We start from the raw sequence: 144,179 nt of genomic DNA, 5'->3' as shown, positions 1-144,179 counted from the left end.
GGCATTTTTGAATATCTAAAAGTATTTTAAATGAATTAAAAACTAGCAGAAATAAAATAATTCACAAAAAATATTAAATGGAATCACAAAAATAATTAAAAGTCATTTTATGAAACTAGAGTTTAAGAGAAACTTTTTGCAATTGGTCCCATAATTTTGTGATTCCAAATAAAGAAGTTATGAATTTTTGAAAATAAATGGATTAAAAGAAATTAAAACAGAAAAATAAGAAATTAGAAAAAACCACAGGCGTCTGATCAGAGCTCATTAATTGACGTGGCTGATCAGAAGGCTCTCAAGCGTGTGCTTACCATGCACATTAGTCAAACGCGTGGTACCATGATTTAAATGGAGTCAAACATAACAAGGGCCAGGATTAGATCCTGACCAATGGATCCAAGGGCTATGAGATCAGCCACGTGTGGACGGTGGTGGAAACCACCGTCTTCTCCGGTGAGAAGCCAGAATTCGGCCACCAGTTGCAGGTTTTGCAACTTTAACCAATCCACACGATTTATATACCAAATGAAAGCTGGGGTGATGTACATCACCCATGTAACCTTAGTTTTTGCTCAAGATCCTTACGGAAGAAGAAATCTGAGTTTGAAAAACTAAGTGTTCAATCTGAAGTTCACCAATTCATAAAATTAAATCCACCATTGGCTTGCCTCTCACATGAGGACTTCAGAAATGCAAACCAACACAAGCAATGCACAATAATCAGTGAGATTAGAAGCAAAACAGTTAGGTGTAAACCTTTATAGAGCAGCTTTTATGAGCACAATTCAATCCAATTCTTGATTGCAGCTTGATCTTGATGCTTGGTTTGAGAGCTAGGCTTAGGAATTAGTGATGATAATCAACTGATGTTGTTGAAAATCACACTTGAAAATGAAAATTGAAAATGAAAATTCCTTTGGTGAGAGGTTGGGGAATCAATTCAGCAGGGGTTCAAGTGCCTTCAGGTTGCCATTTGAGTGAAGAGAGCATTCTATTTATAGATGAAAGTGCAAGGCAAGGGTGAACAAACTCGTGTGCATGAAGTTGGGTCCTCCATGCATGGGCCTGTACAGGCGCATGTGAGGCCCAAAACCAATTGCAAATGAGTGCTGATTATCAACCAAGTTGAATTGGACGTGCAGATTGCAAGGCATTAGCTTGTGTATGAAGATTTCACTTGGTTTCCATAAATGACCACAAATATTCACCTCTTCGAAAATCACATTTGAAAAATCCAAACATAGGCATGTGAGTAACGGTTGGAATGGTCTTGACATAAGGAAAAAATGCTATGTTGAAAATAAATAAATTTGGAGTTTGGAAAATTGTGAAAACTAGCCATGAAGTTCAAGGTACAAAACATGTATTTGAAAATTTTACCAAAAATGACCAACTTCAAGCCCTTCTGTTTAAATGATGCAAGCCTCAAATGACAAAACCTTCGACATCAAAGTTGTAGATATTTTCAATATAATCAATTTGGACTTAAATTTTGCATCATTTGGATTTTTTATGAGAACGTTATAGGCACTTGAAGTTGGACTTTTTCACATTTCAATGGATTTGGTCCAAAGTGACCTATAATGTTTTGTATTATCACATGTGTTTATTTTAGGATTATGAAATTTTGTCCAACATAACATTTGAATTAGACACCTTAGACGTTCTAATGCACTTCCTCTCACCTCAAAATCATAACAAATGAAGGAGTTAGGTCCTTGGGAAGTTGACCTAACATTAGGGTTTTAGTCAAAGTGACCTATAATGTTTTGAAATGAATTATGACCTTCCAAGTTTCAAATGGATTTTTTATAAACATTAAAGTTGTTCATATTGTTCTTAAGAAATTTTTTTCTCTTAGGGTCATCTTCATTTGACAAACACATCAAGAGTTAGGTCTCAGTGGATTTCAAAATAGTCAGATGATTTGACTGATCAACTTCTCAAAGCCAAACTTCAAATCTTGATGAATGAATGATTGAGAATACTCACATAGGATCATATATGCATAAAATGATGAATTAAATAACTTCCATTGATTTAATTTGATCATAGGTTGGGGTTGCTTCATGAGCAAGGCACAATCAATGCACAGATGAATTAGGGTTTCCTTGGGAAACAATCCTCAAGCCCTTTGGTTTATCTTGATCAAATTGAAAAATTGAGGTACTTGGGAGGCATATATGATCATTGAGAGCTTTGGGAACCATTGTCATGCTTGCTTTCATCTTCATCTGGCCATTTTAATGAGCATAGGGGCCTCCTAGGAGCCTTGGATCACATGACTGCTTAAGTTTCAAAACAAACAAAGTTAGTGACATATTTTTATGCTTTTGGTTAGTAGACAAAATAAGAAAAGCAATAATATACAATACAAGCATGCTTGGTGGTCTCAAACCACTCACACAAGTCCCAACCCTAGGGTAAAGGAGCCAAGATGCTAGGATCCTTATGGCAAATGCAATGAGCAATGTTATGATGCCATGAGGGATCTTAGGGTCAAAATTGGGGTCTTACAACATGATCCAGTTTAAATCCAACAAATCAAAACATTTCAATATGCCAACGTGTCTGATTCAAACTCAGACAACCTGAGAAAACTTTGGTCCTCTTCTCCGGTGAGCTTCCAGAGAAGTTTCAGAAACAAGCAAGCCATGAAAAATAAAATTAAATGATGAACACGATCAATAAACACTAGATAAGTTAAAGGAAACATTAGAGAGTGAAAGACTACATTATAGTAACTTATTTGAGTTCAAATGATGCTCATAACTACCTTGTCCAAATGGTGATCAGAAGTTGATGAAGCTCGATCAGGTTAGAGCACTTCAGAAGGTCTTAGAGCTTGGGAATTATTGAATAAGTTTCAGAGGATTCCGATGGAGCTAATGGAATCAAGAAATTAGATTGAAACAAACTGAAACTTAAAACACGATAGTTGAATTTTCAGGAAAAAATTCAAGTTGCAACTGGGGTTTCTTGACTCTCCAAAGCTTGGAAATTAATGCAATAACTTCCTATATTTATAGGGAATGTGTTTGGATCCAAATTCATGTGAAATGATGCAGAATTCAGGCAAAACGAATTTGATCCGAATGTGAGAAAAATGTGACTTCAAACTCATCAAAACTCAGCCAAATGATGTGTTTTAAGGGTCAATTAACTTATGGGAACTTATTAAAACATGTTTAGGTACAAAACACATGCTAATTTGCCTTCGAATTATGATTAGTCATGATCAAAACTCGGGCAATGGTGATTTCTTCAGTTCCAAGTCACCATGTTCAACCCAATGGGGGGGCCTACTCAAGAGGCTTTTTTATCAATTCTTTTTGCAATGTGTTAACATCATGGCCAAGATTAAAATGTGCCAAGAAATGTTGCATTTGGATGTTTGAGCACAAAGTTATGGCATGTTGACGTTGGCATGAAAAACTGGTCACGTAACTTAGAAAAACTTGAGTGCTTCATGGCTGAAAATGACCTATAATATCCCAATGAATTCCATGGCCTTCCAAGCATATTCTGACCTTGATTCTTGAAGAAAACTTGTAGAGGGAATCACAAATAAAATTATGTAAAAATAATAAGCCTAATATGTTTAAAATGGAAGAAGTTATGATCCTTGAAAGTTGGGAAAAAGTCACTTGAAAATAGGTTAAATTTCACTAAGTCCACAAATGACATATAATGTCTCTAAAGGTTTGATGATCCTCAAAGCATAATTGGATCTTGTCATATAAAGAGAAGTTGTAGATGATGTTGAGAAGAGTAATATTAAAAAAGGATCATTCAAAAATCTTGAGAATTGAAGGAGTTATGATCCTTGGAACTTTGACTTCAAATTGTTGACTTTTAGATCAAACCACTTGGAGCAAGCTTGTGCATTTGGACTTTTCTTGCACTTAAAAGCACATGGGTGATCATATGAACTCAAGATAAGGTTCCCTTGATTGTCTATTGATTAAATCAAAGCTTTAAGTTGCTTTTTGAAGAAGGCATGGAAATAAACACATGAACCTTTTGACTTTCCTTGAGAAGTAAACCACAAAACTTTGGGATGCTCTTGATTTTGAGGAGCCCTATCTTGCACAATAAAATTAAAGAGAAGACGACATATTTTGCTAGTTTTATTAGTGTTTAGATAATAAATGAACATATAAGCACAAAGGTAAAGCAAATCAACACAGAGGTACTTGGTCATCCCTGTAAGAAGCAAACCCAAAGATGGATAAAGGGAATGACCAAGATGTGACCTTGCTTGTATGCAATGATGCAAAGGACATGTGGGATATTAGGGTATGACACATGCGTCTAGGGCAAGGCTCGGGTCATTGATGTTTTGTATGATTCGACTTTCTTGTGGTTCGGGTTCTCCATGTTACTCGAACCCACTTCAAGAACCGTCAATCGTATGGGACTCAAACCCACTTAGAGTATATTTTGTTTTATGGGACTCGAACCCACATATGCGTCCATGTCTATATGAGACTCAATCCCAATTATGAGACCTCTCCTCTATGGAATTTGAACCAATTTATGAGGCTCGTATCATTGGTTTCACATCCCTAATTCTACTTTACATAAGCATCTCAATTGGGATGTGCATAATCAAGGGTTGTTTACGAATACATGATTAGGTTCCAACATTCAATATGATTGCACTCATCAATCACTAGGTGATCATATTCACCAAAATCCTCACATTACATAACTTGTTCCATACAAAGCCTATTTATTCTCAATTTAAGCGGTTACTCGTCCATAATACACACCGAGGTACATTCATGTTCAAGCATCTCCACGTAAGTCATTTCCATAAGCTAAGTCATCTTTCTAATTCATTCACGCAATTACAAACCTAGGTTTACCTCACTTTCATCATAGTTAGTTCAACCATTTTTCATTCAAGGAAAATGACAATTCATGATATAAATCATAACATGAGCATAAAAGTTTATCATTTCTCATTAAACATTAATAAATATATATGCATGATTTTACTTTATAAAGGATAGAGCGTTGAATTAGCTTTCCAATTCTTCAAGTCACATATCAATCGGAAACACGGTTCCCCATTTTATAGTGGAAAAAAGGAACCAAAATATTTTTTTAGCAAAATAGATCTCTCACTTAGAAGAGCCCAGCGAGGCGTCCAAGCGAGATCACTCTTAGGGCCCGTTTATTTTGGCTTTTTTTTTAAATGATTTTTATAGTGTTACATATTTTAGTGTAAAAAAAATTTACAAAGAAACTTTTTATGATTTATATTTTGAAAAACATTTTTGTAGAATCCATTTTCAAAAATACAAAGAAAAAATCCATTTTTTTAAAGCTAAAACAAACTGGCCCTTAGTGAGATTATAGCGAGGGCTTATCGAGACGAGGAAGAAAGTTTCTCTTCACAAAACTTGGTCTTCTCACTTTAGTGATGGCAGAGGGAGCTCTAAACGAGCCTTCGCTCAGCGAGACATGTCTCTCATTTAGCGAGAATAGCATAATTCAGTTTTTGAGTAGTATGAATACTTGCTTAGAGAGCCCATCCCTCGCCTAGCAAAGATGACAGAATTCAACCAAAACAGAAACTTAACAAGAAGAGAAAACAAGCCATAAAATCAACACATATCATATTAATGCATACAATAACACAAAGCATCATGGTTTATTATAACAAGACATGAAAGGCACCAAGAACATCATGTATGACACAAATAATGGCATATAACATATTTTCGCACAAACCCTAATTTCCTAAAAGATGGATCCCCCCTCCCAAGCTAATACTATCTTGGAGCCCACCTTGGATTGATGAAGATGATGAAATATTGGAGATGAGATGATGATGATGATTCAAGATCTTTTTCCTTCTTCCAAGTTTTCTCCTTCTTTTGTTCCTCTTTCTGTTCTTTCTCCATTTTCTCTTATTTCTCCTCTTTCTATTCTTACTCCCCCTTCTCTTACTAACAATAGAGAAAATGGATTGGTTGGTAAGAAATGGAAAAGGAAAGAAATATCTTAAAAGATAATTTCTATCTTCTAGAGAGCAATTGACCAATTATTAATGCTACCAAAATGTTCCTAGTTTAACATATTAATAAATGCCAATGTCACTAAGTAAGAATTAAGTTCATTTGAGTTTACTGATTACTCTATATGTCCCAACTGTCAAGAATTAGAGCTTATAGGAATTCAGTTGGTCTCAGTTAATAATGAGTAGAGTATTTACGGGGATAATGAGATATTAAAATCTGATAAGCTTATGAAAGTTGGAGAAACATATGTTATGTTTAGATTGGCTTATAGTATGGGGAATTTTACTGATGTACTATTATTTTTAAGATAGTTTATGAACTTTTATGGTATTTTTTAGAGGTTTAGATAGTGAACAATATCCTAAATATTATTAGTATTATCTTGTAGTGAAAGTCAATGCTGTGAAACTTCTCAATTCTGTTATGTTTCTTCCCAGATTTTACTTTAAACGTTCTCTTATTAAAATTGTTTTAACTTTAATGTAACATTGCAATTTCCTACAGATGGATCTTGTATGCATTAATAAATGTAACATTCGATGAATATTCATAAACAGGTTATGGTGTATCATAACAAGAGAAATAAAAGTAGAATTCATTTCAAACAGGTTCTTGTACGTCTTAAAAATATGATTTTTTTTTATAAAACTAAAATAGCCTCACCTAAAGTCGCCGCTAACTTAAACACACAAGATGCTTAGCGTCGATTATAGGTGACGCTAAATTATCACATTCTACAAACAAGCATTGCAAAAGATTGACGCTAAGATAAAACCCTTAATAAAATTGTGATAATCAAGATTGTATGATGACGTGTAATATATTTGCGTTGCACTTAACTGACGCTACATGAAGAGGTGTGTAATATGCTAGCATTGCATGGAATTGATGCTATGTGATGACGTGTAAAACACAGTTGATTGTGGACAAGCCAACCATATGTAAACATGTGTCACATGCCAGGATTGTCTAAGATGGACGCTAAAACCTGCCATAGTATTGCTTAGCCAACCATATATTAGCGTCACCTTAGCATTTAAGAAAGTTGACGCTACGCCTAGTGTCAACCAGACATTGTTTAACTTCGAGCTCTGAATGTCCTCCCTAACATCGACGCTAAGGCGACGTTAAATCTTGTTAGCGTCAGTGTCTTGTCTTTTAGCGAAGGTTTATGTACGATGTTAAAAGACAGTTTTCTTAAAGTGACTAATGTCTCTAAATTTTAAAAAGAAATTAGTAGTGATAGCAGACATACCAAATCACTAATCAAATTTGACTCGTTATGAATCATAAAATCTTAATAGTTAGTATATTGTGACAGAAAATATGCATAGAAATATAATTTTGTGAAACGTTTTTTTTTTTGGATATTTGGAGTATTAAATATTAATTGTTAGTATGTTATGTTAATTAAAGTTGAATGAATGGCTTAATTATCACCCTACTCTTACACCCTTTTGCAAATTAATTACTTTAAAATATTTTCTAAGTTTATTTATAAAATTTATGTTCATATTAACTTATTAATAAGTGAATGTGAGACTCTTAAAATAAATAATTGTATAGAGATAAGATTAAATGTAAATTTGAAATGATACTTTTTTAAAATTTAAAAATAAGATATTACATTTTCATTATTTTAAAAATATTTATACAATTTTCAAAAGCGTAGTATCATTTTATAAACAAATTAAATTAAATATATATTTTTAAAAATGAAAAAATATATATTTTTATGTTATAAACATGTTAGATCATTACAAGAGGAAAACATTCACATTGAGTTAAGAACAATAAACAAAGTGAGAGATATACCACATATTCATCCAAAACCTTAAAGCAATAGGTGTATAAGTTATCTCACTTATAAAGTGTTCAATCTCCACTTTTTTAAACAATGTGCGACTTTTAACTCATACTTGTATCACAACAATCTCCCATCAAGTGTAAGTTCATCCACTGTGTTCCCCCTTAAGCGGAAACTCTTTCATCCACATACACTTGTATGTAAAACTACAACGAGACACGTCATTTGACCATCACCTTATCAGGAAGACTTTCGATATCAAGAGTCGGTGCATTAGTTGAACCATCGACTTTGATACCAGTGTTGGATTATCATGAGGGGAAAACATTCACATTGAATTAAGAGTAACACACAAGTGAGAGAAACATCACATATTCATCCAAAACTTTAAGACAATAGATGTATGGATCCTCTCATTTATAAAGTGATCGACCCCCACTATTCTAGACAATGTGATACTTTCAACTTACATTTGTATCACAAGAAAACGAAGTCGGAATTTAAAAAAAAAAATTAAATATGAGCTCTTGATATTAATTTGGTTTGATATTAATCCATTTTTATTTTTATTAAAACACTTAATATTGTTTCCAGCCAATAACAAGACTTAATATAAATAAATTAAGTGTTGGTTTTATTATAAACCTTCACTATTTTCAGTAAAATAATATGTTTTGTAAACAAATAAACGAAGAAAGGATGTGATTCATGTTAGTATATCTCATATTGGAAACATTATAGCATTCTTTTTCAGTTAACTATCCCTATCAGAACTTTGGGTCTAGTTAAAATCCTTCACATTATCTCTAATAAAGTAAAGCACAGAAACTTCTTTTGTCCCTACAAAATTTCCCTCCCTCTTCACAAATACTAAAAACTTCAACAAAAAAACATTCATTCTTTTGTCTTTTTTATTTTTTAGTAGAAAAAGAAACCAAACAAAGAAACATAAGTGACCTAACTAAATCTACATAACATGTAGTGTTGAAAGTCACTATGAGCATTGCCTAGTTGTTGGTCAATTAGAGGATTCTATTTATCAAATTAAATTAAAAGTAATGTTGGAGATGTCATTAAATAGTATACTATATGTTTTTTTTTATAAAGCAAAAGAAACAGGACAAGGAAACAACTTTTGATTAGGATAAGTTTAGGGTAGTTTCTTTGTTTTGCATTCACGATCTTTATATTTACTTGTCCTTAAAATTTCTTTTCTTACTTCTTTTCTTCTGTTTTATCATTTCATAAACAAAACAAAACATTAAAAGAGAGTAATCCAATTCATACTACAAATTTTAGATTACAAATATTCAAAGTACTCCTTTGAACAAACACCATTGGACATAATGTTTGATTACGAAAGAGAGAAAATATTCCATCCGTTCCGATATGTAAAATAAAAATAAAAATCACACTAATTTAAAAAAAAACATGATAATTTGAATTAAATTTTTTTATTTTTTTTTAAAAATGATTTTAAAGGAAGATGAAAAAACAATTTAATTGTTTGTTAATTATAAATAAGACGAGAGAGCAAATTAAATACAATTTGCATTTAATTGTTTCTTAAAAAATATGCAGCTTAGAACATAATAGTTTCGAGCTAGAACGAGAAATATGTATTGCCGATTCAATTAGCACTTTCGGTGTAATGGCTAAAACATCTGGTGTGACGGAGTGGAGAGGATTTGCAAAATTAACACTTTTGTGCTCAAGTCAATGAAGTCATACTGATGTAGTTTGAGAGTGAAAGTGAGATAATATCTGAAATGATGTGTCGTTGGGCTTATATTCGATAGAGAGATAAAACTACTTTTGTCTAACCTGGTGTGATATGTGGGGATTCTCCCAATCAGATATGATAGATAATGCACTAGTAGCTTGAATCGAGTGTTTGGTTTTGGCAAAGTCCCACCTATTCCTTTGTTTGTTGAGTGGGTACTAAAAATTGGGCCTTCTTCTCCAGGTGTCTGGTCGGTCCAAAATAGTTGCCTTTAAGTCCTTGATGATATTTGGTGAAACGAGGATTGACATTGCAAGGCCATCCTCTTATGTCGTTGTATTCTATCTGGGTGGAAGAGGAAACGTTTGGTGAGTTGGAGAAGATGACCTCGAGAACACGCGTATTAAATTTCTATCATGTAACTGCAACTTTTTGCAGAGTGAATGTGACACATGGCTCTAGATCTGATGGAAAAAGTGACCTTTTTAGGATACTTGATTACCTAAGTAAATCGATGTTCGGTCAGGGTCGTTGATGGCACGAGTATGTTTCCATGTGTCTTCTAAAGTTAATCATGTGGTAGTATTTCAAGTAATACATGGAGATTCCAAAGTGAACTTCCTATTTTTTCTATATCTGTTGCATGTGAAGTTTAGAGATCCTATCATTACTCTTCATGTTCTTGACTCTATATCATGTTATAATTTCTTGCCAATCACTATTTTGACACCTCTCGCAAAACTTCGATTGTCTGCTCGCACACGCATCAAGTATCTCCCTTATTCAAAGATAACACATAATATTTATTTTCATTTTGTACTTGATTATCATTTTCCACGGTTCTGCGAAGGTTATTATGGCAGAATAAAAAGGAGATATTGATGTTGAGAATGGAAAGAAGGTTGGCGGCATTGACCTCTGAGAAGTCGCCAGAGTTTCTCTTTTGCAATGTTCCCTTTGATGAATTCAGTTTTCGTGAACGACATTAGCCAAGAATAGAATGCTTAGACTTACATCGGGGCACATTGTCGCACTTTTGGATACGAACCTATAGATAGTGAAGTAATGTGGTGGTTGGAATCTCAATCATGTGCCTATTATCATGATCATTCTTTTTTATGTGTTGGAAGTAAAGTTTAAATGGACCAGAAAAAATTTCTAACTGTCGAGGACGAAGGGGGAAAGACTTAGTGGTATGAGTAGATTAAGAGACGTTAAACATTGTTTTTCATACTCTCTAATAAAGGAGGTATGGACCATGTTTTCACCGAGGTGGATTCCTTCTCATACTGGAGTGTGCTCCCTTCAAAAGAAGACAAATGGTTGTAAAGGTTGTGTAGCAAGTACAAAGGATATGTCATTCCCATCCATAAATTTGTATTTCTCGGATAATCCCCTTCAATGACTTTTAAGTGGGCATCCTCAATCACCTGGGTTTTTCCCCATCAAAAGTGTATCCACTAAGACAAGTCCATGCAAAGATCTTCTAGTATTGGTGTGACTACAACAAGAGTGTGACAACCTTGATGCTCTTTTTCCATCTTTTTAATATTCAACCTAGTTTTGTTGACTGATAGAGAGCCCAAAGGTTGTTCTCTCTTAGGCAGGGTATGAATATGTTCGAGGTGTATATTAACACTATGAATAATTTAAAGGACTAATAATACCTGGTTACGCATCTCAATGAGGTGTAATGTGACGCTCAACCCGATGTTCCTTTTATATGTTTAGATAAATTCCCAAAATTTTATCATCTGAACTACTTTCTGGCAAGGTCGGGAATTTATGTCTATCTCTTTGATTGAAATGTTCTAAGAGGAGACTTATTTAAAAAACATGATGTATAGAGATATGTTTGCTAGTGGAGGCCGCCACAAAAGGGGAAAGGCATGACATATTTGAAGAGGGGTGGAAGATTTATTTTTCTTTGTCATGCCATTTTAAAGCATATGTTGTACTTTTTTTTGTCTTTTTCTTGAAAATAAAATGGGTTACCACAAAAGGATGCTCCAAATTAACAGGACACCCATAATTACTCCTTTGTTACCTGAAGTTTTTGTTTTTCTGGTTCTAGGAAAGGTTCATGCTTGTGGGAGTCATGTTGATCCAACCTCATGTTTTCCTCTAGTTTCAATTATATTGGAAGTGTGAACTCTCTAAACTAACTTGTCACGACGGGAACTTTGAACTTGAAGCTACACAAAACCAGAATGGGGTCCCTCAAGTTAAGAGGTTAAAAAAGCTTGCCCTTTTAAGGAGTGTTCTTGAATAGGCTTCGAATATTAGAGTTGGACCCGTCCAGATTATCACCAATATTCCTAGATTGCTTTGGTCCTATGATGGCTAAGGAACTTCGATCTTTTATCTCTAAAGAGGACTATGTACATTTATCGAAAATATGTAGTTTTCCATCAAGAAGAAATGGATGAAACGTCATACCAAATTCTACCATCATGGCCTTTGGTGTTTAGGGTAAAGGGGTGTCTTTGTGCTTTCCCGTATTTAGAAGGAGAAAAATCACACAAAGAGAATTTGGAACCTTAGTTATAGAGAAAGATAGACTTATTGATGATCTCATTTAGTCAATAAACATCCTAAGGGAAGTTAGTGATGAGGTGTAAGCTTTCGGGTACCCTCATTGATTGGATGAGAAGGTGTAGTCTTTGGCTCAAGGGATAAGGGATAAGGATGTCATGTTGTCATCGGTATATAAATTGTTTCTCTAATACTTAGATAGCCTTTGCTAATGCAAAAGTGGCCTTAGATTATTCTTGAAAGGCTCTTTATGGCTTAAAGCAAACACCAAGAACATGGTATGATAGACTTAGCAACTTTCTATGTGAAAGTGGATTTGAAAAGGGTAAAGTTGATAATATGTTATTTATTAAGAAAAATAAAAATCATACTTTATTGGTTCAAGTCTACGTTGATGATATCATATTCGATTCAACAAACAAAGATCTTTGTGAAGAATTTTCATCAATGATGCAAGGAGATTTCGAAATGTATATGATGGGTAAATTGAATTATTTTCTTGGACTTCAAATTAAGATACTAAAGAATGGCATCTTCATCAACCAATCTAAGTATTGTAAAGAGCCGTTGAAAATATTTGACATGGACAATTGCAAGGCAATGACTACTCCAATGGGATCCGAAACTTATGTTGATCAAGATGAATTTGGTGTTTCCATTGATATCACAAAATACCGAGGTATGATTGGTTCATTATTATATTTGACGACAAGTCGTCCTGTCATAATGTTTAGTGTTTGTCTTTGTGCATGGTTTCAAGCCAATCTGAAGTAATTACATCTTGTCTCCATGAAAAGAATCACGGAGTACCTCAAAGGAACAACAAACATTGGCTTATGGTATCCTAAAGGTAGTGTATGTGACTTGATTGGTTATTATGACTCAGATTATACAGGCTGTAAAACAGACCAGAAATGCACAAGCAGAGCTTGTCATATTTTAGGAAACGTTCTTGTATCGTGGTCCTCCCAAAAACCAAGCATGTGTGACTCTTAGTACGGCTGAAGCAGAATACATTTTTGCAGGAAGTTGTTGCGCTCAAATTCTTTGTTTTAAACAATAACTTAGTGACTATGGCGTGAACCTTGGATGTATTCTGTTAAAGTGTGATAAGACAAGTTCCATAAACATAACCAAAAATCCAGTCACGCACTCAAGAACAAAACACATCGACATTCAATATCATTTCCTTCGTGATCATGTGCTTAAAGGCGATGATACTCATAAACAACTCGCGGATATTTTCACAAAGTCGCTTGCAAAAGAATCGTTCTACATGATTCGAAGGAAACTTTGCATATTGGATAAATTTGATGTATGATTCTTCAAAGACATTCTTCAATCATCATTAAAATCATTAAGGTACATGCAAACTTTCAAATCTCATGTTAATTCACAAATTCAATTTTGTGAATTATTATTACTATTTATGTTATTTATTCTTTTTTTTATGACATAAATAATGCTTATATCACATATGTACATAATATAAATATGTTAAATCCTCTATGTTTACATTTATAAGTAATACTTTCATGATTTATTGTGTATGCATTGCCATATCCTATTACTGTTTTTTTCATGTTGTAACCGGTTACCATATTTCTTGTAACTGCTACATCTTCCTGTTTTTCATTTTTGGGTTATTTTTTTGCTTTTTGCATGGTCGTAACCAATTACGCATATTCTAGTAATTGGTTACCTCTGTTCAGATTTTGAAAAATTACTGCTTTTAATTGTTTTTCTTACTGGTCAACTTTCATCTCACTCTTCCACCTACTATCTTTATTACCCACTTATCTTATACCAAATACCAAAACAATCACATTATCACATTTAATCCCCCACTCATAAAAACCCTTTATAAACCATTTCACTTCTCAAACCACTTCTTCACATCCCTCAAAGAGCTTATCCGAAAATCACTTCTCCAAACTGTAAGACCCCAATTTTCACCCTAAGATCCCTCATGTCATCTCATTATATGCATTGGCATTGAGATCACACATTGGCATTCTCCTTACCCCTCATTCATTGGGTTTGCATTATGAGAGGTCATAAAGCACTTTAGATTGCATCATACTTTGTTTTTCTATATTTACTAACCAAAATACCAAAAATATGTCAATGTATAGTTTGTTGCTTTTGTAGGTAGTGTGTGTGCTTACCTATGCTCTATCAAGCTTATATTTAGGGTTTGATACCCTTAATGCAAGGAGCTCAATCAAGAATTGGTTTACGTTGGCTCTACACTTCATATACGGATCCCCATGATCTTCACATGTTATTTTGATCAAGAAATCATCAAAAGTTTGGAGTTTGTTTGACTTGGAAACCCTAATTCATCTAGGTATCTTGTGTGACTTCTTCAATATGTTTCTTCAACAATTGATTAAATATTTCAATAGATACTTCATATTTCATCATCTTATGCATATGTGATCCTCCATGAGTCCCAAAAGTCAAGAGAATGTCAAGCTAGCAAGATGGTTCATGGTGGTCGACCAGAGAAAGTCAATTGGTCAAAATGGGGTTCCCTAGACCTTATCTCCTACAATTTTTGTCATATGAAAATTATTACAAGGGAAAAGTCACTCTAAGTTACATTCCAAACAACTTTCATGTTGAAGTGAAGAGCTAGGTTTGCTTGAAAAGTCATTGTTTATGGTGAAAGATTGTAGGTCATTTTGTCTGAACCCTAGTTTGGAGGTCAACTTCCCAAGACCATAACTTGCTCAATTTCTATGAGATGAAATCCATTCAAATTGCATGATCAAATTCAATATGTCTAATTAAACTTTTATGTGTGGAGGAAGTGCATATTCAACTTTCAAATGCTTGTGCCAAGAGGAAACATTATAGGTCATTTTGGGCCAATACCATTGAACAAGTGATTTTCCTCAACTTCTAAAATGCATAACTCCTTCATGCCAAATCCAAATAAGGTCAAATCTGTGACCAAATTGAAGATGTTTGAAAGATCTAAAACTTTTATGAAGGAACTCGTTTCATTTGAAGTCCATAGAAAAAGGTAATCAAGGTGGAAGAAGTGAACATTTGACTTGGGACTTAGAAAATTTTCAAATATGTTTGATTTCCCAAACTTCCATATCAAAATTCATCATGATCCAAGCTTCAAATGAAAACGTGTTCAACATGAAAGTTGTTCCCCTTGATCTCAACTTTCTAAAATAGTCAAGGTCATCCCATTTGGATTAAAATTGAGGGACTTGCGTATGGGTGTAAGTTAAAGCACATTTGGATAATTTCAAGTTCCAATTTTCACACACATTTGCATGAGCTTCTAACATGATTTCAGCATGAGGTACACTGAACTTTGGATCAGATGGCATCATCTCATGGGCCTAATGCACGCCCATGCATCCATGCAAGGGAGAATTTGAAATTTTTCCAAATTTGGAAGTGTGCAAATATCATTCACATTGGCTATAAATAAGACCTTTCATGATCAGAAATAGGATCCCTCTTGCCCAAGCTTTGACCCCCTTCTTCCCCAAACACCGTTGAAAAGATAATCTTGAAGGTTTCTTGAGAAACCGAGTTTCAATTCTCCTTCTGTTTTAGGATTGAAACTCCAAGAGTCCAAGCTTTTTAACCATCCAAATCATCTTCTGCAAGCTTCTAGAGTCAAGCCAAGTCAAATTGGAAGCAAGATCAAGCTAATCTGAAGCTCCTCGAATGTGAGATTTCAGAAACGTTTCTTCTTCGATTCTCCCTCATTTCTCATCCATTTTGCTGATTGTTAGTTTGCTGAAGTCCTACCAATGTAGGCAACAAGATTGAGTTGCTTTGAGGTTAAATCGAAGCAATTCAGTTCATGATCCTCAAAATTCACACCCCTGTATCTTTTCATATACTTGGAATTGGACAAAATTGAGGCCAGATCTGAGCTCCTTAGCATTTTTTCTTTAAATCCATGTCTTGCTTTTTCATTTTGGTGATGGTTGATGGTGGACCAGTCCGGTGAGGTCCACCGGAGAAGAAGACCGGAGCTCTGGCTCCGGTGATGAGTTGTCTTGCTTCTCAGCCACATGATCCATTTAAAATGTTTTAATCTCAACCTTTGGTTCTTATTACTATTGTTACAACGCGCTTGACTTGGTGCATGGTGGAACGCGCGCGCTTGGCCATCAGATTTGCCACCTCAATTAATGAGGGAGATCTGATGGCCCTTGTTTTTTTTAATTTTATTTTAATTTCTGATTTTTATGTTTAATCCATTTATTTTCATTAATTCATATCAATTTCATTATTAATCCAAAAAATATGGGACTTTCACCAAAAAAATTTAAATATTTTTCTATTTCATTTTCTGAATTAAAATTATTTTTTTGGATTAATATTGATATTTTTCATGATTTAATTGGTTTTATGCATATTTTTAATTGTATAAAAATACTTCTGACTTTTCAAAAATCATGAAATTTTTTGTCTAAGGTCCTTTAACCTTGTTTGACCTAGGACAAATCTCTTAGCCATTTATTTGGTGTTTTGAAGAGGTTTTAGGTTTTGACCAAATTAAATTTAATTAAAATGCATTTTTAATTTGATTTTTAATTGATTAATTGTATATAAATTATGTTGAACCATTTTTATTGACTTGTGAAGTTTGACTATGTGTTTGGCCTTGGTCAAGGTTAATTTGACTTTGTTGGATTAAAATCATTGGATTAGGGGATTGATGAAATGTTCATTTCATCTCCCAAAATGAATGAATGATTTTAATTTGATAAAATTCCTCCGATGACCAATTTGTGTTTGTCTCATTTCCCCTCCCTCTTCATCTTCAATCCCATTCTATCACATCCCTCTCATTAACCAATGAAGTCTCAATATCCTAAGGCTAATTGGTTAATCAATAACTTTGTGTTAGATGAACCAATACAAGTAGGGATGAGATTAGGTCCATCTTTTGATCATTTTATTTTTGTGTGTGGTATATTTTAGGAGTATGGTTCATTATACCATATCTCTAACATGCATTAACACCAAAATTTCTATTGCCCGACCTCAGATAGTTGTGACTTCTACATAAGTCCAATTACGATTGCTTAACGTAGCGCTAAATTTTGACCCAAAGGCATAGCATTCTAGTAAGTGAGATTGTAAGTCTCCCCCCTTTCATGGTATTATATGGAAACTTGGCCTTTTTTCCTTCCTTTGGAAGATGTCTTGGTTCAAGGATCCATGCTTGTGAATAGAGGGTTGAGTGTTCTCTAAAGAATGACTTAAACAATTGAAAAGCCAAACTCTGCTAACATCTAGTCAACTAACATTTGACTTACCTTTTAATTACAAGTCATTTACTTTATGTCATTTAAATTCAAGACATTTATCATTTGCCATTTTACATATCATTTAACTTGTTTATGTTAATGCCATTTTCACTTTGCTCACTTGAGCCATATATTGTGATTGTATATATATGCTTGTGTATTTTGTTTGTGTTTGTGGTCTTAAGACCTTAAAATACTTAATAAACAACAAAAACCCCTAAAAAATGTTTATGTGGACTGTTGGATTTGATCTGAGCTTTGGACTTAGAATTAGGCAACATTCCCTATGCAAAAGGACTTGGCCAATGCCAATATTTCTAAAACCAAGTTCTTGTGATTTGAATTTTCATATGATACAAGTGTTGAGATCCATATGAGTTCATCTGCCACATGGTCTTGATGCAAATGTTACTTTGAACCTGTGTCTAATGCCTTATTCTGAGCCATTCAAGGAGTATGTCATCTGATACATGGGAAGATTATGAAGAAGACTATGAAGTTTCCAGCTTATATGTGGGTATCTTTATTTGATGTCTTACTCTTAATCTTTATTGTTTATTGGTATTTGCTTGATTCTAAAGTCCAAAGGAAATGTGGGTTTCTATATGACATTCTTGTCTATTGGATTACATCCCATTGGTCAAATCTTTTTAACTTTTAACTTTTAAATTTTTGCTTAGGATTAGTATCTTCATCTCCTCCCATTCTCTTAAATTTCAAATCCCCCCCCCCCTTTTCAAAAACCTTCTTTGCTTGTGATTTCTAAACTTAGACTTTATTGCAAATTAGAAACCTTGGCCTTATGCCATTGCATTTTTAAACTCTTTTCTTAAATCAAACTTATAAATGAATATAACCATATTGACTTAAAATTTCAAAAGACAAAAAGAACTAACACTCATTCAAACTCTTTTAGGCCCTTTGTGCCTCTTTTAAATTTAAATTTTTGTTAAAAGAAATTCACTCACTTTAAAATTGATACCCCGAACTACGAGGTTTTGATCCCTTATTTTATGTTGGTACGTAGGCACAAGTTTGAAGGTCTTGTCAAACACAAAAACATATATAATGAATTCTTTTCTCATCCCCACATTCTATTTATTACAAACATCTTTTGTATCAAAAACACATATACACATAAGAAATGGCTCCCTAGGAGTACCTAGGACACTTTGGGTGCTAACACCTTACCTCTGTGTAACCAACCCCCTTACCTGTAATCTCTGGCATTTTATTAGTTTTAATTTGAAAACTTCTTATCTTTGGGTTTTGTTCGTACTTTTTCCTTTTCCCTTGGAAACAATAAAAGCGTGGTGGCGACTCTGGTTTTATTGATGTTAAGTTTACTCATAGCTTAATGGTCATGAATTTACCACTACACAAACCCTAACCTTCTCACTTTGAAGCTCTTTCATGGATTCTTCAAGAAAAGACTGAGGCAAGGCAAAGATGGGTGAAGGTGGTTCTGAACAACACTCAGATGTTAACATTGAAATTGTTGAACCCATTTTCAAAGAAACAAGGTTTCTCTTCAACATTAGGAATCATCCATTGTTGCCTCTTAAATATGGTAATCTTGCTTCTTTTCCCTCTTTGAGCTTTGATTTCCCAACATTTTCCATCATCAAGATTTGGACATTCTGATTCTTGACTCATAACCCATTTACCATGACATGGTTAGAGAGTTTTATGCAAATTTGTCTATTACAACTGACTTTATTTTTTCTTCAAGAGTTATGGGAAAGGATATTGTTTTATCTTTGGAAGATTTTGGTATATGTTTAGACATTCCTTATGAGGGTCAGAGAATTGTGCATGGTTTTACCCCTGAATGGCCTGGTTATAGCAAGGTTAGATACTACTTTAGTATTAGCTATTTGTCTGAGCAAGAAATTATGAACAAGAGAGCTCGAAACACAACTTCGGCCCGGTTAATTCTATTTCGAAAAAATCTCACTGTTAGTGATAGGATGTTACATTTTTTCATAGTTTACATCCTTTTGCCTAAACACTCGAATCATTCACAAATTGGTGACACTGAGATGCAACTGATTTATGAGATTAAGAATACGATAAAGGTAGATTGGGATTTTGTGATAATGAATCACATGCAACACCAACAAGGTTTCAGTGGTGGACTACCATATGCTCGATTGATCACTCTTATTATGGAACATCGTGGTGTTGATTTTAAGAGGGAGCTCAAGAAGAAAATGACTGCAATGGAATGTGAAATTAATTTTGGTGATGTCAGAAGAAATACAAGAATATTCAAGGATAAAGATGGTATCTACAAGCATAAGGATGATCCTTCCGTTAACATACCTCCACCCGCACCGAAGGTAGTTACAACAATGAAGCCCTCTACAATAAGTTATGTTCCATGGAGACTTATATAGTATCCGGTTTTAGAGAACTTCGTCTTGACATGACCCCCTGAAAAGGCAATACCAAACCCAAACCTAAGACCAAAATGAAGATGACCATATTGATGAGGATGACATGGAGGAAAGTCAATAAAGAATTATGTTGATTATGCTATGATGTCGTAGTTTATGTTTTATGTAAAAGTTTTTGAACAATCTTGCTAAATTATGCTATTTATGTTTTCGTTCTGTTTTTCTTTTCGGGTTTATGTATTAATCTCTAATTTTTGGTCTTGTTTTAAGTAATTATGGAAGACTTAATGATATGGTATGCATTGTTATATATTGTTTATGATGTTTTGTTTTGATGTGCAATTATATTGTGAAGTGCTTCTTATAGGTTTATAATGTTTTAAGTCTTTTCTCATCCTTTTTGTTAATGACAAATGAGGAGAAGATATTATGTGTATTTGCATGCCTCTCTCTAACAATTTGATGCAATAATCAAATTTCAAATACTTTCATTTAAGGATGAAGGGGGAGTTATCCTTGTTAAGGGGAGAAAATCTTATCAAATTTTCAACGGGTTATCATCATAAAAAAGGGGAAATGTGAAGACAAGTTTCTTCAAATGTTAGTTTTGATGAAGACAAGTTAGAAGAATTAGATCATGACAAAAGAATGGATAAAGATTCATTTCAAAGACTAAAGTATCCAATTTCAAATTTAAGTTATGAGAATAGCTTTGGATAGTTTGATTAATTCATATAAGGTACAAGTAAGCATCTTCATTATGTTCATTATTAAGTGCTCAAGAAAAATCATGGTATTCATGTCATATTGCATACATGTTTTTAACACCTTTGAAACCTGGCCAAAACTCATTTTTATAAGTATTTTTCATTTTCAATGCAGGTGTAACTGGTTACACCTTTCCTAGTAACCGGTTACACAATAGCGCATTTGTGTCATTTGGCTGGGTATGGGAGGTATAACCAGTTACACCATTTTTGGTAACTGGTTACACGCGTGATTTTTTCAAATTTGTAAACACCACTTCAGGTGTAACTGATTATTACCTTTTGGTAAACGGTTACCAGTGAAGCAGTGGCAGTTTTTATTCAAAATCTAACTCAAACTAAATTGGTTTGGAATCTTTTCATGCATTCATACACTTTAAGAAGGTTTTAAGATACTATAAATACTCTACTTATCAGATTTTGAAAACTTACCTCTTTCATTGCAATTCAAATTTCTTACTCTCTCATTTTCAAAACAAGTGTCTTTCCATACAAATTTTTATTGAAACTTCTGCATACATTTTCATTACATTTCTAAAAGTTTCAACTCTATAATTCCTTGAGCACTTGTATACCATATTGTGAATTGCCTACTTGACAGAGAAGAACAATTCTAGTAATTGATATACATTATTATCAAACTTCAAACAATTATAAAACTTCAGATTATCATGGAATACCTTGTTGTTCAGGATAATTAGAAGCAGGTGAGTGAATAAGGAAGGATTGTTCTCTTGTTTCAATTTATAGAGATCATAAAGGGATTGTCCTTATTGATTGGTTTAGGAACTTGTGTATGTTCAACTCAATGGGGCATCTTGCCTATGAGGCTTTTTGATCCCATTATTTTTGCAATGTGTTGACATCAAAATATATATTATAATGTGCCAAGAAATGTTGAATTTGGATGCTTGAGCACAAAGTTATGGCATGTTGAGGTTGGCAAGAAAAACTGGTCATGTAACTTGGAAAAATTTAAGTACCCAATTGATGAAAGTGACCTATAATGTCTCAATGAAATCCATGGCCTTCCAAGCATCTTTTGACTTTGATCCTTGAAGCAAACGTGTAGAGTGCATCATAAATGATATTGTGCAAAAAGAGTAAGCCTAAAATTTTGAAAATTGAAGAAGTTATAATCCTTGAAAGTTGAGAAAAAGTCACTTGAGAATAGGTCAAATTTCACTAAGTTCACAAATGACCTATAATGTCTCTAAATCTTTGATGATCCTCCAAGCATAATTGGCTGTTGTCATGTAAAGAGAAGTTGTAGAGGATGTTGAGAAGATTCATATGCAAAAGGAAGCATTCAAAAATGTTGAGAATTCAAGGAGTTGTGATCTTTGGAACTTTGACTTCAAATGTTGACTTTTTTGGTCAAACCAGTTGGAACAAGTGTTAGAACAAGATTTTAGGTCTACAACTTATCTCTAAGTTTTGATGATAACAAAGGATGAAACAAATTGGTACCCTAACGAATTTATCTAAGTATGCAAGACTCTAACAGAAAATGGATCTGATAGACAACATCTGACATCACACAAGTCTAGAGCAGATGGCTTAGAATTAAAAAAACGCTTTGACTATGAAGACAACGGCGTTCACAGCATCTGAAGTCTGAAGACTCAGATACTCTGAATCTGAAGGATTCAACACTTAGTTACTTTGCTGATCCGTACATCTGAAGAAGGTCCAAATGAAGACATATCAAGAACTTCTGAAGAAAAATTACTTCTAACAACTATCTAGAGAATACATGCTGAACAAGATGATCTGGATTTCACGCACTCTAATTCACGCCAACAGATCAACGTTAAAGACTTAACAACGAAGTTTCCATATATGGTATTAATATTTATTTGGAGAAAAATAAATACTCTCCAAAATTTCTATGGAAATGACAACAAACTTAATATCAATTAAGTCCCATCATTGTCAAGATATCAACATCAATGCTTCAGCCAACGGCATCACATCCAAAGCACTATATAAAGGCCATATCATCTTCATACAATACACGAAGCATTCATATAATAATACTGAAAACTCATTCTATATTTTTAATTCTTGTTCAAATCTGTTCACATGAGTTGTTGCTCTTAGTGTGAATTTTTATTGTTCTTATTGTGTTAGAATTGCTTACCTAGAAGCACTAAACACTTCATTGTAATTCTCAAATAGTTGTTGAATATTTCCTCAAGTGACTTGTGAAGTTTGTAAACTTGAGAGGGCTAAGAGATCTTTGTTCTCTTAGACGCTTTTGTTGTAATCTGTCTAGATTATTGGATTAAGTCCTTGTTGAAGGGAAATCACCTTGGCCGGGTGGACTGGAGTAACTTTGAATTTCAAGCGAACCAGGATAAACTTCTGTGTTGATTGCTTTATCTTTCGTGTGTGTTTTGTTTGCAAAAGTTTTATTATCCGGTGAAAAAAATTCAATCCCCCTTTCTTGTTTTTCTCTACCTTCAATTGGTATCAGAGCTTCGGATATGTTATTGATTTTCAAATCAAACACTTAACAGTGTAGAGAAGATCCAGCGTGAGAAAAACATAATGACTAACACCAATGAAATAGACAGCTACAATGCTAAACCTCCAGTGTTTGATGGAAACAAGTTTGATTATTGGAAAGACAAAATCAAAAGCTTCTTCGTGGGATATGACGCTGACTTATGGGACATAGTTACAATTGGCTATGAACCACTTGTATGTGATATTGGTATTGCTATTGCCAGAAATAAAATGACTGATGATCAGAAGCGTGATTTCAAAAATCACCACAAAGCAAGAACAATACTGTTGAAGGCCATATCCTACAATGAATATGAAAAGATCACCAACAGGGAAACTGTTAAAGAAACACTTGACTCCTTAAAGATGACCTATGAAGGAAACACTCAAGTCAAAGAGACAAAGGCTCTGACTCTAATTCAAAAATATGAAGCATTCAAAATGGAGGATGATGAAGTTGTAGAGGTAATGTTTTCTAGATTTCAAACTTTAATTGCAGGACTCAAGGTTCTGGACAAGGGCTACACAACTGCAGATCATGTCAAAAAGATTGTCAGAAGTTTGACAAAGAAGTGGAGACCTATGGTCACTACATTGAAGATATCAAAAGATCTGAACAACATAAACCTGGAAGAACTCATCATCTCCCTTAGGAGTCATGAGATAGAACTAGAGGAAGAAGAGCCCTAAAAGAAAAGAAAATTTGTGGCTCTGAAGTCTAGATCTGAAAGACGCAAACCAGAAAAGAACAAAGCTTTTCAAGCTGAAGAAGACAATGATGACTCTGAAAAGGATGATTCTGATGATGAAGAAGAGTTATATCTTCTAACCAGAAAAGTTAAACAACTTTGGAGAAAAAGGAATAATAACTTCAGAAGACCAAGACAGAAGGCAGATCGCTCAGAATCAACTTCCAGAAGCAAACCAAACAAAGAGGTAACATGCTACGAATGTAAGGAACCAGGACACTATAGAAACGAATGTCCAAAGCTCAAGAAAGACAATTCCAAAAAAGATGGATTCAAGAAAAACTCCTTCAAAACTAAGAAGGGACTCATGGCTACCTGGGATGACTCTAAATCTGATGCCTCAGAATCAGACTCTGAAGAGGAACAAGAAAATGTGGCATTCATGGTTACCACGTCTGGAAGTCATCCAAAAGGGAATCTGATTCCGAAGAGGTATTTTCTGATCTCTCTCGCTCTGACCTTGAATCTTGATTATCTCAACTCTAAGCTCCTATCAGAAGCTTCGACAGAAATTCAAGACTCTAAAGAGAGTCCTTGAAGAAACTGTTGAAGAACGTGATAAGCTTGAGATAGAAGTTTCTGAATTAAAAGGCATAATTTTTGTTCTGGAAAAAGAAAATGAATTTTTAACTAAAAAATGTTTAAAACTTGAAGAAGCTTTATCCAAAGCTCCACAAAGTTCTGACACAATCATATAAAAATATGAAAAAGTGTTTCAAAAATTTCTAAAAAATGGGCTAGAAAGAAGCAAAATGGCTACCATGATTTATGGAGTTAGTAAGAATAAGAAAAGAGGGATAGGATATGACTCTGATGAAGATGGGCAAATACCTTGTGCAAATGATAAACCTAAATCTCCCTTTTCTTATCATTACACACATGCACAAACACAAAATTTTACTAATGCCAGAAAACCCAAAGTTTCCAGAAACTCTGGGAGAACTAATCACAAAGGACCCAAAAGATTCTGGGTACCAAAAGATAAAATAGTTTATGTTGCAAATATCCTATGCAGTAGAGTTAAGACACCAATCATGGTACCTAGACTTTGCATGCTCGTGACACATGACGGAAAGAAAACATATGTTCCAAAGCCTAGAACTTAAAGATGCTGGCTTTGTAGGTATTGGAGGAAATCAGAAAGGAAGAATCAGAGGCTCCATAACAATTGGTAATGGATCGCTTCCCTCTATTTCGGATGTTCTTTACGTAGAAGGATTAATGCATAACCTGTTATCCATAAGTCAATTAAGTGACAATGGTTATGACAACTTCAGTCAATGGTAAGAAGTATGGACTCGTCATTGTTGATGATTATAGTCATTGGACATGGGTAAAATTTCTAAGACACAAGAATGAGTCACACTCTGTATTTACTAGTTTCTGTTCAAAAGTGCAAAACAAATTTGACTCTAAGATTATCAGAGTCACAAGTGATCTTGGTGGCGAATTTGAAAATAAACTTTTTGAAGAACTTTTTGATTCCAATGGGATATCCCATGATTTCTCCTGTCCTAGAACTCCACAGCAAAATAGGGTTGTAGAAAGGAAGAATAGGACTCTCCAAGAAATGGCCAGAACCATGATCAATGAAACAAATGTGGCTAAGCACTTTTGGGCAGAAGCAGTAAATACAGCTTGTTATATTCAGAATAGAATCTCTATAAGACCTATTCTAGAGGAAGACTCCTTACGAACTGTTTAAGGGAAGAAAACCCAACATTTCTTATTTTCATCCTTTTTGATTCCCCTGTTTTATCCTAAACACTAAAGATAATCTGAACAAGTTTGATTCAAAAGCACAAAAAGGTATTATGTTGGGATACTCGAAGCGCTCTAAGGGCTACAGAGTATACAATACAGAAAATAAAATTATGGAAGAATCAATACATGTCAAATTTGATGATAAGCTTGACTCTAAAATGTAAAAGCTAGTTGAAATACTTGCAGATCTGGAGATAACACTTGCAGGTTCTGATGAAAAGACTAAAGAATATGAGGAAGCTGAAACGGAAACACCAAAAGCAACCGAAATCTCAATTATACAGAAAAGATCAAGAAATAGACTAAACGTATCTGAAGAATTGATTCTGGGAAACAAGGATGAACATGTCAGAATAAGGTCTACATTCAAAGCATCTGAGGAAACCCCTTTGGGATTAGTGTCTCTGATAGAGCCAACATCTTATGAAGAGGCACTTCAAGACAAATAATGGATTCTGGAAATGAAAGACGAACTCGGTCAATTTGCAAAGAACGATGTCTGGGATCTTGTACCAAAGCCAAAAGGTACCCACATTATTGGAACCAAATAAGTGTACATAAACAAACTAAATGAAAAGGGAGAAGTAGTCAGAAACAAAGCACGACTGGTAGCACAAGGTTATAGTCAACAAGAGGGCATTGACTACAACGAAACCTTTGCTCCAGTCGCCAGGTTAGAATCTATTTGTTTACTTGTATCATTCGCTGTAAATTATTCCATCAAACTATATCAGATGGATGTCAAGAGTTCATTTCATAATGGATATATTTTTGAAGAAGTGTATGTTCATCAACCTCCAGGTTTTGAAAACTCAAAATATCCAGAACATGTTTTTAAATTGAAAAAATCTTTGTATGGCCTAAAACAAGCTCCTAGAGCTTGGTATGAAAGACTAAGCATTTTTCTTCTGGAACATGATTTTATCTGAGGCAAAGTTGATTCTACTCTCTTTTGTAAAAACATCATAAATGACCTCATGATCTGTTAGATATATGTTGATGATATAATCTTTGGTTCTGCTAACCCTTCTGTTTGTCAAGAATTCTTTGAGTTAATGCAGGAAGAATTTGAAATGAGTTTGATGCAAGAACTAAAATTCTTTATGGGAATTCAAATCAACCAAGCTTCAGACACTACATATGTATATCAAAGAAAATACATAAAAGATATTCTGAAGAAATTTGAAATGATAGAAAGTAAACCAGTAAAGACTCTCATGCATCCTACATGCATTCTGGAGAAAGAAGAGGTAAGTCAAAAGGTTTGTTAGAAGATCTATCGTGGTATGATAGGCTCCCTTCTCTATCTGACTGGTACACGACCATATATTCTCTTCAGTGTTTGTCTTTGTGCCAGATTCCAATCAGATCCAAAGGAATCTCATATAACAGTTGTTAAGAGAATTCTAAGGTATCTGAAAGGAACATCTAACCTTGGCCTGATGTATGAGAAAACATCAAAGTATATGCTTTCTAGATATTGTGATGCAGATTACGCTGGAGACAGATTGGAACAAAAAAGTACATTTGGAAACTGTCAATTTTTGGGAGGAAACCTTATCTCTTGTGCTAGAAAAAGACAGTCAACCATAGCACTCTCTACTGCAGAAGCATAATATATTTCAGCTTCATTATGCACTACTCATATGCTTTGGATAAAGAATCAACTAGAAGACCTTCAAATATATGAGAGTAATGTTCCTATCTTTTGTGACAATACTGCTGCCATATGTTTAAGTAAGAACCTTATTTTTCACTCCAGAGCAAAGCACATAGAAATTAAACATCATTTTATCAGAGACTATGTTCAGAAAGGGGTAATAACATTAAAATTCATAGATACAAAGTACTAATTGGCTGATATCTTCATAAAACCCCTAGATGAAGATAGATTCCCATTCATTCTGAAACATTTAAACATGGCAAATTGCCCAGAATGAGTCAAAAATATGTGCTCCCTCTCTGAAATGTCAAAATAATCTCTAACTTAAATCTTCTAGCATTTGGATTTGACTCTGATATTTTTACCAGTTATAAGTAATTTGAACCAGAAATCCTCAAAATCCAATCTCTTGGTATTCCTAAAGTCAGATATATCAACATGTGGCCTCTCTTACGTCTGACCTTGGATCTTCTAGACAACTGTCTAGCACAGAACTCAAGAGCCAGACTATTTAGATCTTCTCGAGCAGTGTGCGGTTTTTGGGATTAGACATCCATCATAAGCTGTAATTAATTTCCCCTCGCGTGTCAACTCAATTTTCGTGATATTAAATGTTTGTTGTTTTCTATTCCCATTAATTAATATTGTTTTGCATGCTAACATTGTATATGAATACTTGTCACAACTCCCACTATCACACTTTTCACTCACAATCCAACACAAACCCTTGTTACTAACCTTTTCTCAAAGTTCTTCAGTGTTCTTCACTTGTTCTTCATCTTATTCACGGATTCACAACAACAACAAGTGTACAATTTCTCTCAACAAATGGTATCAAATGAACAACATACAACTTCTTCCCAGCAAACCACCACTGTAACTGCTGCAATATCAATTCCAGTCTACAAGGAACCACACATTTTGGATCATCCAACCCACATTCATCTTGCAACACCTTTTGACAAACTAGAAGTTTTGTGTGAATCTCTGGTAGATTTTGAAAACATGAAGCGAAATGGTATTGATCTCACAAAGGAATTAAGAAAACAAGGTTGGGAAAACCACTTTCAGAGACTCTATGGTCCAATCTACACATTTCTGGTCAAAGAGTTTTGGAGATTTGCAGATTGCGATGACCACTGCATCGTCTCATACGTTCTGGGGGTGAATATGGTTATTATTGAGAAATCTATCGCAAAACTTCTGAATATGGAGAAGACTAGGGGAAGAAGAATCTACAATATCAACCCTAGGGCAAAATGTATGTCCCAAGAAATTATTCCCACCATCTTTAAGCAGAGCGCAGAAGGAAAATCCTCCAAGAACAAGGAACTTCACCAGAATCTGAGAACAAGGAAAATCTTTAAGCAGAGCGCAGAAGGAAAATCCTCCAAGAACAAGGAACTTCACCATCTTTGGGAAGGCTAATCTCCAATGTTCTGATAGAAAGCGGATTGGTGGATCATCTGATATCCCACAATTTGATAGAATGTGTGACGGTAGACACCGGCAAGCCTCTAAACTCAAGGAATCTGAAGATCATGGGCATCATTGAGAGAGTTCTGGTCAATCCATTTATGGACACCTCCTGGGAAGCTCTGAAGGATCAAATGAAGATACCCAATGGTCTATATCTATTTTCTAAGATAGATCCCCCAAAGGTTATCGTCCACTATCTATAGGACTTGGCAAATCAAGGGGTAAACATCTCTGACTTCCCGGTGGATTGGCTAGCTGAACATCCACCCAATTTCATGAAGAGGATGCGAGAGCCATCTGAAAGAAAGTCAAAGAAGAAAACTCAGAAGCTGGGGGAACCATCTGTATCCAGACCTCCTGTGCCTCTGGTCTCCTCCTCTCCTTGTAAGTTTCAACCCTATGAATCTCCTACTTTACATATAAGGCAATTATATTTTTCCTTACCTCAACCATCTCCAATCTACACAGACTCTGAACCCACAACATCCACCACAAATCCTTTTGAAACTCATACCTCTAATCCACCCTCGCCTCCTCTTCAACACTTTAATCTAACCACTACAACACTACCAATATTTGAGGCCCTACTATTCAATGAACCCATATCACGACCCTCCTCCACTCTCTCATCTCAATCCTACTATAACATCTCATCTGACTCTGACCAGCCTGAAGCATCTGACCCTCAATCCCCTACTCTTGCACAACTCCAAGCTCACTCCATCTCTACTCAAAACCCATCTAAGCCAGAAACCTCCATTCATTCCCCATATGAACACCCAACAATACCACCCTCTGAACCTCACACTGAAACTCCCTCTAAAAACCTTGTTACCCAAACATCTGACCCTCCCATTGAAACCATCCTTACACCACCAGAACCTATCCTTCCCACCGTTGAACCTAAACCCACCTTCCCCACTCTAGAAGAGGCAATCGCCTTATTTGTTGAGTCTTCAGTGGAAAAGCTCAAATCACTCTCTGAAAACTCTAAAATCAATGAGAATCCCTCTACAATGAGGATTCACTATAATAGAGTAATCAGATGGATGACATATGAGGCTTTCAAGCTGAAAGGCCTCTTTGAATAAGTCAGAAACGACTTTATCAGAGAAGCTGGAGAGAGGTTACAAGCCCGTCTGGCCAGAGAGGAAAAAGAGAGAGCTCGCAGAGAAGCAAAGGAAAAGGCTCGCTTAGAAGAAGAAGAGAAAGCAAGAAGAGAAGCTGCAGAAAAGGACCCCGCTGAGGTTGTTGCTGCTGCTGAAGCTGAAGCCAAAGCCAAGCCTGACGCTGAAGAAGCAGCACGCATTGCTGCAGAAGAAGCTTCTAAGGCTAAGGAAACTGCTCTGACTCAGGGGGAGTCATCTCACTCTATTTTTGCTCCACTTTTGTTGAAGGCTCTGAAGGAACTACAAAAAGAGCAACAGATTGTGAGAGCCAGACTGGATCAACAGGACTCTGTCAAGTCCAACATTTAGAATCTGCTGACTCAGCTATTGTAGAGGATGTCACCTCCTCCGAACCCTTAGGCACACTTAGATTGTAATACTTTAATTCTCTAAGTGTTTAACTTCTATGTTTTTTTCTAAGTTTTTCTTATTTCCCTTATCTGCACTTTTCTCTTATCAATGGAATCCGTTTTGCCTTTACTTGCCTTGATATGTATTTTTTAGTCTGACAAAAAAGGGGGAGAATAAATTAAACAGAATCTGATGAAATAATATCTAAGCCTCATAATAATGCACTGCGCATATTTAAAAACTATTATTATGAAGTCTAAAGCTCTGCAGGAAGTATCTGAGTTAAAACATCTGAGAAACAAGCTATACAACTTAAGGAGATCTGGTAAGAACATCTAAACCTTCTTAAACATCTAATTTAGGGGGAGATTGCTTATCTCAGGGGGAGTCATCATACATCTGCCTCTGAGATAACTCCTTTAAATTTTTTATGAAGTATCATTGTTTCATCATAAGTCTGAAGTTTTTGTCAAAATCAAAAAATGGGAGATTGTTAGAACAAGATTTTGGGTCTATAACTCATCTCTAAGTTTTGATGATAACAAAGGATGAAACAAATTGGTACCCTAACAGATTTATCTAAGTATGCAGGACTCTAACAGAAAATGAATCTGATAGACAACAATTGACATCACACAAGTCTAGAGCAGATGACTTAGAATTAAAAAAAACAGTTGCTCTGACTCTGAAGACAATGTCGCTCACAACATTTGAAGTCTAAAGACTCAGATACTCTGAATCTGAAGGATTCCACACTTAGTTACTCTGTTGATCCGTACATCTGAAGAAGGTCCAACTGAAGACATATCAAGAACTTCTGAAGAAAAATTACTTCTAACAACTATCTGGAGAATACATGCTGAACAAGATGATCTAGATTTCGCGCACTCTGATTTATGCCAACAGATCAATGTTAAAGACTTAACAACGAAGTTTCCATATATGGTATTAATATTTATTTAGAGAAAAATAAATACTCTCCAAAATTACGATGGAAAGAGCAACAAACTTAATATCAATTAAGTCACATCATTGTCAAGATATCAACATTAATGCTTCAGTCAACGACATCACATTCAAAGCACTATATAAAGGTCATATCATCTTCATACAAGACACAAAGCATTCATACAATAATAATGAAAAATCATTCTATATTTTTAATTCTTGTTCGAATCTGTTCACACGAGTTGTTGCTCTTAGTGTGAACTTTTATTGTTCTTATTGTGTTAAAATTGCTCACCTAGAAGCACTAAACACTTCGTTGTAATTCTCAAATAGTTGTTGAATATTTCCTCAAGTGACTTGTGAAGTCTGTAGACTTCAGAGGGCTAAGAGATCTTTGTTCTCTTAGACGCTTTTGTTGTAATCTGTCTAGATTATTGGATTAAGTCCTTGTTGAAGGCGGAATCACCTTGCTCGGGTGCACTAGAGTAGCTTTGAATTTCAAGCGAACTAGGATTAACTTTGGTGTTGATTGCTTTATCTTTCGTGTGTGTTTTGTTTGCAAAAGTTTTATTATTCAGTGAAAACAATTCAAACCCCCCTTTCTTATTTTTCTCTACCTTCAACAAGCTTGTGCACTTGGACTTTCCTTGCTCTTCAAAGTACATGGATAATAATATTAGCTCAAAATAAGGTATCCTTGAATATCTGTTGATTATATTGCTCAAAGCTTGAGGTAACCTGGTGAGGAAGGCATGTAAATAAACACATGAATCTTTTACTTTTCTTGAGAATTAAGCAACAAAACTTTGATGTAGTCTTGATCAAAATGAGATTGAAAGGTGCTTTAGAACTTTAGAGATCATGCATTGAAATATAGACCCTTGAGAATCAATGGTTTACCACACTTTGACTTGAGGAATCAACACAAACCCTAGATGAGGAACCATGCTTGATGCTCTTGATGAAAATCCCTACCTTGCCCAATAAATTTTAGAAAAACAAAACATACTTTTGCTATTTTGATTAGTGGTTAGATAAGTAATGAACATGTAAATACAAAGGTAAAAGCGCCAACAAAGAGGTGCTTGATGATCCCTACAAAAGCAAAAACCAAAGATGAGAGGGAGATGGAGTAAGAGGTGACCTTGTTTGCGTGCAAGGATGCTAATGGTATGTGGGATCTTAGGGTCAAAAGTCAGGGGATGACATTGTCGAACAACTCTCTCTGAATATCCAATGTTGGTTTTTACAACTCTTTTTCCATTTCTCTATCAAAGACGTTGTTGCAGCATTGATAAAGCATGACCTCAGAATCTTTGTGCTTACACCGATTCAAAAAGTTTATGAGTTCTTCGTCAACCTTAGGAAAAACAACTTTAATTTTCTCCTCATATTCAGGTTCAAATCCCTCAGTGCTTTCAGCTATGTCCACCATGAATACGTTGGCGGACTCGACAAATATAGCCTCTTCAACTTTAGGACTAGGCTCTCCCTCTGGTCGAGCTTTTTCCTTTTCAGCAAATTTGACCATTCCATCCTTCAGCGTGTTGTGAACAAAATCCCTGAAAAGCACACATTAAGGTTTTATGTCCAAGAAAATTATGAAATTACAAAAATACTTTTTTTACTTCTTTGTTATAAGGGAGGAGTTTTCAATACGGGTATTCCTTAGTAACTAGAAGCATAGTAAAACTCGAAGCATAGTAAAACTCGGGACATATGGTGGTTGAAGTCCCTCATAATTGTCATAGTAGGCCTTAGATAGGTCGATACGCTTGTTACTGATTATAAAGTAACCACCACTCCTAGCATCGACGCTGAAGTCGGGACCGGAGTTAAAATTCGACCTATGACTCCGCTAGTATTCATTGTCTTCGCCATACCAACAGTCATAATAACGGGTGGTTCAGATTCTAGAGCATCGTTTCGGGATCGAGAGGTGTTCTTTAGGTTTACCGTTACTGCTAAAATCCTACCACTCCTCAAAAGAGTGACCCCAGACATTAAAAATATTACCACTCCTCAACCACATACGTTAACGCGCATTAGAAATCAATCGATGATAACCGAGTAAATAATACGACAGTTTCTTCTAAAGAGACAAATAATTTTTTCACACAAAAACACGTTTGTTCCACTGGACAGGCCAATTTGTTTGCAGGTGCCAATTTTTTTAAAATCAATTTTTCCTACTTTTAAACATTGACTGGACTGCCATGTGTATTGTTTATGTCACATGCATTTTTTAATAATTTTTGGCCAACAATGTTAGATTTTATTTTTGAAATACTAAATTAATTTTTAATTTTATTTTTATTTTTATTTTTAAATAATTCAAATTTGAAAATATCATAAAGAGGAATTGAACCTAGAGATTTTTAAGCCACATTCTATGTCTTTGTCTCGAACCCAAAATCCCTTCAAATTAAATGGTAGTTATTTTACCACTAAATCAAACCGTTTTTATATTTAATAATTTTAGTGATGAATGCTTAACTTAATAATTCATAATAAACATTTATATTTACTTATTTCAAATAACACAAAAATAAATATTTATTTATTTTGAATAATACATAAATTTAAATATAAAATTAATAAAATATAAATCCTAAATATAATTAATCAAATAGAAATGAATTCATTAATATTTGATTGAATTACTATTAAATTTTGATTATTATTTAGTTTTAATTTATTAAATAATTTAAAAAATTAATTGATTATTTGATTTGAAATAATTAAATATTTTAATAATTAATTAAATTATAATTAAATTAACTGATTATTATTTAATTTGAATTAATTTTAAATAATTAAATATTTCAAATATGATTTACATTTTATCAAGTAAGACACAAATAAATATTTACATATTTTCAAAAAAATTATTTTAAATTCAGAATTTTTTAATATTACATTGGTAACAAAGACGTTGGACGCGACTTAAAGGTTCTTAGGATCAATTTCTTCTAGAAACATTTTTAAATTTGTATTGTTTAAAAATAAAAACCAATTTAATATTTAAGAAATAAATAATAAATAATAAAATTTAACATAGTTGTTCACGTAATTATTAAAAACTATATGTGGTATAAATAATACATATAGCGGTCGTAAAAAAAAACTGATTTTACGAAAATATTAATAGAAAGATTAACATGATCTAAAGAGATTAAATAAGATCTTTTATATTCTTGAGGATTAATTTAGATTATATAGTTTTTGTGAGGAACAATGTGACTAAAGTGAATACAAATATCTTCATTGTCATGTTGATCGTAATTAAATTTAAAATTTAACAAATTATAGAACCAACTTGCTACTTCAAACATTTCCTTGTTTTTATGAGCAAACAAAGACGTGCGAATTTTGTCTAAAGATAATTCAAGAACATGGTTGTGCTTCATGAGGCATCACATCAAGCTTGTTTTATATATATTTGCACAACAAGAAAACCCAACTGTGAACCAACCAAAATTTTCAAATAGTAATTAATATCCTTTTTCTTTTGTAGCCAATGGATTTCTCTATACTTGCACCATATCCATTTAGGTTTACTAAAATATTTCTTCCTCAAGAAAAAAGGCCTTCTTCTCTAGCAATATACAACTCTAATTTCTATCATACAACTCGATGCAAGGCATCCAATGAAGTTACCAAAGATTCTAGTCAGGCAGTTACTCGTCGATCGGCTAAGTTCCAAGCATCAATTTGGACCTATGATTATATTCAGTCATTAAGTAGTGAATATAAGGTATGGTTTAATACTTTATGTTCCTCATTTGTACATTAATTTTATTAATAAAATGAAACTAACACCTTCTAGTTAATGCAGGAAGTAATGTACAAAGAACAAAGGTTAATGCTAAGAGAAAAAGTAAAGATGATGTTTAAGAAAATGGAAAGTGAGATTGATCAACTTGAATTTATTGATGTATTGCAAAGGCTTGGAGTGGCATATCAATTTACTAATGAAATAAGGAATATACTTGACAACATTTACAATACACAAACATCCAAGTTGAAAAATAATTTATATGCCACATCACTCAAGTTCAGACTCCTAAGGCAACATGGTTATAATATTTCCACAGGTCATTTAATATATTTACTCTGGTCCTATTTATAATAAAAAAAAATATTTTTTCAATTTATTGAATATAATATATATATTATATATATATATATATATATAGATAAGATATATATATATATATATATTATATATATATATATTATATATATATATATATATATATATATATATTATATATATATATTTGAACAAAATATAGAACAAATACATTACTTAGTAATTCTGCTCATTCTTCCTCAGTTAATTTTGTATATGATTGTTGTTTTTGCAGATGTTTTTGCTTGTTTTCAGGATAAAAGGGGAAATTTTGAGAAATGTCATTCTTTAGATGTTGAGGGAATGTTAGAACTATATGAATCATCGTTTCATTCATTTGAAGAAGAAATTATATTGGATGAAGCAATAAATTTCACCACAAAATATCTCAAAGAATATGATTTGAATGATAATAGAGATACTTATATATCACATCTAATAAATCATGCTTTGGAGCTTCCTTTACATTGGAGAGTTCCTCGATGGGAATCTCAGTGGTTCATTAATGTATATGAAAGAAAGCAAAATATGAATCAAGTTTTACTTCAATTTGCTAAAATGGATTTCAACATTGTTCAAAGCATTTATCAAGAAGAACTAAAGCAAGCATCAAGGTAATATACATATCCATAATTTTGAGTGATTTCTAGATACTATCATATCACTAATATTGCTTTGAGAAAACAGTTTCTCATATTTTTTATTATTGAAGTTTATTGATAATTCAAGTGCAAATATGCAATTCAGTAGTAAAGATGTCTGTTTTTTAAAGGCATAATTGATTATCAAGATTTACATAACCGATTACCACTATGACTGAGTTAATTTTTGAAATAATTAGCTTCAGGTATAACCGGTTACCCACTTTGGTGTAATTGATTACGAACCCGAGTTATTTGTTTTTATCCTATTGTACTTGGTCAAAATCAATTCTAATCATTGTGTAATCTTTATATAAGCATGTAGGATGCAGTCTCACCCTAGCTAATAAAATTACTCATTTCGCTCTCTCTCTCTCTCTCACTCTCCACATCCAAATTTACTTATTCCAAATTTCATCAACCTTGTGTTTTATTTGTTCTAACATTTGGCATCAAAAGCCTGATTCAGATCCACAAACACCTTGTGTGCAACTTGAATTCAGTTTAGAAATAAAAGAATCCCTACAAATTTACCGATTTTTGATGCAAAAAAATATGACAAGTGGTGCAAGCAAATGAAAGTGTTCTCTGGCTACCAAGATGTTTTTGAGGTGATGAAGAATGGTGTTACTCCTCTTGTTCGGAATGTTACTGAAGCGCAACAAGCAACACATAAATAAGAGAAGAAGAAGGATTGTAAAGCGTTATTCTTGATTCATCAATGTGTTAATGGTGACAATTTTGAAAAAGTTGGTGATTGTTATTCGTCGAAGCAAGCTTGAGAGATATTAGAGAAGGCTTATGCAGGGGCTGACAAAGCAAAGGTGGTGAGGTTACAAACTCACAAACGACAACTCGAATTGATTCAAATGGAGGAAAAAGAGACAATCAACGATTTTGCGATGAGAATCACTCGCTTGATGAACCAATTGAAGGAATGTGAAGAAACCATTACGAAACTATATATTTTTTGCTAAGATCTTGTGTTCTTTAACACAAAGATTCAATAACATAGTTGTGGCAATTGAGGAGTCGAAGGATCTTGCGACGATGAGAAAAGAGGAGCTGCAAAATTCTCTTGAGGCTCATGAGTAAAGGATGGAAGAGAGGAACAATGATAAGGAAAATGAGATGATATCTTTGCAAGCTCGTTTAAATGAGACGGACAAGAGATCGCAAGGAAAATGGCCCTTGAAGAACAAAGGGAATTTTCAGAATTTTGGTGGAAAGGAGTCTCAAACTTCAAAAGACTCGATGAGTCTAAGGGGTGAGAGCAGCTACAACAAACAAGAAGGTCATGATAACTTTAGAGGCGAAAGAAAGAGTTTTGACAAGAGAAAGGAGAAATGCTACAAGTGTCAACGGTTCAGTCATTTTGCAAAATATTGCAATGCGAACAAGGAGTCTCAAAGGGATTAAGCCAAGGTTGTAAGGCAGAAGTTTGATGAATATAATACACTCTTGGTTATGATCACGGAAGAAAATTATAGCAATTTACAGATGCGGGACAGTAGCTGCAGTAACTCAAAGAATGCATAAAAATTGGGCTACAACCAGTTGAATGATACGGTTGACCGGTTGTGTGAAGAAGAAGACACCATGATGAGTATGAAGGGAGTTCAATGTAGTGAGGAGTGGTATTTGGACTTGGGTTGTTCAACTCATATAACGGAAAGAAAGGATTGGTTTGTAAAAATCAATTGTGTCGTGAAGAACAAAGTCAAGTTTGCGGATGGCACCACTCTAATGGTCGACGGTATCGGTGATGTTTTGATCATGAGAAGGGATGGTGGACATTCCTTGATCGAAGATGTCTTGTTTATCCCGAGAATTAAATGTAACCTTTTAAGCATTGACCAATTGCTTGAGAAGGGGTACAAAATTCATATGGAAAATAAAGGGCTGCGTGTTTTGGATACAAATGGAATTTTGTTCCTTAAACCACCTATGGCTGCCAATAGAACCTTCAAGATTAAGTTGAAGGTTATGAAGCATAGATGTCTTGTTACTGCGGAAAGTAGAAAATAATGGATGTGGAACTATCGTCTTGGGCATCTCAAGTTTAGAGATCTCAAGAATTCACAAAAGAACAACACGGTAATGAGGCTGCCATCTATCAACATACCATCTGACATGTGTGAAGAATATGTGAAAACTAAGAAACATAAAGGAATATCTAGCAATGACGCAGATCGGAGAACCAAGAATCACCTTGTGGTGGTGCATTCGGATGTTTGTGGACCTATGCAAGTAGATTCCATTGGTGGCAATAAATACTTTGTCACTTTTATCGACAATTATAATAGGAAGCTATGGACATACCTAATCAAGAGAAAGGATGAGGTATTCGAAGTGTTCAAGAAGTTCAAGTCCATGGTGGAGAGGCAAAGTGGTCACAAGCTCAAAGTGCTCAAAACGGACAGTGGAGACGAATATGTCTCGAATGATTTTAGGAAGTTTTGTGATTAAGAAGAAATTATACGTGAGGTAGTACCACCCTATACACCATAACAAAATGGTGTAACCGAAAGGAAGAATCATTTGATTATGAAGATGGTGATAAGCATTTTGAATGGGAATAACTTTCCAAAGGAGATATGGGGAGAAGCGGTATCTACAGCTGCCTATTTGTTGAATAGGTGCCCTGCTAAGAAGCTGGAAAATATAATCCTGGAGGAAGCAAGGTCGGGGTTAAAGCCAAATCTGAACCTTTTGAAAGTTTTTGGTTCCATTACATACCGACATGTTCCGGGTCAACTTAGAAAGAAGTTGGATGACAAGAGGGAGGTGATGATTCTTGTTGGATATCACTCTACCAGTGGTTACAAACTTTTTATGTTGTTAACAGGAGGGTCGTAATTAGTCGGTATGCGGTGATTGATGAAATGAACCAGCTGAAACTTAATGTAACTGGTTACTAGCAGGTTGTAACCGGTTACCAAAATCATGTAATCGGTTATAGGTTCGAAATTTTGGATTTTGAGGTTGCAAGAAGTACAGAACAACATGCTATCGAAGCTCATGATGAAGGACATATTAGAAGGTCAACAAGGAAAAGGGGTTTGCTTGAGAAACCCCAAGATTTTAAGCTATTTCATGACAATGAGGTCAATGATGATGGTGATTTTGTCCACTTTGCACTAATGACTGAATCCAAACCCGTTAATGCGGAGGAGGCTTTAAGTGATTCAAATTGAATTTGTGCTATGAAAGAGGAGCTGGAATACATTGAAAATAATAGTACTTGGGATCTAGTTGATCTACCAAAAGGTAAGAAAGTAAGTGGTGTGAAATGGATGTTCAAAGTGAAGGCAAATTCTAAGGGTAAGATAATCAAGCATAAGGCTAGATTAGTGGCTAAGAGAATTTTGCAAAGAGAAGGTATAGACTTTGAGGAGGTATTTGCACCGGTTGCTAGGATTGAAACCATTAGGTTTGTTGTTGGTATTTCTCATAACCACAATTGGCCTATTTACCAAATGGATGTCAAATCCACGTTTTTGAATGGACCACTTGAGAAGGAGGTATATGTAGGACATCCCCTGGTTTTGTTGTGAAAGACCAAGAGCTGAAATTCTACAAGTTGAAGAAAGCGCTATATGGTTTGAAGAAAGCTCGAAGAGCTTGGAATATAAGAATTGATGGTTTCCTAAAGAATATTGGCTTCAAGAAATGTGTATCGAAGCATGAAGTATATGTGAATATGGATGCTAATGAATGAGTAATCATTCTTTGTTTATATATGGATAATTTATTGATCACATGAATCAATGGTGAGTTCATTTCAAAGTTCAAGAGTGAACTTATGCATGAATTTGAGATGATGGACCTTGGTCTCATGACTTATTTTCTTGGCATTGAGTTCCATAAGTCAAAATTGGGGTTGCTCATGAATCAAAGAATATATGCTCTTGAGATATTGAAAAAGTGTGAAATGGAACATTGCAATGCTTCCATTTCTCAAGCTGAACCAAGGTTAAAAATGTCTAAAAATAAGGATGAGGAAGATGTTGATCCAACTCAATATAGGAGGTTGTTTGGATCTTTGCAATACTTGTGCAATACGTGATCGGACTTAGCGTTTAGTGTCGGTATTGTGAGTAGATTCATGGAGAGACCAAAGGTGCTTCATATGGCAGCAGGCAAGAGGATCATGTGTTATGTCAAAGGTTCTTTTGGTTGCAGAATACTCTTTCCCGCAGCTGATACGGAAAGAAAATGCAATTTTCTCGGTTTTACAGATTCTATCTGGTGCGGAGATAAAGATGATTGAAAGTCTACAACTGGATACATCTTTATTTTTGGTGCAACATCAATCTCTTGGTGTTCAAAAAAGGAACCAGTAGTTGCACTCTCATCTTGTGAGGCCAAGTACACTGCTGCTTCGTTATGCGCGTGCCAAGCAGTATGACTTATGAATCTATTGGAGGAGTTGGGCAGCAGTGAGGGTGATGTTGTCACACTCTTAGTTGACAATGTTTCCGTGATTAATCTTTCTAAAAATCCAATTGCATATGGGAGAAGCAAGCACATAGAGATGAGGTTCCACTATTTGAGGGAACTAGTTGGTGAAGGGAGGTTACAATTGAGATACTGCAAAAGTGAGGACCAAGTTGTTGATTTGTTAACAAAGGGAGTCACAAATGATATTTTTAAAAGGTTGAAGATGAGCATGGAGATCGTAGACTTGCAAAACTTGAATTAAGGTGGTGTATTGAAGTTTGATTGGTAATTCAAGTGGAAGTATACAATTTAGTAACAAAGAAGTAGGTTTTTTTGAATGTATAGCCGGTTATCAAGATTGGCTTAACTGGTTACCACTAAGACTGAATTAATTCTTGAATTAATTAGCTTCAGGTGTAGCCGGTTATCCACTTTGGTGTGACCGGTTACGAATCTGAGTTATTTTTTTTTCTTCTATTGTACTTGGTCAAAGTCAATTCCAATCATTGTGTAATCTCTATATAAGTGTGTATGGTGCACTCTCACCCTAGCTAATGAAATTACTCATTCTTAGCCTTAACTCTCTCTCTCTCTCTCGCTCTGCTCTTCTCTCTCTCTTCTCTGCTCTCTCTCTCTCTCTCTCTCTCTCTCTCTCTCTCTCTCTCTCCTCTCTCTCTCTCTCTCTCTCTCTCTCTCTCTCTCTCTTCTCTCGCTCTCTCTCTCGCTCTCTCGCTCTCTCTCTCTCGCTCTCTCTCTCTCTCTCTCTCTCTCTCTCTCTCTTCTCTCTCATATATATATAGATATATATATATATATATATATATATATATATATATATATATATATATAGATATATATATATATATATATATATATATTATATATATATATATATATATCCAAATTTACTCATTTCAAATTTCACCAACCTTGTGTTTTGTTTGTTCTAACACTTATTGTCCCCTATGAATATTTAATAATATGCACTCGAGGGATTGTTTAAAACTTCTAAAAAATAATTGTGAGAATGCAAAGCATTTGAGAAACACAACACATTTAAGAAGAAACTCACTGCCCTCATGCACTTTTCAAAATTTCAATGTGTTTTGTCTAAAATATTTAAAAGACGTTATTCAACATTTTTTTATACTAGAGAAACACAAGAGAAAAATAATAATTTTTTTTAAAAAGAACAAAAAACTTAGAGATACAAAGGTATGGATTATTAAAATTCATTGTTCGGAGAATATGAAGACCGGGGTATCTAAGGAGGTAAGGACAAACTTAGAGAAACCGAAGAAAAAATTCTTACAATTCATTGTTATCAGAGATATTTAGAATAGTAGAGAACAAATTCATTGTGAAAACCTTCTAAAATTCATTGTGAAAAAATTGGCAGAATTTAGCAATAGCAAAGATGCTCACATTAAAGTGCTCTAAAACAACCTCCGAGCATCCACCACACATTGACCTCAAATCCTATAACTTGTTCTACTCATGATAGTCTTCATTAATTGATGATGAATGAACAAGAACATTGACAAAACCTTCTAAAATATATAACCTACATATTTTAGATCCTTTAGCCACGACCACTTCACCATGTGAAATCTTTAACATCACATGTTCAACTTTAGTACAATAGCCTAGAGCATCTAATATCTTATGGGTAACAAATTTCTTCTGAGTTATGAAACACACCTCATGTTGTGAAAAAGAAATTCACACTAATCGAACATTTTAAGTGTGTCATACCAATAACATGATCCTTGCAAGACTTAATGTCTTTAAATATTCTTTTCTTGAACACATATGATAAGAGTAGTCTGAGTCCATGTTCCAACTCTTTTCATTCTCCAAAATAGACAACAATAATGCACCAACACTATTCTCATATGAACCAACTAAAATATGAACGAAATCATTATTATCCATTCTTTTGTAATAAAAATTGTCTAGATATGAATATAATCATCATTGTCCATATATATATAGATATATATATATATAATATATATATATATATATAATATATATATATATAATATATATATATATATATATATATATATATATATATATATCTATATATTATATATATATATATCTATATATATATATATATATATATATAATTCACTCTTGTGATAGAAATTGTGTCTATATTTATGGAGTTAATTTTTAATATTTCAAAATTTAATAAGTAAATACCATATACTGAAAATAGTATTAAATTTAATTAAGTAAATTTAGATAATTTAATAAAAAATACTTTGAAAATATTTAATAAATAATTTGAAAGTTTTTATAGAAATCATAGTAAATAAATAATTTTACTATATATGTTTGATAACCTAAATAAAGGTATGATATATATATTATATGTAAATGATAAAATTGCTATTATCATAAAATCTTTTATTTAAAAAATATTTATATTCATTTTTTTTTTGAAAATTTTAATATAATTTTATTTTTGCATATCCTAATTTCAATAAATTAATTTTTAATTTTTAATTTACTGTCAATTTCCATATTTTTGTTGCTTTTTATTTTTAGAATATTAAATCTCTATTTACTATTCTTGAGTTATATTTTTTTAGAGACAATTACTACTTTACTTTTTTATTATATCCAGTTTATTTTAACTCAGCTTATATTGATGATAAAAAGTTTAATTAGAGAGACAGGATATGATGAATTTCCTGATTAATTTATTATACTCCAAATACTAAATTAAAATAAATATGATACAATTATCATTCCATACTTAATACTTCATATCTTGTTCTTATTTCCCAACCAGTTTTTTAATTTACTAAATGAATAAATGGACAACAATTAAATGAATAAATTTAATATTTATATATACATATTTTGAATGCCACGAGAGAGAGAACATTTTCGTTCTAATGCTTAATTTTTTTTTGTCCTTTCTAATTATAAGATGGTGGAAAAGAACAGGCCTTGGAGAAAAGTTGAGCTTTGCTAGAGATAGGTTGGTTGAGAACTTTCTTTGGACTGTCGGAACAAACTTCAACCCAAATTTGGAATACTCTAGAAAAGTTATTACAAAGGTGAATTCCTTAATTACCATAATTGATGATGTCTATGATGTTTATGGTACTTTGGAAGAATTAGAGCTCTTCACAGAAGCAATTGACAGGTTTTTATTAATTTGTACTAAGTTTTGTTAATTTATTAATTTTATTTAAAATACTCTTTATTAGTGAATATTTCACAAAATTTTGCTTGTTTTTTCCTATAAAAAACTTATGATTTTAGATGGGATCTAAATGGCATGGATAGTCTTCCAGACTATATGAAAATATGCTTTGGGGCACTCTATAACTTTGTGAATGAAATTGCTTTTGAAATCCAAAATAAAAGTGGATATCATATCACTCCACAATTAAAGAAAGTGGTAAGAAATATGCATGATTTTATTCTTGTGCTGGACTATTCAAGAGTTGTGTCATTGATTTTAATTTTAATTCAATGTAGTGGACAAGTCTATGTAAAGCATATTTGATTGAAGCAAAGTGGTACCATGGTGGATATACACCAAGCTTTGAAGAATACTTAGAGAATGCATGGATTTCTATAAGTTCACATGTTATACTTAACCATGGTTACTTTTTTATTCCACATTCATTCAAAATGGAGGACTTGGTTTGTTTAGAAGAAAATTCCAACATAATTCGGTTTTCGGCAATGATTTCACGCCTTGCTAATGATCTTGGAACATATAAAGTAAGTTGTCAACTTTTTATTATTATTTGTTTTGACGGTTAGACTATTCACTTTTTAAGTTAGATATATCTTTATTCAAATCAGTTAATATATTTTAGAAGTTGACACTTAAGTTAAATTTTATTAAGTTAAAAGAGCTAGGTGAGATGTGTTAATGGATAATTTTGGGCTTTGGTTGGATATCCAGTCATATATGGTCACCTCCCTGCGTGGGGCAGATCCTTGACATCTTGCTATGTCTCTTCTTAGTGGAAAGTAGTGTTGCTTCTTGATGACATAAATGATGATCCCCTAAATTGATTTGAGGTAGGTTTTGTTAAGAAGGTTGAGTTAGGTTTTCCGACTTCTTTTTAGAGAAACCTGTGGATTGGGATTACTCCTCTTAGTACTAGGTTTAATAGACTTTTCACCATCTCCCAAAAGCACGAAGGCATTGTGGCCGAGATTTGAAAATAGAAAGATGGGTGGATTTCTTGGGATCTAAGTTGGATGAAAGCTTTCTTTGTCTATGAAGAAGATTGTGTCTTAGATTTCTTCTCCGTCCTACAAGAGTTTCAATTTAGTGAAGAGAGTAATAAATGGGTTCGGAGATACTCTAGAGATGGAGTCTTCTCTATTCATTCTACCTATCAAACCCTTGTTGAACTTCGTGTGTTTTTTCAGATAACCATTTATTTAGGGAAAATCAAACTCTCCCCTTGATCTAGGAAAGTTGGACTGCCTCTAAGAAAGTGGTTTTCTCTTGGCAGTTTCTGCAGGATAGATTTTCATATGAATTTTTTTTAAGAGAAAGGTTATTATTTACTCGGGGGTATCTCTTATACTCTTGGTGATCATTGACTCAAGTCAGTTTCTCATTTATTTATTACTTGTAGTTTTGCATCTAGTCCGTGGTATATCTGATTAAGACGGAATGATAAACTTTTTTCTGGAACATCTTCTAACGTGAAAGAGGTGGTAAATAAGATCATTTTATTTGGCTTGAACCCAACTGCTTAACAGGTCATCTTTGAGCTCTCCCTCATTCTCCATCTGACTTCAGAAACCCATCTTGTGACTTAGCCAATAAAAGTTCAAATGATATCTCCAAATCCAGAGGTGATAGTGATTTTTTGGTGTTATCCTGACTTATGCAGTTGTCTTTGCTAGAATCACATTGTGCCCCTTCTTTCGGATGATCAATGCAAGTCTCGTCCCTTGTTTGGAAGAGTTGGGATCCACCTAAAGTTATTGATTTTTCCTAACAGTGTCTTCTTAACATAATCGACTCGTGCTAACTTGTTTAAATTCATGGTTAATTAGGATTCTCAAGATTCGAATTGTGGGGTTTGTGGTAGGAATCAAAACACTTTCCATCACTTGTTTTTAACGGGCAACTTCATATCACAAGATTGGTATTGGGTGGTCATTAAATTGGCTTGATCGAAAGTTTGTTTTGCCACTTAACTTATTTCACATATTCTTAGTTTTTTTCCTTATTATGTGATTATAACGTTAAGCAACACTTAGTTTTAGTATGCCATTAATGATTAGTGAATTTGGAAGTTGAAAAATGATATTATTTCTCTAATAAACAAGTTAATTTGGATCAATCGGTGAATCACATGAAGGCATCTTCTTGGGAGAGACATTTAGGGTAAGTCTCAAGAGTTTGCTTATACTTTGCTTGAGTGGGTAGGAAAACACATCATTTTCGTATTGGACTTTGTTCCTTAGACTATTTTCAACTGTGGAGCATCTAATTGACTTGTTTTGATTGTTACTTTAGTTTTTGTCTGCCCCTACTATTTCATTGTTGTATTTCTATACATTGGTTGAGGGCAAATATTATTAGATTTAATTATTAGATTTAAATTCATATTTAAGTTTGTTAGATATTAGATATAAATATTAGATTTGATTCATATTTAAGTTTGTTAGATATTAGATTTAAATATTAGATTTGATTCATATTTAAGTTTGTTAGAGGCTTATAAATAGGGTGTCAATTGTAACACCCCGATTAAAATAAGAGAATTATTTAATTGAGTTAATATTATTTTATTAATTTAATTAAATAAAGTTGAATTATTGGATTATTATTATTATTATTTGGAGTAATAATTATTTGGAAAATATATAAGTTGGAAATAAGAGAAAGAGCCTCATTTTTGGAACAGAAGGGTTTTACGTGAAAAAGCAGAGAAGCATCGTGAAAGAGGAAAAGGGCAAGAGAAGGAGCTGTAGAGCAAAGGTGGGAGAACGGAAAAGCTTGAAGCTCGAAGAGTTGCCGGATTGTTAAGGTAAGGGGGGTTTATCGTCGTTTAATGGGTATTATCGATTAACATGTAATGGGTAGTGATAAGCCGTCGATTGACCCTAATTGGGATTTAGAATGCTGAGAAATTATGTTGAATAAGTTGTATTAAAGCTGAAATTGAATTTGTGTTTGAGTGTATTGTGAATTTCTGAGCGTATAGCTTTTTACGGAAGTTGAATCGGAGGTCCGGAAGTCCTCCAACGGCGGAAAATGCGGAAACTCTGCATTCTGCCTTGTGTTAGCGCAGGAACTGTTGTTTCGCCTGCGTTAACCGGTTAACCCAGGGTGTTAACGGTTAACACTGTTATAAATTGTGAAAAATGTTGAGTTTTGCCTGCGTTAACCGGTAACCTATAGCGTTAACCGGTTAACACTGTTGCGTTTTGCCTGGAAGTGTAATTTTCCTGCGTTAACGGTTAACCTATCGCGTTAACCGGTTTAACACTGTTGCAGTATGTAAAAATGGTTGATTTTTATGATGTAAGTGTAATTGGTGATTGGCCTATTGTATCCAATTGTGATAAATAAATTCGTGGAGTCTATGTTGCGAAATGTTGATGCAAATATGTTGATAAGTTGTTTTGTGGAAAATATTAAGTTGTAGGCTGATGAGCCAAAGTTGATTTTAAGTTGCTTTGTTGAAAATTACTGAGTTGTAGGCTGATGAGCCAAAGTTGATTATAAGTTGTTTTGTTGAAAGAAAAGTTGTTATGTTGCTGTTATTCTTATGTTGTTGAGTTCAAGTCGTACATGCCATAGACATTCATATGCATTAAGTCGGGGCTTTTGCTCACACCACGTTGGCCTGGATTGGCAAAAATTATGGGGCTTTTGCTCACACCACGTTGGCCTGGATTGGCAAAATTTTAAGTTGAAAGTTGAAGGCTTATGCCTTGATGCCCACTAAACTGGCAATGATTTTAAGTTGGGAGTTTTACTCCAAATGGTACCACATGCATAAAGAGTCGAGTCTCATTGAGTTGCATTTTATGTTGTTATTGAGTTGTATTTACGTTGTATTTGCGTATGATAATTGAGTTGAATGTGCCGTTACCGCATGCATGATATGATTTGGGTGATTAACGTGTAGAATTACTTAACATAACATGATGATTTATAATATTTGTTATATCGATTGAGAGAAACTCACCCTTACAATATTTTTCAGGTAACGAGCAGTGAGTTGAGTAGGAGCTAGTGCTTGAAGTCTAGTGTGGTTAGAGGGTCATGCTCTGATAGATGTAACATCGGGACGGGATGTTTGAATTGTCGAATAAATGTTAATTTTGATGAATTACAGATGTTGAAATATTTTATCCGCTGCGTATTGTTAAAGAGTTTTTATGTCGAATAAAAATGAGTATGACTGCTTTTATGTTGAATTATGTGAAGAAGTTGTTATGTGACACCCTTGAGTGACAATATTTACTCTGATATGTATGATTTAATTGTTGTTGTTTTAATTAAATATTGGGGTATTTAGAAGGGTGTTACATTAGTGGTATCAGAGCAGGTCGGTCTGTCCGGCCAGTTGTCGTGTCGTTACTGTCTAACAATTGTGTAATTGTTATTAATCTAACGTTAAGTTGTGTTGTATTGATAAGTTGAAATGGCTGGAAGGAATGACGCTGCAATGGCTGCCGCAATGCAAGCAATGGCACAAGCAGTGCAGAACTTGCCAAATGCTGGTGGGGATGCTGGATCACGTAGCTTGGCGACTTTTCAGAGAGAGAATCCGCCGGTGTTTAAGGGAAAGCATGATCCAGATGCAGCCTTGGGATGGTTGAAAGAGATTGAGAGAATCTTCCGTGTTATGGATTGCACTCCAGTTCAGAAGGTTCGGTATGGTACTCACATGCTAGCAGTCGAAGCTGATGACTGGTGGCTAGAGACTCACGAGAGGTTGACCGTGGGAGGTGAAGACATTACTTGGGATGTATTCCGTAGGGAATTTCTGAGAAAGTATTACCCGGAAGATGTCCGTGGTAAGAAGGAAATTGAATTCCTTGAGCTGAAGCAAGGAAACATGTCTGTCACCGATTATGCTGCGAAATTTGTGGAGCTGTCCAAATTTTATCCTCATTACACTGGTGCGGGTGCTGAATTTTCAAAGTGCATCAAGTTTGAAAACGGATTGCGCTCTGAAATTAAGAAAGCTGTTGGGTATCAGAAGATACGCATTTTTACTGAATTGGTTGATAGCTGCAGGATATTTGAAGAGGACAATAATGCTCATTACAAGATTGTCAGTGATCGCAGAGGCAAACAACATCAAAACCGTGGCAAGCCGTATGATGTTCCAGCTGGGAAAGGGAAACAAAGAGCTGCTCCGACTCAGAGAGCTAGTGGGGGAGGTGCTCCTACTGGTATAGTTTGCTTCAGATGTGGTCAGGCTGGTCATAAGAGTAATGTATGCACTGCTGAAGTAAAGAGGTGTTTTCGCTGTGGTAAGACTGGGCATGCAATAGCTGATTGCAAGCACAAGGAAGTGATTTGTTTTAATTGTGGTGAAGAAGGGCATATTGGAAGTCAGTGTCAGAAGCCGAAGAAAGGGAATCAGTCTGGAGGCAAGGTCTTTGCTTTATCGGGTTCTGAGACTTCTGCTGATGATCGTTTGATCCGAGGTACGTGTTATATTAATGGCTTTCCTCTTGTAGCTATTATTGACACAGGTGCGACTCATTCCTTTATATCTTTGGATTGTGCTGTGAAACTTAAGTTAGAGATATCTGAGCTGTTTGGTGGTATGGTAATTGATACTCCTGCGAAGGGTTCAGTGACTACTACTTCGGTTTGTTTAAATTGTCCTTTGAGTATTTTTGGTAGAGACTTTGGGATGGACCTAGTGTGTCTTCCACTAGTGCAGATTGATGTTATTCTGGGTATGAACTGGTTGGTGTTCAACCGAGTTTCTATCAATTGTTTTGATAAGACGGTGATCTTTCCTGAGATAGAGGAAGGAAAGAGTTTGTTCCTATCAGCAAGGCAAGTGGATGAGGCAGTAGCTGAGGGAGCAGAGTTGTTCATGCTGTTAGCAACTTTGGAGGCCAAGGATAAGATGGTGATTTGTGATCTAGCCGTGGTGTGTGATTTTCCTGATGTGTTTCCTGAAGAGGTGAACGAATTACCACCAGAACGCGAAGTGGAGTTCTCGATTGATTTGGTACCTGGCACTAGACCGATATCGATGGCTCCGTACCGTATGTCTGCTGTTGAGTTAACTGAATTGAAGAGTCAGTTGGAAGATCTGTTGGATAAGAAATTTATTCGTCCGAGTGTGTCACCGTGGGGTGCGCCAGTGCTGTTGGTTAAGAAGAAAGAAGGTACTATGAGGTTGTGTGTGGATTACAGACAACTGAATAAAGTGACGATCAAGAATCGGTATCCTTTGCCGAGGATTGATGATTTGATGGATCAATTGGTTGGTGCGAGTGTGTTCAGCAAGATAGATTTGAGATCTGGGTATCATCAGATACGTGTGAAGACTGAGGATATTCAGAAGACTGCTTTCAGGACAAGGTATGGACATTATGAGTATTCTGTAATGCCTTTTGGTGTGACTAATGCACCTGGAGTATTTATGGAGTATATGAATAGGATTTTCCATCCGTACCTAGACAAGTTTGTTGTGGTGTTTATTGATGATATTTTGGTGTATTCGAAATCTGAAGAAGAGCATGCTGAGCATTTGGGAGTGGTTTTGGGAGTTCTACGAGAAAAGAAGTTATTTGCTAAACTGTCTAAGTGTGAATTTGGTTAGAAGAGGTAAGTTTCTTGGTCATGTGATTTCAAGAAGTGGTGTTGCTGTGGATCCTTCTAAGATAGAAGCGGTATCTAAGTGGGAAGCTCCGAAGTCTGTTGCTGAGATTCGAAGTTTCCTTGGTTTGGCTGGTTATTATAGGAAGTTCATTGAAGGCTTTTCTAAGTTGGCGTTACCGTTGACGATGTTGACTAGAAAGGGGCAAGCATTTGTTTGGGACTCAAAATGTGAAGAAGGGTTCCAAGAGTTAAAGAGAAGGTTAACTAGTGCTCCTATTCTGATATTACCGAGTTCATCGGAACCATTTGAAGTTTACTGTGATGCTTCATTGTTGGGTTTGGGTGGCGTGTTGATGCAGAATAAGCAGGTTATAGCTTATGCTTCAAGACAGCTGAGGGTTCATGAGAGGAACTATCCGACGCACGATTTAGAGTTGGCGGCTGTAGTGTTTGTTCTGAAGTTGTGGAGGCATTATTTGTACGGGTCAAGATTTGAGGTTTTCAGTGACCATAAAAGTTTAAAGTATTTATTTGATCAGAAAGAGCTGAATATGAGACAGAGGAGATGGTTGGAGTTTCTGAAGGATTATGACTTTGGTTTGAATTACCATCCGGGTAAAGCAAACGTAGTGGCTGATGCATTGAGTCGGAAATCATTACATATGTCTATGCTAATGGTTAAGGAATTGGATTTAATTGAGCAGTTTAGAGACTTGAGCTTGGTGTGTGAGAGTACTCACAACAGTGTTAAATTGGGAATGTTGAAGTTAACAAGTGGTATTCTGGAGGAGATCAGAGAGGGTCAGAAATCTGATATGCTTTTGGTTGATAAGTTGACGCTAGTGAATCAAGGTCAAGGTGGCGAATTCAGAATTGATGAGAATGGTATTTTGAAATTTGGTAGTCGGGTGTGTGTTCCGGATGTTACTGAACTTAAGAAGAGTATTCTTGAAGAAGGACATCGTAGTGGGTTGAGTATTCATCCTGGAGCTACGAAGATGTATCATGATTTAAAGAAGTTATTTTGGGGGCCGGGAATGAAAAGAGATATCGCGAGTTTCGTTTATTCTTGTTTGACTTGTCAGAAGTCAAAGATTGAGCACAGAAGCCGTCTGGGCTAATGCAACCGTTGGCGATTCCAGAGTGGAAATGGGATAGTATCAGTATGGATTTTGTTTCTGGGTTACCGAGGACAAGTAAGAATTTTGAAGCCATTTGGGTGATTGTTGATAGATTGACGAAATCGGCTCATTTTATTCCGATCAGAATGGATTATCCGTTAGAGAATTGGCTGAGTTGTATATTGAGAAGATTGTAAGTCTGCATGGTATTCCGTCGAGTATTGTTTCGGACAGAGATCCTAGATTTACATCGAAGTTCTGGGAAGGTTTGCAGAAGGCTTTGGGAACTAAGCTGAGATTGAGCTCTGCATATCATCCGCAGACTGATGGTCAGACTGAGAGGACGATTCAGTCATTGGAGGATCTTTTGAGAGCTTGTGTTTTGGAGAAGGGAGGTACTTGGGATTGTTATTTACCTTTGATTGAGTTTACCTACAACAATAGTTTTCATTCGAGCATTGGTATGGCGCCGTTTGAAGCTTTGTATGGTAGGAGATGTCGGACACCGTTATGTTGGTATGAGTCCGGTGAGAGTGCTGTGGTTGGACCGGAGATTGTTCAACAAACTACAGAAAGGATTAAGATGATTCAGGAGAAGATGAGAATTGCTCAGAGTCGTCAGAAGAGTTATCATGATAAGAGGAGGAAATCACTTGAGTTTCAAGAGGGAGATCACGTGTTTCTTCGTGTTACTCCGATAACTGGTGTGTGTTGGTCGAGCCTTGAAGTCGAAGAAGTTGACACCGCGATTTATTGGTCCTTATCAGATTTTGGAGAGGATAGGAGAAGTAGCCTATCGTATCGCTTTACCGCCGTCACTTGCGAATTTGCATGAAGTTTTTCATGTGTCTCAGTTGAGGAGGTACGTTCATGATCCGTCGCATGTTGTCCAAGTAGATGATGTACAGGTGAGAGATAACCTGACTGTTGAAACATCACCTATGAGGATTGAGGATCGAGAGTTGAAGCAGTTGCGGGGTAAAGAGATTGCCCTGGTGAAGGTAGCTTGGGGAGGACCAGCAGGTGGCAATGTGACTTGGGAACTGGAGAGTCAGATGAAGGAGTCTTATCCAGAGTTATTTGTTTGAGGTATGTTTTCGAGGACGAAAACTCTTTTAGTGGGGGAGAGTTGTAACACCCCGATTAAAATAAGAGAATTATTTAATTGAGTTAATATTATTTTATTAATTTAATTAAATAAAGTTGAATTATTGGATTATTATTATTATATTTTGGAGTAATAATTATTTGGAAAATATATAAGTTGGAAATAAGAGAAAGAGCCTCATTTTGGAACAGAAGGGTTTTACGTGAAAAAGCAGAGAAGCATCGTGAAAGAGGAAAAGGGCAAGAGAAGGAGCTGTAGAGCAAAGGTGGGAGAACGGAAAAGCTTGAAGCTCGAAGAGTTGCCGGATTGTTAAGGTAAGGGGGGTTTATCGTCGTTTAATGGGTATTATCGATTAACATGTAATGGGTAGTGATAAGCCGTCGATTGACCCTAATTGGGATTTAGAATGCTGAGAAATTATGTTGAATAAGTTGTATTAAAGCTGAAATTGAATTTGTGTTTGAGTGTATTGTGAATTTCTGAGCGTATAGCTTTTTACGGAAGTTGAATCGGAGGTCCGGAAGTCCTCCAACGGCGGAAAATGCGGAAACTCTGCATTCTGCCTTGTGTTAGCGCAGGAACTGTTGTTTCGCCTGCGTTAACCGGTTAACCCAGGGTGTTAACCGGTTAACACTGTTTAAATTGTGAAAAATGTTGAGTTTTGCCTGCGTTAACCGGTTAACCTATAGCGTTAACCGGTTAACACTGTTGCGTTTTGCCTGGAAGTGTAATTTTCCTGCGTTAACCGGTTAACCTATCGCGTTAACCGGTTAACACTGTTGCAGTATGTAAAAATGGTTGATTTTTATGATGTAAGTGTAATTGGTGATTGGCCTATTGTATCCAATTGTGATAAATAAATTCGTGGAGTCTATGTTGCGAAATGTTGATGCAAATATGTTGATAAGTTGTTTTGTGGAAAATATTAAGTTGTAGGCTGATGAGCCAAAGTTGATTTTAAGTTGCTTTGTTGAAAATTACTGAGTTGTAGGCTGATGAGCCAAAGTTGATTATAAGTTGTTTTGTTGAAAGAAAAGTTGTTATGTTGCTGTTATTCTTATGTTGTTGAGTTCAAGTCGTACATGCCATAGACATTCATATGCATTAAGTCGGGGCTTTTGCTCACACCACGTTGGCCTGGATTGGCAAAAATTATGGGGCTTTTGCTCACACCACGTTGGCCTGGATTGGCAAAATTTTAAGTTGAAAGTTGAAGGCTTATGCCTTGATGCCCACTAAACTGGCAATGATTTTAAGTTGGGAGTTTTACTCCAAATGGTACCACATGCATAAAGAGTCGAGTCTCATTGAGTTGCATTTTATGTTGTTATTGAGTTGTATTTACGTTGTATTTGCGTATGATAATTGAGTTGAATGTGCCGTTACCGCATGCATGATATGATTTGGGTGATTAACGTGTAGAATTACTTAACATAACATGATGATTTATAATATTTGTTATATCGATTGAGAAACTCACCCTTACAATATTTTTCAGGTAACGAGCAGTGAGTTGAGTAGGAGCTAGTGCTTGAAGTCTAGTGTGGTTAGAGGGTCATGCTCTGATAGATGTAACATCGGGACGGGATGTTTGAATTGTCGAATAAATGTTAATTTTGATGAATTACAGATGTTGAAATATTTTATCCGCTGCGTATTGTTAAAGAGTTTTTATGTCGAATAAAATTGAGTATGACTGCTTTTATGTTGAATTATGTGAAGAAGTTGTTATGTGACACCCTTGAGTGACAATATTTACTCTGATATGTATGATTTAATTGTTGTTGTTTTAATTAAATATTTGGGGTATTTAGAAGGGTGTTACATCAATCATTGTAACTTTTAATCCTTTTTGTAGCCATCATTCTCTGAATAAGAATATTTCCATTCATCATATATTCTACCTTTGCACCAACAATTGGTATCTAGAGCTCCGGTTCAGATTCATTGGGAAACACGGGAAACACGAGTGAACGTGAGGTCTTGTGTGTTTGATTTTGATTCTTAGATTCGTGTTGAATCTTGAACAAAATCTGATCAGAATTTTAATTCTGTGGGTTGGGAAACACTGTGTGAGAAATCTGAGTGTACTGTGCAAGGTAGAAAGATGAACGGAAACGGCAACATGAACACCAAACTTCCAGTATTTGACGGTAAAAACTGGAATCGTTGGATGATCCAAATGCGTGTACTATTCGGTGCTCAAGATGTTCTAGATCTTGTCACTGATGGTTATGTTCCGGTAGCAGCAGATGCGACAGATGAACAGAAAAACACGCAGAAGGAAGTAAGGAAGAAGGATCAGAAAGCATTGTTCTTCATTCATCAATGTGTTGATGTAAATGTGTTTGAGAAGATTGCAGATTCAACGACAGCAAAGGCTGCGTGGGACACACTGGTTAGATGTTATGGTGGTGACGCATCAGTGAAGAAGGTGAAGCTTCAGTCCTTGAGAAAGCAATATGAGAATCTCAACATGAAGAATAATGAGAAAGTTTCTGAATACATCTCCAGAGTGATTCTGATCACTAATGAGATGAAAGCGTGTGGAGAAACTCTTTCTGAAGAAACAATCATGGAGAAGGTATTGAGATCCCTTACCTCTCAATTTGATTACATTGTGGTAGCAATAGAACATTCCAAAGATCTGAGCACCATGAGAATTGAAGAGCTGCAGAGCAGTCTAGAAGCGCAAGAGTTGCGTTTGACTGAGAGAACTTCTGAAAGGGAAGTAGAGCAGCAGGCTCTGAAAGCAACTTCTGATAGGAGGTATCAGAAGCAGTCAGAAGCCAGGAGAAGATCTGATGGTGGTCAGAAGTCAGAAAGCTCAACCTCTGATAGACAAAAGAATGTTCAGAAGGGAAAAGAGAAGTATGACAAGAAGAAAATCCAATGTTACTGCTGTAAGAAGTTTGGTCACTTTGCTAGAGACTGTTGGTCAAACAAGGAGAGAAAATCAGAAGAAGCAAATATAGCCAGAAGCTCTGATGACGAATCTGTGCTATTGATGGCCTCTGAATCTGGTGATATGGATCTGATAGACTGGTGGTATATGGACACTGGCTGTTCAAATCATCTTACTGGAAACAAGAAATGGCTGGTTGACTTTGACTCTGAAAAGAGGACAAAGATCAGATGTGCTGATGACAAATATCTTAATGCAGAAGGTATGGGAAATGTCAGAGTGACTCTGAACAATGGGAAAACAGCATTGATTCAGAACGTGTGGTATGTACCTGGCATCAGAAGCAATCTGATGAGTGTGGGACAATTAATTGAGAAAGGTTTTTCAGTTACCATGAAGGACAATCTTCTGAAGCTGTATGACTGCAATCAGAAGTTGATTATGGAGTCAGAACAGGGAAGGAATAGAACATTCAAGGTGAATGTCAGAACTGCAGACTCAGAATGTCTTAGTGCAACAAGTGCTGAGAAGGAGAGTGAGCTGTGGCACAGAAGATTTGGTCATTTGAATTTCAGAAGCTTAAAACATCTGAATTCAAAGAAGTTGGTACATGGAATTCCTGCAATTAAGAAGCCTGAAAAGTCATGCAAAGTTTGCATGGAAGGAAAACAACCACGATTGCCATTTGCGTCAGAAACTGCTCCAAGAGCAAAACATGCCTTGGGAGTTGTACATTCTGATGTGTGTGGTCCATTTCCAGTAGCATCGATTGGAGGGAATAAATACTTTGTGTTATTTGTTGATGAATTCACAAGAATGACATGGGTATCCCTTATTAAGTTTAAACACGAGGTGTTTGATGAATTCAAGAAGTTCAGAATGAAGGCTGAGAATCAGAGTGGTCAGAAGTTGAAGATTCTTAGAACTGACGGTGGAGGTGAGTATAACTCCAAAGAATTCCAGAAATTCTGTGAGGAGAATGGAATTGAGCATGAGGTTACTGCTCCTTATACCCCTCAACACAATGGTCTTGCTGAAAGAAGAAACCGCACTTTGCTTGATATGGTGAGAAGCATGCTAAAGGAGAAGAAACTTCCTCAGAAGCTCTGGGGAGAAGCTGTTGCCACTGCAACGTATGTACTCAACCGATATCCTACGAAGAAGTTGAAGGAAATAGTTCCAATACAGAAGTGGACTGGAGATAAGCAAAGTGTTAGTCATCTGAAGGTGTTTGGTTCTGTTTGCTATAAACATGTTCCAGAAGCCAGAAGACAGAAGCTGGATGATAGAAGCAAAGTGATGATTCTGATAGGGTACCACAGTACAGGTGCATACAAGCTCTATTGTCCAGAAACCAATAAAATTGAATTCAGCAGAGATGTGATTGTGAAGGAATCAGAAGTTTGGAATTGGGATAAGTCTCAATCTGATTCTGATGTTAGAACTTCTGAAGAAAGGTCAGAGTTCAGAATTTCTGAGGTTGGAGTAAATTCTGACGTTGATTCTGACTCTGATAGTGATCCAGAATCTGATGTTCCAGACTCTGATGTTCCAGACTCTGATGTTGCAGACTCTGATGTTGCAGACTCTGATGTTTCAGACTCTGATGATCCTGACTCTGATGACCCAGACTCTGATGGTAATCCAGATTCTGGTGGCAATTCAGACTTTGGAAATATGCCAGAACCTTCAGATGGTCAAAGTTCTGGAGGAAGTCAACCATCTGAAGGTAGAAACTCTGAAGTTGAAGACTCTGAACAAGTTCAGAGACCACAAAGAGTCAGAAACATCCCCAGAAGATATGCAGAATTTGACATGGTGCAAGACACTGAAGTAGACTCTGAAGGAGAAGTTATTCAGTGTGCCATGTTAGTAGACTCTGAACCCATAAGTACAGAAGAGGCTCTTAAGCAGAAGCTCTGGCTGAAGGCCATGAAAGAAGAACTTGATGCTATAGAGAGAAACAAGACTGGAAGTTCTGAACAAGAGATAGCCAAGTTCAAGAAAGTTCTGATGAATGAATTCGAAATGACTGATCTAGGCAAAATGACATACTTTCTAGGGATGGAGTTCAGATACTCTGAGAAAGGTATTATTTTGCATCAGCTCAAGTATGAATTAGAACTTCTGAAGAGATTTGATCTGAAGAATTGTAAGATTGTTGTTACTGCATGCCAAGCTGTGTGGATTCTGAATCTATTGCAGGATCTGAAGATTAAAGTAAACAAACCTCTGAAGCTGATGATTGACAACAAGTCTGCAATCAATCTTGCCAGAAACCCAGTGTTGCATGGGAGAAGCAAGCACATTGAGACCAAGTATCATTTTCTGAGACATCAAGTTCAGAGGGGAGTGTTAGAAGTTGTACACTGTAGCACTCAGAAGCAGTTGGCAGATGTTCTGACGAAAGCTATCAAGACTGATCAATTTCTCAGATTAAGGGATGGAATTGGTGTTACAAGTTTTGATGGAATATGAATTAAGGGATGGTATTAGATTTAATTATTAGATTTAATTATTAGATTTAATTCATATTTAAGTTTGTTAGATATTAGATTTAAATATTAGATTTGATTCATATTTAAGTTTGTTAGATATTAGATTTAAATATTAGATTTGATTCATATTTAAGTTTGTTAGAGGCTTATAAATAGGGTGTCAATCATTGTAACTTTTAATCCTTTTTGTAGCCATCATTCTCTGAATAAGAATATTTCCATTCATCATATATTCTACCTTGCACCAACAAATATTTCTTGTAAAAATATATATATATATATATATATATATATATATATATATAATATATATATATATATATATATATATATATAATATATATATGTGTGGTGTGTGTGTGTGTGTGTGTGTGTGTGATATTAAAAAAATATAGCACTACTTATTTGAAATTTGTAAAAATAAAAAAATTGAAATTCCAATTTGATAAATTAAATTTTAATAGAAATATATTATATATATATATATATATATATATATATATATATATATATATATATATTATATATATATATATATTATATATAATATATATATATATATATATATATATATATCCCAAAATTTATTTAAACCTTAATAAATAAAAATTAGAAAACTCCAATGTAAGAATTGAAAAGTTAAGGGATGAATAAACGTCTTAAAATAAGAAAATATTGAGTTTCAAAATCTCACATCTTTCATACTATAAAGACTAAAATTCAAATAATTCATGGGGTTTTAACTCAATCTATTTTATGTTATTTTTAGCGAGAAAATAATACCGGTGACGTTCCAAAGTCAATTCAATGCTACATGAATGAAACTGGGGTTTCCGAAATCGAAGCTCGTGAGTACGTAAAGTCCATGATATTTACAATATGGAAGAAGATGAATACAGAGGCTCATACTTCCTCTTTTTCTGAAAGTTTTAACGATACTATTATAAACCTAGCTAGAATGTCATTGTGCATGTACCAGCATGGAGATGGTCATACCATTCAAGATTCTAAAATTCAGAATCACGTCATGCCATTAATTTTTAATCCCATTCCTATTGTACATAGTATAAAATAAATTATCTATTTTATTTACAGGTTTAATGTAACTTGTCATTGAGTTAGTTAATATTGTTTTCTTTTACAAGTAGATATATACTCGTTCAACGTGACAAAATAAAGTTTCACACAACGTCTGTTCAAGTTACAGTCAACCAATGTTCCTTTAAATGGTGCGATATAGAAAGAACAAAAAACACTCAATTGGCCATATCTAGTGGTCACTCACTTGTGACTAGACTTATCTTTGGAAAATCGTTTATATCTACTTAGATATATACTAAATTTTATCTGTTTAAGTTACAGTCAACCAATTGGCCATATCTAGTGGTCACTCACTTGTGATTAGGCTTATCTTTGGAATATACAAATCTCAGCCCTACAGGAGTGGTATCTACTTAGATATATACTAAATTTTATTTATATCTGTTTGTTTTTTTAATACACACAATGTGATTGTAAACAGTATATTCTCATAATTTTAATTTTAATTTTTTTAGTGCATACATATGAGAATATAAACGATATATATTTTAATTTTAATTTTAATTTTAATTTTAATTTTAATTTTAATTATTTAAGTGATGAAAGATGTGATATATATATTTATGATTATGCTCTATTGTACTACCATACGTTTATAGATAGAAACTCCCATCAAATTCAATTGTACGTGGCTAAAAATTAAAAATAAACTCTAAAGAGATGGAGTCATAAAAGAGTCACACCAAAACAAAACAATAAATAAAGCTCGATGGAAAAATGAAAGATAACGTACGTAAGTTAATATTAGTGGAGTTAGTAGGAGTTAATATTAATGAAGTTAGTAAAAGTTATTATATACTTGAAGGATAAATTTCATAATAAAATAAATTGCTAAGAGTATAAATAATAGAAAAATCGGTTATTGAAAATACCTTTGTGCATATAACTCTAAATATTTTTAATATTACATAATATATAACAGTGAAAATAAATCATTAGGAAAGGAAGGAAAACACATATTAATAATCGGATGTTATTCTACGATCGATGCTAATAAGGTTTTGTCAAAATAATATTTTGTTAAATATATTAAAAGAAGGAACTATAGCCAGTGACGGAACCAGAACTTTTTAATAAATGGGACAATTTATATAAATATTTTTTCTATTTAATTTTAAATATTACATTTAGTTTTTGTATAACTTTTTATAAAATAGTTATATTTAATGATAAAATTAATATTATTGATCAAAATATATTTTTTAATTATAATTAACATATGTAAATTAAGATTTAATAAATAAAAATATAATATTGAATATATATTATATTAATACTCAAAAGTTATAATTATTTTGAGATTAGAAAAAAATGAAAATATTATATTTTGAGACAAAATTCCACATTAAATTTTGAAGATATTTATATTCGTAAAAATTATCAACAATTAAAATTTTAGCAGTTTTAAATATAACTTTTATGACAATATGCAAATTTTAAACTTTATATAAAAAATTTGATACTGCTATAATTTTAGAATTTTAAATTTTAATATAAGATGATATAATATTATTATTATTATATAATTAAAGAGAGCTACAAAAACAATATTAAAGAGATGTTAAAATTTGTGTCATTTTTACTGGATGAGTCATGTAATAGTCTTTATTTTAGATTAATTAAACTTACATTTAATATAAAATAACATGTACATGTTTTAATTAAAATGTATATACACTACGTCAAATAAGGGAAAAGAGGGCGCTTTTTTTGGCCTATAACAGCGTTTTAAAGCGCCCTCTAATCTGGCGCTGATATAGGTAAAGACAGCGCTTTTTTTCCTGGTGAAAGCGCTCTCTAAAGTGGCTCTTTAATCCCTTTAAGGGCCACTTTAGAGGGCGCTTTTTAAAGAAAGCGCCCTCTAAAGTGGAAACTTTTAAGGGTTTAGAGGGCGCTTTTACTGGAAAACGCCCTCTAAAGTGGAAATTTAAAGGGTTTATAGGGCGCTTATTTTGGAAAGCGCCCTCTAAAGTGGGTGGTTATTTAAATTTTTTTTTTTAAAAAGCGTTATATTTATTTATTTATTTTAGACAACCTGTATATTGAAGTAGTACACTTAAAACTGTATAATTTGAAGCCCTTTTTCACACATTGCATTCAACAAGCCTTATATACAACAATCCATACATATACAACAATCCACTTATATATAATCGTTTAACTTCTAAAGATTCTAAATATACAACCAATTCATAACTTAAAAAGAAATAAAACTAAGTAGCAAAAGCATCTCTGAGATGTATGTTTTTTTTTGCTAACCGCAGTCTTCTTAGCAACAACCTCTTTTTGTTCAATATCAATAACATGAACCTAAAATATCATAAAATTAGTTAGGTGAAGTATAAGATCAAGAATTAACATTTTCTATGCATAAATATCATATAATTGTGTTTATACCTTTTTTTTATGCAACTGACTCGATTTGCTGTAATAAAAGCCATTTTACCTATAATAAAGAAAACAATTAAAATCATTTGACCTGTACCTTTTTCACTAAGTTCTCTTTCTTTTCTTGGTTGGAATATGTTCTACATGTCTCTTAACAACACGGATGGTTGGATTGATCCAAATACCCTCATTATGTTCATTTCTAATATATGAATCATTTGATATAATATTCTCATCTTGATCATTTCTGGTAAACGATTCAATCTCAACATCAATATCACCTTGATCTCCAGTGTTTTCATCAATTACTTTGTTGGAAAAAAGAACTATAGACCATTTCGTACTTTTCAGATCATTGACATAGAACACTTGTCTAGCTTGAGAGGCTAGAATAAAAGACTCATCTTTGTATCCCACCCTATTAAGATCCACTTGCAAAAATCCTGACTTATCCATTCGAATGCCGTTATTATTTTCAACCCACTTGCAACCAAATATAGGAATCTGAAACATCTCATAATCAAACACCCAAATGTGCTCGATAACACCAAAATACGACAGATTTGCAAATTTGGGGTTTAAGTCCTTCACACTTGATATGTGCATTGCTTCAGCTAATAGAGCACAACATCTTTTTGGTCTCATATGTTCGATTGGGAAGAACATTATCTTCAGGAAGCATATCTTTCAAAAGGGCTAATAACTCTGTGAAACTTTTATCCGACCATCCATTGCCCGCCTTTAAGTTGTACAACTTTAATACCGCAGACAATCTTGTGAATTTAGTGCAACCATCATACAAAGGTTTCTTTGCATCACTTACCAACCTCTCAAACATTTCGGGACAATCCTTAAGATCTCCTTCAAGTGCTTCTGCAATCTCTTCAACTCGATCACAATCGTATGTATCTGCGCCACTATAGTTTGAGGCATAGGTCGTACTATCCCCCGGTTCAACATTCTCGTTACTTTTCTCACCATGCAAATTCCAACATGTATAACTTCGATCAATTCCATGCCTCATTAGATGCGATGTCAACTGAACTGCGTCAACCCGTTTCCCATAACAACAACCCAAGCAAGGACATATCATTCTACTGGGGTCTTCGGTGTGCGCAACGGCAAACTTAACGAATTCTGATACCCCATTCTCGTACTCTCTCGACAATCGATTGGAAGACATCCATGTATTATCCATTACTAATTAGAATAAACAAAAAACAATTTCAGAAGAGAAACCAAAAATGGGATGAGACAAAACAATTTCGCTTTATTGAGTTAGTCTTTGTGCAGGGCATTCATGTCTCCAACAACAACCCAAAACCAAAACAATTTTGGTTTATTGAGTTAGTTTCTCAATATTTTCAGATATCTCTGACTTCAATAGCATGAGAATGTATGAACCATGCATTAAGCATTAGTGGTATGCACTAATTTGTAGCATAGTTATATATCATCATATAGTTTTTACAAAAGATAAACATTGACTAGAAAATATATATGTAGAATTGTATAATGGTCTAACTGAAAGCTAACAGAAGAATAGTCGACTCTAATTTACTCTATCAAATAACATCCATACCTAAACTTCTTAAGTTACTAGCTACGCTATGTATGCTAGAATAAATACACTCATAAGCTGCATAGTGTACCTTTGATTGGTAGAAGGTGTTTTAGATATTGCTGCCTCCTTTTTCTAGATCGAGAAACAAATGGAACAGTTGGTGAAATTTAACCCATAATGCCTAGTCTCCATTGCTAGCATTGCAACACAATAATTATTATTGAGAATACTCAATAAATGTATGAACCAAGAAAAATGAAACCAAAAATGAACAATAGAGAACGTCAGAAGAGAAACCAAGTAATATGAAGATTAGAAAAATACCTATGGTGTCAAACTCGAACAGCTAACAACGAATTAATAGAAGGAGGAAACGTCGTAGATCTAACAGAGGTGGAAGGAGAACGCCTTAGAAGTAGCGAAAATCGTAGCAGTGAGAACCCTAACGTGAAAAAGAACGAAAATAACAGAGAGTGAAATAACAAAATGCGCGGTATGTTATAATTTTAATGTTTACTAAAGGGGACCTTAGAGGGCGCTTGTGGAAAAAAAGCGCCCTCTAAAGGGGGCCTAAGAGGGCGCTTATGAAAGCGCTCTCTAAGGCTTTCCAAAAGCGCTTTATAAACTGGAAATGTACATGGACTTATAGAGCGCTTTTTTAAAAGCGCCCTCTAAGGGTAACCTTAGAGGGCGCTTTCTAAAAAGCGCCCTGTATTGTTGTCCCTCTATCTCCTCCTTATTTTTTCGCTTCACCTTAGAGGGCGCTTTATTACAAAAGCGCCCTCTAAAGTGCGCTGTCTATTCCAGTTGTTCGCTCCTTATTTTTTCGCTTCACTTTAGAGTGCGCTTTTGTAATAAAGCGCCCTCTAAGGTGCGCTGTCTATTCCAGTTTTTGGCGTAATGATATTAATATAAAAAATAATATTAATCATAAACAAGTATTAAAAGATAATTGGGGCACTAACCCCCACTTCCTTGTACATCCCTCTGTCCCTAGCTATAGCATAAATCTGATGTCGATGGGAAGATAAGGACTCATCATCACCTCGACGGTCTATTCTCACCTTGTCAATAAGGAAATTTCTCCTTACCTTAGAATTGCATAACCTTCAAGCTTTTGACTATGACTTCCCTTTCTTAGCTTTCCCTCTCCCAATCCCTTGGCTGCCTCTTTTCTCCGAAATTCAAATTCCACATACAATAACCTAGCCTCCACCAAACTCCCCCTATTTATTTTACCCTAATTTTAAAATAGATTATTACACTTTTGGCTTAACTTTCCCAAATTCTTACCACTCCACCTCATCTTTTCAATGCATTTTAGTTTTCACCAAAACTCTTCAATTCTTATTTTTTTATTATTTTAATTAAATAAATATTTGATAAAAATTCTTTAAATTTCTATTTTTACTGTTTATTACTAAATAACTAAAATTATCTAATCATCTCGAATAATCCCAATAAATCTTATTTTATTCTTCCGCTCTCAAATTCTACACCCTAGGCAATTATTAAATTATTAAAATACTTATAAGCACCAAATAACACAAATAATTTAAATATATCAAATAACACATATAAATACGCTAATAATTAAACAAAATATTCAATAAAAAATCGGGTGTTACAACTCTCCCACTTAATAAGATTTTCGCCCTAGAAAATTACCTTGCGAAATAGATCTAGATAAGATTCCTTCATCCGGTTCTCTAGCTCCCACATCAAGCTCCCTTCAGCAGGTCCTCCCCAAATGATCTTCACTAGGACAATCTTTTTACCTCTGAGCTGCTTCACTTCTCGATCATCAATCCTTATAGGTAATGCCTCAACAGTTAGATTATACTTTACTTGCACATCCATTTGGGTTATATGAGAAGGATCGACACTACAAGAAAATTGTGTTTAGCATCGGCTTAAATCCTTCGCTAAAAGGAAAAAAATAGATGCTAAAGGGTGTTAGGGTCGACCTAGCGTCAAGGTTAGGGGCTGACACCTCAAAGCTGAAGACATTTTCTAAGGTGCCATCGACACAGGGCTAGTATCAGGTACAAAATCTATGGAGAACTCGACTTCTCATTCTGGCGGTGGATCAGTAATATCATCTGGAAACACATATGGAAAACATCTTAAACACTTGAGCTTCATCTTTCAAGAACCCTTTCCTCTTGTCTATCAGATATAAATTGAGGATCCTTCTCCTCCATGAACTCAGGAAATAACGCCATCTTGTTATAATAGTTGATATAAATATGATTTAACTCCAACCAATTCATACCTAAGATAACATCAAGTTGACTCAAGTATAAGAAAACTAAGTTGATTCCAAAGTCCCTACCATATATTGTGAAAGGGAAATTCAAACAAACTAAAGAGGTAGTCACCGACCCATTAGTTGGAGTATCGATAACCATATTATAATTCATAACAGACACCACAAGATTCAATCTTTTCACACAATCAACATATTTAAAGGAATGTGTCACATGGGTATCAATGACAATAATAAAAGAAACATCATTAATGAAATAAGTACCTTGAATAAGAATATCAAACTTTAAGGCCTCTACACCACTGAGACAAAATACTTTTCCACCAACTTTCATATCCCGAGTCTTCTTGGGTTTCTGACATTGTGTACTAATATGACCAATCTCCCTACAGTTGAAACAAACCATACCAACACTCTTGCATTCAATATCTTTATGTCATGTCTTCCCATATTTGAAGCATATTAATGCAGTATACTCTGAAGCATGATGACCAAGTACCCCACATTTGAAACACTTGATAGGAGCAGGAGAACCTCCCCCACTTTGATTCTTCCCACCATTATTCCTCTTTTGGAACCTCTATTTACCCTTACCATCTGGAACAACATACATTTTTATGTTCTCATTATCACTCTTCTTATCACTGAGACTTTTGTAATTAGTGGAGCTATCATGGATATCTTCATCATAGATTTGACACTTGTTAACCAACACAAAGAACTGACAAATTTCTTGATACCTAATAAATTGTTTGATCTCTGGGCAAAGTCCACTTTCAAACTTAATAAACTTGGACCCTTTAGCATCTACCCTCATTATAGTGGGGACAGAACCTAGACAATTCCTTAAACTTGGCAGCATAATCTGCAACGATCATGTTCCATTTCTTAAATTCGAGGAACTCGGTCTCCTTTTTGCTAAACACCTCAGCTGGGAAATATTTTTCCAAGAATGCAGCTCTGAACACAACCCAAGTAAATTAGTACCACTAGCTTCCAATCTCTATCTTATATTATCCCACTAGTATTCGGCATCCTCTGACAGCATGTGAGTACCATAAAATACCATATGAGTGTCTGTAGAAGCCACCGATCAAAAGATTTTCTCGATCTCTTGCAACCAAACTTGAGCACCCTCTGGGTTATATCTTCCCTTGAAGGTTGGCGGATTATTTCTCTGAAACATACATGATTCAACACCTTCAGCCTATGGATTTTGCTGAGCTTGGAAAACCCGTCCCATCACTTGGGCCAGAGATGTTACGGCATCAGCGATTGCATGATCATTTCTTCCATTCATTTCTTTGTACAACAACAAACAACTATTAGAAGAAACATTTCATAGACAATGTTCACACACTTGTCGCACACTAGGAAATAGGTAAAACCTCAAAACTTGGTTGGACGGACCGACCTGCTCTAATACAAGTATGTAACACCCTAAACCCCGATTCTTAATATAAAAGAGAATTTTCACAACTTAGGATGTTACTCGTAACACAACATGAAACTTCATGAATATTTTTCAAAAACTTCGCAACGGAACTTAAAATATCTCAAAACATAAAATAATTATTTAAAGGAGATTAGTCCAGAAATAAAACGCCACACACCAACTCAAAACAAATACTATGCTTTTTTCCTGATGTTACAAATTAGAGCATATAAAACTGACTAAAAGAGCGATTGATATAAAATAAATGAAGAACAACTCCAAGACCATCTTCCACTCACAAGCGACTACTCATGCTCAGTATTTGTACAACAATTGCATAAAGTCAACAAAAAAAACAAGAAAGGGGTGATTATACACCTTACGAATGATAACGGTGAAAATTAGCAGCATAATGGTAAATAACGATAATCCCAAATATATCATTCTCACAAAACACAATCATAACTCAAATAGTAATTCAATGTTAATGCCACCAACTCCTTCATCAATATGCATGTGGTATTGGGATTTTGGTGTCAAAGGTATGTTACTAATTGCTTATGTCTTTGGTTCCTCTTGAACCGTGTCTTTCTCTGGATGTGAGACCACCATGGTTCCTCTCTGAACCTGGCCATCATAGGACCGAAGTCCTACCTAACTCCAAAATATATGCATGCATGATCACTTAAAAAAACAAAACATGCAACTCAATAGACATCCAAACATCATCATCAAAATATCATCATCAACATATCATCATCAAAATATCATCATCAGAACATCATCAAAATAAGGTTTCACTCTTGAACAAAAATATTGACAATCACAGGCTATCACTATAATCCCTCCCGATTACTAATCTCCAAAAGTATAATTTTAGAATAATTATTTTTCATCTTAAAAAGAACAGTTATAGTATTACTCAACAACTCTAACTCATCAAAATACTCATAATTTCTCAAAATTTCATTATATTAGTGATAACTCAATAGAGTCCTCAAAAGGCTCGAAAACAACTCAACATCTCTCAAAAGTATTCAAAAGTACTCTAAGGACAACTATTTCACAAGTGATAATTCTAATAACTTTAAGGGTTAACAGTTTAACTCAATTTACTCTAAAGTTACCAAAAGGTCATCGACGTCAAAATTAATCAAAAATCTTTAAAAAACTTCCCGAACTCGATAACTACCGAAAAAGCCCCAAACCGCCCGTAACAAAAAATGTCATCGCTTCCCGCCGGTAACCCGCAATTGCTGCCACCCCCCCTTTTTTTTGGATGACCTCCGTGGCATGATTTTTTTCTTATTTCCAGCCAAGGCGACTCTGCCGCGCGCCCCCCTTCAAAACCCTAGATGAGGAACCATGCTTGATGCTCTTGATGAAAATCCCTACCTTGCCCAATAAATTTTAGAAAAATAAAACATACTTTTGCTATTTTGATTAGTGGTTAGATAAGTAATGAACATGTAAATACAAAGGTAAAAGCGCCAACAAAGAGGTGCTTGATGATCCCTACAAAAGCAAAAACCAAAGATGAGAGGGAGCTGGAGTAAGAGGTGACCTTGTTTGCGTGCAAGGATGCTAATGGTATGTGGGATCTTAGGGTCAAAAGTCAGGGGATGACATTGTCGAACAACTCTCTCTGAATATCCAATGTTGGTTTTTACAACTCTTTTTCCATTTCTCTATCAAAGACGTTGTTGCAACATTGACAAAGCATGACCTCAGAATCTTTGTGCTTACACCGATTCAAAAAGTTTATGAGTTCTTCGTCAACCTTAGGAAAAGCAACTTTAATTTTCTCCTCATATTCAGGTTCAAATCCCTCAGTGCTTTCAGCTATGTCCACCATGAATACGTTGGCGGACTCGACAAATATAGCCTCTTCAACTTTAGGACTAGGCTCTCCCTCTGGTCGAGCTTTTTCCTTTTCAGCAAATTTGACCATTCCATCCTTCAGCATGTTGTGAACAAAATCCCTGAAAAGCACACATTAAGGTTTTATGTTCAAGAAAATTATGAAATTACAAAAATACTTTTTTTACTTCTTTGTTATAAGGGAGGAGTTTTCAATACGGGTATTCCTTAGTAACTAGAAGCATAGTAAAACTCGAAGCATAGTAAAACTCGGGACATATGGTGGTTGAAGTCCCTCATAATTGTCATAGTAGGCCTTAGATAGGTCGATACGCTTGTTACCGATTATAAAGTAACCACCACTCCTAGCATCGACGCTGAAGTCGGGACCGGAGTTAAAATTCGACCTATGACTCCGCTAGTATTCATTGTCTTCGCCATACTAACAGTCATAATAACGGGTGGTTTAGATTCTAGAGCATCGTTTCGGGATCGAGAGGTGTTCTTTGGGTTTACCGTTACTGCTAAAATCCTACCACTCCTCAAAAGAGTGACCCCAGACATTAAAAATATTACCACTCCTCAACCGCATACGTTAACGCGCATTAGAAATCAATCGATGATAACCGAGTAAATAATACGACAGTTTCTTCTAAAGAGACAAATAATTTTTTCACACAAAAACATGTTTGTTCCACTGGACGGGCCAATTTGTTTGCAGGTGCCAATTTTTTTAAAATCAATTTTTTCCTACTTTTAAACAATGACTGGACTGCCATGTGTATTGTTTATGTCACATGCATTTTTTAATAATTTTTGGCCAACAATGTTAGATTTTATTTTTGAAATACTAAATTAATTTTTAATTTTAATTTTATTTTTATTTTGTAAATAATTCAAATTTGAAAATATCAAAAAGAGGAATTGAACCTAGAGATCTTTAAGCCACATTCTATGTCTTTGTCTCGAACCCAAAATCCCTTCAAAATCCCTTCGAATTAAATGGTAGTATTTTACCACTAAATCAAACAGTTTCTATATTTAATAATTTTAGTGATGAATACTTAACTTAATAATTCATAATAAACATTTATATTTACTTATTTCAAATAACACAAAAATAAATATTTATTTATTTTGAATAATACATAAATTTAAATATAAAATTAATAAAATATAAATCCTAAATATAATTAATCAAATAGAAATGAATTCATTAATATTTGATTGAATTACTATTAAATCTTTGATTATTATTTAGTTTTAATTAATTAACTACTTTAAAAAATTAATTGATTATTTGATTTGAAATAATTAAATATTTTAATAATTAATTAAATTATAATTAAATTAACTGATTATTATTTAATTTGAATTAATTTTAAATAATTAAATATTTAAAATATGATTTACATTTTATCAAGTAAGACACAAATAAATATTTACATATTTTCAAAAAAATTATTTTAAATTCAGAATTTTTTAATATTACATTGGTAACAAAGACGTTGGACGCGACTAAAAGGTTCTTAGATCAATTCCTTCTAGAAACATTTTTTATATATTTTTAAATCTGTATTGTTTAAAAATAAAAACCAATTTAATATTTAAGAAATAAATAATAAATAATAAAATTTAACATAGTTGTTCACGTAATTATTAAAAAATGTATGTGGTATAAATAATACACATAGCGGTCTAGTCACAATTTAAAAGTAAAAAAAAAACTGATTTTACAAAAAATATTAATAGAAAGATTAACATGATCTAAAGAGATTAAATAAGATCTTTTATATTCTTGAGGATTAATTTAGATTATATAGTTTTTATGAGGAACAATGTGACTAAAGTGAATACAAATATCTTCATTGTCATGTTGATCGTAAGTAAATTTAAAATCTAACAAATTATAGAACCAAATTGCTACTTCAATATTTACTATATAGTATGTATTAACTTATGATATAAATACTATTTGAGAGGCGATTGAAATATAAGGCTGAGAAAACTTTAAAATAAGATAGCTTATCATATCTAAAAAATATTGAGAATTGAGATTTAAAATTTTGAAATTCTAAATTTTTTTTTATCAAAAAGGTTTGAATGAACACATGATTGCAATCGTTTGATACTATTAGGATGCAGACACACACGTCATTAAAGATCTTACCGCAATTAACGTGCAAGTATTGTGAACCATATATTAATTCTATGGTTCCTCAAACATTTCCTTGTTGTTTTTATGAGCAAACAAAGACGTGCTAATTTTGTTTAAAGATAATTCAAGAACATGGTTGTTGTGCTTCATGAGGCTTCACATCAAGCTTGTTTTATATAGAAAAATGTTATTCATACACCAAACCATACACTATACCGTATTTTACTGTTCACCAATACGGTGAACAGTAAAATATTATAATAATAAAATATTATTTTATAAAAATATATAAATAAATAAAAAATTATTTTTTTATTTAAGAGTAGCGTGTGATTAATCAATTTTATAACTTCATTAACGAATATTTAATATTTTATTAACCAACTTTGTTTTACAACTAAAAATTATTTTTATAGCTGGATGTTAATTAACCAACTTCGTTAACCAATTTTTTACCTTTCATTAACCAACTTTATTTTAATAGATAAATCACTGTTCATGAACAGTACATAGACACTGTTCACAGGGGTACTGTTCATGCAGACACTGTTCACATGATACTGTACTGTTCACATCACTATTCATGTACGGATTTACTGTTCACGGCACTGTTCACCGTATTTGTGAACCGTGCATACGGTAGGTGTAACTTATAGTGTACACATAACAATGTTGTTTTATATATATTTGCACAACAAGAAAACCCAACTGTGAACCAACCAAAAACTTTCAAATAGTAATTAATAGCCTTTTTCTTTTGTAGCCAATGACTTTCTCTATACTTGCACCATATCCATTTAGCTTTACTAAAATATTTCTTCCTCAAGAAAAAATGTATTCTTCTCTAGCAATATACAATTCCAATTTCTATCAGACAACTCGATGCAAGGCATCATATGAAATTACCAAAGATTCTAGTCAGGCAGTTACTCGTCGATCGGCTAAGTTCCAAGCATCAATTTGGACCTATGATTATATTCAGTCATTAAGTAGTGAATATAAGGTATGGTTTAATACTTTATGTTCCTCATTTGTACATTAATTTTATTAATAAAATGAAACTAACACCTTCTAGTTAATGCAGGAAGTAATGTACAAAGAACAAAGGTTAATGCTAAGAGAAAAAGTAAGGATGATGTTTAAGAAAATGGAAAGTGAGATTGATCAACTTGAATTTATTGATGTATTGCAAAGGCTTGGAGTGGCATATCAATTTACTAATGAAATAAGGAATATACTTGACAACATTTACAATACACAAACATCCAAGTTGAAAAATAATTTATATGCCACATCACTCAAGTTCAGACTCCTAAGGCAACATGGTTATAATATTTCCACAGGTGATTTAATATATTTACTCTGGTCCTATTTATAATAAAAAAAAGTATTTTTTTTAATTTATTGAATATATAATATAAATATTTGAACAAAATATAGAACAAATACATTACTTAGTAATTCTGCTCATTCTTCCTCAGTTAATTTTGTATATGATTGTTGTTTTTGCAGATGTTTTTGCTTGTTTTCGGGATAAAAGGGGAAATTTTGAGAAATGTCATTCTTTAGATGTTGAGGGAATGTTAGAACTATATGAATCATCATTTCATTCATTTGAAGAAGAAATTATCGTGGATGAAGCAATAAATTTCACCACAAAATATCTCAAAGAATATGATTTGAATGATAATAGAGATACTTATATATCACATCTAATAAATCATGCTTTGGAGTTTCCTTTACATTGGAGAGTTCCTCGATGGGAATCTAAGTGGTTCATTAATGTATATGAAAGAAAGCAAAATATGAATCAAGTTTTACTTCAATTTGCTAAAATGGATTTCAACATTGTTCAAAGCATTTATCAAGAAGAACTAAAGCAAGCATCAAGGTAATATACATATCCATAATTTTGAGTGAGTTCCAGATACTATCATATCACTAATATTGCTTTGAGAAAACAGTTTCTCAGAGTTTTTATTATTGAAGTTTATTGATAATTCAAGTGCAAATATGCAATTCAGTAGTAAAGATGTCAGTTTTTTAAAGGCATAATTGATTATCAAGATTGGCATAACCGATTACCACTATGATTGAGTTAATTTTTGAAATAATTAGCTTCAGGTGTAACCGGTTACCCACTTTGGTGTAATTGATTGCGAACCCGAGTTATTTGTTTTTATCCTATTGTACTTGGTCAAAATCAATTCTAATCATTGTGTAATCTTTATATAAGCATGTAGGATGCAGTCTCACCCTAGCTAATAAAATTACTCATTCCTTCTCTCTCTCTCTCTCTCTCTCTCTCTCTCTCTCTCTCTCTCTCTCTCTCTCTCTCTCTCTCTCTCTCTCTCTCGCTCTCTCTCTCTCTCTCTCTCTCTATATATATATATATATATAATTATATATATATATATATATATATAATATTATATATATATATAATATATTCTCCTCTTTCACTCTCCACATCCAAATTTACTTATTCCAAATTTCATCAACCTTGTGTTTTATTTGTTCTAACATTTGGCATCAAAAGCCTGATTCAGATCCACAAACACCTTGTGTGCATTATGAATTCAGTTTAGAAATAAAAGAATCCCTACAAATTTACCGATTTTTGATGCAAAGAAATATGACAAGTGGTGCAAGCAAATGAAAGTGTTCTCTGACTACCAAGATGTTTTTGAGGTGATGAAGAATGGTGTTACTCCTCTTGTTCAGAATGCTACTAAAGTGCAACAAGCAACACATAAATAAGAGAAGATGAAGGATTGTAAAGTGTTATTCTTGATTCATCAATGTGTTAATGGTGACAATTTTGAAAAAGTTGGTGATTGTTATTCGTCGAAGCAAGCTTGAGAGATATTAGAGAAGGCTTATGCAGGGGCTGACAAAGCAAAGGTGGTGAGGTTACAAATCACAAACGACAACTCGAATTGATTCAAATGGAGGAAAAAGAGACAATCAATGATTTTGCGATGAGAATCACTCACTTGATGAACCAAGTGAAGGAATGTGAAGAAACCATTACAAAACTATATATTTTTTTGCTAAGATCTTGTGTTCTTTAACACAAATATTCAATAACATAGTTATGGCAATTGAGGAGTCGAAGGATCTTGCGACAATGAGAAAAGAGGAGCTGCAAAATTCTCTTGAGGCTCATGAGTAAAGGATGGAAGAGAGGAACAATGATAAGGAAAATGAGATGATATCTTTGCAAGCTCGTTTCAATGAGAATGACAAGATATCGCAAGGAAAATGGCCCTTGAAGAACAAAGGGAATTTTCAGAATTTTTGTGGAAAGGAGTCTCAAACTTCAAAAAACCCGATGAGTCTAAGGGGTGAGAGCAGCTACAACAAACAAGGAGGTCATGATAACTTTAGAGGCGAAAGAAAGAGTTTTGACAAGAGAAAGGAGAAATGCTACAAGTGTCAACGGTTCAGTCATTTTGCAAAATAATGCAATGCGAACAAGGAGTCTCAAAGGGATTAAGCCAAGGTTGTAAGGCAGAAGTTTGATGAATAGAATACACTCTTGGTTATGATCACGGAAGAAAATTATAGCAATTTACAGCTGCGGGACAGTAGCTGCAGTAACTCAAAGAATGCATAAAAATTGGGCTACAACCAATTGAATGATACGGTTGACCGGTTTTGTGAAGAAGAAGACACCATGATGAGTATGAAGGGAGTTCAATGTAGTGAGGAGTGGTATTTGGACTTAGGTTGTTCAACTCATATAACGGAAAGAAAGGATTGGTTTGTAAAAATCAATTGTGTCGTGAAGAACAAAGTCAAGTTTGCAGATGGCACCACTCTAATGGCCGACGGTATCGGTGATGTTTTGATCATGAGAAGGGATGGTGGGCATTCCTTGATCGAAGATGTCTTGTTTATCCCGAGAATTAAATGTAACCTTTTAAGCATTGACCAATTGCTTGAGAAGGGGTATAAAATTCATATGGAAAATAAAGGGCTGCATGTTTTGGATACAAATGGAATTTTGTTCCTTAAAACACATATGGCTGCCAATAGAACCTTCAAGATTGAGTTGAAGGTTATGAAGCATAGATGTCTTGTTACTATGGAAAGTAGAAAATAATGGATGTGGAACTATCGTCTTGGGCATCTCAAGTTTAGAGATCTCAAGAATTCACAAAAGAACAACACGGTAATGGGGTTGCCATCTATCAACATACCAGCTGACATGTGTGAAGAATGTGTGAAAACTAAGAAACATAAAGGAATATTCAGCAATGACGCAAATCGGAGAACCAAGAATCACCTTGTGGTGGTGTATTCAGATGTTTGTGGACCTATGCAAGTAGATTCCATTGGTGGCAATAAATACTTTGTCACTTTTATCGACAACTATAATAGGAAGCTATGGACATACCTAATCAAGAGAAAGGATGAGGTATTCGAAGTGTTCAAGAAGTTCAAGTCCATGGTGGAGAGGCAAAGTGGTCACAAGCTCAAAGTGCTCAAAACGGACAGTGGAGACGAATATGTCTCGAATGATTTTAGGAATTTTTGTGATTAAGAAGAAATTATACGTGAGGTAGTACCACCCTATACACCATAACAAAATGGTGTAACCGAAAGGAAGAATCATTCGATTATGAAGATGGTGATAAGCATTTTGAATGGTGTAAGTTGTAAATGCGCCTAAGAGGGGGGGGGGGGGGGTGAATTAGGTGGTTAAAAATTCTTCGATCTTGTTTCCGGTTTTTGGTTATTTTTCGTTTAAGTGCGAAAAGTAAAAGACACCGGAAATTATAGTGGTTCCCTTCACAATCCGAAGGTACATCCACTCCCCTTTCGACTCGAAAGAGATTTCACTATAGTTAGAATTATTGTACAGCCTACTCACACCAATGGTGATGCTTACTATCTAACCTATAGGTAATCAAGTGTATGAAGAACAATCCTCTTCAACACCAACCCTTGTGTCCAACAATCCTGGATCACAAGTCAAACAGAAATAAATCTTCTTTGATGATTTGAATAAAGTGTAGTATTATCAATCTTCTTCTTATGTAACAATCACTTTAATAATGTACAAGCAATTGTTCAAGTGTATGATGAAACTTAGATGAATAATATATGAAAGTTTGATGCACAAGTTTCACACTTTTGAAAGTTTTATGAACACTTTGTGAAAAAGAATATTTTATGTAAATGATTGTTTTTGAAGTTTTATGCAAAGGAGGTATCTTTGAAATTCTGACATTATGATGTTTATATATTGCTAAAACATCTCTACAAATAGGTATCAATGATGAGGGGATGTCATGATTCATTTGAGAAAAGTTTTAGACACAAAGACATGAAAAGTTGCCTATTTTTAGGCACTGCATCAGTGTTAATCGATTAACATATGTGTTAATCGGTTAACACACCTCAACGTGCAGAAAATATTCAATTTTTTTACTGCTCCAAAACGCTGCAAATTACGGCAGTTCAAAACGCCATAATATACCAACAACTGCATGTTTAAAAATATTCAAATATTCAAATTTCAAAAGTAAAAAAACTGCTTCAAAACGATGCAAATTACGGCGGTTCAAAACGCCATAATTTACCAACAACTGCATGTTTAAAAATATTCAAATTTTCAAATTTCAAAAGTAAAAAAAAGATTTAAAAACAATTCTTTAAAAGCACGAAACTTATGGCATATATTTTCTAACACCCTTAAACTTATATAGCATGCATGAGACACTTTTGAACACTTGCATAATCATTATCAAGAGATGAATGTTATACCTTTGATCAATCCAAGATAAATCTTCAAGACTTTAAATAATATGAAATCTTGTTCTCGCTTCAATGTCTTGATCCATTTCCTTTTTGAGCATGCATAACATCTTGAATGAATAATGTTGTCTTCATCAAAACCATTTAGAGGCTTGCCTTCACAAATGGGAATAACTTTCCAAATGAGATATGGGGAGAAGCGGTATCTACAGCTGCCTATTTGTTGAATAGGTGCCCTGCTAAGAAGCTGGAAAATATAATCCTGGAGGAAGCAAGGTCGGGGTTAAAGCCAAATCTGAACCTTTTGAAAGTTTTTGGTTCCATTACATACTGACATGTTCCGGGTCAACTTAGAAAGAAGTTGGATGACAAGAGGGAGGTGATGATTCTTGTTGGATATCACTCTACCAGTGGTTACAAACTTTTTATGTTGTTAACAGGAGGGTCGTAATTAGTCGGTATGCGGTGATTGATGAAATGAAGCAGCTGAAACATAATGTAACTGCTTACTAGCAGGCTGTAATCGGTTACCAAAATCTTGTAATCGATTATAGGTTCGAAATTTTGGATTTTGAGGTTGCAAGAAGTACATAACAACATGCTATCGAAGCTCATGATGAAGGAAATATTAGAAGGTCAACAAGGAAAAGGGGTTTGCTTGAGAAACTCCAAGATTTTAAGCTATTTCATGACAATGAGGTCAATGATGATGGTGATTTTGTCCACTTTGCACTAATGACTGAATCCAAACCTGTTAATGTGGAGGAGGCTTTAAGTGATTCAAATTGAATTTGTGCTATGAAAGAGGAGTTGGAATACATTGAAAATAATAGTACTTGGGATCTAGTTGATCTACCAAAAGGTAAGAAAATAAGTGGTGTGGAATGGATGTTCAAAGTGAAGGCAAATTCTAAGGGTGAGATAATCAAGCATAAGGCTAGATTAGTGGCTAAGGGAATTTTGCAAAGAGAAGGTATAGACTTTGAGGAGGTATTTGCACCGGTTGCTAGGATTGAAACCATTAGGTTTGTTGTTGGTATTTCTCATAACCACAATTGGCCTATTTACCAAATGGATGTCAAATCCACGTTTTTGAATGGACCACTTGAGAAGGAGGTATATGTAGGACATCCCCTGGTTTTGTTGTGAAAGACCAAGAGCTGAAATTCTACAAGTTGAAGAAAACGCTATATGGTTTGAAGAAAGCTCGAAGAGCTTGGAATATAAGAATTGATGGTTTCCTAAAGAATATTAGCTTCAAGAAATGTGTATCGGAGCATGAAGTATATGTGAATATGGATGCTAATGAATGAGTAATCATTCTTTGTCTATATATGGATAATTTATTGATCACATGAATCAATGGTGAGTTCATTTCAAAGTTCAAGAGTGAACTTATGCTGGAATTTGAGATGATGGACCTTGGTCTCATGACTTATTTTCTTGGCATTGAGTTCCATAAGTCAAAATTGGGGTTGCTCATGAATCAAAGAATATATGCTCTTGAGATATTGAAAAAGTGTGAAATGAAGCATTGCAATGCTGCCATTTCTCAAGCTGAACCAAGGTTAAAAATGTCTAAAAATAAGGATGAGGAAGATGTTGATCCAACTCAATATAGGAGGTTGATTGGATCTTTGCAATACTTGTGCAATACGTGATCGGACTTAGCGTTTAGTGTCGGTATTGTGAGTAGATTCATGGAGAGACCAAAGGTGCTTCATATGGCAACAGGCAAGAGGATCATGCGTTATGTCAAAGGTTCTTTTGGTTGCAGAATACTCTTTCCCGCAGCTGATACGGAAAGAAAATGCAATTTGCTCGGTTTTACAGATTCTAACTGGTGCGGAGATAAAGATGATTGAAAGTCTACAACTGGATACATCTTTATTTTTGGTGCATCATCAATCTCTTGGTGTTCAAAAAAGGAACCAGTAGTTGCACTCTTATCTTGTGAGGCCAAGTACATTGCTGCTTCGTTATGCGCGTGCCAAGCAATATGACTTTTGAATCTATTGGAGGAGTTGGGCAGCAGTGAGGGTGATGTTGTCACACTCTTAGTTGACAATGTTTCCGCGATTAATCTTTCTAAAAACCCAATTGCATATGGGAGAAGCAAGCACATAGAGATGAGGTTCCACTATTTGAGGGAACTAGTTGGTGAAGGGAGGTTGCGATTGAGATACTGCAAAAGTGAGGACCAAGTTGCTGATTTGTTAACAAAGGGAGTCACAAATGATATTTTTAAGAGGTTGAAGATGAGCATGGAGATCGTAGACTTGCAACACTTGAATTAAGGTGGTGTATTGAAGTTTGATTGGTAATTCAAGTGGAAGTATACAGTTCAGTAACAAAGAAGTAGGTTTTTTTGAATGTATAGCCGGTTATCAAGATTGGCTTAACTGGTTACCACTAAGACTGAATTAATTCTTGAATTAATTAGCTTCAAGTGTAGCCGGTTATCCACTTTGGTGTGACCGGTTACGAGTCTGAGTTATTTGTTTTTCTTCTATTGTACTTGGTCAAAGTCAATTCCAATCATTGTGTAATCTCTATATAAGTGTGTATGATGCACTCTCACCCTAGCTAATGAAATTACTCTCTCTCTCTCTCTCTCTCTCTCTCTCTCTCTCTCTCTCTCTCTCTCTCGCTCTCTCTCTCTCTCTCTCTCTCTCTCTCTCTCTCCTCTCTCTCTCTCTCTCCTCTCTCTCTCTCTCTCTCTCTCTCTCTCTTCTCTCTCTCTCTCTCTCTCTCTCTCTCTCTCTCTTCCTCTCTCTCTCTCTCTCTATATATAATATATATATATATATATATATATATATATATATAAATTTACTCATTTCAAATTTCACCAACCTTATGTTTTGTTTGTTCTAACACTTATTGTCCCCTATGAATATTTAATAATATGCACTCGAGGGATTGTTTAAAACTTCTAAAAAAATTGTGATAATGCAAAGCATTTGAGAAACACAACACATTTAAGAAGAAACTCACTGCCCTCATGCACTTTTCAAAAATTCAATGTGTTTTGTCTAAAATATTTAAAAGACGTTTTTCAACATTTTTTTATACTAGAGAAACACAAGAGAAAAATAATAATTTTTTTTAAAAAGAACAAAAAACTTAGAGATACAAAAGTAGGGATTATTAAAATTCATTGTTCGGAGAATATGAAGACTGGGGTATCTAAGGAGGTAAAGACAAACTTAGAGAAACAGAAGAAAAAATTCTTACAATTCATTGTTATCAGAATTAGGAAGCTTTAAGGGTGTTTAAGGGGATTGAAAAAAAATCTAAATAGTTTGAGTTTGTGTGATACATATATTTAGAAGATGAGAATTTGGGAATCAATTGAATAGAAAATAAGAGATATTATTATGAACATGGAATGTTATTTTCTTTATAAATCATCTTGTAATATGTTATAACAACTCTTAAAGTATAATAGATCAAATAATTTTTTTCTCCCCTAAAATAGATTGGTTTAATCAAACTGGTAATTAATAATTAAATTATATGTGTACTCAGTCATTTAACATTTTCCCATTCATGTGGTTTGTTTACACAATTTATCACATTATTTTATTTTATTTTGTTTAACATCATTTATTTTAGATGTCATTGTTCTCTACATATTAACTTTCTTAGTGTGTTTAAACCTTTCAATTTAACAATAAGTAGTGCATACCATAGAAAAATGATTTAAGTTTACAAATAAGAACCTTGAATTTTAACTAGGATATCTAATTTTTTTTTCCATATACAACGATTTTGAGTTGTGGAAATAGAAGGTTCAAACAATCTTAGTTCAACAAAAGTGTATAAAATCATTGAAATGTGAGGCATTGATGTCTGCAAGCCTAACAGAAGCAAATAACACCAAGATGATGGATAAGGCTATGATGCCATTATGTTTTTCCTTAGAGATAAAGACATGAGGAAAGTCTCCAGGGAGAAAACCGTTGCGGAGATATGGGTCAAACTTGAATCATTGTATATGAACAAGTCTTTGACTCACATGTTGTATCATAAATACCAACTATATCCATTTTGAATAGTAGAAAACAAATTCATTGTGAAAAAAATGGCAGAATTTAGCAATAGCATTGATGCTCACATTAAAGTGCTCTAAAACAACCTCCGAGCATCCACCACACATTGACCTCAAATCCTATAACTTGTTCTACTCATGATAGTCTTCATTAATTGATGATGAATGAACAAGAACATTGACAAAACCTTCTAAAATATATAACCTACATATTTTAGATCCTTTAGCCACGACCACTTCATCATGTGAAATCTTTAACATCCCATGTTCAACTTTAGTACAATAGCCTAGAGCATCTAATATCTTATAGGTAACAAATTTCTCCTGAGTTATAAAACACACCTCATGTTGTGAAAAAGAAATTCACACTAATCGAACATTTTAAGTGTGCCATACCAATAGCATGATCCTTGCAAGACTTAATGTCTTTAAATATTCTTTTCTTGAACACATGTGATAAGATCGGTCTGAGTCCATGTTCCAACTCTTTTCATTCTCCAAAATAGACAACAATAATGCACCAACACTATTCTCATATGAACCAACTAAAATATGAACGAAATCATTATTATCCATTCTTTTGTAATAAAAATTGTCTAGATATGAATATAATCATCATTGTCCATATATATATATATATATATATAATATATATATATATATATATTATATATATATATATATTATATATATTATATATATATATATAATATTAAAATTCACTCTTGTGATAGAAATTGTGTCTATATTTATGGAGTTAATCTTTAATATTTCAAAATTTAATAAGTAAATACCATATACTGAAAATAGTATTAAATTTAATTAAGTAAATTAAGATAATTTAATAAAAAATACTTTGAAAATATTTAATAAATAATTTGAAAGTTTTTATAGAAATCATAGTAAATAAATAATTTTATTATATATGTTTGATAACCTAAATAAAGCTATGATATATATTATATGTAAATGATAAAATTGCTATTATCATAAAATCTTTTATTTAAAAAATATTTATATTAATTATTTTTTTTGAAAATTTTAATATAATTTTATTTTTGCATATCCTAATTTCAATAAATTAATTTTTAATTTTTAATTTACTGTCAATTTCCATATTTTTGTTGCTTTTTATTTTTAGAATATTAAATCTCTATTTACTATTCTTAAGTTATATTTTTTTAGAGACAATTACAACTTTACTTTTTTATTATAACCAGTTTATTTTAACTCAGCTTATATTGATGATAAAAAGTTTAATTAGAGAGACACGACGATGAATTTCCTGATTAATTTATTATACTCCAAATACTAAATTAAAATAAATATGAGACAATTATCATTCCATACTTAATACTTCATATCTTGTTCTTATTTCCCAACCAGTTTTTTAATTTACTAAATGAATAAATGGACAACAATTAAATGAATAAATTTAATATTTATATATACATATCTTGAATGCCACGAGAGAGAGAACATTTTCGTTCTAATGCTTAATTTTTTTTTGTCCTTTCTAATTATAAGATGGTGGAAAAGAACAGGCCTTGAAGAAAAGTTGAGCTTTGCTAGAGATAGGTTGGTTGAGAACTTTCTTTGCACTGTCGGAACAAACTTCAACCCAAATTTGGAATACTATAGAAAAGTTATTACAAAGGTGAATTCCTTAATTACCATAATTGATGATGTCTATGATGTTTATGGTACTTTGGAAGAATTAGAGCTCTTCACAGAAGCAATCGACAGGTTTTTATTAATTTGTACTAAGTTTTGTTAATTTATTAATTTTATTTAAAATACTCTTTATTAGTGAATATTTCACAAAATTTTGCTTGTTTTTTCCTATAAAAAACTTATGATTTAGATGGGATCTAAATGGCATGGATAGTCTTCCAGACTATATGAAAATATGCTTTGAGGCACTCTATAACTTTGTGAATGAATTCGCTTTTGAAATCGAAAATAAGAGTGGATATTATAGCACTCCACAACTAAAGAAAGTGGTAAGAAATGTGCATGATTTTATTATTGTGTTTGACTATTCAATAGTTGTGTCATTGATTTTAATTTTAATTCAATGTAGTGGACAAGTCTATGTAAAGCATTTTTGATTGAAGCAAAGTGGTACCATGGTGGATATACACCAAGCTTTGAAGAATACTTAGAGAATGCATGGATTTCTATAAGTTCACATGTTATTTTTACCCATGGTTACTTTTTGATTCCACATTCATTCAAAATGGAGGACTTGGTTTGTTTAGAAGAAAATTCCAACATAATTCGGTTTTCGGCAATGATTTCACGCCTTGCTAATGATCTTGGAACACATAAAGTAAGTTGTCAACTTTTTATTATTATTTGTTTTGACGGTAAGATTATTCACTTTTTAAGTTAGATATATCTTTATTCAAATCAGTTAATATATTTTAGAAGTCGACACTTAAAGTTAAATTTTATTAAGTTAAAAGAACTAGGTGAGATGTGTTAATGGATAATTTTGGGCTTTGGTTGGATATCCAGTCAGATATGGTCACCTCCCTGCGTGGGGCAGATCCTTAACCTCTTGCTATGTCTCTTCTTAGTGGAAAGTAGTGTTGCTTCTTGATGACATAAATGATGATCTCCTAAATTGATTTGAGGTATGTTTTGTTAAGAAGGTTGAGTTAGGTTTTCCGACTTCTTTTTAGAGAAACCTGTGGATTGGGATTACTCCTCTTAGTACTAGGTTTAATAGACTTTTCACCATCTCCCAAAAGCACGAAGGCATTGTGGCCGAGATTTGAAAATAGGAAGATGGATGGATTTCTTGGGATCTAAGTTGGATGAAAGCTTTCTTTGTCTATGAAGAAGACCGTGTCTTAGATTTCTTCTTCGTCCTACGAGAGTTTCAGTTTAGTGAAGAGAGTAATAAATGGGTTCGGAGATACTCTAGAGATGGAGTCTTCTATATTCATTCCACCTATCAAACCCTTGTTGAACTTCGTATTTTTCCAGATAACCATTTATTTAGGGAAAATCAAACTCTCCTTTGATCTAGGAAAGTTGGACTGCCTCTAAGAAAGTGGTTTTCTCTTGGCAGTTTCTGCAGGATAGATTCTCATATGATTTTTTTAAGAGAAAGGTTATTATTTACTCGGGGGTATCTCTTATACTCTTGGTGATCATTGACTCAAGTCAGTTTCTCATTTATTTATTACTTGTAGTTTTGCATCTAGTCCGTGGTATATCTGATTAAGACGGAATGATAAACTTTTTTCTGGAACATCTTCAAACGTGAAAGAGGTGGTAAATAAGATCATTTATTTGGCTTGAACCTGGCTGCTTAACAGGTCATCTTTAAGCTCTCCCTCATTCTCCATCTGACTTCAGAAACCCATCCCGTGACTTAGCCAATGAAAGTGCAAATGATATCTCCAGATCCAAAGGTGCTAGTGATTTTTTGGTGTTATCCTGATTTATGCAGTTGTCTTTGCTAGAATCACATTGTGCCCCTTCTTTCGGATGATCAACGCAAGTCTCGTCCCTTGTTTGGAAGAGTTGGTATCCACTTAAAGTTATTGATTTTTCCTAACACTGTCTTCTTAACATAATCGACTCGTGCTAACTTGTTTAAATTCATGGTTAATTAGGATTCTCAAGATTCGAAATGTGGGGTTTGTGGTATGAATCAAAACACTTTCCATCACTTGTTTTTAACGGGCAACTTCATATCACAAGATTGGTATTCGGTGGCCATTAATTGGCTTGGTCGAAAGTTTGTTTTGCCACTTAACTTATTTCACATTTTCTTAGTTTTTTTTCCTTATTATGTGACTATAACGTTAAGCAACACTTAGTTTTAGTATGCCATTAATGATTAGTGAATTTGGAAGTTGAAAAATGATATTATTTCTCTGATAAATAAGTTAATTTGGATCAATTGGTGAATCACATTAAGGAATCTTCTTGGGAGAGACATTTGAAGGTTGAGAAAAACAAGAAATGGGGGGTTTGAATTGTTTTGCAAATAAAAACTTTTTCAGAAATCAAAACACACCGAATTTTATACTGGTTCGCTTGAAATTTAAAGCTACTCCAGTCCACCCGGCCAAGGTGATTTCGCCTTCAAAAAGGACTTAATCCACTAATCTTGAAAGATTACACAACCAAACATCTAAGAGAATAATCTCTTAGCCCTCTCAAGTATTTAGACTGCGCAGAGTGACTTGAGGAAACAGTTTAAGCAAGAGTAAATTGTAATGTAAAGTGCTTCTAACAAAAAGCAAGTATTACAGAAAATTTAAGAACAAAAGCTTTTCACGTAAGAGCATCAGCTCGTGAAAATGAGAAAGGATGAATGAGATTTATGTGTGTCTCATGTGTGTTGTCTTTGTGAGGTATTTCGTCCTTTATATAGTCATTAAGAGGATCGTTGGAGTGATGACAGAATCTTGGTCATTGAAGAGTAATTAATATCATTACTGTCTTTGTTTCTTTCTAAAACCGTTTTGTCCGCCTCATTATTCCATTCTTGAAATACTTTCTTTCCATATTGAGATTCTTTTCGGTTACGCGTTCTGGGCTGGTGAGTCTGCGTCAGAGTCTTGATATATCAGAGTTTGTCTTCAGAGGATGATTATCTATGGCTTCATCAGAGCTTCTCAGTGCTCTAGACTTCTTAAGTATCAGGGTCTGGATTCAGTAGTCATTTTTCGGAGCTTCTGACTTCTTAACTGTTGCGCTGGTATCTGCGTTGATCAGAATCAGAACCTTCTGGTCATATCCTTTCTGAGTGGCATCTGATCATCGAATATTTTATATCTGATGTAATTTTGTATCTGATGTATGGTCAGAATCCTGCGTAAATGTTCAGAGTCCTGCACACTAAGAAAAAATCTCGTTAGAGTACCATTTTTGTTTCATCCTTTGTTATCATCAAAATCTTAGAGATATATTGTAGAACCAACTGTGTTCTTACAATCTCCCCCTTTTTTATGATGACAAAATAGTTCAGATTAACGATGAAACATTTAAAGAAACTCTTAGATCAGATATTGTAGTGGGCTCCCCCTGAGTTAGATCTTTGGATAGCTCAAAAGCTCTTTCCGAACCTTGCATGGTTTGGTGCTTTTAGCTACTTTCCTGCATATCTTAAGTCATTCATTTAGTAATAGTTTATTGAACATGTTTGTAGTGCTTGAGAGGAATTAGTTATGTTTTCATCAAAGTTGTTTTAGTTCTCCCCCTTTTTGTCAGAATCAAAAAGACATAGCAAAAAAGTTGATATTGATAGATAAGCATTTACAGATAAGCACATAAGTCAGGAAGCAGAAAGCAAGAAGCAGACATCAAAACATAGAAAGCAACAAGCAAAAATAGCCTAGGTGCCTAAGGGTTTGGAGGCGGAGGCATCCTCTAGAGCAGCTGGGACAACATGTTATGAATGTTAATGTTGCCAGAGTTCTGTTGATCTAGTCCGACTCGAACTACCTATTGTTCTTTTTGCAGATCCTCTAGCGTCTTCAATACCAGAGGGACGAACCCATAGTTGGAGTGCTCCCCCTAAGTCAGTTCATCGGCTTTGGCAGCAGCTTCTTCAGCAATGCGAGCTGCTTCTTCAACGTCGGCTTTAGCTTTTGCCTCAGCCTTAGCAGTAGCAGCAACATCAACAATAGCCTTTGCTTCAGCTTCTCTGATTCTCTAAAGTTCTTCTAGATGCACTTTCTCTTCAGTTTCCTTCCTTGCCCGTTCCTCAGCTTCTTTGGCTAGGCGCTCTTGGAGTCTGATCTCAGCGTCTCTGATGAAGTCGTTGTGGACTTGTTCAGAGAGACCTTTCATCTTGAAGGCTTCAGAGGTCATCCAACTTATCACTCTGTTCCAGTGAGTCCTTACAGCAGAGGGATCATCACTGAGACCAGAGTTGATGGTCATAGACTTGACCTTTTCAACTGAAGACTCTGCAAAAAACTTGATTGCTTCTTCAAGGGTAGGAAGGGTATTTTCTGGTTCATTGGCAGAGGCTTTGGAGGGTGAGGAGGGTGAGATGGGGGCACTTAGATTAAGTGTGGGAGTTGTTGGGTCAACGAGAGTGATGGGTTGTGGTATGTTAGAGTGGGTTTGGTTCTGATGGTTGAGGTTCAGAATGGGTTGGTTAAGATGGTTGTGGTTCAGATGTGGTTGGATTTGGATGTTTCGGGGGTGGGGAGGTGACTTCAGGTTCAGGGTCAGGATGTGATGGCTTTTGAGAGGCCAGATCACGGGCTTGGAGCTGAGCCAGAGTGGGGGATTGAGGGTCAGATGGTTCAGTATCATATGAGAGATCTTAGTAAGGTGGGGATTGAGGAGATGGTGATGATGATGGTGAGGTGGTTTCATTCAGCATTTCTGCTTCTGAAATAGGTAAAGTTGTGGTGGCGAGGTTGAATTTTTGAGATGGTGGGTTAGAAGATCTAGTGGTTCAGGGAGGAGTTTCAGCAGAGGTGTATATAGGGGTTGTTTGGGGAAGAGAAGAAGCAATAGGTTTAATTTTTATAGAGGGAGGGAGAGATACATACTTACCTAGAGAGCCAGCCAGAGGAACTGGGGGTCTTGATCCAGATGATTCTCCCAACTTATCTTTCTTCTCCTTCTTGGACTTCTCAGAGGGCTCTCGCATCCTCTTCTGGAAGTTTGGTGGAAACTCAGGTAGCCAGTCTACTGAGAATTCAGTGATATCCACCCCTTGCTTGTACAGATCCTCTAGATAGTAGGTTATTACCTCTGGAGGGTCGATCTTGGAGAACAAGTAAAGTCCGTTTGGAATCTCCCTCTGATCTTTAAGTGCTTCCCAGGAGGTGTCAAGTGTTAGTTTGGCTTTCACTTGATCAATGATTCCTATGCTCTTCAGATTCCGAGCATTTAGAGGTCTTCCAGTGTCAATCATGACATCTTCCATGAGTCTGAGTTGAATCAGATGATCCACGAGGCCACTCTCGATCAGTACATCAGATATCAGTCTCCCCAGAGGGATGTAGTTCATTGTCTTCATGTTGTTTCTAGTGTCTTTAACTGAATCTATGAGGTACTTGAAGAGGAGTGCAGGTAGACAGAGTTTCAAACCCTTGTGAATACAGTACAAGATGCACTTTTGATTTGTGTTGATGTAGTCAGAAGAGTTTGAAGCCGGTCGATGATGGATGGTGCCTAAGATGATCTTCAGCCAGACCCGGAGGTTCTGATGTAGTTCCTTGTTCTTGGAATGCTTGCCTTCAGCATTCTGTTGGAAGATGGTAGGGTTTATTTCCTGGGACAGGTACTTTTCCCTAGAGTTTATGTTGTAGATGCGTCTTCCTCGTGTCTTCTCCATGTTCAGAAGAGAAGCGATTGATTTCTCAGTGATGACTATCTTGACTCCCAGAACGTAGGAGACAATGTAGTGATCATCTGAGTCTGTGAAACGCCAGAACTCCTTCACCAGATTCGTGTACATCGGGCCATAGAGGCGTTGAAAGTAATTTTCCCACCCTTGCTTTTGCAGTTCTTCAGTGAGGTCGACGCCATTGCGCTTCATGTTCTCGAAATCAACCAGTGTTTCACAAAGAACTTCAAGCTTGTCAAATGGATTTGCTAGATGAATGTGGGGCTCACGATCAAGAATGTGGGGTTTCCTGTAGATTGGAGTTGAGACGACGCCGGTGGTTGCAGTGGTTTGTTGGCTAGAACTAGGTGCTTGCTCTATTGAGTTCATCTGTTGAGAGAAATTGTAGACTGGTTGTTGCTGAGAATCCATGAAGAACAGTTGAGGATGATGATGAATGTTGAAGAACTTGATGAAGAAAACTGCAGAAATCCTTTGAAGGAGGTGAAGGACTGAGAGAGAGGGTTTTGTGAGTTCGTGAGTGTAAAAGTGTGCAAGTGTAGATTGTGAAATGAATATATACATATTTAGGGTGCATGCAAAACGACAATGGAATGTTGAGTTTAACAGATGTGAAATTTAATGCAGCACGTTAACCAAGTAAGCACGTTTTAGAGGAGAATGATTACAGCCCATAATGACGTCTAATCCACAAATCAGCACACTGCTCGAGGAGATATCAAGAGTCTGTTTCTTGATTACTGCTAGACAGCTGTCTAGAAGTTCCAAGGTCAGACGCAAGATGTACCACGTGTTACTGTATCTGATATTCAGGAATACCAAAGGGTTGGTTCCTGGAGATTTCTAACTCAGATGACTTCTAACTGGTAGTAGCATTAGAGTCAGATACAGAGTCCAGGTGTTTACTTCATAGTCTTATTTTGCTATCTCAGAGGCACATTTCATTTTGGACAATTTTGAATGTTTAGATTTTTCAAGATAAAAGAGAATCTATCTTCAGCAAGGGGTTTGGTGAAAATGTCAGCCCATTGATGGTCTGTATCAATAAATTTTAATGTTATTACCCCTTTCTGAACATAGCCTCTAATGAAATGATGTTTTATTTCTATGTGCTTAGCTCTGGAATGCAAAATAGGATTCTTACTTAAATAGATGGCGGCAGTATTGTCACAGAAGATAGGAATGTTACTCTCAAAGATTTGAAGATCTTCTAGTTGATTCTTCATCCAGAGCATCTAAGTAGTGCATAGTGATGCTGAAATATATTCTGCTTCTACAGTGGACAGAGTTATGGTTGATTGCCTTTTGCTGGCCCAGGATATCAGATTCTTTCCCAAGAACTGACAGTTCCCAGATGTACTCTTACGTTCCATTCTGTCCCCTGCGTAATCTGCATCACAGTAACCAGAAAATCTATACTCTGATGTTTTCTCATACATCAGGCCCATGTTAGGGGTTCCTTTCAGATACCTGAGTATTCTTTTAACAACTGTTAAATGAGATTCTCTAGGATCTTATTGGAATCTAGCACAGAGACATACACTAAACAGAATATCAGGACGTGTAGCAGTCAAGTAGAGAAGAGAGCCTATCATACCACGATAGAGCTTCTGACAAACCTTCTGGCTAACTTCTTCTTTTTCCAGAATGCACGTTGGATGCATAGGTGTCTTAGCAGGTTTGCATTCCGCCATTTCGAATTTCTTCAGAATGTCTTTAATGTATTTACTTTGATGAACATAGGTAGCTTCTGAAGCTTGATTGATTTGAATTCCTAGAAAGAACTTTAGTTCTTGCATTAAGCTCATTTCAAATTTTGTCTGCATTAGCTCAGAGAATTCTTGACATACAGAAGGATTAGCTGAACCAAAAATATTTTCATCAACATATATCTGGCATATCATGAGGTCATTACTAATGTTTTTACAGAAGAGTGTAGAGTCAACTTTTCCTCTAATAAAGTCATGTTCTAGAAGAAAATTGCTTAGTCTTTCATACCAAGCTCTAGGAGCTTGTTTTAAGCCATATAATGATTTCTTAAGTTTAAAAACATGTTCTAGACAACTGGAGTTTTCAAAACCTGGAGGTTGATTGACATACACTTCTTCTGATATATAACCATTAAGAAATGCACTCTTGACATCCATTTGATATAGTTTTATTGAGTGATTTACAGCGAATGAAACAAGTAAGCGAATAGATTCTAACCTGGCGACTGGGGAAAAGGTTTCGTTATAGTCAATGTCTTCTTGTTGACTGTACCCTTGTACCACCAGTCGAGCTTTATTTCTGACAACTTCGCCTTTTTCGTTCAGTTTGTTTCTGAACACCCATCTAGTTCCAATAATGTGAGTACCTTTAGGCTTTGGAACAAGATCTCAGACGTCATTCTTTGAGAATTGATCTAGCTCTTCTTTCATAGCTAGAATACAGTCGTCGTCTTGAAGTGCTTCATCACAGGAAGTAGGCTCAATTAGAGATACTAGTCCTAGAGGGATTTCTTCAGGTACCTTGAATGTTGACCTAGTTCGGATAGGTTCATCCTTGTTTCCCAGAATCAGATCTTTAGAGATGTTAGGGTGGCTTCTTGATTTCTTCTGGATAGCTGGGGCTTTAGTTGTATCTGGACTTTGTTTATCAGATACTTCTGGTGCTTTGGTCTTTTCGTCAGAACCTGCAAGAGTAATCTCCAGATATGCAAGTTTCTCAACTAGCTTTGACTTTTCAGGGTCAAGCTTATCATCAAATCTAACATGAATTGATTCTTCCACAATTTTGGTTTCTTTTTTGTATACTCTGTAGCCTTTAGAGCATTCTGAGTATCCTAACATAATACCTTTTTGTGCTTTTGAATCAAACTTGTTTAGATGTTCTTTAGTATTCAGAATGAAGCAAGAGCATCCAAAAGGATGAAAATAAGAAATGTTGGGTTTTCTTCCCTTACACAGTTCATAGGGAGTCTTATCCAGAATAGGTCTTATAGAGATTCTATACTGAATATAACACGCTGTATTTACTGCTTCAACCCAAAAGTGCTTAGCCACATTTGTTTCATTAATCATGGTTCTGGCCATCTCTTGGAGTGTCCTATTCTTCCTTTCTACAACTCCATTTTGTTGTAGAGTTCTGGAATAGGAGAAATCATTGGATATTCCATTAGAATCAAATAGTTCCTCAAAAAATTTATTCTCAAATTCTCCACCATGATCACTTCTAACTCTAATGATTTTCGAGTCAAATTCGTTTTGCACTTTGGAACAGAAGCTAGTGAATACAGAGTGAGACTCACTCTTGTGCTTTAGGAATTTTACCCATGTCCAGCGACTAAAATCATCAACAATAACTAGTCCATATTTCTTTCCATTGACTGATGCTGTTTTAACAGGTCCAAACAGGTCAATGTGAAGAAGTTCCAGAGGCTTAGAGGTGTAAACAATATTTTTCTTTTTAAAAGATGTTTTGGAAAATTTCCCTTTCTGACATGCCTCACATAGAGCATCTGAAGAAAACTTCAGCTTGGGTAGACCTCTGACTAACTCGAGTTTTAGCTGAGATAGTTTTCTCATGCTAATGTGGCCCAAGCGTCTATGTCATACCCATTGCTCTTCATGAACAGACATCAGACATTTTACATTTTTTTCTTTTAATTCTGAAAGATTTATTTTGTAAATATTGTTTTTCCTCTTGCCAGTGAATAGGACTATTCCATTGTTCTGATTAATTGCTTTACATGTTTTTTGATTGAAGATTACATCATAGTCGTTATCACTTAATTGACTTATTGATAACAGGTTATGCATTAATCCTTCTACATAGAGAACATCAGATATAGAGGAAAGAGTTCCATTATCAATAGTTCTGGAGCCTCTGATCCTTCCTTTCTGATTTCCTCTGAAACCTACGAAGCCAACATCTTTAAGTTCCAGGCTTTGGAACATATACTTTCTTCCCGTCATGTGTCGCGAGCATCCAGAGTCCAGGTACCATGACTGGTGTCTTAACTCTGCTGCATAAGATATCTGCAATATAAACAATCTTATCCTTTGGTACCCAGAATCTTTTGGGTCCTTTATGATTAGTTTTTCCAGAGTTTCTTAGAACTTTGGGTTTTCTAGCATTATCAAAATGTTGTGCTTGTGTATGTGTGTAGTGATAAGAAAACGGAGATTTAAGGTTGTCATTTGTGGAAGATTTATCTTCACTAGGGTCATACCCAATTCCTCTTTTATTATTCTGACTAACTCCATAAATCATGGATGCCATTCTACTTCTCTCTATCCCATTTTTCAGAAACTTTTGAAAAGATTTTTCATATTCATAAATTACTGTGTTGGAAGTTTGTGGAGCTTGAGATAACGCTTCTTCAAGTTTTAAACATTGTTTATTTGTGGAGTCTCTTTCTAATATCAAAGTTCGGTTTTCATCTTTTAGTTCTGAAACTGTTATCTCAAGTTTACCACATTCTTCGATGGTTTCTTCAAGAGCCTCTTTTACAGCTTTAAATTTTTGTTTCAGTTTCTGATATGAGTTAAGAGTTTCAGAAAGGCATGATTCAACATCAGAACGAGAAAGATCAGAAAATACCTCTTCAGATTCAGAATCTCCATCTGATGTATTTCTGGAGGTGGTGGCCATGAGTGCAACATTTGCCTGTTCTTCAGATTTTGTTTCTGAGGAATCAGATTCACTATCGTCCCAGGTGGCCATCAGTCCCTTTTTAGTTATGAATGGACTTTTCTTGAAATTTTCTCTTCTAGAGCTTTCTTTCTTCAACTTGGGACATTCTTTTCTATAATGACATGTTTCCTTACATTCATAGCATGTTATATCTTTAATAGACTTACCTCTGGAAGTTGATTATGATTGATCCCCCTTGGGTCTCGGTCTTCTGAGGTTATTGTTCCTTTTTCTCCATAGTTGTTTTACTCTTCTGGTTAAAAGGGATAATTCTTCTTCTTCGTCAGAGTCTTCCTTCTCAGAGTCATCATTGTCTTCTTCTTCAGCTTGGAAGGCTTTGTTTTTATATGGTTTGCGTCTTTCGGATATGGACTTTAGTGCTACAGACTTGATCTTCTTTTGAGGTTCATCTTCCTCCAATTCTATCTCGTGGCTTCTGAGTGAACTGACGAGTTCCTCAAGGCTGATATTGTTCAGATCTTTTGATAGCTTTAAGGTTGTGACCATAGGTCTCCATTTCTTTGGCAAGCTTCTAACAATCTTTTTGACATGATCCGCAGTTGTACATCCTTTACCCAACACTTTGAGTCCTGCAATTAAAGTTTGGAATCTAGAAAACATTAGCTCTACAGCTTCATCATCCTCCATTTTGAAGGCTTCATATTTCTGGATTAGAGCCAGAGTCTTTGTTTCTTTGACTTGAGAATTTCCTTCGTGAGTCATCCTCAGGGAGTTAAGTATTTCTTTAGTTGTTCCCCTGTTGGTGATCTTTTCATATTCATTGTAGGAAATAGCATTGAGTAGTATCATTTTGGCTTTGTGATATTTTTTGAATTCACGCTTATGATCATCTGACATTCTTCTTCTGGGAATAACAACTCCAACGTCTGTCACAGGTGGTGTGTAGCCAATTGTGACAATATCCCAGATATCAATGTCGTAGCCCAAAAAGAAACTTCCAATTCTGTCTTTCCAATAATCAAATTTTACTCCGTCAAAGATTGGAGGTTTAGCATTGTAACTATCTCTTTAATTGGTGTTGGCCATAGTTTTTCTCACGTTGGATCTCTCTACACTGTTAAGTGTTTGATTAGAAAATCAATAACAGAGTCGTAGCTCTGATACCAATTGAAGGTTAAGAAAAACAAGAAAGGGGGGGGGGGTTGAATTGTTTTGGAAATAAAAACTTTTTCAGAAATCAAAACACAAAGAATTTTATACTGGTTCGCTTGAAATTCAAAGCTACTTCAGTCCACCCGGCCAAGGTGATTTCTCCTTCAAAAAGGACTTAATCCACTAATCTTGAAAGATTACACAACCAAACGTCTAAGAGAATAATCTCTTAGCCCTCTCAAGTATTCAGACTGCGCAGAGTCACTTAAGGAAATAGTTTAAGCAAGAGTAAATTGTAATTAAAGTGCTTCTAACAAAAAGCAAGTATTACAGAAAATATAAGAACAAAAGTTTTTCACGTAAGAGCAGCAGCTCGTGAAAATGAGAGAGGATGAATGAGATTTATGTGTGTCTCGGGTGTGTTGTCTTTGTGAGGTATTCCATCCTTTATATAGTCATTAAGAGGACCGTTGGAGTGATGACAGAATCTTGGTCATTGAAGAGTAATTAATGTCATTACTCTCTTTGTTTCTTTCTAAAACCGTTTTGTCCGCCTCATTATTCCATTCTTGAAATACTTTCTTTCCATATTAAGAATCTTTTCGGTTACGCGTTTTGGGCTGGTGAGTCTGCGTCAGAGTTTGTCTTCAGAGGATGATTATCTATGACTTCATCAGAGCTTCTCAGTGCTCTAGACTTCTTAAGTATTAGGGTCTGGATTCAGTAGTCATTTATCGGAGCTTTTGACTTCTTAATTGTTGCGCTGGTATCTGCGTTGAGCAGAATCAGAACCTTCTGGTCACATCCTTTCTGAGTGGCATCTGATCATCGAATATTTTATATCTGATGTAATTTTGTATCTGATGTATGGTCAGAATCCTGCGTAAATGTTCAGAGTCCTATACACTAAGAAAAAATCTCGTTAGAGTATCATTTTTGTTTCATCCTTTGTTATCATCAAAATCTTAGAGATATATTGTAGAACTAACTTTGTTCTTACAATAATTAGGGTAAGTCTCAAGAGTTTGCTTATACTTTGCTTGAGTGGTTAGGAAAATACATCATTTTCGTAATGAACTTTGTTCCTTAGACTATTTTCAACTGTGGAGCATCTAACTTACTTGTTTTGATTGTTACTTTGGTTTTTGTCTGCCTCTACTATTTCATTGTTGTATTTCTATACATTGGTTGAGGGCAAACATTTCTTTTTTTTATATATATATATATATATATATATATATATTATATATATATAATATATTATAAATATATATATATATATATAATATATATAATATATATATATATCATTAAAAAAATATGACACTACTTATTTTATTTGAAATTTGTACAAATAAAAAAATTGAAATTCCAATTTGATAAATTGAAGGAATACAAATAAATTTATATATCCCAAAATTTATTTAAACCTTAATAAATAAAAATTAGAAAACTCCAATGTAAGAATTGAAAAGTTAAGGGATGAATAATGATCTTAAAATAAGAAAATATTGAGTTTCAAAATCTCATATCTTTCATATTATAAAGACTAAAATTTCAAATAATTCATGGGGTTTTAACTCAATGTATTTTATTTTATCTTTAGCGAGAAAATGAGACCGGTGATGTTCCAACGTCAATTCAATGCTACATGAACGAAACTGGGGTTTCCGAAACCGAAGCTCGTGAGTACGTAAAGTCCATGATATTTACAATATGGAAGAAGATGAATACAGAGGCTCGTACTTCCTCTTTTTCTGAAAGTTTTAACGATACTATTATAAACCTAACTAGAATGTCATTGTGCATGTACCAGCATGGAGATGGTCATGCCATTCAAGATTCTAAAATTCAGAGTCACCTCATGTTATTAATTTTTAATCCCATTCCTATTGTACGTAGTATAAAATAAATTATCTATTTTATTTACAGGTTTAATGTAACTTGTCATTGAGTTAGTTAATATTGTTTTCTTTAAGTTAGAGTCAACCAATGCAGACCATGATCCTTTAAATGTGTGCGATATAGAAAGAACAAAAACACTCAATTGGCTATATCTAGTGGTCACTCACTTGTGATTAGGCTTATCTTTGGAATATACAAATCTCAGCGCTACAGGAGTGGTATCTACTTAGATATTTACTAAATTTTATTTATATCTGTTTGTTTTTTTAATACACACAATGTGATCGTAAACAGTATATTCTCCTAATTTTAATTTTAACTTTTTTAGTGCACACATATGAGAATATAAACGATATATTTTTTTTACTTTAATTTCAATTTTAATTTTAATTATTTAAGTGATGAAAGATGTGATATATATATTTATGATTATGCTCTATTGTACTACCATACGTTTATAGATAGAAACTCCCATCAAATTCTATTGTACGTGGCTAAAAATTAAAAATAAACTCTAAAGAGAAGGAGTCATAAAAGGAGTTTTTGCTGCATATGCCCCCATTTTGAAAATTTTATCCAATATGTTCCATTCTGAAAATAATTTTTCAATCTACCCCTTTTTTCTTATGTACTCGTCACTTCAAATGACGAGGGGCTGAAGGCCCAAATTGCGTAGTAAGGGTTCGTCACTTCAAATGACGAGGACATGAAGAAGGGTTTTTTTTAATTTTTAATATTTTAAATACTTTATTAAATACTAATAATAATTAATATAATTGATTTTTAATTATTAATTATATTTAAGTTAAAATCAGCATGTGATTTGGATACATTATTATTTTCACACCAAATCAAATACACATTCATATCTCCTATAAATACCACTAACTTCCTAACTTAAATAGAATTAATAATTAAAAATCAATTATATTAATTATTATTAGTATTTAATAAAGTATTTAAAATATTAAAAATTAAAAAAAAAATCCTTCTTCATGCCCTCGTCATTTGAAGTGACGAGCTCTTACTACGCAATTTGGACCTTCAGCCCCTCGTCATTTGAAGTGACGAGTACACAAGGAAAAAGGGGTAGACTGGGAAATTATACATATTGGATAAAAAATTTCAAGAAGAGGGCAAGGCAGGAAAAAAGTCTCATAAAAGAGTCACACCAAAACAAAACAATAAATAAAGCTCGATGGAAAAATGAAAGATATCGTAAGTAAGTTAATATTAGTGGAGTTAGTAATAGCAAAATCACCTTTGTGCATATAACTCTAAATATTTTTAATATTACATAATATATAACAGTGAAAATAAATCATTAGGAAAGGAAGGAAAACACATATTAATAATTGGATGTTATTCACCGATCGATGCTAATAAGGTTTTGTCAAAATCCTATTTTGTTAAACATATTAAAAGAAGGAACTATAGCCAGAGGCGGAGTTAGAACTTTTTAATAAATGGGACAATTTATATAAATATTTTTTCTATTTAATTTTAAATATTATATTTAATTTTTGTGTAACTTTTTATAAAATAGTTATATTTAATGATAAAATTAATATTATTGATCAAAATATATTTTTTAATTATAATTAACATATATAAATTAAGATTTAATAAATAAAAATATAATAATGAATATATATTATATTAATACTCAAAAGTTATAATTATTTTGAGATTATAAAAACATGAAAATACAATATTTTGAGACAAAATTCCACATTAAATTTTAAAGATATTTATATTCGTAAAAATTATCAACAATTAAAATTTTAGCAATTTTAAATATAACTTTCATGACAATATGCAAATTTTAAACTTTATATAAAAAATTTGATACTGCTATAATTTTAAACTTTTAAATTTTAATATAAGATGATATAATATTATTATTATTATATAATTAAAGAGAATTACAAAAACAATATTAAAGAGATGTTAAAATTTGTGTCATTTTTAGTGGATGAGTCATGTAATAGTCTTTATTTTAGATTAATTAAACTTATATTTAATATAAAATAACATGTACATGTTTTAATTAAAATGTATATATTAATATAAAAAATAATATTAATCATAAACAAGTATTAAAAGATAATGGGGGCATTAACCCCCACTTCCTTGTACATCCCTCCGTCCCTGGCTCTAGCATAAATCTGACGTCGATGGGAAGATAAGGACTCATCATCACCTCGACTGTCTATTCTCACCCTGTCAATAAGGAAATTTCTCCTTACCTTAGAATTGGATAACCTTCAAACTTTTGACTATGACTTCCCATTCTTAGCTTTCCCTCTCCCAATCCCTTAGCTGTCTCTTTTCGCCGAAATTCAAATTCCACATACAATAACCTAGCCTCCACCAAACTCCCCCTATTTATTTTACCCTAATTTTAAAATAGATTATTACACTTTTGGTTTAACTTTCCCAAATTCTTACCACTCCACCTCATCTTCTCAATGCATTTTAGTTTCCACCAAAACTCTTGGAATTCTTATTTTCTTATTATTTTAATTAAATAAATAATTTATTTAAATAAATATTTGATAAAAATTCTTTAAATTTCTATTTTTACTATTACTAAATAACTAAAATTATCTAATCATCTCGAGTAATCCCAATAAATCTTATTTTATTCTTCCGCTTCCAAATTCTACACCCTAGGCAATTATTAAATTATTAAAATACTCATAAGCACCAAATAACACAAATAATTTAAATATATAAAATAACACATATAAATACGCTAATAAATAAACAAAATATTCAATAAAAAATCGGGTGTTACAACTCTCTCCAACTTAAAAAGATTTTCGCCCTAGAAAATTACCTTGCAAAATAGATCCAGATAAGGTTCCTTCATCCGGTTTTCCAGCTCCCACATCAAGCTCCCTTCAGCAGGTCCTCCCCAAATGATCTTCACTAGGACAATCTCTTTACCTCTGAGCTGCTTCACTTCTCGATCATCAATCCTTATAGGTAATGCCTCAACAGTTAGATTATACTTCACTTGCACATCCATTTGGGTTATATGAGAAGGATCGACACTACAAGAAAATTGCGTTTAGCATCGGCTTAAATCCTTCGCTAAAAGGAAAAAATAGATGCTAAAGGGTGTTAGGGTCGACCTAGCGTCAAGGTTAGGGGTTGACACCTCAAAGCTGAAGACATTTTCTAAGGTGCCATCGACACAGGGCTAGTATCAGGTACAAAATCTATGGAGAGCTCGACTTTTCATTCTGGAGGTGGATCAGTAATATCATCTAGAAACACATATGGAAAACATGTTAAACACTTGAGCTTCATCTTTCAAGAACCCTTTCCTCTTGTCTATCAGATATAAATTGAGGATCCTTCTCCTCCATGAACTCAGGAAATAACACCATCTTGTTATAATAGTTTATATAAATATGATTTAACTCCAACCAATTCATACCTAAGATAACATCAAGTTGACTCAACAGTAAGAAAACTAAGTTGATTCCAAAGTCCCTACCATATATTGTCAAAGGGCAATTCAAACAAACTAAAGAGGTAGTCACCGACCCATTAGTTGGAGTATCGATAACCATATTGTAATTCATAACAGACACCACAAGATTCAATCTTTTCACACAATCAACATATTTAAAGGAATGTGTCACACGGATATCAATGACAATAATAAAAGAAACATCATTAATTAAATAAGTACCTCGAATCAGAATATCAAACTTTAAGGCCTCTGCACCACTGAGACAAAATACTTTTCCACCAACTTTCACATCCCGAGTCTTCTTGGGTTTCTGACACTGTGTACTAATATGACCAATCTCCCTACAGTTGAAACAAACCATACCAACACTCTTGCATTCAATATCTTTATGTCATGTCTTCCCATATTTGAAGCATATTAATGCAGTATACTCTGAAGCATGATGACCAAGTACCCCACATTTGAAACACTTGATAGGAGCAGGAGAACCTCCCCCACTTTGATTCTTCCCACCATTATTCCTCTTTTGGAACCTCTATTTACCCTTACCATATGGAACAACATACATTTTTATGTTTTTCTCATTATCACTCTTCTTATCACTGAGACTTTTGTAATGAGTGGATCTATCATGGATATCTTCATCATAGATTCGACACTTGTTAACCAACACAAAGAACTGACAAATTTCTTGATACCTAATAAATTGTTTGATCTCTGGGCAAAGTCCACTTTCAAACTTAATAAATTTGGACCCTATATCATTTACCCCCATTATAGTGGGGGAAGAACCTAGACAATTCCTTAAACTTGGCAGCATAATTTGCAACGATCATGTTCCATTTCTTAAATTCGAGGAACTCGGTCTCCTTTTTGCTAAACACATCAGCTGGGAAATATTTTTCCAAGAATGAAGCTCTGAACACAACCCCAGTAATTTAGTACCACTAGCTTCCAATCTCTGTCTTATATTATCCCACCAGTATTCGGCATCCTCTGACAGCATGTGAGTACCATAAAAACCATATGAGTGTCTGCACAAGCCACCGATCAAAAGATTTTATCGATCTCTTGCAACCAAACTTGAGCACCCTCTGGGTTATATCTTCCCTTGAAGGTTGGCGGATTATTTCTCTGAAACATGTTTAGCCCACGTGATTCAGCACCTTCAGCCTGTGGATTCTGCTGAGCTTGGAAAGCCCGTCCCATCACTTGGGCCAGAGATGTTAAGGCATTAGTGATTGCATGATCATTTCTTCCATTCATTTTTTTGTACAACAACAAACAACTATTAGAAGAAACATTTCATAGACAATGTTCACACACTTGTCGCACACTAGGAAATAGGTAAAATCGCAAAACCTGGTTGGACGGACCGACCTGCTCTAATACAAGTATGTAACACCCTAAACCACGACTCTTAATATAAAAGAGAATTTTCACAACTTAGGATGCTACTCGTAACACAACATGAAACTTCATGAATATTTTTCAAAAACTTTGCAACGGAACTTAAAATATCTCAAAACATAAAACAATGATTTAAAGGAGATTAGTCTAGAAATAAAACGCCACACACCAACTCAAAACAAATACTATGCTTTGTTCCTGATGTTACAAGTTAGAGCATATAAAACAGACTAAAATAGCGATTGATATAAAATAAATGAAGAACAACTCCAAGGCCATCTTCCACTCACAAGCGACTACTCATGCTCAGTATCTGTACAACAATTGCATAAAGTCAACAAAACAAACAAGAAAGGGGTGATTATACACCTTACGAATGATAACGGTGAAAATTAGCAGCATAATGGTAAATAACGATAATCCCAAATATATCATTCTCACAAAACACAATCATAACTCAAATAGTAATTCAATGTTAATGCCACCAACTCATTCATCAATATGCATGTGGTATTGGGCTTTTGGTGTCAAAGGTATGTTACTAATTGCTTATGTCTTTGGTTCCTCTTGAACCATGTCTTTCTCTGGATGTGAGACCACCATGGTTCTTCTCTGAACCTGGCCATCATAGGACCGAAATCCTACCTAACTCCAAAATATATGCATGCATGATCACTTAAAAAAATAAAACATGCAACTCAATAGACATCCTAACATCATCATCAAAATATCATCATCAACATATCATCATCAGAACATCATCAAAATATCATCATCAGAACATCATCAAAATAAGGTTTCACTTTTGAACAAAAATATTGACAATCACAGGCTATCACTATAATCCCTCCTGATTACTAATCTCCAAAAGTATAATTTTAGAATAATTATTTTTCATCTTAAAAAGAGTACAGTTATAGTATACTCAACAGTTCTAACTCATCAAAATACTCATAATTTCTCAAAATTTCATTATATTAGTGATAACTCAATAGAGTCCTCAAAAGGCTCGAAAACAACTCAACATCTCTTAAAAGTATTCAAAAGTACTCTAAGGACAACTATTTCACAAGTGATAATTCTAATAACTTTTAGGGTTGACAGTTTAACTCAATTTACTCTAAAGTTACTCTAAAGTTACCAAAAGGTCACCGACGTCAAAATTAATCAAAAATCTTTAAAAAACTTCCAGAACTCGATAACTACCGAAAAAGCCCCAAAGCGCCCGTAACAAAAAATGTCATCGCTTCCCGCCGGTAACCCGCAATTGCTGCCACCCCCTTTTTTTGGATGGCCTCCGTGGCATGATTTTTTTCTTATCGCCAGCCAAGGCGACTCTGCCGCGCGGCCCCCTTCAAAATCCATATTTTCTCCAAAAATGTCTGATTTTTCGATTTCTCATGAAAAGTCCATTTTTTTTTTATAAATTTTAGGTTTCACACATTTGGGAGTTTGGGAAAAACACATCGTAAGGTTTTCTGGAAAATTTAGGGAAACACGACCAAATAGGGTTGTTAAAAAATTACACATAAATCCAATTCTATTACAAACAACTATTACAACCTAACAGACATAGATATCAAACAAGCAGGGTCATGCATCAACAAAACTATTTATGGTGACCATTGGGGATTTATCCCAAATCCAATTAGTCACCTGCAATAATACAACAAAACACATATATTATTCATCGATCATTGCCAATAAGGTTTTCTCAAACCTTATTTGGCCAAACATGTCACATGAAGGAAATATACATAAATCTGGCGCCAATGGGAGGGTAATGACCCCTCACCATCCTGGCTGCCTATTATCACCCGTCATAAGGAAATCCCCCCTCTTCCAATCCCTTATCTTAGAATTGTAAAATCTTCAAACTTTTGGCTATGACATCTCTTTCCTAGCTCTCCCTCTTCCAATCCCTTGGCTGCCTCTTTTCTCCAAAATTTTAATTTCACGTAATGTAACCTAGCCTCCACCAAACTCCCCTATTTATTTTACCCTAATTTTAAAATATTTGATTATTACACTTTTGGCCCAATTTTCCCAAATTCTCACCACTCCACCTCATATTCTCAATATATTCTAGTTTCCACTCAAACACTTAAAATTCTTATTTTTTTATTATTCTAATTAAATAAAAATTTCATTTAAATAAAAATTCTTCAAAATTCTATTTTTCAAGTTATTACTAAATAACTAAAATTATCTAATTATCTCTAATAATCCTAATAAATCTTATTTTATTTTTCAGCTCTCAAATTCTATACCCTCGGCAATTATTAAATAATCAAAATACCCCTAAGCACCAAATAACACAAATAATTCAAATATATTTAATAACACATATATAAACACGTCAATCATTAAATAAAATATTTAATAAAAAATCAGGGTGTTATAGTTTCCATCACCGATCTTGACCATTGGAGGCACTTAGGGGAGGGACTAATATGGTATAATCTCTCCTCCTTTTCCTGTTCATGGGAAGAGAAATTCCCAGCCACCAAAGTGAAAGCACTATAAGTTGGATTCACATCCCCATCACCCAGAAGGACGACTTGGGTAACATGTATGACAACTAGAGGAAAAAGGGTGCCAACATCCGAACCCAATGTAGAAGTTCCACCGGCGGAGGGCGTGCTCAGAATCCCAACAAAGGTAGAAACAACTTGGACCTCTTTATTCAACCTCTGCATGGAATCCTCACTATTCATCGTAGCTGAAAATAAAGAGGAAATATTAGGAAAGACTAAGAAATAGAAGAAGGGAATACACAATCCTAAAACAAGCCTACCAAATATTTTCTTCCTCTCTTATTTAGATTTGGCGTCTATGGTCCAGTGAGTTTGAATTCATATCTTTAACATTTTCTTGGAGGAAATTCAGAGGGAACTATCCGCCTACATGGCCATGTTTCTGGAAAAAAAATACACTAACTAACTTTTTAGGTATCTCTCTTCCTCAGAAAAATCTTCTTCCTTGTAACGACACATCTCGACTCCAATAAGGAAATAACTATGAGTCTACTATTTACAAAAAATATTTGTGCAAGAATAAGGAGCATCGAGTTCAAATTATATATTTTTGAATGGGTTTCCTTATTAAGGGGGCCACCAAGAAAAAGTAATCCTTGAAGTGTTGGATAAGTGAATTCAAGCACAAGAGGGGGTTGAATTGTGGTATCAAAAATTCACGATTAATTTTAAATTTTTGTTACTTGATAAATGATTTTTTTATTCTTTAAGATCAGAGTAAACTAAATAGCAGAAAGTAAAGACTGTGAAGTAACTCGTAGAAATAAAGAGATAAAGGTTTATAGAGATTACTCCAGTGATTTGTCCACGTTTGGGCAAACGTTCAATAGATATTAGTTATACTTTGACTATAAACTTGAGCTTTTACAAGTTTTGCCCATTAACCTTCATACAAGTTGATCTAGAGATTTTACATTGACTTATCACAAACCAAAATGAAAGCTTTTACCCAGACTGAGCTAATGAACTGATTAGAGCTTTTCCAAGATAATTTCAATAACCAAACATAACTTTTTCCATCAAAGTTCTATAACCAAAAAAATCTTTTAAGACTTGTTTATCTCATGAATCAAACTCAAATTTCCCAACAATATCACACTTTTTAGAGTAATAACAATAGCATGATGCCAATAAAATTTCTTTAAGTGAAAAAAAAATCTTTTTTTAGAGAGAGGGAGAGAGAGAAGGAGAGAGAGAGAGAGAGAGAGAGAGAGAGAGAGAATCCAAAGAAATGGAGAACTTCAAAGATTTGGTGTTAAATAATGAACAGAGACGCCTCTTTTACATAGTAGATGAGAAAGCTAAAAAAGGGAAATGATCTGTGGGCGATTTTAATGTCCTAATCAATTGGTTTCTTATCCAAATCAATTGAATGATCTAAATAATTGATTATATTTGCCCATTTTGGAAAGTTTGGAAGAGAGTTGTTACTAATCATTGAGACAATGTCATAATCTATTGTATAATAGATTTTGCTTCTTCAAATAAATTCTCTTTAGGACCCAATAGATTGGATATTTCATTTTTCCTCTTCCAATATATTGGCTTTAGGCCTCTATCATTTGAATAATTAAAAAAATATTTTAAATGAAGTTGACAATTTCATAATCAATTGGCCAAGGCTTGAAAACATTTTTAAGTGATTTTTTAGTTAAATAATAGGTTAAAAAATCTTTACAGTGTGTGTGTGTGTGTGTGTGTAAGTTGCCTTAGTATCTTAGGTGTTGTAAGACCCTATTTTTGACCCTAAGATCCCTCATGGCATCATAACATTGCATTTACATTGCCTCAAGGATCATAAGCATCTTTGCTCCTTACCTTTGGGGTGGGGTCTCTTGTGAATTGGTTTGAGATCACCAAGCATGCTTGAATTGTATATTATTGATTTTCTCATTTTTATTTACTAACCAAAAGCACAAAAATATGTCACTAACATCTCTTATTTGTAGCTTGAGCAGTCACAAGGTCAAAAGTTTCTAGGAGATCCTATGTGCATTGATATGGCCAAGAGAAGATGAAAGCAAGCATGGCTATGGTTCACAAAGCTCTCATCCATCAAATATGCCTCCCAAGTATCTTAATTCATCATTTTGATCAAAGCAAATCAAGGGGTTTGAGACTTGTTTCCCAAGGAAACCCTAATTCATTAGTTCATCAACTGTGCCTTGCTGATGAAGCAATCTCAGCCCATGGTCAAATAAAATCAAGGGAAGTTCTTCAATTCATCATTTCATTCATATTTGAACTTATTTGAGTGCCCTCAATCATCCATTCATCAAGATATGATTTTTGAAATTGAGAAGTTGATCAGTCAATTCATCTAACTATTTGGAAATACACTGAGACCTAACTTTTTATGTGTTCGTCAAATGGAGATGACCCCAAGAGAAAACATGTTCTTAATAACCATGTGAACAACTTTCATGTTCATCAAAAATTGATTTGAAGATTGTAAGGTCATCATCCATTCCAAGACATTATAGGTCATTTTGACTGAAACCCTAATTTTGGGTCAACTTCCCAAGGACATAACTCCTTCATTTTTCATGATTTTGAGATGAGACTTAATGCATTGGAAATCTTAATGTGCCTAATTCAAATTTTATGTTGAGAAAATTTACAAAATATCAAAATAAATACATGTGATATTGCAAAACATTATAGGCCACTTTGGACCAAATGCATTGAAATGTGAAAAAGTCCAACTTCAAGTGCCCATAACTTCTTCATACAAAATCCAAATTATGCAAAATTTAAGTCCAAATTGATTGTCTTGAAAAGATATACAACTTGCATGTTTAAGGTTTTATCATTTGGATCCTTCATCATTAAGAAATAAGGGCTGGAACGTTGGCCAATTTTGAAAATTCCACATATGCATGTTTTGCACCTTACACTTCAAGTTCAATTTTCATTAATTTCCAAGGCCCAAATGGAGTTTTGATCAACATGACATTTTTTCCTTATGCAATAAGCTTTCCAACCATTACTCATAAGGTTGCATTTTAATTTTGGACATGCCATTTTCGAAGAGGAGAAAGTTTTAGTGCATTTTTGGAAACTCATTGAAAATACATTGCATGAGCTTATGACCTCATTTCTGCACATCCATTTCATCTTAATTTGGTAGTAGCTTGCAATTCCAATCAGAATTGGGCCCTCCATGCGCCTGTACAGGCCCATGCATGGAGGCCCTCTTCACCCATGGACACACTTTGCTCATGCTTGTAGCTCCCTTCATCTATAAATACAAGGCCTTGGCTTCATAATTTCTCAACCTAAAGGCGTCCCAAATGCTGCACAACTGATCCCTCAACCTCACTCCAAAGGAACTCACCAATTTTCTCTCAATTTTTTTCAGATCTTGAATTCAATTTCATTGATTGTTTTCTAGATCTAAAGTTCCTCATCCTTCTTCCCTTTGATCCAAAGAACAAACTGCAAGCATCCATAGCAAGGAATTAAGCTCTCAATCTCTGCAAATCAGAGGTTTACTTCTTATTTTAATTTCTTTGAATCAACTCATATATTGCTTGTTTCTTGTTGTTGTTGTGTTGTCTGAAGTCCTCTTCATAGAGGCAATCATTTCATGCTTTGAATTTTCAAAATACAACAAGTTTCAGTTGAACTCCATGAAATTCAACCTCTGATTTCTCTCTCAATAGGAATCTAGAGTGGATTTGGTTGGTACATGGGTGATGTACATCACCCCACCTTTCGTTTGGTACCTGGATCGTGGCTTTGCGTGCACATTTATTTCCCTGTAATTTTTGGACTTCGCCGGAGCTGGCCGGAGAAGACGGTGGCGCTGGCCACCATCTGGTCTCCAGATTGAATCATGACCGTGTATTTCCATTTCCAGATTTGATCTAGGCCCTTCAATGTTATGACCTAATTAATGGCTAGGTGTGATTGCATTGACTGAAGCGTTTGGTAGGCGCGCATGTATGATCCGTGTGATCTGCCAGCTCATTTAACGAGTTTCATCCAACGCTTCTCCTTTTTTGCTATTTTAAATTCTGATTTTAATTTTCTTTTTATTTCATTAATTCCATTTTATTTCAAAAATTCATATCTCACTCATTATTGGTCCAAAAAATGTGAGACCAATTGCATTATTTCTCTTTTAATTTCTAGTTTCTAAAAATGATTTTAATATTTCTGCTTATTTTTAATTCATTTAAAATAGTTTTTAATATTCAAAAAATACAAAAATATTTTTCCAACCTCTTTGAATGATGATGGATCTATGAAAAATATTCTCATCAATTTATTAATTGATTTGAGATTTATTTGAGATTTTAATTCAATTAGGTTATTTTTATGCATTTTTAATTGATTTAAAATAGTTTATGACTTTTAAAAATGCTGAAATTTTTTGTCAAACTTTGTTTGACCTTGTTGAACTTGGGATAATTTACTTGGACTTTTCAAAGTTGATTTGAAGTGAATTTGAAGTTTGACCTTTCTTTATTATTTTAATTCAAGTTTTATTTTAAACATTAAAAAAATACCAAAAATATTTTATTTGTTTCTTGACTTCTAATTCTCATTTTGCTTCTGTTTTCTATTGTTTGACCTTGATCTTCTCTATCTTTGGTCAACACTTGTTGATTAATACATACCATTTCCATTAATGCACTTTAATTTCTTCTTCTTCTTCTTCTTCTTCTTCTTCTTCTTCTTCTTCTTCTTCTTTCATTTTGATCAATGAGTTAAAGATTGGTGGTTAGCATTGATACATGGAGGTTTAATCTTCCTTGATTCAAATCTAATTCATCTTGATTATGGATCAAGTGAATGGCTTTGCATTAAGGATAGATTGCTTCCTAAATCATGCAAAGGACCTAAATCAATACAAGATCATTTCTCATCTTCTTTTTGGCATGGCAAGTTGTTGGAGTTTGATTCACTAATCAAGACCTGTAACTTGTGTTGTTGCCTACATTATTATTGACCGGCCTCAGATACTTGTGACTTCTACATAAGTCCAATTACGATTGCTTAACATAGCACTAAATTTGCTTTATGGCACACTAACTACTAACATTAACCATTAACCATTAACATTTACTTCTTGCACTTTACATTTATGCAATTTACTATTCTTGTACATATTATTCATTTGCTTTTTCCTTTGCTCATTTGAGTACATGTTTATGTTAATGCAATTTGCCTTTTGCTCACTTGAGCACATAATTGTGTATATATCTTTGTGTTTGTGTTTTATTTTGATTGTTGTGGACCAAATGCAAAGAAATGGAGAAATGGACTTAGACTTTAGGAATTTCCCTATGCAAATTTGGAGTCAAAGAGAAACTAGGCATTGGGCCTTTAGAGTGCTATAAAAGTCAAAGAGCAACTAGGCATTGGGCCTTTAGAATGCTATAAATGCTAAAGAAAACTTTGAAGAGACCATTTTCTAAACTCCTTCTTGTTCATTCTTGGTTTGTTTGATAGAACTTTTTAATGTGTGTGTGTTCTTGTGCTAGGGATTCCAACATTGAGACTAAATGAGGAACCATTGCCATGAGCTTCTAAGAGAAAGAGATCTAAGAGCCATTGAGGAACTTTCCAAGAGCTTGTTTGACTATGTTGATTGCTTGAGCTTACTATTATGTTGCTTGCATGTTCCAAAGGATGGGAGCTACTTGGACCATCCATATGATCTCAAGAGAGGAACTCCATTTGTGGTCTTGTTTCGTATCCCTTATGTCTTGTATGATTAGGACTTTAGCCATTCTTCTTCTTCCCTCCACTCCAACCCAAGCCAAAACTTTTGTCCAAACATTTAACACTTCTTTCAAACATTAGAAACCTAAGCCTTATGCTTTTGATTTTCAAACTTTCTTTTCATAACACTTATTTTGAATTGAATCCTTAAATCCACTTTGACCATATTTTGTAAATACTTTTCATTGGTAAATATAACTCATTCAAATACTTTTGTGGTTTCAATGGCCACTTCTTATCAAAAAAAATTCATAACCATTAGCTATTAGGTTTGAGTTATCCTTGAGGTAGATATAACACTCACCTATATCCTTAGTGATGGATAATGAGTCTTCCATGCTTATTATAGGGTTAACCCCTCACTAGCATGTTGAAGCTATCCTCACATGGTGGATTTGTGGTTTTAGGTTGAGTTTTCTCCCTTGGATAACAAAAGACCTTGAGGCTTTTGGACCAATCAGTTCACCAACTCATTTTGAGATTTTTTTACCTCGAACTACGAGGTTTTGATCCTAATCTTTTTTAAGATGGTACGTAGGCAATGGGTTTATCCATCCAAACATAAATTGTAAATAACTTGTATATTCTCTTCTCATCTCTTCAATCATGTTTGCACAAACAAATTTTCACAAAATACCAACCTTACAACAAAAAATGAAAAGGGCTCCCTAGGAGTACCTAGGATGTTTTGGGTGCTTAAAACCTTCCCATTGCATAACCAACCCCCTTACCCCGATCTCTGACATTTTTACTAGTTTTTGATTCGATAAAACTTTTAGGTTTTTGTTCGCTTTCTAACCATTCCTTTGGATAAATAGAAGTGCGGTGGCGACTCGACTAGTATGGTTTACCTTAGATTTAGTCAATATCTCTAATGGTAACGAATACCCCGCTACAGAAAAGTGGTGACTCTGCTGGGGATATTTTCCTAGTGGGTTTTGCCTGCTTTTAATTTTTGTTGTATTGTATTGTATATTATTTTGTGACATATTTTTATGCAATTTGGGATTACTGTATTGTATGTAATGATTGAATTGCTTGAATATTAATTCCTTGTATGCTTGGTGATCTTTGTGAGATGAGTTCTATACCCGAACTCGAGTGCACTTAGGATAGGAGAATGGCATAGTCTTGTTGACTTGTGTGGAGTTATTCCTTAGCAAGTTGACTTGCAAGCCCATTCACTTGGTGGAGGTCATGTTGGGATCAATAATGTCACACAAGTAAGTTGTGGTTAGACATTACTTTTCAAATATAGACCTTAGAAGCCAAGGACCTTAGTTTACCAAGCCCATCTTGGCCTATTCTTAGGATGTAGTGCAAAAGTCGTTCAAGTGTAAGATTTGATACGATTGTTACGCGATACTACACTCATAAGAGTCTCTCTTGAGAATATTTTTGGAATGCGAGTAGTCGTTTATCCAATAATATCCGAAAGATGAGATGATGACTATGGGAACCTCTTGTAGAACATGTTTGGCAGGTTTAAACCCTAGTACACTCCTTTGGGTGGTTCTTAACCAAGACTCCATGCTCGTGACTTGCAACAAACCATTGATTCATGGTTGATCCGTTCTTGTATCCTTAATATCAATGGAACTTGGGTGTTGATAAGGTGTAAACCATAATCCACCAAAATGGATGATTGATATTAAGGATGACATGATCCATCCCATGACCTTTGTTTGGTGTGTTTTGTTTGATCCTTGAGTGTGATTGTTGCATTCATGCATTCATGCACCCATTTGCATCCATATCATCAATAATGAGAAAATTTTCAAGGAACTTAAGAGGTCTATTTGCAAATTTTCAGACATGGAAAGGCAAAGAAGGAATACAAAGAAGTACAGTTTCAGACAACCCGACTTGAAAGAGCTAAGGAATTTGACATCCTATGTATTAGATCCCTTGGGTTTCAAGGCTCGTTTTGGGAAGCTTCTGTCTATTCTGACTACTCAAGTGGACGAAGGATTGATGAGTGTATTGGTGCAGTTTTATGATCCCTTGTACCGTTGCTTCACATTTCTGGATTTTCAGCTTTTTCCTACGCTTGAGGAGTATGCCTACCTTGTGGGTATACCTGTTCTAGACCAGTTGTCATTCAATGGCTTAGAGAGTGTTCCTACTTCTCAAGAGATGGCTGATATGTTGCATATAGATGAATCTCTGGTTGGTGCTCATATGACTACCAAAGGTGGAATTCAAGGTCTCCCTTCTGAGTTCCTCATTGCTCAAGCTATTATGTATGGGAAGGCCATGAGTGAGGATGCCTTTGAAGCCATATTTGTACTTCTCATCTATGGACTAGTGTTATTCCCCAACATCGACAAGTTTGTGGATGTGAACGCCATTAGGATTTTCTCCACTCTTAATCCTGTTCCGACTTTGTTGGGAGACACTTACTTTTCTTTGCATATGAGGAATGCAAAGGGTGGTGGTACCATTGTATGCTGTTTGCCTCTGTTGTACAAGTGGTTTATTTCGCACTTGCCTCAGACGATCGCCTTCAAGGAGAACAAAGGATGTCTACGGTGGTCCACGAGACTCATGTCTCTCACCAATGATGATATCTTTTGGTACAACCGTGTATATGATGGTGTATAGATTATCGACTCTTGTGGTGAATTCTCCAATGTGCCCCTTCTTGGTACATGTGGTGGGATAAACTACAACCCTATTTTGGCACGTCGTCAGTTTGGGTTCCCCCTAAAGGATAAACCTAATAACATTCTGTTAGAGGGTGTGTTCTTTCAGGAGGGTAAAGATCCCCAAGACTTGAAGGGCAGGATGGTTCGCGCTTGGCGCAAGATCCATAGGAAAGGAAGGAAGGAGCTAGGTCCGAAGAACTGTATCGCTTTGGAACCCTATACCTCGTGGGTTAAGAGGAGAGCTTCCGAGTACCTCATGCGTTACGAGTATCCGAGACCTACACCTTTGGTTGTGGCTGGGGCTTCAACCCTCCCTGGCCAAGGAGTAGAGGAGTTGAGAGACGAAGACCGTTCGCGTGCTTGGATCCGTGAACGAGAGGAGTTGCTTCAGCAGATCAGGGAGAAGGATGCTTTGATAGAGTTCCTCGAACACCAGGTTATTGATGATCCTGATGAAGCATGAACTTCTCTACTTCCTCAGTCTTCCAAGTTTTGGAAGAGGAAGTACGATCGACTCGCCAAAGAGAAGGCAGACATGGAGGCAGCCTATGAGAGGGAGGTGAAGAGACTTCGTGCATCTTATCTTCCAGTCTCCAGAGCTTTAGATGATTGCTTCTAGGGTTCCATAGGATGTTCATTTTCCTTCTCTCTTGTATTGTATTTGGTTACCAAGACTGTACTTCTTTGGTGTAAAAATATTTTCCAGATATTATTGATATGGGGTTTCCATAAATGTCTAAATGTTTAATATTTCCAATATTTGCAAATAAGACTCTAAAGTTCCTCTGATAAATAAAAAAAAATCATATGCACAAGCATTGCATGCATCATATGCATAAGCATGTTTTGCCCCAGGCTTCTTGTTCTATGGTCTAACTCTGTGTTCTTCATTTATTTTGAAGACAAGCTGACTCACCGGTACTACACCCGAGCCAACACATCAAGACTAATGGATCATTTGGAACAAGAGAACCGTGAGCTTAAGGAGGAAGTAGCCAGATTGACTGCCCTGATGGAGTCATTCATGGCTGCCCAGAGCCAGTCGTCTCCGACACCTTCAACTCCTCCCTAGAGGACAGTCATCTCCGAAATTGTCTCTTCAAATGTGCCTGTGGCCAGCGCCCACTTTGCACTAACAGCCATGCCAGCCGGGTTTCCGTGGGGGATGCCTCCCAACTTCATTCCTAAGGGTCCTACACCCACTTTTGCTTCTCTGCCGGCATCTAGCCCGGTCCTAGCCGTTCCTCCTCCTGTCGTGCATACTATGCCAAGAATAGACAACACCATCTATCATTCTAAGCCGTCTGAGGGCCCAGATGTCTATGAAAAGATGGATGCTATGAACGATCAGTTTCTTGAGCTCCGCAAGGAATTGAAAACACTTCGAGGAAAAGACCTTCTCGGCAAGTCTGTTGTTGAACTCTGTTTGGTCCCTAATGTGAAAATCCCTGTAAAGTTCGAGGTACCTGACTTTGAAAAGTACAAGGGAAATACTTGCCCTCTCAGCCACCTGGTCATGTATGCCAGGAAAATGTCGACTCAGACCGACAATGACCAACTTCTCATTCACTACTTCCAGGACAGTTTGTCCGATGCTGCCCTAAGATGGTACATGGGCTTGGACAGTGCGAACATCCGATCCTTCAACGACCTTGGTGAGGCCTTCGTCGAGCAATACAAATATAACGTGGATATGGATCCCGATAGGGATCAATTGAGAGCCATGTCCCAGAAGGACAAGGAAACTTTCAAAGAGTACGCCTAGAGGTGGCGAGAGGTAGCAGCACAGATTGTGCCCCCGCTGGAGGAGAAAGAGATGACCAAGATCTTTCTGAAGACCTTGAGTTCTTTTTATTACGAGCGGATGATCGCCAACGCTCCTTATGACTTCACCGAGATGGTGAACATGGGGATGCGTCTAGAAGAGGGAGTCAGGGAAGGGCGCCTGACCAGAGAAGAAGCCTCTTCTGCCAAACGGTATGGGATGTTTGGAAAGAAGAAAGATGGCGAGGCACATGTTGTGACCTCCCATGCTAAACCAAGAAGACCCTTAGTGAGGAGGAAGACCGTGCGTCCTGCCGGTAACCAGCATCAGGTCGCTCACATAACACCTATTTTCAGAGACAAACAGCAGTATCAGCATCACAATAATAATCAGCAATAGCAACATCCGCAATATCAACAACAACAACTCCGTCCTCAACAGCAGACCTACCAGCCTCGAAACAATAATCAAGCCAGCACAAGCTACGATAGAAAGAGGGTCACCTTCGATCCTATTCCTATGACGTATGCAAAATTATATCCCTCTTTGATAGAGAGGAAATTGATTACTCCACGAGACCCACCGGCTATACCTACCAACCCTCAGTGGTGGTATAAGCCCGAATTACATTGTGTTTATCACTCCGGTGCTCCCGGACATGACGTGGAAAACTGCTACCCACTGAAGACCAAGGTTCAAGACCTTGTGAGATGTGGTATTTTGTGTTTCAAGGACGTAGGTCCTAATGTGAAGAAGAACCCATTGCCCGAGCATGGGAAATCTGTCAACATGGTCAAGGGCTGCCCTAGTAAATACAAAGTCAAATATGTCAGCCATATTCGACAATCTCTGGTCGAGATGCATAGATTGCTGTGTGAGTACAGTCATTACGAGCACGACCACGATAGATGCCGAGTTTGCACTATCAATCGAAGAGGATGTCGCCAAGTTCGCAAAGATGTTCAAGAAATGCTGGATGAAGGAGTCATTGAGATACTTCAAAATAGAAATGTTGATGAAGATGCTGATGAAGTCAATGTAATTTCTCTGGTATTTCGGATCCCCGAGCCTGTTATTATCAAGTACGATGGTAGCAAGCAAAAGGCTTCTCCTTCATTGATCATCAAACCAGCTGGCCCTGTGCCATACTCTTCTGAGAAGGTGGTTCCCTATCGCTACAATGTTGTAGCATTAGAGGATGGGAAAGAGGTGCCCCTACCCTCTTCATCTGTTGTTAATATTGCCGACGTCAGCGGCCTGACCCGTAGCGGTCGTGTCTTCTCGGCTCCGCCGAAACCCCAAGCTGATGTTCGAAGAAATAATACTGTTGATTATGCTGAACGCCCGATTGGGATTGCTGTTAACGCTCCGAATCCGACACTTGTTGCCAAACCTACCTCCGTTGTAAGAGCTCCTGCCTTTGCTGGCCAAAGTGGCAATGCGAAAGAAGACTGTGATGAGATGCTGAGGCTCATCAAGAGAAGTGAGTACAACGTGGTAGATCAGCTTCTACAGACACCATCAAAGATCTCCGTACTATCATTGCTGATGAATTCAGAACCACACCGAGAAGCTCTGCAGAAGGTGTTGGATGTGGCGTATGTGGATCATGACGTCACAATAGAACAATTTGATAGTATTGTTGCAAACATTACCGCTTGTAACAATTTGAGTTTTTGTGATGCTGATCTCCCCGAGGAGGGAATAGACCACAATTTGGCACTACAAATATCTATGAGCTGAAAAGATAATGCCATGTCCAATGTGCTGGTGAACATCGGGTCGTCATTGAATGTGTTGCCAAAGTCCACTCTTGCAAAATTGTCGTATCAAGGGCCTCCCATGAGGCAGAGTGGAGTGGTGGTGAAAGCTTTCGATGGGTCTCGTAAAACTGTGATTGGAGAGGTTGATCTCCCAGTAAAAATTAGACCAAGTGATTTCCAGATCACCTTCCAGGTTATGGACATCCAACCATCGTATAACTGCCTTTTGGGCAGACCATAGATTCACGAGGCAGGCACCGTGACATCCACCCTACACCAGAAATTGAAGTTTGTGAAAAACAAAAAGTTGGTGGTGGTAGGGGGAGAAAAGGCTCTCCTGGTTAGCCATTTGTCTTCCTTCTCTTATATAGACGCAAAGGATGAAGTTGGAACCCCGTTCCAAGATTTATCTATTGTTGAACCTATTAAGAAAGGAACTTCTTCATTTGCGTCCTATAAAGATGCTAAGTTGGCCATTGAGCATGGTGCAACTGCTGGATTGGGGAAAATGATTGAGCTGGAAGACAACAAATCTCGGGCTGGCATAGGGTATTCTTCTGGAGTCTTCAACAAGAAATTTTTGTTCAAGAGTGGTGGATTCATCCACACTGGTCAAGACGAGGAAGCTGTTGCTGTTGAGGAAGAGGATGCAGAGGAAGATCCTGGCAACTTTGTCATTGTCGCATCACGCGAAAAACCGGCGGGAAAAGAAAGAACAACAGAGCCGCCACCGTGCGTTATTTATCCCAAAAGAGGGAAAGGAAACGCTCAGAGTAAACCTGGGAAAGAACATGGTCCCGCGACCAAAGAGGATGGGTTCGGGAGTCGGTTATGCGAAGGGAAGGTATTAGCACCCCTACGCATCCATAGTACTCTACGGAATCCACACACAAAAGGAAGGAATATTGGTTGCTAAACACTGCTCAAACTCACACACACTGGCTGAAGGAGACAAAAGAGACTGACTGAAACTGACTCGGCAGGATATCGTATCCTGGGCCTACTTAGTCTATCAGGCATAGACATCAGAGTCGAAGTAGTTCGGACTGGGGAAACGACACATGCTCGCTAGGATGTCGCATCCTATGCATACGTATCTTCTCGGACGAGAGAAGAATCAGAGCATTCGTAGCTCGGCTGACACGCACACAAACAAACAAGACACAGGCAAACGTGGAGCCCGACTGCCAATCACTGGACTTGTGTCAGCATCCGAACCAAAACACACGCACACTGGAACCCAAATGCCACTCGATGGACTTACATCAGCTTCCAAGCACACAACAACACAACAAGTTAATAGGGAGTCGGGGACTCGAGCCTATAACTGTCAAACACACACTCAAACAAACAGACAACAAATTGCTAAGGAGTCAGGCACTCGAGCCTAGCAACTGTCAAACAACACACACAAAAAAAGAAAAGGGCGCCCGGAGAGATCAGCTCAATCTCCTGCCTACATACTTCATCTGGTATGAAGATCAGGGCGATGTAGTTCCCCTACGGAGGGATAAAGGACCTAGCCTAACCAGATAACAGAGGGAGACACAACTAGGGAGACTACGACTCGAGCCTAGATGTTATCATGCAAATCATCCCTAAGTTAAGGTTTCTAGCTAAATGGCACAAGGGCCAACCTATCCTAAGCATGGCTCACACAGGAAGCAAGCCACACACACTTAACTTGCACAGGAAGCAAGCCAAGCAAAACCTAACTTGCACAGGAAGCAAGTCTAAACTAATCCTAACTTGCACAGGAAGCAAGTCAAACAATCCTAACTTGCACAGGAAGCAAGTCAAACAATCCTACAAGCACAGATAACACACGCTATGCACAAACAAGTGGCTCAAACAAGGGTTAGGTTTTAGTCGAGGGGTCATATCAACCTCAACAGACAAACCTCTGGAATGGGGTGAGTGTTGCTCTTAACCTTGCCATTGAGGGGCTAAGGTGAAGCAGATGAAAGGATGAAGTGAGGATGAGACCTCACAGCTCTTATCCCTGGCCTGGGAGAGCTCAAGACAAGAATGTGTGGGTTCAGAAAGTGGGAACCCTTCTACACATTTAAAACTGACTCAACTGTACAATTGTACAAAATCTTGGGTTTGTATCCGCAATGCATCAACACAGTGGTGTGAGCAAAGCAGATGACACACTGAATAGTGGGGGATAGATTGCATATCCCTACCTTCCACCAATTGCCTCTTCACTTAGGAGGACTTTGACTCTATGCAAGGACAAAAGTAAACAATCACAAACATTGCCTCTTAAGGAGGACTTCAGACAGTTGCCTGGCCAAGTAACAGGCCAGGTCTTCCAGACTACATGAAGTAAAAAAGACATACCTCAATGCAAATTGCTTATACAAGCAAAGCAAAGCAAAAGTTCACAAGGAACTAAAAGCAACTAAAGTACCAATTTGGATGGACAGTAGAGATGCAGATGCTTTTTAATGGTTTTGAAGTGAAATAGTTGAAGCTTCAGCTATGCCTTGATGAGGGATGAAGATGATTTGGCTTGCAGATGCTTGAAATGGTCTCAAGCAATTTCTGCCATGGCTAATGCTCTCTTGAAAAACAGTACTGGAAATGTGACTTCCAGTTGGAGAATGCTAGTGAAAACCCCTTCCAAATGCTGTGTGAATGGTGTTTTTTGGCAAGGCAAAGTTCTGTTCCTCTTTGGAAGTTTTGAATTGTTGTTTGAGAAATGGCCAAAAATGGTTTTTTAGAATGTGAGAGGATGAGCGAATTCTTGTTTTTTTGTGCTGTCCAGTGTGTTTGTTTTGGTGGCAAGGCAATGTCTTGGTTCTTTGGTGTTTGGACTGATATATGCAAAGGTGTCAAAGTGAAGTTTTTGGAGTGAGTGATGTAAGGTTTTCTGTTGGTTTTTGTTGGTTGCAGTTGCTGCTACTGATTTAGGATGATGCTTGAATGGTGAAAAAGCAATGGCCATGTTTTGTTCATTGTGAACTTTGACAGTTTTTCTGGTAAGTGCAAGGTGAATTCCTGCTGTTGGATACTGCTCTTGGATGCTGCAGGGTTTCAGAATTGATGAAATGGTAAAGTGAGGCTTGAGAGAAAAAATGAGAGGACAAATGTTTGGTCTGCTATATTCACCATGGCAGGGTTGCAAGGCTTGTTTTTTGTTCAATGGGAGTTTGGACTGGTTTCTCAGGAAATGGCCAAAGCAAACTGAATGCAGTTTTTTGGATTTGTGAGTTAAGCAAAGCAGGTTCAGTTCTTCTTGAGCTTGGACAGAAATTCCTATGCTGTTGGATGTTGCTAGCAGGTTTTGTTATGCTTTTACTTTTGGAGTTTGACAGCTTTTTGATCAATGCTGAAGTAAGATGATGTTTAGAAAAAAATGAGTGAGGTAGGTTGGGCTGCTGCTGCTACTCATGACAGAAGAAGGATGGTGGAACTGTTGGTTTTATGATGGCTTTGTGGCCCTAGGCATGGTTTTGTTCTTTTGAGTGGTGACAGATTTTTCGAGATGCCAAAGCAAAATCCATCTTTTTGGGAGTGAGTTGTATGCAGTGTGTTTAATGGAGGTTAAATGTGTTTTCAAAATGACAGAAGAAAAGACCAAAAGCCCTGCTGTTGGAGGTTGCTTAGTGGCAAGGCAGGGTTGTAACTTTGGAGATTTTTGGACAGAAGAATCAAATGCAAATAGCAAGGTGAGATTTGAGAATGCTGTATGCAGTTGGTTATGTTGGCAAGGCTTGGCAAATGATGAAAAGTTGAGTGAACAAAACTGCTGTGTGCAGTACCAAGCATGGCAGGAAGTATGGTGTTTTTGACAGAAAATTAGGAATGCAAAGCAAGGTGAATTTTCATGAGTGAACCATCCTTCTTCTGCTGTCAAAAAAAATGGCTGCTAAATGTGTTCAACATGACAGAAATATCATGAATACTAATCTGCTGTCCTGTGGTAAAAGCATGGTTTATGGATGTGGTAGGATTGCATTTGTCCTTTTGTTCCAAAATTCAAGCAAGTAGTGAATGGCCCCTTGTTTTGCTGGTTTTTGGCTGCATAATGAAGCTTCAAACTGACAGAGAAATGATGCACAATGCTGCTAGAAGTACCAAGCATGGCAAGGTACATGGGAGTATGGAGTAGCATAGTGTAACTTGTACTTTTCTTCCAATTCAAGCAACCAAGTATGGATTCACATGTACTGCATAAAATGAGCTTGCAAACATGTTTTAAATGACATTTCTGAGCTGTTCCAATTGGCCAAATGTTAAAAAAATGTTTATATCAAAAAGTCAACCTTTGGTCAAACTTGGCATTCAAATGAGAAAAAGTCAAAAAATGCCATTTTGATTGGTGAAGTTTTGGCTCATGAAATTTATTTTTGGAAAGAGGGGATCAAATGTGACTTGTAGGAAAAAAACCCACACAAAATTGGCCAAACGGTTTGGGAGATATGGCCCTTTGAAGTTCAAGATTTTCTGAAATCGATTCGATCATAACTTGCCAACCACACATGGGAATTGAGAGTTCTTGGACTTTTTGGAAATGGGAGAACAAGATCTTCAACTTTCATGTTGGGCAAAAATCATTTGAAGGTTGTATCATGATGTAAGTTTGAGGATCAAGACTTTCCATTTCTGGTAAGTTTCAGTTACAGGTCCAGTTTCCATTTTTGGAAATTTCTGATCTGGCTTCAAATTCTTCCATGATGGTGTTTGACATGATATATGAAGACTATTCGGCCATGAATAAGCTCTCTCAAACCAAATCCAATCATCAAATCACTGATTAAATGGACAGTTGACCAACAGTTGACTTTTAGGGTTTCTGCCTGACTGAGCCTCTTCTGATGAATTCCAAACCCTAATTCCTTGAGAACTTGACTTCAAATTATGTCCCAAGTTGTATGACCTCTAGATTATTGATCATGGTGCCCAAATTCCACAAGAATGGCCACCATCCACTGCTTTGACTGACTGTTGACTTTCTAGGGTTTTTGACTGTCTGTGCATAGACTGATGACCTCTGAGCCTTCAATCCTTGACCAAAATACTTCAAATGGATCCCCAAGTCATGTGAACTTGTTGGACCAACCCCAGGGCCTTGGCTCCTTGAGAATTGTGCTTGCTTGCTTGACTGACTGATCTCCTGATCAGTTTGACCTAATTCCTTGATTGGCTTGCACTTGAGGCAAAAGAGGCAATGCAATGCTATGCAATGGACCATGATATGCTATGACCTAATATGAAAATGTATGTACAATGATGGATGCAAATTTGAGGTGCTACAGCTGCCCCTATTCAATCAGCTGGGAACCCGAATGGATGAGAGCAACGGCTGTCAGACTTTCAGGGTAAACAGGGATTGAATACCAAGAACCGTAGAATTTGCACAATGCAGGGATCCACCAATGGAAACGTCCACTGGGATTTGATATTTATTGCTGGGTATATTTTTTTGGTTTTTTTTTTTTCCAAGGGCATAGCCACATCCAGACATCGCAATGACGATGAATGGGAAAAGAAATCACAACTAGATGCCAACGGACAACTAGGAAAAACTCGACGTTTACCAAGACCAACGGAGAGGTAACCAGACATTAATGAATGAATGGAAGGGATACAACCATACGTCAACGGACGAAATGGGAAAAACTCAACGTTTACCAAGACCAACGGAGAGGTAACCAGACATTAATGAATGAATGGCAGGGATACAACCATACGTCAACGGACGAAATGGGAAAAACTCAACGTTTACCTAGACCAACGGAGAGGTAACCAGACATTAATGAATGAATGGCAGGGATACAACCATACGTCAACGGACGAAATGGGAAAAACTCAACGTTTACCAAGACCAACGGAGAGGTAACCAGACATTAATGAATGACCGGAAGGGATACAACCATACGTCAACGGACGAAATGGGAAAAACTCAACGTTTACCAAGACCAACGGAGAGGTAAATCCACATGGGGATAGGTACAACTAGACGTCATAGGACGAATAGGAAAAACTCGACGTTTATCGACACCAACGGAGAGGAGGAATACTTCACTAGGGAAGAAGGACACAACCAAATCATCAACGGATGATCGGGAAAAACTCGACGTTTATCGACACCAACGGGGAGGAGGAAACTCTACTGGGGAGAGTGAACACAACCAAATCATCAACGGATGATCGGGAAAAACTCGACGTTTATCGACACCAACGGAGAGGAGGAAACTCTACTGGGGAGAGTGAACACAACCAAATCATCAACGGATGATCGGGAAAAACTCGACGTTTATCGACACCAACGGAGAGGAGGAAACTCTACTGGGGAGAGTGAACACAACCAAATCATCAACGGATGATCGGGAAAAACTCGACGTTTATCGACACCAACGGAGAGGAGGAAACTCTACTGGGGAGAGTGAACACAACCAAATCATCAACGGATGATCGGGAAAAACTCGACGTTTATCGACACCAACGGAGAGGAGGAAACTCTACTGGGGAGAGTGAACACAACCAAATCATCAACGGATGATCGGGAAAAACTCGACGTTTATCGACACCAACGGAGAGGAGGAATACTTCTTCGGTCTGAATACCGGAAAATTGGCCTTGTGCCATGAGTACATCGACCTGATCGTCGGAAACTCCTTCGGTCTGAATACCGGAAAATTGGCCTTGTGCCATGAGTACATCGACCTGATCGTCGGAAACTCCTTCGGTCTGAATACCGGAAAATTGGCCTTGTGCCATGAGTACATCGACCTGATCGTCGGAAACTCCTTCGGTCTGAATACCGGAAAATTGGCCTTGTGCCATGAGTACATCGACCTGATCGTCGGAAACTCCTTCGGTCTGAATACCGGAAAATTGGCCTTGTGCCATGAGTACATCGACCTGATCGTCGGAAACTCCTTCGGTCTGAATACCGGAAAATCATAAGTACATATTATCTATAGCCGTCAAAACGTAGATAATACACTCGCATGGAAGATTATCCATAACCGGGTTGTAGGTTGTTAAATGAATAATCGACCGAAAAGAAAGGCATCTGGGTACCAGACTAGGTATGCAAAAGATGACCAATCAACAGGGGATAAAGCTGCTCATTCGGAGCAAGCATCCAAAAAGAAGGGGAAGACCCAATGGGGACAATACTGCTTGATCAAGGCAAGTATCCAGAGGGGAAAGAATATCAATATCACAAACCGGATACTGATAACTGCAAAGAGGGGATTACATCTACCGGCTTGTAGGCAGAAAACCACAGAAAGGTAACCAGTCATCGATAGGATGAGCACAAACGGTCAACTTCAATCAAGGGGGTGAAAGTGGGATTTTACAACTACCAGCTAGTAGGTAGAAAACCACAAGGATAGGACTTACAACTACCGGTTTGTAGGTAGAGGCCAACAAATTCCGCTGAGGATGAAATGAATGAGTGCCGGTTAGTGAGCGACTATTCATTTATGCCCCAGGGCAGCACAAGAGATAGTCAACAAGAAGCCAATTTAGGATCGATCCAAAAAGGCAGACTGAATCAAGACTCATCCTAATGAGGAAAGAACTCAATAGGGAAAACCCATCCCATTAGGGAGGGAACGGAAGCAACCGTCATCCACGAGGATGTATCTCAGTGGGGGAATGGCAGGAAAAGATTGACACTTTCTGCTTAAGGGGTAGACTCTACATGGAGAGATCAGACACACCCATATCTGCTTAAGGAAAAAAGACCCAAGCTGGCAAGACACTAACAATTGGGGAGTAACACTGCTGGGGATACCCACTTGACTGAGGAATCACTTGTTGGGAAAACACCAACCTCTCAACCATGCTGATGAACCCAATTCTGAAACCGATCCAATGGCGCGATGCTAAACTCTTTCCAACAACCCGAGCTCGGCTGGTCACCACGGCCTAGGGCTAATGGATATGCTTGCTATGCAGATGCATGAGTTTTTTCTTGTTTTACACAATGCCCCATGATCATGGAAATGCTATGCACTAATGATGCAATATGCTATGCTTATCTAAATGATGAATGCATAAACACACGTCTCCTTCAGAGACAACACCGGGGAACTCCAGGAACTGTGCTGGGGATCCTATAACCATGTCAACTTCCATCCTGCTGGGGAAAGACAAACCTTGCTGGGGAAAAACCATCAACACAACCTCTGCTGGGAAGACAGCTTCAGACTTGGAAAACAGTCATAACTCCGCTGGGGATACAGATATCAGTCTACTACAGAAACCCGTCCAATCCACTGGTAGGATGAACTCTGCTGGAGAAATAAGTACTACTCCACTAGGGACGACCCAACCGATCCATATGTAGGAGAATCACTGCTGGAGATGTATTTCATGAGACCCGCTCCACTCGGGGAACTTGCTGAGGAAAAACCACGCCACTCTGCTGAGGAGAACAATCCTAGTGGAGAGAACAACCATAGTGGCGAGAGTAACAACTCTGTCGAGGATGATAGCACGTCATATCATACTGGAGATGAATTCCCACAAACCTGCTTGGGATAAGCACTCACAGCCATACTGGAGGTAACAGCATCACAAAACCAATTGTTGGGGAACACACCAACAGTCTACTGATAAACTCCACTAGGGGACTCCCGGGGAAAATAGTTGCCAGGCGCTCAGCGGGGATTCTCAACTGGGGAAATCTGCAAACACAGGCCTGCTGGGGAGAAGCAATCCTTAGATCTGTTGGGGAAAGAAGGTACTGTCCACAGGTATCTCTGCAGGGGAAATAACTCTGATAGCTTCAAGACTGACTTGGGCTGGGGACGTGATAACCTTCAGGCTTGCTGAGGAGACAACGATCTCGAATCTGCCAGGGAGATCACACTCTTAATCCTCTGGGGAGATACAGCTTGTTTGACACGGATGTCGGTCAACTCGTCGGACACTGGTATCCATCATCCACTCATGGTGTTGACTTTCCACTTTTAAGAACTCCCAGACTCTTCTGGACTTTTCTGCTCCATCATCTCGTATTCCCACTCGTCCGTACTTCACGGAGGTTGAACTCTTGGGATTTATACATACTTTCCAATCACCAGACTTTGAAGAGTCTTCTTGATTAACTTTCCAGGATCGTTGTCGTAATCCTTCACCGTCTGTTCACCGTTCAACTATCCCTTGCCCCTGATCAGGCTCTGCCGAGATCGTTAGATAAAAGAACGTGCCCCAGGTATGCCCCATGATAAGGCTCAAACAGCACTCTACTGGGGATGCCCCACAATAGAGCTAATAGGGACTTGGAGGGAGAAATGTTGCACTACTGGGGACATGAAGATGAACATCTTCAAACAACACTGCGTCGGGCAACTTCACTGAGGAGAGGCCATGCGAGGTTCTGTAGGACAAAGATACAGTCACGCTTGAGATACGAACAATTGTCTTACCTGTTGGTAATCATACCACCCCCGGGAGAGCACTGCGGGTCTCCTAAGTATTCTTTCCATCATTGTGAAGGTTCGCTTTGTTTAAGAACAGTTTTTTGTGAAAAATTTGTTTATTTTGAAAACAATGATACTTTATCAATTAAAACATGCAAAACGTTTGTTGAGTTGAAACAAATAAGAGTGCAAATAATTGGATAAAAGCTCAAATTGATGTGATGGGATGGTAGTCTGCAAAGGGCGAGACTCCATAGATCTGTACAAGTTTGAAATCGGTGATATATATTGGAGAGGGCTACATTGAGCATAATGACCTTTCCTCTACCATTCTGAATTTTCGATGTATTCAAAACTTCAGTCGACGACAAATCGAGAATTCCTGACGGATGACAGATATAGAGCACAGTCTTGTCAAGATGCAGTTACTTGCCAAATCCCTAATTTTTGCCTAGATTGCCCCAGTGTGAGGTGCTCAATCTAGCGGGATGCAAATTCTTTTTTCAATGTCTCTAACTTTTGCCTGGATTGCCCTTTCGGGTTTTCAATCCACCGAGACGCTCCTTTTTGCCTAAGTCGCCTTTGGGGTGTTCGACTTAGCGAGCTTTTGCTTTTTTGTCTTAGGCGAAGTATTTCTTGACTGCATCGGGATTCACAGGACGAGTGAACTTCTTCATCCATTGTAGTAAGTGTTAAAGCATCGCCTGAAAAGGCTCTCTTGACAACGTTCAGACGTTTGTAGCTTGTGAAGTCCACTTGCCCCTGGAATCGGGTGCGAAAGACAAGACTTTCCTGAGCATGAGGTCGCCTTCTTGGAACACACGAGGATTGACCTTCTTGTCGAATACTTTCATCACTCTTTGCTGATATAACTGACCATGACACATGGCAGTTGATCTCTTCCTTTCGATCGAATTCAGCATCAGCCAACTTGGGACTTTGAGGGTGCTATTTCTCCTTTGTTTTTTTTTTCTTTCTTTTTCTTTCTTTTTCTTTCTTTTGATTTTGATTGATTTCTTTTTTTGATTTTGCACCCTCCTCTTTCTCTTTTTTCTTTTTTTTTTTTTTATAATGCCCCAGTTGGCTGTTCTGCTGATTCTCGAGATGCAGCTGAGTGATCTTCTTCTCTTGCTCAAGAAGTCGGGAAATCTCGTCAGGAATCCCTTCAACATCATCTTCGTCCGCTTCGAATACAGGGAATTCAAAATTGGGAGATGACGTCCGATCACTATGTTCAATGGGTTTGAGAAACAACCTGCATAATGATTTGATATGAAAAGCTCTTTGAAAATCAAACAAGACAATCGTTATGCAGATGAAAAGACTGCTTTTATTCCTGTTTTTAAAGGTTTTTTGTGATCACCAATTTCATGCAAAAAGCGAAAAGGGAAAACAATTGGAAAAACAAATGTTTTAACATGAATTATTTGAATGAAAATATCATTGCACAAAATGCTGCCAACAATGTCATCACTTCTCCTTTTGGCATGGGAGAAGGGTTTTTAAACAAAGTGATTGTTACTCTGACTTATGAAAAACTGTAGAAAAGCCCACAGTGACCCAATTGTGGCAGACACCTCCAGGAATGATGAAATTGTTCAAATCCCCTGCGTCCTCTTCCAAGATAGCAGCATCCTTTTCTTCAAGTTGATCGTCATGGATGAATCCTCCACTCTTGAACAGACCTTGCTCATTGCATGCCCCAGAATAGTAGCCAATGCCAGCCCGGGATCGGTTAACCAGGAATAAATCCATCAACAGTACAAAGTCTGGCAAATATCTCTCTGAGTTCACAATTCTCTTGCTCAGGATGATCCATCAATCTGGCAGAGATGGCTCTGGTATAATACCGGCAAAGTGCGTCTTCAAAATAAATGAAGATCGCAGGGTCAGACCACAGGACGGGAGACCGGAACAGAACCTGCTGATGCAAATGATGCATGAAGTGTTTATGCATATGCTTGTTTTTATTTCAAAGGAACTCGAGGGTTTTATTTGCAAACTTTGAAATATTTAGCATTTTGATCATATATGAGAATATCTCCTCAGATATATCAGGTGAAAAAATTTTCCCGGTTTTTTCATGTTTTGAAATTTTTTGCAAATAAACTCCTTTGAGTTCCTTGAAAATTTTCTTTTTTTCTTTTTTTTCTTCCCCTTTTTTTTATTTCTTTTTTTTTTTTGATTTTTTTTTCTGATTTTTTTCATTGCGTTTCTTTTGAAAAATAAATATGCTATGATGCACATGATGCAGACTGGACTGGCTGGTTGTGCAAACTCTGACTAGGTCGAAGCTTCAGTCAAGATCAGAACATAAATCCAACTTATGGTCAAACTGATCACACTGTTGTCTGAACTAGAGTCACCAACAGAACCAAAGTCACCAACGGTACCTGTAACGAATAACCCTTCCCACTCACGGGCGTAGTCTAGGCCAGGGTAAAGCTGAGAGAAACGCAGCATAAATAACCTTTCGCAGAAATACTGTCATATACACACCCGAAGTATGTAACGACAGTATCCCACCAGGGTCTGAACTGCTCGTGATATCAATGTTCTGCTAAGTGGCGCCATACCACCCGCTTCCCATGAATCACTCTATTCCTAATCATCCTAGATTTTCACTCATGGTCTGGGTATTGGACCTTTTACCTCAACTGACTCCCCCCCACACAGAGAAAAACAGACAGCCAGCCAGGTGAATAATGAATATGAATGCAAACATAATTACAAACATAAATGCAAACAAAAGACAATGAATGCAAACAGTAAACAATGAATGCAAAAAAAAAATAAACACAGCACAAAGCAACCAAACCCTAACCTAGAGAGCGCTAGGAGAGACTAGCTTAGGGAAGATGGACCAGCATAGGTCAACTTCTCTTTATCCCCAGCAGAGTCGCCAGCTGTCGCATCACGCGAAAAACCGGCGGGAAAAGAAAGAACAACAGAGCCGCCACCGTGCGTTATTTATCCCAAAAGAGGGAAAGGAAACGCTCAGAGTAAACCTGGGAAAGAACATGGTCCCGCGACCAAAGAGGATGGGTTCGGGAGTCGGTTATGCGAAGGGAAGGTATTAGCACCCCTACGCATCCGTAGTACTCTACGGGATCCACGCACAAAAGGAAGGAATATTGGTTGCTAAACACTGCTCAAACTCACACACACTGGCTGAAGGAGACAAAAGAGACTGACTGAAACTGACTCGGCAGGATATCGTATCCTGGGCCTACTTAGTCTATCAGGCATAGACATCAGAGTCGAAGTAGTTCGGACTGGGGAAACGACACATGCTCGCTAGGATGTCGCATCCTATGCATACGTATCTTCTCGGACGAGAGAAGAATCAGAGCATTCGTAGCTCGGCTGACACGCACACAAACAAACAAGACACAGGCAAACGTGGAGCCCGACTGCCAATCACTGGACTTGTGTCAGCATCCGAACCAAAACACACGCACACTGGAACCCAAATGCCACTCGATGGACTTACATCAGCTTCCAAGCACACAACAACACAACAAGTTAATAGGGAGTCGGGGACTCGAGCCTATAACTGTCAAACACACACTCAAACAAACAGACAACAAATTGCTAAGGAGTCAGGCACTCGAGCCTAGCAACTGTCAAACAACACACACAAAAAAAGAAAAGGGCGCCCGGAGAGATCAGCTCAATCTCCTGCCTACATACTTCATCTGGTATGAAGATCAGGGCGATGTAGTTCCCCTACGGAGGGATAAAGGACCTAGCCTAACCAGATAACAGAGGGAGACACAACTAGGGAGACTACGACTCGAGCCTAGATGTTATCATGCAAATCATCCCTAAGTTAAGGTTTCTAGCTAAATGGCACAAGGGCCAACCTATCCTAAGCATGGCTCACACAGGAAGCAAGCCACACACACTTAACTTGCACAGGAAGCAAGCCAAGCAAAACCTAACTTGCACAGGAAGCAAGTCTAAACTAATCCTAACTTGCACAGGAAGCAAGTCAAACAATCCTAACTTGCACAGGAAGCAAGTCAAACAATCCTACAAGCACAGATAACACACGCTATGCACAAACAAGTGGCTCAAACAAGGGTTAGGTTTTAGTCGAGGGGTCATATCAACCTCAACAGACAAACCTCTGGAATGGGGTGAGTGTTTCTCTTAACCTTGCCATTGAGGGGCTAAGGTGAAGCAGATGAAAGGATGAAGTGAGGATGAGACCTCACAGCTCTTATCCCTGGCCTGGGAGAGCTCAAGACAAGAATGTGTGGGTTCAGAAAGTGGGAACCCTTCTACACATTTAAAACTGACTCAACTGTACAATTGTACAAAATCTTGGGTTTGTATCCGCAATGCATCAACACAGTGGTGTGAGCAAAGCAGATGACACACTGAATAGTGGGGGATAGATTGCATATCCCTACCTTCCACCAATTGCCTCTTCACTTAGGAGGACTTTGACTCTATGCAAGGACAAAAGTAAACAATCACAAACATTGCCTCTTAAGGAGGACTTCAGACAGTTGCCTGGCCAAGTAACAGGCCAGGTCTTCCAGACTACATGAAGTAAAAAAGACATACCTCAATGCAAATTGCTTATACAAGCAAAGCAAAGCAAAAGTTCACAAGGAACTAAAAGCAACTAAAGTACCAATTTGGATGGACAGTAGAGATGCAGATGCTTTTTAATGGTTTTGAAGTGAAATAGTTGAAGCTTCAGCTATGCCTTGATGAGGGATGAAGATGATTTGGCTTGCAGATGCTTGAAATGGTCTCAAGCAATTTCTGCCATGGCTAATGCTCTCTTGAAAAACAGTACTGGAAATGTGACTTCCAGTTGGAGAATGCTAGTGAAAACCCCTTCCAAATGCTGTGTGAATGGTGTTTTTTGGCAAGGCAAAGTTCTGTTCCTCTTTGGAAGTTTTGAATTGTTGTTTGAGAAATGGCCAAAAATGGTTTTTTAGAATGTGAGAGGATGAGCGAATTCTTGTTTTTTTGTGCTGTCCAGTGTGTTTGTTTTGGTGGCAAGGCAATGTCTTGGTTCTTTGGTGTTTGGACTGATATATGCAAAGGTGTCAAAGTGAAGTTTTTGGAGTGAGTGATGTAAGGTTTTTCTGTTGGTTTTTGTTGGTTGCAGTTGCTGCTACTGATTTAGGATGATGCTTGAGTGGTGAAAAAGCAATGGCCATGTTTTGTTCATTGTGAACTTTGACAGTTTTTCTGGTAAGTGCAAGGTGAATTCCTGCTGTTGGATGCTGCTCTTGGATGCTGCAGGGTTTCAGAATTGATGAAATGGTAAAGTGAGGCTTGAGAGAAAAAATGAGAGGACAAATGTTTGGTCTGCTATATTCACCATGGCAGGGTTGCAAGGCTTGTTTTTTGTTCAATGGGAGTTTGGACTGGTTTCTCAGGAAATGGCCAAAGCAAACTGAATGCAGTTTTTTGGATTTGTGAGTTAAGCAAAGCAGGTTCAGTTCTTCTTGAGCTTGGACAGAAATTCCTATGCTGTTGGATGTTGCTAGTAGGTTTTGTTATGCTTTTACTTTTGGAGTTTGACAGCTTTTTGATCAATGCTGAAGTAAGATGATGTTTAGAAAAAAATGAGTGAGGTAGGTTGGGCTGCTGCTGCTACTCATGACAGAAGAAGGATGGTGGAACTGTTGGTTTTATGATGGCTTTGTGGCCCTAGGCATGGTTTTGTTCTTTTGAGTGGTGACAGATTTTTCGAGATGCCAAAGCAAAATCCATCTTTTTGGGAGTGAGTTGTATGCAGTGTGTTTAATGGAGGTTAAATGTGTTTTCAAAATGACAGAAGAAAAGACCAAAAGCCCTGCTGTTGGAGGTTGCTTAGTGGCAAGGCAGGGTTGTAACTTTGGAGATTTTTGGACAGAAGAATCAAATGCAAATAGCAAGGTGAGATTTGAGAATGCTGTATGCAGTTGGTTATGTTGGCAAGGCTTGGCAAATGATGAAAAGTTGAGTGAACAAAACTGCTGTGTGCAGTACCAAGCATGGCAGGAAGTATGGTGTTTTTGACAGAAAATTAGGAATGCAAAGCAAGGTGAATTTTCATGAGTGAACCATCCTTCTTCTGCTGTCAAAAAAAATGGCTGCTAAATGTGTTCAACATGACAGAAATATCATGAATACTAATCTGCTGTCCTGTGGTAAAAGCATGGTTTATGGATGTGGTAGGATTGCATTTGTCCTTTTGTTCCAAAATTCAAGCAAGTAGTGAATGGCCCCTTGTTTTGCTGGTTTTTGGCTGCATAATGAAGCTTCAAACTGACATAGAAATGATGCACAATGCTGCTAGAAGTACCAAGCATGGCAAGGTACATGGGAGTATGGAGTAGCATAGTGTAACTTGTACTTTTCTTCCAATTCAAGCAACCAAGTATGGATTCACATGTACTGCATAAAATGAGCTTGCAAACATGTTTTAAATGACATTTCTGAGCTGTTCCAATTGGCCAAATGTTAAAAAAATGTTTATATCAAAAAGTCAACCTTTGGTCAAACTTGCATTCAAATGAGAAAAAGTCAAAAAATGCCATTTTGATTGGTGAAGTTTTGGCTCATGAAATTTATATTTTTGGAAAGAGGGGATCAAATGTGACTTGTAGGAAAAAACCCCACCAAAATTGGCCAAACGGTTTGGGAGATATGGCCCTTTGAAGTTCAAGATTTTCTGAAATCGATTCGATCATAACTTGCCAACCACACATGGGAATTGAGAGTTCTTGGACTTTTTGGAAATGGGAGAACAAGATCTTCAACTTTCATGTTGGGCAAAAATTCATTTGAAGGTTGTATCATGATGTAAGTTTGAGGATCAAGACTTTCCATTTCTGGTAAGTTTCAGTTACAGGTCCAGTTTCCATTTTTGGAAATTTCTGATCTGGCTTCAAATTCTTCCATGATGGTGTTTGACATGATATATGAAGACTATTCGGCCATGAATAAGCTCTCTCAAACCAAATCCAATCATCAAATCACTGATTAAATGGACAGTTGACCAACAGTTGACTTTTAGGGTTTCTGCCTGACTGAGCCTCTTCTGATGAATTCCAAACCCTAATTCCTTGAGAACTTGACTTCAAATGATGTCCCAAGTTGTATGACCTCTAGATTATTGATCATGGTGCCCAAATTCCACAAGAATGGCCACCATCCACTGCTTTGACTGACTGTTGACTTTCTAGGGTTTTTGACTGTCTGTGCATAGACTGATGACCTCTGAGCCTTCAATCCTTGACCAAAATACTTCAAATGGATCCCCAAGTCATGTGAACTTGTTGGACCAACCCCAGGGCCTTGGCTCCTTGAGAATTGTGCTTGCTTGCTTGACTGACTGATCTCCTGATCAGTTTGACCTAATTCCTTGATTGGCTTGCACTTGAGGCAAAAGAGGCAATGCAATGCTATGCAATGGACCATGATATGCTATGACCTAATATGAAAATGTATGTACAATGATGGGTGCAACGAGCTATGACTACCTTGTTTCACAATATGATGCACAAGGAGATCGAGGTATATGTATATGTTGATAAAAAGAATGAAAATCAATCTTTTCATCTGCATAATGATTTGCCTTGTTTGAATTCTAAAATCTCTTTTATATCAAAAATCATTATGCAGGTTGATCAAACCCATTGAACATAATGATCCAACACCATCTCCCAACTTTGAATTCCCTGTATTTGAGGAGGAAGAAGATAATGTTGAAGAGATTCCTGATGAGATCACCCATCTACTTGAGCATGAAGAGAAGATCATTCAACCACATCTTGAGAATCTGGAAACAGTCAACTTGGGGTCTGAAGATTGTGTCAAAGAAGTAAAGGTTGGGGCACTCCTGGAAGAATTTGTTAAGAAGGGGTTGATTGAATTGCTACGAGAAAACGTCGACGTCTTCGCCTGGTCGTATGAAGACATGCCTGGTCTAGATACAGATATCGTGCAACATTTCCTGCCTTTGAAGCCTGAGTGCGTGCCTGTGAAGCAGAAGCTCAGAAGAACTCATCCTGATATGGCAGTGAAGATCAAAGAAGAAGTTCAGAAGAAAATTGATGCGGGGTTTCTGGTGACTTCTACATATCCTCAATGGGTGGCCAATATCGTGCCCGTGCCTAAGAAAGATGGAAAAGTCCGAATGTGTGTGGACTATAGAGACTTGAATAAAGCTAGTCCGAAAGATGATTTCCCTCTACCACATATTGATATGTTGGTAGATAATATAGCTAAATTCAATATCTTCTCGTTTATGGACGGATTTTCCAGATATAATCAGATTAAAATGGCAGCCGAGGATGTGGAGAAGACAACATTCATCACACCTTAGGGAATATTCTGTTATCGAGTGATGCCCTTCGGTTTGAAGAACGCCGGAGCCACGTACCAACGAGCTATGACTACCTTGTTTCACAATATGATGCACAAGGAGATCGAGGTATATGTTGATGATATGATTGCAAAGTCAAGAACGGAAGTTGAACATGTAGAGCACTTGTTGAAGCTTTTTCAGCGTCTAAGGAAGTATAAGCTTCGTCTGAATCCTAACAAGTGCACCTTTGGAGTCTGTTCCGGCAAGTTATTGGGCTTTATTGTCAGCGAGAGAGGTATTGAGGTTGATCCTGCGAAGGTCAAAGCAATATAAGAGATGCCTGCGCCCAAAACTGAGAAGCAAGTCCGAGGTTTTCTTGGCCGCTTGAATTATATCTCTAGATTTATATCCCACATGACTGCCACATGTGCACCGATATTCAAGCTCCTCCGGAAAGATCAGTCTCATGATTGGACCGATGATTGCCAAAAGGCCTTTGACAGTATTAAAGAGTATTTGCCTGAGCCTCCGATTCTGTCCCCACCTGTGGAAGGGAGACCATTGATTATGTATCTGACAGTTCTTGAAGACTCAATGGGTTATGTCCTTGGTCAGCAAGACGAATCAGGGAAGAAAGAGTATGATATCTACTACCTGAGTAAGAAGTTCACAAAGTGTGAATCTCGATACTCGATGCTCGAGAAAACATGTTGTGCTTTGGCTTGGGCTGCTAAGCGCTTACGCCAGTATATGTTGAATCATACGACTTGGTTGATATCCAAAATGGATCCAATCAAATATATCTTTGAGAAGCCTGCTTTAACTGGGAGGATTGCCCGTTGGCAGATGTTGTTGTCTGAGTATGATATTGAGTATCGAGCTCAGAAGGCTATTAAAGGGAGTATCTTGGCTGACCACTTGGCACATCAACCAATTGAGGATTACCAGTCAGTTCAGTATGACTTCCCAGATGAGGAGATTCTGTACTTGAAAATGAAAGATTGCGATATGCCTACGCTCGATGAAGGGCCAGAGCCTGGTTCCCGATGGAGCATGGTGTTTGATGGCGCTGTAAATCAATATGGAAATGGTATTAGGGCAGTGATTATTACTCCTCAGGGCACACATTTTCCTTTTATAGCAAGGCTAACTTTCAAATGCACGAATAATATGGCTGAGTATGAATCTTGTATTATGGGATTGGAAGAATGTATTGACCTTAGGATCAAACATCTTGATGTTTATGGTGATTCGGCCCTTGTTGTTAATCAGATTAAGGGTGAGTGGGAGACGAATCAGCCTGGCCTCATCCCATATAGAGACTATGCGAGGAGGATTTCAACATTCTTTACTGAGGTTGACTTCCACCATATTCCTCGAGATGAGAATCGGATGGCAGATGCTCTTGCTACACTAGCTTCAATGATTATGGTTAGACTTTGGAATGAAGTTCCCAATATTACTGTGATGCGCTTGGACAGACCAACCCATGTATTTGCAGTAAAGGAGGTTCAAGATAATAAGCCGTGGTATTATGATATCAAGTGTTTTCTTCAGAGCCAGATTTACCCGCCTGGGGCATCTGTGAAAGATAGAAAGACTTTGAGGAGATTATCAGGCAGTTTCTACCTCAATGGCGATGTGCTTTATAAGAGGAATTTTGACATGGTTCTGCTCAGATGCGTGGATAGACACGAAGCAGACCTGTTAATGACTGAGGTCCATGAGGGTTCATTTGGTACTCATTCCAATGGACATGCCATGGCTAGAAAGATGTTGAGAGCAGGCTACTATTGGCTGACAATGGAGTCTGACTGCTGCAAATATGTGAAGAAATGTCACAAGTGTCAGATTTATGCGGATAAGATTCATATTCTCCCGACACTTCTGAATGTGATTTCATCACCATGGCCTTTCTCCATGTGGGGATTGACATGATTGGCATGATAGAACCGAAAGCGTCTAATGGTCACAAATTTATTCTCGTAGCAATTGGTTACTTCACCAAGTGGGTTGAAGCGGTGTCATATGCAAATGTGACCAGACAGGTGGTTGTGAAGTTTATCAACAATCAACTCATATGCCGTTATGGTGTGCCGGATAAGATCATTACTGACAATGGATCTAACTTGAACAACAAAATGATGAAAGAGCTGTGTAGCGAGTTCAAGATTACATATCATAATTCTTCTCCTTATAGACCCAAGATGAATGGGGTTGTTGAAGCTGTTAATAAGAATATCAAGAAGATTATCCAAAAGATGGTTGTCACGTGCAAAGATTGGCATGAGATGCTTCCATTTGCTTTACATGGATATCGTACATCTGTCCGCACTTCAACATGGGCAACCCCTTTTCTCTTGTTTTATGGCATGGAGGTTGTGCTCCCAGTAGAGGTGGAGATCCCATCAATGAGAGTCTTGATGGAAGCCAAATTGACTGATGCTGAATGGGTTCAGAGTCGTTATGACCAAGTGAATTTGATTGAAGAGAAGAGATTGACTGCCATGTGCCACGGTCAGTTATATCAGCAAAGGATGAAGAAACCCTTTGATAAGAAAGTCAAACCTCGTGTGTTCTGAGAAGGTAACCTTGTGCTCAAGAAAATTTTGTCTTTCGCGCCCGATTCCAGGGGCAAGTGGACTCCAAACTATGAAGGTCAATATGTTGTTAAGAGAGCCTTTTCAGGCGGTGCTTTGATACTTACAACTATGGATGGGGAGGATTTCACTCGTCCTGTGAATTCAGATGCAGTCAAGAAATACTTCGCCTAAAAATAAAAACAGAATAGCTCTTTAAGTTGAAAACCCGAAAGGGCAGCTTAGGCAAAAATGAGCGTCTCGGTGGATTGAAAACCCGAAAGGGCGATCCAGGCAAAAGTTAGAGACACAAAAAAATGAATATGTATCCCGCTAGATTGAGTACCTCACCCTGGGGAAATCTAGGAAAAAATTAGGGATTTGGCAAGTAACTGCATCCTGACAAGACTTTGTTCTACAAATTGTCATCTGTCAGAGATTCTCGCTCCGTCATCGTCAACTGAAGCGTCAAATACACCGGATTCAGAGTTGGTGGAGAAATGGTCATTATATTAAATGTATCCCTTTTCCTATATATTTCACAAATTTCAAATTTGTAAAGATCTGTGGAGTCTCGCCATTTGCAGACTACCATTCCATCAAATAAATTTGAGCCTTTATCCAATTATTTTGCACTCTTATTTGTTTCTATTCAACAAACATTTTGCATGTTTTTAAATGAAGAAATATCATTGTTTTAAGTAAATAAAATTTTCATAATGTGTTTTAAACAAAGTGAACATTCACAATGATGAAAGGATACTTGGGATGTCTGCAGTGCTCTCCCAAAGATGGTATGATTCCCAACAGAGTGAGACATTGGGTCATATTGCCAGCATGTATGTATCTTCTTTTATCGGAGACTGATTGCATCTTTTTTCTCCCGAGCGGAGTGGTTGGTAAAGGTATGCATTTCTCTTTCTTTCAGCGGAGTGATGATCCTTCCTCCTCGGCAGATGTGATTTCGTCAGTAGTACGATATAGTGGTGACCCTGGAGACTTCTGATTGGTGGTTGTTCCCCACAGAGTTCCATTATCCCCTCTGATAATTTCCCCAGTAGGTTGCTTTCGCGGCGTATTTTATCTGTATGTTGATCTTGTCCCCGGCTGGGATGACTGATGCTCATTCCCCTACAGAGATCTTTGTTTCCTGGTATCTCTGGTCCCCATCAGATTGAATGTTCCCCAGTGGACCTGGCTTTCTCTCTCGAGATGTAGTACCTGATGTTTGTCCATCGATCTTTGGACCTGTTTGTAATAGATATGTCTGTTTTGTCAGCATTCATCATACATAAACCATGCATATATGCATATAACTTCAATATTTAAATATTCATGTCGCATTGTTTGCCATAAATACTTTTGTTAGTTTGTCTCCTGCTATTCGGTGATACATTTTTCACCAAGCAGCCGTTGGTGTCTGATCTCCCCATGTAGAGTCAGCCCCATAAGCAGAAAGCGTCCATCCTTTCTTCCGTATTCCCCACTGAGTTATGTCCTCGTGGATGATTGTTACTCTTGTTTCCTTCCAACACATATATTGGGATGGAATTCCCCATGAGTTATATCCTCATAGGGATGAGTCTTGTTTCATCAGACCTCTCTAGTTTGTTCCTAGATTGGTTTCTTGAGATTTTTCGTGTGTAGTTTAGATGAATGATTGCTCAGTAACCGGTAATTGTACATCTTCTCCCTGACGAAGTCTGTGGTTTTCTACCCTCATACCGGTAGTTGTAAACCCTATTTTATCCCCTCGCAGAGTTAACCTCATGTTATTCATCTTAACCGATGACGGTTACTCTTCCGTGGTTTTCTACCCAGTATCCGGTAGATGTAATCCCCTCTTTGACGGTTATCTTTATCCAATATTCGGTATTGATAGCCCTTTCCCTTTTTTTAGTATGTCTCCCAGTAACCGGTGACATATCTCCCGGATCATTGCCTTTGTCAATGTATCCCCCAGTGAGTCATCTTTCATTTGCCGATTGTCGGTAATGATTGTTTCTCCCTTTGTTTTGGTCATCATTTTTGTACCTAGTATTTGGTATCCCAATGCCCTTTCGGTCGATTTATCCTTCATTAACCCGGTAACCGGTTGTGGATAATCTTCCATGCGAGTATATTATCTACGTTCTGACGGTAATAGATAATATATCTCATGCGCTCTTTGGGTCGAAGTCTTTTGTTCTTCCCCAGTCGAGTAAGGTTCGTATTCCCTTTTTGTGGAATCGAATGCCCATCCTGTAATCGAGTCTGCTTTTTAGCCCTCTTTTGGATGATTAGTGTCTTGGGAATATTCCCCAATTCACGCCTTGGTCGGTCACCTATTATATGCCCAGTAACTGGTATCCCTGGTGTTCCTTCCCTTCTGCTCCCTATTATGATTTTTTTGTCCCCTGTGGAGTCAGCTTTCCTGAGTTGAAACATACCTTTTTAGGTCCTCCTCAGATGATTTTTGGATGTTTGATATCTGTCACCCTCATACCGGTCTTAGATATTCATTCTCCCCGAGCGTGTTGTTCTCACCCTCATACCGGTGTTTCGATCACATGTCTCCTTGAGCTTATTACCTAGTAATCGATAATACCTCATCCTGTTGTTTCCTCAGATGAGACTTGTTTGGATATTCCCCAGCGAGTCCCTTAGTGGATTTTCCCCATCTGAGTCCAGATTTTCATCCGAAGTATCCTTTGTGGATAGTTTTGGTGTATTGGCATATTCCCCAGTACATGCGCTTTTGAGTCAGTTCGAGTCTTCCCATTGATTTATTTTCATGGAATTCTGCTAGTGTCTCTCACCAAGTTTTAAGTCGTGACCTGCTCACGCAATTTATTCCCTTTCTTATCCCCATTAGAGTCCCTAGAGTCTCTGTCCCATTGAGAATATTACTCATATGGATTGTCAGTTTCTCCGGATTTCTTTTCTCCTTTGTGGACGCATATCTCCACAGAGTATTACCTTTTGCATGCATACATTTACATCATGAGGTCTCTTAGGGACCAAAATTCGTCTCTTTGTTATTATTTTTGCCCATTCTACCTCGTCGAGACGAAGATTTTAACCTTCGCTTCTCCGGCTAGAATGACCTTAAATAGGGGCATCTGTAAGACCCTAATTTTGACCCTAAGATCCCTCATGGCATCATAACATTGCATTTACATTGCCTCAAGGATCATAAGCATCTTGGCTCCTTACCTTTGGGGTAGGGTCTCTTGTGAATTGGTTTGAGATCACCAAGCATGCTTGAATTGTATATTATTGCTTTTCTCATTTTTATTTACTAACCAAAAGCACAAAAATATGTCACTAACATCTCTTATTTGTAGCTTGAGCAGCCACAAGGTCAAAAGTTTCTAGGAGATCCTATGTGCATTGATATTGTCAAGAGAAGATGAAAGCAAGCATGGTTATGGTTCCCAAAGCTCTCATCCATCAAATATGCCTCCCAAGTATCTTAATTCATCATTTTGATCAAAGCAAATCAAGGGGTTTGAGACTTGTTTCCCAAGGAAACCCTAATTCATCTGTTCATCAACTGTGCCTTGCTGATGAAGCAATCTCAGCCCATGGTCAAATAAAATCAAGGGAAGTTCTTTAATTCATCATTTCATGCATATTTGAACTTATTTGAGTGCCCTCAATCATCCATTCATCAAGATATGATTTTTGGAATTGAGAAGTTTATCAGTCAATTCATCTGACTATTTGGAAATACACTGAGACCTAACTTTTTATGTGTTGGTCAAATGGAGATGATCCCAAGCGAAAACATGTTCTTAAGAAACATTTGAAAAACTTTCATGTTCATCAAAAATTGATTTGAAGCTTTTAAGGTCATCATCCATTCCAAGACATTATAGGTCATTTTGACTGAAACCCTAATTTTGGGTCAACTTCCCAAGGACATAACTCCTTCATTTTTCATGATTTTGAGATGAGACTTAATGAATTGGAAATCTTAATGTGGCTACTTCAAATTTTATGTTGAGAAAAATTACAAAATATCAAAATAAATACATGTGATAATGCAAAACATTATAGGCCACTTTGGACCAAATGCATTGAAATGTGAAAAAGTCCAACTTCAAGTGCCCATAACTTCTTCATAAAAAATCCAAATTATGCAAAATTTAAGTCCAAATTGATTGTCTTGAAAAGATATACAACTTTCATGTTGAAGGTTTTATCATTTGGAGCTTGCATCATTAAGACAGAAGGGCTTGAACTTTGGCCAATTTTGAAAATTCCACATATGCATGTTTTGCACCTTACACTTCAAGTTCAATTTTCATTAATTTCCAAGGCCCAAATTGAGTTTTGATCAACATGACATTTGTTCCTTATGCAATAAGCTTTCCAACCATTACTCATAAGGTTGCATTTTAATTTTGGACATGCCATTTTCGAAGAGGAGAAAGTTTTAGTGCATTTTTGGAAACTCATTGAAAATACATTGCATGAGCTTATGACCTCATTTATGCATGTCCATTTGATCTTAATTTGGTAGTAGCTTGCAATTCCAATCAGAAATGGGCCCTCCATGCGCCTATACAGGCCCATGCATGGAGGCCCTCTTCACCCATGCACACACTTTGCTCATGCTTGCAGCTCCCTTCATCTATAAATACAAGGCCTTGGCTTCATAATTTCTCAACCTAAAGGCGCCCAAAATGCTGCACAACTGGTCCCTCAACCGCACTCCAAAGGAACTCACCAATTTTCTCTCAATTTTTTTTCAGATCTTGAACTCAATTTCATTGATTGTTTTCTAGATCTAAAGTTCCTCAGCCTTCTTCCCTTTGATCCAAAGAACAAACTGCAAGCATCCATAGCAAGGAATTGTGCTCTTAACCTCTGCAAATCAGAGGTTTACTTCTGATTTTAATTTCTTCGAATCAACTCATATATTGCTTGTTTCTTGTTATTGTTGTGTTGTCTGAAGTCCTCTTCATAGAGGCAATCATTTCATGCTTTGAATTTTCAAAATACAACAAGTTTCAGTTGAACTCCATGAAATTCAACCTCTGATTTCTCTCTTAATAGGAATCTAGAGTGGATTTGGTTGGTACAGGGGTGATGTACATCACCCCACCTTTCATTTGGTACCTGGATCGTGGCTTTTCGTGCACATTTATTTCCCTGTAATTTTTGGACTTCGCCTGAGTTGGCCGGAGAAGACGGTGGCGCTGACCACCGTCTGGTCTCTAGATTGAATCATGACCGTGTATTTCCATTTCCAGATTTGATCTAGGCCCTTCAATGTTATGACCTAATTAATGGCTAGGTGTGATTGCATTGACTGAAGCGTTTGGTAGGCGCACATGTGTGATCCGTGTGATCAGCCAACTCATTTAATGAGCTTCATCCAACGCTTCTCCTTTTTTTCTATTTTAAATTCTGATTTTAATTTTCTTTTTATTTCATTAATTCCATTTCATTTCAAAAATTCATATCTCACTCATTATTGGTCCAAAAAATGTGAGACCAATTGCATTATTTCTCTTTTAATTTCTAGTTTCTAAAAATGATTTTAATATTTTTTATTTTGTCATTTGCTATTTTTTAGTAATTTTCTCTTTTCTGCTTATTTTTAATTCATTTAAAATAGTTTTTAATATTCAAAAAATACAAAAATATTTTTCCAACCTCTTTGAATGATGATGGATCTATGAAAAATATTCTCATCAATTTATTAATTTATTTGAGATTTATTTGAGTTTTAATTCAATTAGGTTATTTTTATGTTTTTTAATTGATTTAAAATAGTTTCTGACTTTTAAAAATGCTGAAATTTTTTGTCAAACTTTGTTTGACCTTGTTGAACTTGGGATAATTTACTTGGACTTTTCAAAGTTTATTTGAAGTGACTTTGAAGTTTTGTCCTTTCTTTATTATTTTAATTCAAGTTTTATTTTAAACATTAAAAAATGCCAAAAATATTTTATTTGTTTCTTGACTTCTAATTCTCATTTTGCTTTTGTTTTCTATTGTTTGACCTTGATCTTCTATATCTTTGGTCAACACGTGTTGATTAATACATACCATTTCCATTAATGCACTTTAATTTCTTCTTCTTCTTCTTCTTCTTCTTCTTCTTCTTCTTTTTTCATTTTGATCAATGAGTTAAAGATTGGTGGTTAGCATTGATACATGGAGGTTTAATCTTCCTTGATTCAAATCTAATTCATCTTGATTATGGATCAAATGAATGACTTTGCATTAAGGATAGATTGCTTCCTAAATCATGCAAAGGACCTAAATCAATACAAGATCATTTCTCATCTTCTTTTTGGCATGGCAAGTTGTTGGAGTTTGATTCACTAATCAAGACCTCTAACTTGTGTTGTTGCCTACATTATTATTGATCGGCCTCAGATAGTTGTGACTTTTACATAAGTCCAATTACGATTGCTTAACATAGCGCTAAATTTGCCTTATGGCACACTAACTACTAACATTAACCATTAACCATTAACATTTACTTCTTGCACTTTACATTTATGCAATTTACTATTCTTGTACATATTATTCATTTTCTTTTTCCTTTTCTCAATTGAGCACATGTTTATGTTAATGCAATTTTCCTTTTGCTCACTTGAGCACATAATTGTGTATATATCTTTGTGTTTGTGTTTTGTTCTGATTGTTGTGGACCAAATGCAAAGAAATGGACAAATAGACTTAGACTTTAGGACTTTACATATGCAAATTTGGAGTCAAAGAGCAACTAGGCATTGGGCCTTTAGAGTGCTATAAAAGTCAAAGAGCAACTAGGCATTGGGCCTTTAGAATGCTATAAATGCTAAAGAGAACTTTGAAAAGACCATTTTCTAAACTCCTTCTTGTTCATTCTTGGTTTGTTTGATAGAACTTTTTAATGTGTGTGTTCTTATGCTAGGGATTCCAACATTGAGCCTAAATGAGGAACCATTGCCATGAGCTTCTAAGAGTAATAGATCTAAGAGCCATTGAGGAACTTTCCAAGAGCTTGTTTGACTATGTTGATTGCTTGAGCTTACTATTATTTTGCTTGCATGTTCCAAAGGATGGGAGCTACTTGGATCATCCATATGATCTCAAGAGAGGAACTCCATTTGTGGTCTTGTTTCTTATCCCTTATCTCTTGTATGATTAGGACTTTAGCCATTCTTCTTCTTCCCTCCACTCTAACCCAAGCCAAAACTTTTGTGCAAACATTTAAGACTTCTTTCAAACATTAGAAACCTAAGCCTTATGCTTTTGATTTTCAAACTTTCTTTTCATAACACTTATTTTGAATTGAATCCTTAAATCCACTTTGACCATATTTTGTAAATGCTTTGCATTGGTAAATATAACTCATTCAAATACTTTTGTGGTTTCAATGGCCACTTCTTCAAAAAAAAATTCATAACCATTAGCTATTAGGTTTGAGTTATCCTTGAGGTAGATATAATACTCACCTATATCCTTAGTGATGGACAATGAGTCTTCCATGCTTATTATAGGGTTAACCCCTCACTAGCATGTTGAAGCTATCCTCACATGGTGGATTTGTGGTTTTAGGTTGAGTTTTCTCCCTTGGATAACAAAAGACCTTGAGGCTTTTGGACCAATCAATTCACCAACTCATTTTGAGATTTTTTTACCCCGAACTACGAGGTTTTGATCCTAATCTTTTTTAAGATGGTACGTAGGCAATGGGTTTATCCATCCAAACACAAATTGTAAATAACTTGTATATTCTCTTCTCATCTCTTCAATCATGTTTGCACAAACAAATTTTTACAAAATACCAACCTTACAACAAAAAATGAAAAGGGCTCCCTAGGAGTACCTAGGATATTTTGGGTGCTTAAAACCTTCCCATTGCATAACCAACCCCCTTACCCCGATCTCTGACATTTTTACTAGTTTTTGATTCGATAAAACTTTTAGGTTTTTGTTCGCTTTCTAACCATTCCTTTGGATAAATAGAAGCGCGGTTGCGACTCGACTTGTATGGTTTACCTTAGATTTAGTCAATATCTCTAATGGTAACGAATATCCCGCTACAGGTGTTACTCTACTACTTTCACAAAACATTAATCACTCTGACACACACGATCAAGTGAGCTTTCACACTTCCTCTCTTTCATAAATCTGAGACTTTCAAGATCATTTTCCAGATAAATTAATGATATAAGCACGTCAATGGAATATTGAGTTTCCTACTTGATGAGACTTGATATGTCTTCAAGTTTGGTCACTATCATTAATGAGTTGGAAATATATTACCACCGGCTTCGACATTCATCAGCATTGTCGTCATCAGAATCATCAGCTTTATACATGCAAGCACGTTGATCCATATTCTCCCATTTTTTTATGATGACAAAGCGTCTCTTGGGGAGGTGGTAAAGGAAATAATAGATAGATAAAATTTGAACAAATTTATTTTCACATTATCAACCTAAGCTTTAGAATCTTGTTTCAAATTGTAGAAAGCTCTTTTCATGAGTAATAAGAGTTTTGTAAAATTACGAGAATGATCAACATACGCTTCCCTATTGATGTAACAGTTCAAGAAAGAACTGTTTACATTGACTTAGAATATTTTATGAAAACATAATACATGAAAAAGATATAAACATCCTTATGGCTTATAGTCAAGCTACAAGAGCATAAGTTTCATCGAAAGCTATGTTTTGTTGTTGATTGTAACCTTTCGCAATGAGTCTTCATTTTTTTCTTAAAACATTTCTAATAACATCAATCTTGTTGAGAAAGACTCACTAATGTTCCAATAACTCAATTTTCTTTGGGAATGAGATCCCAAACATTGTTTTCTCCAAAATTGATTTAACTTTTCCTGAATAGCAAGATATCAATGTTCTTTGATGACAACTTAATCAATTTCCATTGGCTCAATTTGTGGGAAGAAAAACTCCATAAGGTTATATACCTTTCTAAGGGAGTTAAAAGACTTAATTCCATTACAAATATCTCCATTTACATTATGAATAGGATGATCCTTAATGGTCTTGTTGTTCTTATTGGATTGATCCTTTGGATTGGCTGCATTTTAGCAAAACAACA

The 144,179-nt window shown here is 36.0% G+C and overlaps 4 protein-coding genes across 6 annotated transcripts; all 4 read left to right on the top strand.

Annotated features, from left to right (window-relative positions):
• The first annotated feature begins 29,001 nt into the window (after positions 1-29,001).
• On the top strand, positions 29,002-30,204 carry LOC127087875 (eukaryotic translation initiation factor 4 gamma-like). The gene is made up of 2 exons (XM_051028799.1): positions 29,002-29,678; positions 29,838-30,204. Exons 1-2 carry the CDS (start codon positions 29,002-29,004, stop codon positions 30,202-30,204), a joined length of 1,044 nt encoding a protein of 347 aa, XP_050884756.1.
• Positions 30,205-34,652: 4,448 nt separating this feature from the next.
• LOC127136395 (terpene synthase 10) lies at positions 34,653-95,623 on the top strand. 3 transcript variants are annotated; one of them, XM_051063061.1, is made up of 7 exons: positions 34,653-34,951; positions 35,033-35,291; positions 35,565-35,943; positions 81,979-82,197; positions 82,316-82,454; positions 82,535-82,783; positions 95,184-95,623. In XM_051063061.1, the coding sequence occupies exons 1-7, from the start codon at positions 34,715-34,717 to the stop codon at positions 95,487-95,489; spliced, it is 1,788 nt and encodes a 595-aa protein (XP_050919018.1). In that variant the 5' UTR covers positions 34,653-34,714; the 3' UTR covers positions 95,490-95,623. The 3 variants fall into 3 exon arrangements, with proteins under 3 accessions (XP_050919018.1, XP_050918933.1, XP_050918972.1); XM_051062976.1 differs by lacking the exons at positions 81,979-82,197; positions 82,316-82,454; positions 82,535-82,783; positions 95,184-95,623 and adding exons at positions 43,361-43,579; positions 43,699-43,837; positions 43,918-44,166; positions 58,626-58,957 and having other exon boundaries at positions 34,656-34,951; XM_051063015.1 differs by lacking the exon at positions 81,979-82,197 and adding an exon at positions 43,361-43,579 and having other exon boundaries at positions 34,658-34,951; positions 95,184-95,618.
• On the top strand, positions 48,478-54,053 carry LOC127136639 (cold shock domain-containing protein 3-like). Its single transcript, XM_051063199.1, has 2 exons — positions 48,478-49,089; positions 53,952-54,053. The coding sequence occupies exons 1-2, from the start codon at positions 48,492-48,494 to the stop codon at positions 53,963-53,965; spliced, it is 612 nt and encodes a 203-aa protein (XP_050919156.1). The 5' UTR covers positions 48,478-48,491; the 3' UTR covers positions 53,966-54,053.
• LOC127136561 (myrcene synthase, chloroplastic) lies at positions 71,334-72,915 on the top strand. The gene is made up of 3 exons (XM_051063126.1): positions 71,334-71,634; positions 71,716-71,974; positions 72,144-72,915. Exons 1-3 carry the CDS (start codon positions 71,398-71,400, stop codon positions 72,524-72,526), a joined length of 879 nt encoding a protein of 292 aa, XP_050919083.1. The 5' UTR covers positions 71,334-71,397; the 3' UTR covers positions 72,527-72,915.
• Positions 95,624-144,179: the final 48,556 nt, after the last annotated feature.

Source organism: Lathyrus oleraceus, chromosome 1 (assembly GCF_024323335.1).
Source record: "Lathyrus oleraceus cultivar Zhongwan6 chromosome 1, CAAS_Psat_ZW6_1.0, whole genome shotgun sequence".
Taxonomy (NCBI): domain Eukaryota; kingdom Viridiplantae; phylum Streptophyta; class Magnoliopsida; order Fabales; family Fabaceae; genus Lathyrus; species Lathyrus oleraceus.
The sequence above is the reverse complement of the archived record's forward strand: the minus strand, read 5'-3'. Positions and strand labels throughout refer to the sequence as shown.

Excerpts from the sequence above, each read along its gene's own strand:
- LOC127136561 (XM_051063126.1), top strand. The coding sequence starts at position 71,398 with ATGACTTTCTCTATACTTGCACCATATCCATTTAGCTTTACTAAAATA. Across the intron at positions 71,635-71,715 it reads CATTAAGTAGTGAATATAAG|GAAGTAATGTACAAAGAACA; the intron begins GTATGGTTTAAT and ends TAGTTAATGCAG. Across the intron at positions 71,975-72,143 it reads TGGTTATAATATTTCCACAG|ATGTTTTTGCTTGTTTTCGG; the intron begins GTGATTTAATAT and ends TTGTTTTTGCAG.
- LOC127087875 (XM_051028799.1), top strand. The coding sequence starts at position 29,002 with ATGAAGAGGATGCGAGAGCCATCTGAAAGAAAGTCAAAGAAGAAAACT. Across the intron at positions 29,679-29,837 it reads GCAATCGCCTTATTTGTTGA|AGAAGCTGGAGAGAGGTTAC; the intron begins GTCTTCAGTGGA and ends CGACTTTATCAG.
- LOC127136639 (XM_051063199.1), top strand. The coding sequence starts at position 48,492 with ATGTCTGTCACCGATTATGCTGCGAAATTTGTGGAGCTGTCCAAATTT.
- LOC127136395 (XM_051063061.1), top strand. The coding sequence starts at position 34,715 with ATGGATTTCTCTATACTTGCACCATATCCATTTAGGTTTACTAAAATA. Across the intron at positions 35,944-81,978 it reads GAACTAAAGCAAGCATCAAG|ATGGTGGAAAAGAACAGGCC; the intron begins GTAATATACATA and ends TCTAATTATAAG. Across the intron at positions 82,455-82,534 it reads CTCCACAACTAAAGAAAGTG|TGGACAAGTCTATGTAAAGC; the intron begins GTAAGAAATGTG and ends AATTCAATGTAG.